General features: G+C 35.2%; 4 protein-coding genes across 5 annotated transcripts; all 4 read left to right on the forward strand.

The window, feature by feature from the left end:
* Positions 1-8,344: 8,344 nt before the first annotated feature.
* LOC127245640 (G-type lectin S-receptor-like serine/threonine-protein kinase At1g34300) lies at positions 8,345-10,997 on the forward strand. 2 transcript variants are annotated; one of them, XM_051266637.1, is made up of 2 exons: positions 8,594-8,793; positions 8,888-10,996. In XM_051266637.1, exons 1-2 carry the CDS (start codon positions 8,744-8,746, stop codon positions 10,734-10,736), a joined length of 1,899 nt encoding a protein of 632 aa, XP_051122594.1. In that variant the 5' UTR covers positions 8,594-8,743; the 3' UTR covers positions 10,737-10,996. The 2 variants fall into 2 exon arrangements, with proteins under 2 accessions (XP_051122593.1, XP_051122594.1); XM_051266636.1 differs by having other exon boundaries at positions 8,345-10,997.
* Positions 10,998-33,162: 22,165 nt separating this feature from the next.
* Positions 33,163-36,943, forward strand: LOC127245715 (UPF0664 stress-induced protein C29B12.11c). The gene is made up of 5 exons (XM_051266728.1): positions 33,163-33,370; positions 34,298-34,409; positions 35,255-35,326; positions 36,214-36,431; positions 36,523-36,943. Exons 1-5 carry the CDS (start codon positions 33,261-33,263, stop codon positions 36,629-36,631), a joined length of 621 nt encoding a protein of 206 aa, XP_051122685.1. The 5' UTR covers positions 33,163-33,260; the 3' UTR covers positions 36,632-36,943.
* A 17,495-nt stretch (positions 36,944-54,438) lies between these two features.
* LOC127245257 (UDP-glycosyltransferase 87A2-like) lies at positions 54,439-56,101 on the forward strand. Its single transcript, XM_051266019.1, has 2 exons — positions 54,439-55,080; positions 55,165-56,101. Exons 1-2 carry the CDS (start codon positions 54,549-54,551, stop codon positions 56,043-56,045), a joined length of 1,413 nt encoding a protein of 470 aa, XP_051121976.1. The 5' UTR covers positions 54,439-54,548; the 3' UTR covers positions 56,046-56,101.
* Positions 56,102-71,186: 15,085 nt separating this feature from the next.
* LOC127245484 (uncharacterized) lies at positions 71,187-91,099 on the forward strand. The gene is made up of 10 exons (XM_051266403.1): positions 71,187-71,480; positions 72,487-72,556; positions 72,914-73,035; positions 87,543-87,651; positions 87,733-87,796; positions 87,881-87,936; positions 88,207-88,314; positions 89,040-89,189; positions 89,694-89,864; positions 90,639-91,099. Exons 1-10 carry the CDS (start codon positions 71,266-71,268, stop codon positions 90,870-90,872), a joined length of 1,299 nt encoding a protein of 432 aa, XP_051122360.1. The 5' UTR covers positions 71,187-71,265; the 3' UTR covers positions 90,873-91,099.
* Positions 91,100-126,244: the final 35,145 nt, after the last annotated feature.

Here is a 126,244-nt window from a genome sequence, read left to right on the forward strand (position 1 = left end):
CCATGGATGAAAGATGAGGAAATGCGGAAGGGCAAGGCCCCGGAGGCCAGCCCCAAAAACATTAGAAATGACCCTCCAGAGAAGGCAACGCAGGGGGCACAGCTGGATCACCTTCGGTATCACTTCAGTATGGTAACGTGATGATACTAGTAAAAGAAAATGGATGTGGAAGTCTCCGGACGAGGCTATGGCTGAAGGACCTGGGCGGTCCTCATGGCATGCCATTTCAGGGCCGCTGGTACAACAAAGATATCCGGGAAGCAACAAATGTGCACCACCTACGTCCCAATGGTATACCAACCCTCTACTGGCGGAATAGGCTCCCCTACACCAGCCACAGATGTAAACACTCAAGGGAACATCTCGGCCGGAGCAAGAGCCACCGACCCTTGGGGGACATGCCGACGACGGTCTCAACACCTTTGTTCACTCTACCGAACCCCGGAGCTGCTTAGGAGGCATCCGCACTACCTCTGAACACAACCCTGGGGGGCAGTCCTGCCACGTCCGGGCCATGGGAGACAGTTCCGTCAGTAGTGGCGGTTGCGTGGGGCTCTAGTCTAACAGCTCTGGCCATGTCGGGTCCGCTTGGAGGGCAGACGGCATATCATAAAGTGACCTTTCCCGGGGCATCCGGGCACCCCCATGGATAAGGATCTCTGCACTAGAGGACCCCGATTCAATTCGAGAACTTTCCTCCCGCACCAACGATATCGCCGAGAGTGGCCGCCGAGGGAAATCAGGCTCGCCCACCTCCTCCGATGCACCTTTCACAAGGATATCAACAATCCATCCCGCGTGTTCAGCCAAGTCCGGAGCAGCCTGGAGGACACGCCAAGGCCCATCCTCCGCCGCGACGATCATCAACCCGTAGGCGATCGAGGAGGCTGTTCGGAGATTGTTTGACGACTCCATTTTGTTGCCCTCTGGGCTGTATTATCAACGACTTTTTCCAGATCAGATTGCTATTGACCACCTTCTTCCCTGGAATGTCTGGATTTCGGAGTTCAAACTATTTTTGGGGGAAGATTCACGCTCTACCATCGAGCAAATCAGTCGGTTCACGGCGCAATGCGGAAGAGAATTCGAGAATAACGAGTGGTTGAAGCTTCAACTATTTTTGTTTTCCCTCACCGAGCCGATATTCACATAGTAGTGTGTCTTTGCCGCAAAATTCATTTAACACATGGATAGATCCCGAAAGGGCGTCCCATGAGCAATTTTATAGTCCACTGCCAAAAGTGACGATATCGAACCTAACCAACCTACTACAGAAAAAAAATGAGTTGGTGGAGCAATTTTTAGAGAGGTTTCGCAAAGCAGGGGAACGGTGTCAAATTTGGATCCACAAAAATCAAGTGGTCAACATAGCCGTTGGTAACATGACAAACTAGCTCCGAGAGAAGCTGGTCCTCCAAGATTATAACGACCTTTAATAGCTCACCAGAAAACAATGAAGGTGGAACAACTCCTCCAGGATGCCCATGCTGCCAAACATCAGAAGTTTGAAAATGGTGTACACATTGTCCAAGTCCAAGAGGAAAATTCGGACTGCCCGGACAAGCCAGAGATGAAAATCAACACGGAACCACTCCTGATCAATGCCATCGGCGTTCAACCTGCTTGGGGGAAACGGTCAACCCCGGGTGTTGGGCGTAGTCCTATATGATTCGCCCTGAAACGAAACATGCTCGAGCAGCTTTGGAGATCCATCAAACGCCCACGGAGAAACTCAGTGTGGATTGTCTCTCACCGAAAAATATTGTTGTTGAGGTCACTTCCGAGAAAAATGGTGAGGTATGACGAGTGACTTCGGTTGATCAAGTGGTGATAATTCCTCATGGAATACGACAGCCTGAGCAGCCTCCGGAAGACGAAAGGTGGGCACTCAGCCCCTTACAATGTTAGCTCTGGGTAACATGCCTTATCTCATAAGGACAACAGCAGCAAAACGACCAGGCCCCGGAAGGTACATGACAAATTATTGCAAGCGAAGAAGCACCGAAAGGTGGAAAAGTTTCCTCCCTAGAGGAGAAGACGACGGAAATGGAGACCGAAACAGGTTGTCCCGGAGGACAGAGGCGACTTGGGATAGCAGCCTCATCCGAAGGTGCCAATGGTGTATGTCCCGGTGAACGAACCGATCATTGAAGCGTTGGAAGAAAATAAGACATCAATAGCAAGTCTGGATATCATCCTAAATGACTGAGACTCAGAGTGTATCATATGGTACGAAAATGACTTCAAGGTAGATGCGGTTGGATTATTACCAAGGAGGTCGAGATCTTTTAAACCCATCCGCCATGCCTCATAGGGGGCAAATATTATCATAGTGTCACAGACCGAAATCCGTGACCGAAATGACCGAGAGAAGAAGCCAAAACCCGGAGGCTAGTCCGATACTTTGTAAATAAAACTAGAACCTGTATGGAGTAGTTGGGAGTTGGTAGATAGTTGGTAGAAGATGGTAGGTGAGGTTGGTAGAAGATGGTTGGTAGATAGTTGGTGGAAGATGGTTGGTGGGGGTTGGTGGATAGTTGGTGGGAGATGGTTGGTGGGGGTAGGTAGATAGTAGTTGGGAGATTATGAACTTGTATAAATAGGTGGTAGTGCTCATTTGTAAATCATCAAGTTGAGAGCAATAACATCTACTTTCCCTCACTACTTCCTCTCTCTACGATTGTTGAGTGTTCTTGATCGTGTTCTTGAGTGTTCTTAGAAGCGTCCGAAGAAAGGCTGTACTAGCAACCTCTAAGTGTTGGGAAGTTGCTAGGCCGCACGGAAGGTGTTCGAGGAACAACCAGGCGGTCCATGACAAGTGGTATCAGAGCTTCGTTCGAACCAAAGTCAGTGAGGGATGACTGGTGAAGGGTCCAACTTGACGAATATGAACGAAGGTAACAACGATGGTGTCAATGAAGGGAAGCACCACCGAAAGTGAAAACGTTGTCCTTCTGTGGATGTCATAAGCGCTTTTGATGCAAGGCTGGAGCGTGTGGAAGATTTCCTCGGTAGGAATTCTGAAAGGATCGATGAGGTCGATCAACATCTCGATGAGGTCGAGAAGGAGATGCGTGAGGATTTGACAAAGTCTCTCGTGGAGGGACTGGAACAGTGTCGTGATGGGGCGAAGGAAGTGACGAGGTCACTTGGTGCCGAGATGGCCAAGCTCAAGGAGGAGGTGGCAGTGTGTCACCTCGAGTTGGCCCGACGAGAAAAGGCGACTATGGTGGAGCCGTCCGTGATGCAAGAAGAGCTTGCAACACTTAGAGCGGCAATTGGGGAATTGCAAGCTCGTGGCCTGACCAGAGGAGTAGCGGCCGAACCTAGAGTGGAGGTGCCACGTCCGGAGTACTACTTAGGAGTTCGGAGAGGCCGGGTAATTGATACGTTTATTTTCGACATGGAACGTTACTTTAATGCGGTAGGGGTCGTGGGAGATGCGGCCAAGGTGCACACGGGGTCGTGTTTCTTGAAGGACTCGGCATTAATTTGGTGGAGACGTAGGAGTGAACTAGCCCAAAATGGTGAGGCGATCACGACATGGGCAATGTTTAAGTCCGAACTCAAGGTGGAATTCGAACCAATGAGAGCCGAGACCGAGGCGAGGGCCAAGATCCATTGGTTGACACACCGGGAAGGACATTTGAGAGAGTACATTGATGAATATGCCAACTTACTACTCGAAATCCCATTAATGACGCTAGAAGAAGCATTATTCGGGTTTACCGAAGGATTGAGGCCGTGGGCCAAGAAGCGGATTGTGGATAAGTGCCCGGAAACTGTGAATGAAGCAATGAAATATGCTTAAAAATTGATTGAATTTCAATGGAGGGAACCATACAGGAGAGACGATGGGTGGAGAATGACTTCGGACAAAAGTGAGGGAGATACGTCGAGATTCGCCCCACGGCCGGAAAAAAGTGGGGGAGATGCCCTAAGATTCGCCCTACAACTCGAAAGAGAACGTCAAGCACCTAGGGCTGCAATGAAACATTTCTTCAAACTGGGATCGAGGTATGAGGGTTGCTTTGTTTGTCAATCAAAAGAACATTTTGCAAGGGAGTGTCCGAACCGATCAAATATTGCCGCGGTGACCGAGGACACTAAGCCGATAGAAAAACGAGTGGCGTGCATGAAAGCAGAGGGTGATGGCGAAAAACATCAAGGACGGATGTACATGAATGTCGACATCAATGGGCGCTCGTACTTGTGTTTACTCGACCCGGGGCGAATGCGAATTACATGAACAAAGAAATAGTTCAGGAGTTGGGGTTGCAATGGGTGTCAACGGAGGGTCGATTCAAGGGAGTAAATAGTGCATGGACACCTTTGACGGGAGTGGCAAAGGACGTACCAATTCAAGTCGAAGATTGGAAAGGTATGGTTAATTTCAATGTTGCCCCTATTGACGATTATTTGGTGTTCTTTGGCATGAGATTTGTCGAGCAAACCAAGTTAGCAATGATACCGCACAAGGACAAATACACTATTATGGATGGAAGCATGCCGTGCGATATCACCGTTTATCGGGAGAAGGAGTTGACGCCAAAGCAACTCGAAAGAGGATTGAGGAAAGAAGACCCAACATTTGCTGCTATTTTTAGCAACGAGGACCTCCTTGGTGACGAGGTCGAGGAGGCCATTACACCACCAAAGGAATTTAAGGATGTGATGCCAAAGGTGTTACCGAAGGGGTTACCACCTCGACAAGCGGTTGACCCCGCCATCGACTTGGTGGAAAGTACAAAACCAGTGTCTCGACTACCACACCGTGTGTTGCTCGACGAAACAATTGAGTTGGAGAAACAAATTGGGAAACCTTTGGAAGCAAAGTTCGTTGTCCCGTCAAAGAGCTCTTTAGGTACACTGGTGTTCTTTCAATTGGAGAAGGATGAGAGTCTTATCAAGTGTAATAACCACGGGATGCAAAACAAGGTGACAATTCGAGAAGGCGATGAATTAAAGACGGAAATCACTACAAGATGGAGTGTGGTAGACCATGTTGGACATTTGCGGAATGTGTTGCGAGTTATACAAGAAAATCAACTCTATGTCCGGTGAGAGTTTGAGATGGACGAGGTCGGAATCTCAGGATACATCGTGGCCGATGGAAGAATTCAAGTGGAGTCTGGGAAGGTCAAGACGGTCATAGAATGGGAGACGCCCAAGTCAACCATGGAGAAAGACGAGAGTACCGAGAACAACCCATTCGAGATCATGCCCGGTTCCCAACCAATGACTTCGAGTGACTTGGTGAGTACGTACAAAGGATCGAGTCCATGGGTGTTCCACTTTGCCATGGGTTGGCCGGGTCGGGCAAAGGTGACGCGGCTATATTTAGAGAGATCCCAAAGATGCAAAAAGGGGGACCGAAAGCGTGGGTTTCAAAGATCCAAAGAGAGAGACTTACCGTTGGTACGATTCTATCAACATGGGCGTATACGAGAAGTGCACAAAGGGTCAACGAGACGACATGAAGGCCCGTTCCCGATCATGAAGAAAGAAGGCAAGGTAAAATACAAGGTGGAGCTACCCGAGGGCTTGTCCCAACTCTACCCGGTATTCTATGTTGGTATTCTTGAGCCTGACTATACGAAAGATCGGAACCCAAATCGAAATATATCGACAAGAGCACCACCCGTGATGCAGACAACGTATGACAAAATAGCCGAGCGAATATTGATGGATCGACTAAGGTGCCGCAAGAAACATCCGCCCTTGACGGAGTACTTGGTGAGATGGCGAGGCTTGCCCGAGACTGAGATGAGATGGAAGCCGGATGAGAAACATTGGCAATTCAAAGACTTGGTGCATGAATTCGAGGCATTGAGGACAATGCCTTCATCAAGTGGGGGAGAATGTCACGGACCGAAATCCGTGACCGAAGATGACCGAGAGAAGAAGCCAAAACCCGGAGGCTAGTCCGATACTTTGTAAATAAAACTAGAACTTGTATGGAGTAGTTGGGAGTTGGTAGATAGTTGGTAGAAGATGGTAGGTGAGGTTGGTAGAAGATGGTTGGTGGGGGTTGGTGGATAGTTGGTGGGAGATGGTTGGTGGGGGTTGGTAGATGGTAGTTGGGAGATTATGAACTTGTATAAATAGGTGGTAGTGCTCATTTCTAAATCATCAAGTTGAGAGCAATAACATCTAATTTCCCTCACTACTTCCTCTCTCTACGATTGTTGAGTGTTCTTGATCGTGTTCTTGAGTGTTCTTAGAAGCGTCCGAAGAAAGGCTGTACTAGCAACCTCTAAGTGTCGGGAAGTTGCTAGGCCGCACGGAAAGTGTTCGAGGAACAACTAGGCGGTCCGTGACAATAGGATGACCCAAATTAGTTCCTTACTGAATTTGAAAAAGAAGGAATTGCCGGACGGAGACGCTGCAGAAGATAACAACAAAGAAACTACTGAAATAGAATTATCGTGAGAAGCTTGAGTCAGCACACCTTAAAAACCTAATACAAAAATACTCTATGTGAACTTCTTGCCCAAATATTTTTTTTGGGAATATTTTTTAATCTTAAATACTTTTTAGCCTCCGAGATGATTGAGAGCCCAATTTGTAGGAGTGGATCGGCCAACCAAAACAACCCTAATTTAGCCCAATGATGAACACATATGAAGACAAATTCAATTCGGACAAAATAAATATTAGAGAAGTGTGGGTCAAAAATACCTCCTAAAAAATAAAAAAATTGAGAAAATTAGGGAACAAAAAACTCGAATGGTTATTTAAAAAAAGAGCCAAAATTTTTGAAAGAGAACATCATCATCCGTACATTGCAGCAATTCAACTTTTTCTTTTATTTTTTTACTTCTGCTTGTTTAATTTTGTTATTATTTTTTAGCATCCATCTTAGATTATTGTTCCTTAACTCTTGCTAATTTGAATTTCTAAATTACATCAGTACTTCATTTTTTTTCTTTTCCTACATTCCTTCACTCTATTGTTTTTTCCTAGTCTAGCAATTTATTTTTCAATTTTTATTGCGAGACTAATCCAAATACTTTCTTAAGTAGGCTAGGAACCCAATTACATTGATTTTGACAAGCCCAACTTATTCGGCCGTTATCGACAATTTTCAGCGATAACAAATACTCATATACTTTATACAACATTAGAAACAAAAGAGTACTAATTAACGTGCAAAAGATAAATTGTTAAATTTGTGCCGGATGGAGGAATTATATTTTTCAAAATATTTAAATATATATTCTAATTTTTTTATTCATATATATATAGTAATTGTTATTTTAAAATTATTAACAATATCATTTACATAAAAAAAATAATAAAATAATACTTCCTCGGTCTCATTTCATTTATCTACTATTTTTATTTTTGTCTATTCCACATAATTTGTCATTTTCTTCTTTGAAAATATAATTATATACTTTAATCGCATTTTAAGGTTCATAATTTATATTTTTTTATTTTAATTAAACTTTTTAGTCATTTTAAACTTAATATATAATTATTTTTATTAAATTATAATTATTTTTGCTAATACATTTTTTTATTACTTACTAATTACACAATACCTAAAGTTTAGTCCTTAAGCCACGGTAAAAAAAATTAAGTGAAATAAAGAGAATATCATAATCATTATTATTAATTAATTAGACATCATTATTAATAAAGAAGTTTGAGTTTAAATTTCTTTTAGATATAATAAGTTGATGTTCAATCTCTATTCATAATAAATTGATTTGTATTTCCTATTCGATTTGCATAAGCTCCCATTAAAAGATAAGAATATTTGGATATCATATGTATACATATACCATAAGTATTATATATACCAAGTAACACTTCTTATTCTATTTATCATGTTCAAAATATATACTTTTTGTTTGTATATGTTTTATTAAAAAAAAATGAAAAAAAAGTTGTAGGCATTTTATTCTTATTCAATACTATTGGATTCAAAAAAATTTAATTAAAAATTTAAAAATAATATTAAGACCATTTGATAAAAAATAATAAAAAAAGTATACACATCTATTATTATATTTTTAAATTGACACAAAAAGTTCTCCTACGTTAACAATAATAGAAATATGATTATATAGTTTACTTTTAATAATATTATACATTTATTTATATAAAGTTTTATAAGTAATAGGTTTGGTTAGATTTATTTATTTTAGGAAATACATATATATGACATTTATTTTTAATAATTGAGTTATTGTGAAAATATCTAATCGACGACCACCTCAAAGAAATGCAAGTTGGCGGACCAAAGGCGTTCCTCTCATTGTCAACGTTGACTTTCAAGGCCGCGAATAGCCGCCAAGCACATGGCCATCAAATAGGCCTCTCTCACGACTGACTCTGCACTGCACCACTCCATCGCGGCCATGGCGGCTTCTTTCCAATTCCAATTCCAATACCTCTTCCTCTTCCTCTTGGCCGCCTCCTTCTTCAGCTTCTTCTCCTCCTCCCAGGCCCAGCCGCCGACCAATCTCAGTTCCTTCACCTCCGCCGACTCTCCCTGGCGCCCCACCGATATTCGCACACTCCTCTCCTCCGACTCCACCTTCGCCGCCGGATTCCGCCGCCTCCCGGCCTCGCAAAGCCTCTACACCTTCTCCGTCTGGTTCCTCAACGTCTCATCTCCCGACATCGTCTGGTCCGCCAATCAACACTCCCCCATCTCCGCCGCCGGTTCCTTGCTCATTTCCCCCACCGGGGACCTCCGTCTCGTCAATTCCTCCGCCGACCCTCGGAATCTATGGCCTTCTCCGGCAGTCAACGGCACCGGACTTTCCCTCCTCCCCACAGGTAACCTAGTTTACGGAAATTTCCAGAGCTTCGCGACTCCGACCGATACCATTCTTCCAAATCCCCAAATTAACGAAACGGCGATCGTTTCCAGGAACGGAAAATTCAGATTCGATTCGAGGCGCCTTGTCTTGATCAGCAGGAACGATACTTATTGGATCAATTTAGGCAATTTCACCTTCATGAGTTTGGATGATTTGGGGCAAATCGTCTACGCCACCGACAACCGGAAATATTATGCAGCCGATTACGGCGTTCGCAAGCTGCGGCGACTAACTCTCGACGACGACGGCGATCTCCGCCTCTACAGCTACGATTCTCTGTCGAATCGATGGATTGTCGGATGGCGAGCTCTGTTTCAGCTCTGTGAAGTTCATGGCACTTGTGGAGAAAACTCCATTTGCATCTACGACGCCTCAAATCTTTCCACCTCCTGCGTGTGCCCTCCGGGCTACCGGAATGTCGCCGGAGATACCTGCGTGTTGAAAGTTCCGATAATGGACATGGCTAAGAGCAAATTTCTTAGGCTGGATTATGTCAACTACTCCGGCGGATCGAATCAGAGCAATGTGATGGCTGGAAGTTTCGCCAATTGCGAGGCGCGGTGCTTGGCTAATCGCAAGTGTTTGGGATTCATGTTCAAGTTCGATGGGACGAATTATTGTGTCCTGCAGCTGGGGAGGATGTTCGACGGCTACTGGTCGCCCAACACGGACGGCGCCATGTTCTTGCGCGTCGATGAGTCGGAGATGGACACGGCGGGGAGCTTTGCTGGTATGATGAGCATGGTGGAGGCTGTTTGTCCGGCGGATATAACCCTCCCGGTGCCTCGCCAAGAGTCGAAGTCGACTGCGAGGAATCTTGCCATCATTTTTGCTATCTTTGCAGCCGAGCTGTTTAGTGGCATTTTCTTCTTTTCGATGTTCATTAAGAGGTACACCAAGTACCGGGACATGGCGAGGGTGTTCGGGCTTGAGGTGATGCCTGCCGGGGGACCGAAGAGGTTTAGTTATGTGGAGCTTAAGGATGCGACGGATAATTTCTCCAAGGAGATCGGGAGGGGTGGCTTCGGTGTGGTTCATATGGGTAAATTGAGCGACGGGCGTGTTGTCGCCGTGAAGAGTTTGAAGAACATCGCCGGCGGGGATGCTGATTTTTGGGCGGAGGTAACGATCATTGCGCGGATGCATCATCTCAATCTCGTGCGGCTGTGGGGATTCTGCGCCGAAAAGGGTCGAAGAATATTGGTCTACGAGTACGTGGCGAATGGATCGCTAGACGAGTTCTTGTTCCAATCACCGGACGAGGATAAGAAGAAACCGATCCTGGATTGGGATATACGGTACCGGATAGCTGTAGGGGTGGCGAGGGCGATGGCGTACCTGCACGAGGAGTGCTTGGAGTGGGTGCTGCACTGCGACATAAAGCCGGAGAACATATTGGTGGGCGAGGACTTCTGCCCGAAGGTGTCGGACTTCGGGTTGGCGAAGGTGAAGAAGAAGGAGGACATGATGAGCGTGTCGAGGATGCGCGGAACGCCGGGGTACATGGCGCCTGAATGGACGCGCCCGGACGAGCCGATCACATCCAAGGCTGACGTGTACAGCTTTGGGCTTATTGTTCTGGAGATGGTGAGCGGGTCCAGAAACTTCTCGCAGCTGGACTCGAAGGTGGCGAGCGACGAGTGGTTCCTGCCGAGGTGGGCGTTCGAGAAGGTGTTCATGGAGATGCGGGTGGAGGAGATCCTGGATAGTCGCATCAAGGACAAGTACGATAGGCGAGCGCATTCGGAGATGATCCAGAGGATGGTGAAGACGGCCATGTGGTGCCTCCAGGACCGCCCCGAACTCCGCCCCTCCATGGGGAAGGTGGCCAAGATGCTGGAGGGCACGGTGGAGATCACGGAACCTAAGAAGCCCACAATATTTTTCTTGGAGGATTGATTGATTTGACTCATTCACTGAACAAATAGACAATCAGTTTTGAGTTTTTTATTTTAAAAAATTAAAATTAATAAAATGTTAATATATATAATGAAAACCTCTGGGCCATTTGCTACTTACTAGAATTGAAGATAAACGAGGGTAGATAATAAAATTACGGATAAAAAAAATTGAAGAGAGAATCAAAATTATTGTCTTGTTTGTAAAATAAAAAATTCAGTTGAGAAATATATAAAAAAAATACAGCTATTTGAATAGATGGAATAAGAATAAATGATTAATTGGACAAAAGAGAATTTTAACTAGTAAGAATTTATAAAAAAATATTTTTGGTTGTTATTTTAAATTATAAATTACATTGTAAGATTATATGTTAGTACATTTTTTTTTCAAAAAATAATAAAAATTAAATTCTTAGAATAATAAATTTAATGTGATTTTATAAAATTGAAATAATATAATTTTTAAAAATTATAAAAGTTAAATAGTATAAAAAAAATTAAAAAATAATAATAGTACTGCAACATTCATTTATCTCAATTTATCTGCATGTGAGAGAGAAATAAAATCAGATAAATGAAAATGATTTATTTCTCAACTTCTATTTCTCTGACTCAAACAAACAACAAAAATTGAAACATATTCATTTTTCTCATGTTATTTCTCTGTACCAAACACCCATAGATTGATTAATAATGTTAGGACAGGAGAACTTTATTTATTTATAAAATGATTTTATTTGACTCGAATCGGCCTTAACGTTGAGCGTCAAAATCCTTGGTGTTTATATCACCGAGTGCCCATAATTTCGGCGAGTAAAGAATTCACATTGGGTTGTGTATATTATTGTTATTCTTTTAATTTTTTAATCTAAAATTATAATTTACTATTTTACAATTTTTTTTCCTTTTTCTTTTATTTTTGTCGCTTGCCCAAACGAAAAATTCATCACTCACCTAACATCCATATACAACAGTTCGTTCTCTTTCTCGGTGTCTTTAATTGTCGTCTTCTCATAATGTACTTTGTTTTCATTGTTTTTTATCATTTTGTTTGTGCTTTCATTTTTATTTTTTTTTTATTAATTTTTTCTTCAAAATTTTCAGCGAAAACTCCGTCGTCATTGATGTCTTTGCCGACGGTCAGCTTTAAGTATGTAGTTGCTTATTTTTTGAATAAATTTTTTATTTTGTTTAATTTTTTTTTTACTATCTTGAAAATAAATCAGTCATTGATGTCTTTGCCGACGGTCAGCTTTAAGTATGTAGTCGCTTATTTTTTGAATAAATTTTTTATTTTGTTTAATTTTTTTTTTACTATCTTGAAAATAAATCAGTAGTGTTGTTTTATCCTACCACATATATTCTTTAAATTTGTTTGGAATGAATCTTCATTCATTTATAGTATGCAATATTCACTATTTTGTTATTTTCTTTATCATGATGTCAAAATGAGCTCATTTGTTTTGCATCGTTATGTCTTCTAATTTTATATTTTGGTTTTCTTCAAAATCACTAGCATTGCTGATTTTTGGCTTCTTATTTTTTTGTTTTTTTTTTGTTTTTTGTTTTTTTTGTTTTTGTTTTATGTTCTTAATGGCGTTCATTTTCATCTTCTTTGAGCTTTTGTTAATTTATGATTATGATTTTTTGATCTATTATTTAGATTGTGTAAAGGAATGTTAATAACTTTAGTTTTTTAATTATCAAAAGTTGTTAATAATATATTAAATTCTTTAGTGATTTTCGTATTTTTTTAATGTGTTATATTATGAAAGCTAATTTTTTAGTGAAAAATAAGTCTTTTTCATTTCGTAGATTAGACTTTCTGAATATCGAAAATGAGATACGAAATGTTAGTGGAAGTAGTACATAAACAAAACAATTGAATGATTGTTCTGTCACTTTGGAAGAAACTTCTTAAACTAGAATGTAGTTTAAATCGCAAGAAATGCGTATGAGTTCTACCTTGCTTATGCTAATAAAATGGGCTTTGACATACAACGACACAAGTTTTATACAAATCAAAGTGGTCAGATACTTGATAGATTATTTTCTTATAGTGCTGAAGGTAAATGAGGGGAAGCTAAACAAAATATCTATGTAAAAACTTCGCGAACTACAACAAGATTTGAGTGTAAAGCAATGATGATGCCCTAAGAGTCATTTATGTAGATCCTATAGAAAGATAGATGATGCCCATGATGGCCACATTGATATTGTTGAATGTGTGAGACTTGCTCCAAAAGTTTCACATGATCTTATGGTTAAAGAAGCAGATAGCCGAGATATCATTGGATTCATTATGCAAGATTATTAGAATTTTATTGGTAATATATATTAGGGAATATGTTGCCATTAGTGATATCTATTGGTAATATAATTTTATAGGAACAAGTAGATATTAATTGTATTAGAATATGTTCTATTATGATAATGTGTTGTCAATTTAATTATAGTAAGTATTTTGTCCCATCTCCTGTTGGCCTCTATATAAAGGCCTATGTATCCACTTTTATATCAAGTTGACAATAATATTGTTGCCTTGAGAAGTTTAACAAAAACAAAATAGAATCCGAAAATAGATTTCGAATTTGATGAGTTGTGCTTGAGATTATGTGAGTCCCTAAGCATCAGACCAAAATACTAAAAACAGGTAAAGTATATAACAGGAAGAAAAAAAAAAATAAAGCAGAGAAATTTAAAAGATCTGTTTTTAGAGAATTGAGTGTGTAACCTTTTTTCCGCCCCTGCGCCCCACCAATATCAATTTGTCCACACTAGTTTCGGACGGTTTGATTTGGTTACCGGATCATGGGGTAACTGTCTGACGGTTAATCTCAAACCTTCAACCACTCAAATCGGTCATTTCAAAATGCACACGCCTCTGATGGATACTCTGACCGTCCGATTTTCACTTCCCAATTTTGCAACCAACTAGCCTTGATGAAAACAATCCATCGGCCCATCACCCTCGTATTTTAGCCATGCAACCAGATCTTCGGGTAACCCTTTTGACTCTGCGAGCCCATTTTGACTTTGCAAGCCCATGGGCCGAAACTCTATATTTGAATTTTTTAGTAACTCAACAACTTGCCGCCCCTCAGAGAATGTCAAGGGTCACGTATCAAGGGCGGTGATATCTGACTGTTGACATGACAGTTTCTTCCCTCTGCCTGAAGTCAGCAAAATCATCATTACGACGGTCGAGTGGTGGAAGATCAAAACCCTTCTTTCGTCCTTAGTAGTCCCCCTTCTTCGTCACAATCTCTACTTTCATCTTCCAGGTGAACCTTCTTCTCTTCACACAATCTCCCAATCAAGACTCACCTATTTTTCCGCAAGCCCTGCAAATAATACCATAGAAATGACATCACGTTCGATGAGTTTTATCCCTATCCTTCTTTGAATCCTTCACCAGCCACCACTCCGGTAGTGCACCCCTTTATCACTACCGTAGAAGGCGGAGCTCATACCTTAAATTTTCTTCAACATAACCGTCGTCTCTTCATCCACGACGGAGCTTTCAATGCCACACTCCTCTGGGACATGATCAAAATCATCCTGCTGGATCCCAAGGACGAGTTCCGCAACTAGTACAATAGGGTAGAAAAAAGCTTCGGATGAAAATGGCTGCAACAAGGACTGGACAAGGCCATTCTAATGTCCACCCAAACCTTCAACATCCAAGATACCATCATTTTGGGAATGACTGCGTTCTGGGACCCTGAGGTCAGCGCATTTCTCTTGCCGTCAGGACCAATGAGCCCGACCTTACTAGATATGGCGATGATAGCCCACCTCTCGATATTGATCTGGTAGTTGGGACCCTGAAAGGTTCGGAGCCAGAGTCCGACCACCCAGGATAGAAAATAAAAGCCATCCCAAACAAAAAAGTGGTCTCGTGGGGACCATATGTCAAGATGCATTGCGGCACCAAAGACATTGAGGTGATCGATGAAGAGCACGTCGCTTTCCTTCTGTACAGGTTGTGCATGTAGGACTCCCTTTCTCCTTTAAATTTACCTAATTTGGAAATAGCTTATTATAGGCGGGCCCTGTAGGTACGTCATCTGTCCGTCTTCCAAATCCATCACTTACAGCTATACCGACGTCACCATCCACCTTGCCATGGGCCAATTTTTATCGGTCGGTACCCTTTTTCTAGTTTGTCTTTTTGAAGGCCTTTCCAAGACCAGCCCGAAACTATCCAGCTCTGCCAAACTGGACACCATTTTTTATGGTCCCATTTGGTTCTTAGAACTCTGGTTCCGGCTACACTTATCGACCATCTTATTTGGTCACCCTTCCATTATCCTTAAAATGCATTCGGTCAAATCAGGAACCTTGGGTCAATACCTTCTTTCCCTCTGTCCCGACCGCAGAGGGCACAAGGACCCTAAAACGACCATAAGGCTATTTTGAGCACTCACTTCTCCGACTCTGACTATTACTCTTATTTCCACTTATCAGCTCCCACGGTTCCACCATTCTATGTGCCTCTTTCCATTCCATTCCCGCACCCACTGGCATCTACTTTACCACACCCTACTTTCGCCTATTCTTGGGATGCGGCCATGAAATCCCGATCCCTTTTTGCCAGAAAAAAGATAGACAAGATGAAGAAAGTTTATACTACCTTTCTTTACTACCCCCATTACTTGACCCACCAGTTTGGGTGCCGCCAAGGCATCCCAGACTTGGTTTTCACCCCTATCTCATCTGAACGTACCCCCAAAACACCATCACGGAGCATTCTATCAAACCGTATACTGATTGCGTCACCGCCTACCTTACCAATCACACATATACCCCATTCTGCGACTGTCTTGATACCGTAAGAGCCTTCCGATGATGGTGGTTAGACCTCGCTTGGCCGGTGGTTGGGAGGCCCATCGCAGATTGCATAAAATCTTTTTTTCCCCCATCTGCCCAATTGGGGTCCCAGATGATTTTACTTCCCCAACCCTTAACAAGGCAAGTCACCTTGGGACCCCCAAGACCAAAATGGCAAAAGGGGATGCAGGCTGTTGGGGCTGGCCTTTCCCAGAAAAGAGCCAAGACCGCTGTAGCCACCCAACCGACGGATTGGGAAGAGCGCCGCAAAGTTAAGGAGGATTACATGGCCTCCTTACCGGTGGATCTGACCCTCTTCCCCTAATTTCGATAACCTGTTGCACAACGAGCTCTAGCAGGTAACCTTGTTCTGACAAATACTTAACCTGAAATGTTTTTCAATCTTACATTGCCTTCGCACCAGCTGCCGCCAATCTGACCGCCAATCTAACCACCACTTCGATTGCTCCAACCCTTGGCTCGGCTACCCCTGCACCAGAGGGACAACAACCCCTGTCACAGCCCCCAGGCCGACCTCAAGCCCTCTAGTCACACAAGCTCCTGCTTATGAGGCATCCCTTTGAATTTTATTGCAAATAGTATTCCAACCTGATAACATCCGACTGAACACCAGGAACAAAACACTCGGAGTAAGAGCAATCCACCAACGAACCCGCCGATGACTGACCAGAATATGGGGACGCTAGTCGAGAGGCAAGCCTCACCTGCTGGTAATCTAGAACCAGCAGAACCCACTGAAGCTGGAAACCAAATTCCCCCACAAGTAACATTCCATCTTCAACTATTATTTTCGCCTTGTTTCGCATTTTATTCACAAACCACATTTCCAGATAGTCGAAGTTTCGGAGAGAGGTTCGGGGACAGTAAATTAGCTGATGAATGACCAAGGTGCGGAAGCACTAATCGGGAGACAAGAACCGCCAAGAGCAGCCGAAAGACAAATATTACCCAAAGAGGCTCCCGAACAACCTCAATCTCCCCCGCGCAAAATTTCAAACGAGGAATCTTGTGCGGTAAGTTCACCCATTCGATACAATTTACTTGTTCCTCAAAAACTCAACATGTCTTTCCACCTCAGGAAACTGTCCCGTCCGTGCCTGAGGAAGACCCATCAAGCCGACTGAAGGGGGTGCCAACCAATCCCAGGCTAGGGAAGAAGTAGTAGCCGATAGCTCCGCCGAGACCTCAGGCTCCACTAAACCCATCCATACTTTTGGCCCCGTCATCCCAAACGGCCGCCCTAGGCCAGGTAACCGAACTTCACACTTCGCTCTTATCATAAGCACATATGTAGCAAACTCATCCACAACTCATTTGCAGGATCAAGGTTTTTTGACTCCCTTCTCTGCCGTGATTCTTCCCACCGAAAGCTGGAAGGCGATCTCCAAAGTTGCTGGAAGAACCCTTGCTAGTCTGATTGAGGGTGAACTAAATGAACTAATGGATAACCTCCTCAGTTTGCTACGCAATCAACCAGCCGAATCTCCCGCCAGCCCATTGCTTGAGTTATTGTGGACTTTCCAATCCTCCAGTCGGCTGCAACCCTAGCTCCCTGACTTTCCGCTCCCCCGACTGACTCCTTTGATCAAACTATAACTGAAGTGGATTTGGCTTTGGGTCGGTCGCAGCAACAAGTGGAAACCCTCCAACTGTCCAAAGAGCAACTTTCTGCAGACATATATAGAAACAAACGGGAAATTGAGTGTCTATAGCAAGAACTGGCGAGCAAAAGAGGGAGATGGGCGAAATAAACAAGTGCTTGTCCGACGAGCACCAGATCATGCAAAGTCAATTTGATCGTTGTGCAGAACTTGGACGAGAACAGGAGATTGCCCGCCAGACCAAACATAGGGCGGGAAGGACTTTCTTTATTGCCCAAATGAGGGCGGCCCGACTGAACCAAAAGTGGTCAGATATCTTGGTTGCAATAAACTCTTTTTTTTAAAGACCATGTAATTATCTACCCAATTATGGACATTGTTGCACCCTTTCTTATTTTCAACCAACACTTGGTTAATTCATAATATTGATCCCACAAAGCAGACAAAAACACCAATAATCAATCGAATAAATAGATAATCAACCTTCAATTATGGAAACAGAACCTTCCAGATAAACTTTTCTTACAGAAAACTAACATGTTCTTCCAACAACCTCTCATTCGTGTCCCGATTAGGAATTGAGAAGGTGTTCTCAAACCATTTTTTGTTGGGCAGCACCTTATTTCCGTCAATGCAGAAAATTTCGTACAGGTCCTGAAGCAACTTTATTTCAAATTTAAATTTTCTCAGAAAAGGCATCGTACCTTACACCGAACTACTCGTTTAATGCAGAGGGTAGTTGAGAGTTATGAGACCTCTCATGCTCAGTCGTTTCCCCGACTTGGAACACCGCATGAATGTTATAGAACACCATGTAATGGCCATCCTACCAGATCTCAGTTGGGTAAGCGAATTCTCTCAGCAGAGGGTCTGTCTACGAGTGCTTCTAGATAGAGAACGTCAAACCCTGGATGATATGAAAAAAATGATTGAAAAATCCTTTGAAGAAATGCAAGAGCAATAGGAACGATACCTCCCCGAACTGGATGATCTCATGAATAAAGAGCCACCCGTAGATCTTGGTCCCTGAACCCCAAACACCGATGATGACGAAGATATCCCATATATCACCATCCCTGGAGAAGACTAGTCGGGTCCCAAACAAACTCGAACCCCCCGCTGGGTTAAAAAGTAAAGCGATCGTTCAGTTGGTCCCGTGCCCCAAAAAGGCAGGGTACCTTTTCAAGTATTTGACATTAATGCAATCATGTACTGACTTCCCTTTCTAATCAATAATGACAAAGACTCCTTTACCAATTTATTTATGAATTATGTAAGGTTCCTCCCAATTGAGGAACCATTTCCCTAGTTGATCCACTTTCTTATAAGTTCGCAGAATAGTTTTCCAAAACCATGTCACCTTCCTTAAATTTCTTTGCACTAACCTTCTTGTTGTAATATCTCATTTGGATCTGGCTTTCCTGATATTATGGTCAATGGCCTCTATCCGAGATACGTCTAACTCTTTCAACTGCTGAAACATTCTATGTTTTGCCTTATCTCTGCCATCAACCTTTGTCAAGGCTGTTCGGACGGTCGGTATCCTAACTTCGGTCAGCAAGACTGCATCCTGCCTGAAAGTAAGTTGGTACAGAGGGAACCATGTAGCCAAATTTCGGTTGTTCTAATGTTCGCACAAGGCTTATGGCAAAAGCACGTGCCATTTTTCGGGTTATCGCAGATCATCTTTTTGATAATATTGATAACAATCTAGTTTGCAGCCTCAGCTTGTTTATTTGCCTGTGGATAGTACGGTGAAGAATGATGCAACTTAATATTAAATTCTGCCAGAAAATCCACAAACTTTTCACTAGTAAACGTGAGCCTTTGATCCGTCACAATAGTGTACGGAATTCTATAGAAACAATAATATGCTCCTGAAAGAAATCCACCACTTCTTGTTGAGTCGTATATTTCAAGGGGATGGCTTCCACCCACTTAGTGAAATAATCTGTTGCCACTAAAATGAAACAATTCTATTTAGAAAATGATGGGTAAATCTTCCCGATGATATCTATGGCCCAAGCTTCAAATGGCCATGGTTTGATCATCGTCTGTAACTCCACGCTCGGTAAGTGATTCAACGGCCCATGTCTTTGACATTCTTCACACTTCCTAGCAAACTTTATGCAATCTTCGAACATTTTATCACAAACGATGAATGGCCCACCTCATGTTCAACCCTGCTCGGTGGGCCCCAAAAATTCCACCATGGACCTCCTACATGACAACAACTGACTCTTCGGGCCCCAAACATCAAAGAAGAACATCATCCAATGTTCTTTTGTATAGTGACTCACCGAATAACTAAAATCGTAGAGCTTTCAGTCGTACACTGATCATGACCGAGGAGTCCAGGCTTTTCAGGTAATCCTTAATCTCGGTTCTCCAACGGTTTTCTGCTCTAGGGATGTATTCGATCGTAACCTCAACAATTTTAAACAGCAGCCTACTTACCATGTCCTTGTATCTCCTCAAGTGAGGCAAATTGCAGGCATATAGACCCAACACCTGGTTTTGTACAAGTTGAGAATCCCCTTTTATAACTACCGATTGAACTTCTTTCTTCACCAGAGCTTCCAACCCTAGAATCAAACCTTATATTCTACATAATTGTGTGTCATAAATTCCAATTGCAAACAAAATTTGATCCGTTTGGACCCTGGTCCTTCCAGAACCGCCTCAGCTCCCGAACATTCTCGGGTACTGGATCCATCGAAGAACATAACCCATGGCCCGAATCTCAAAAAAAATTCCTGATCGGAATCTATTTGACCTTTTGAGGAGAATTCTTCTAGAAAATCGACCACTGTCTGGCCTTTGACAACCTTAAGAGGTTTATATAGCAAAATGAGCTAACCTAATTGCCCATTTCATCAACTTTCTATGTATGTTAGGCCTTTGCAAAATTAACTTAACAATATCGAACTTAGATATTAACTCAAATTCCCTTGGTAAAATTTAATGTTCAAACTTAGTGCATGGGTAGACCAGCGAATAACACATTTTTTCGGGCATAGTATAGTTGAGTTCGGCCCCGACCAACGTTTTACTAAGTTAAAACACCGCTCTCTCTTTTCCATCATCCTAATACTGTGCTAGTAAGAAACTCACCACGTCATACATATTTTCTAGGTAAAGCTTCAGTGGCCGACCGAACCTGGGTGGTACTAATATTGGTGGTTCAGTAAGAGCTTGTTAAATATCATCCATGGCCTTCTATTGTTCTTCCCCCCAAATGATACTAGGAGATGTCTTGGCTTTCATGAGCTTGGTAATAGGCTTCATCTTACCTGCTGCGTTAGCTATGAACCTTCTTAAATAATTTATTTTTCTAAACATGCTCTGAACCTCCTTAATAGTCTTAGGGGGCCGAATAGCCACCATAGCCTTTGCTTTATTAGCATCCACCTCGATTCCCTTTATGTGGATGAGAAAACCCAGAAAACTTCAAGCTGAAGCCCCAAAAGCACATTTAATCGGGTTCATCTTGATGTTGTACTTCTTCATTCGGATAAATGCCTTCTCGAGATTGTCTAAGTGTGCTTCAAAATCGGTTGACTTAATAATGACGTCGTTGATATATACCTCCATAGAACTAACTACCTATTAGATCATGAAAAATTGCATTCATAACCCTTTGATAGGCAGCTCCCGCATTCTTCAAACCAAATGCATAGTTGTCCATTCATAGATTCCAAGAGCTCTAGGGCATCTAAAAACTGTCTTGTGGACGTCTTCTTCGGCCAGAAAAATTTGAATATATCCTATGTATCTGTCCATCAGGCTTAGAGTCTGATACCCTGCTGACGAATCAATGAGCATATCGGCCACTGGCAAGACATACTCATCCTTAGGAGTAGCCAAATTTAGATCCCTAAAGTCGATGCAAATTCTTATCTTGCCATTTTTTGGGCAGTGGAACTATATTAGCCAACCAATCCTCATATCTACATGGCCGAATGAGTCCGAACTTTAGAAGCTTCTCGATTTTTTTCTTAATCTATGGCATCAATTCTGATGAGATGCGTCGAGGGGCCTGTTTACAAAGCTTAAAACCTGTTATGATGGGGAGCTGATGCTCGATCAAACTTCTATCCAATCCGTTTTGGTTTTGAATATCAAACCCCGTCGCCAAATTTCTTAACATAAACATTAATTGTATAAAGAAAATATTGCAAATACCTTCATATTCCACAATTTCCGAACAGTTCATCACGTTTGTGAGAAGCAAAAGCATTTTTGGCTTCTATATAGCCATCAATAAGTTGTTCCCTTTAAGAGATCATATACTCTTGATTGGTAAACCTAAAGCTCTTCCATGGGTAAACATTCGTGGAGGTTGCTTGAGAAATCAGTGGGACATTCCCTGTGTAGAAATCTGTCTCTTCTACAATATCTATGGAATGGTAAGAACATTTGCTGGCTTCCATAGTGAGGACCTGAGTTCCCTCCCAAAACATCAATTGTTGATGAAGCGAAGATAGTACACACTGAGACACATGAATCCAGTCCCTCCCCAGGATAACGGAATATGTAGTGTCTGCTCCAACCATGAAAAATGCAGTAGAAATGGTTTTTGGGTCCACCTCTATATGAGCAACCATCATGCCCTTTGGCTTGGTTGGTTGACCGGTAAAGCTTGTCATCTCGATGTCAATAGGTATTAGATCGACCACTGTTTTACCCAATTGCTACAAGATTTTCAAAGGCATAACATTAAATACTGCACCATTATCAATAAAAGCTCTACTTATTGGCTTCCCATAGATATGGGCATCAACGTAGAGGGGCTTTAAATGCGGAACTGCTTCTTTAGGTATAGGTGGGAAAATAACCTGGGCCGTTTTGGGCAATTTGTATGGACTTAGTGAAGCTCATTCTTCATCAAGCACTGGACCATCAGAAAAATGAGCCTATAGTGGCTCCTTGTCCATTTGCCGTATACCCATCATCATTACTGTAAATGCATGGGCAGCCCGATCATGACTCTCGTTAGAGTCTGCTAGGCTCCTTTTTCAGAAGGAATTTGCCTCAAACGCAATAGATCCTAATCACATTTGGTGAAAAATTCCCAAGTCATTTTTCGGGCTCGAATGCATCTTCTATCTCAGGATCCCTACTAATCCGGTGGCAAAAACAACACCTGAAACCTCTTTTTATTTCCACAGAAGGCCATCCATTCTCCTTTTGATTTAGAATCCTAATATTTTGTTTGGATGTTTCTCCCGGCGTCTGTCTACTATGCCCGTCTCTCACGACCCGATTCAGAATCCTAGCATTCTGTTCGGACGCTTCTCCTAGTACTTGCTTATTGCGCCCGCTCTTCGGCCGTCTTCCCTGCATAACTGCATACCTTCGTTTAACGTTCGTAATCTGCATGCGGTTCATGCCTGGAAACCTTAGGTCGATATTGATGGGTAATGGTTTCCGATTCAGGTTCCAACTATTCTTCTTTGATGTCTGGGGCTTGTGCATATATTTATGATGTACTAGTGCTCCATCTTTGACCTCGACTTCAAATGTTATGTCCGAACAGTCCCAGTTTTCGACTACTTTGGTTGAAACTTCTACCATTCCGCCGCATTCTTTTTTTCAACCATGCCAATTGTACCTACAGTTACCTTCGGGAAAGGTTGTTGCTACAGTTACTTTGGATATTGTTATAAGTGGTTTGAAAAGTAAAGAATTGAATTTAGCTATTAATAAAAGTCATAAACCTTTATCCGGTGAAGTCATGTACACTAGAGGTGGATCACCTCATAGGAAAGACAATGCAAATCAAAAGTGTAATAATAAGAATTTTCAAAACAATAATAATAATAAAGGGAAGAAGAACTCTAAGGTTAAGTCTAGGTCTAAGTTTAGAAACCCTGAAAGAAAGTGTTTTGGTTGTGAAGAAGTTGAAAATTATGTGAAACAATGTACTAAAATAGCCGGGTCTAGTAACAAACAACAATCTAATGAGCATGTTAATTACACTTCTAATTTTCAAAACTTTGGTGATGTGTATATGGTGAAATCTAATTGTTGTAATGTGAATTCGGTGTGTATGAATGAGTGGTTAATTGATTTATCTTATACTTATCACATGAAACTCTTAAAAAAAGTTTATTCGAGCTACAAGACACTAAATAATTGCACGGTTTATATGGAAAATGATCAAATTTGTAGAGTTGAAGGTGTTGGCACTGTTCGTCTTAAGTTTAAAACCGGTTTTGTGTTAGTTTTAAATAATGCGAGACATGTGACAGATTTGTTCAATAATTTGTTGTCTTGTGTGGATTTAGAGGATATGAAGCTTGAAGGAGAGTGGAGAAATGGTTTAATGAAAGTTCTAAAAGGTTATTTAGTTGTTTTTAAAGATGAAAGGAAAAATAACTTGTATGTTACTAAGTGGAGCATGTTTTAAATTTTGAATTTTTAAATATACTGTGTGATGATAAAAACTGAATTATAGTATAAAAAAGGCTTAGGTATATAAGTGTTAAAGATTTAGAAATTTTACACAAAAATGGTTATTTTGGAAAAGATAAAATTTCTTCTTTACATTTTTGTGATGAGTGTGTATAGAAAACAACATAGAGTCCAATTTCCTAATGGTACAACTCCTAAATTGATTAAACCATCTCATATATTGGAATATATAAATGTTGATATGTTGGGCCCTTCTAGCGAGTCCCACATGGTGGTAATAGGTATTTTCTTTAAATAATTGATAACTTTTAAAGAAAAATTTTGTTAAATTTTATGAAACAAAATTATGATGTTTTTAAAATATTCAAAGAATGAAATTTTTTTATTGAAAATCAAACCGGATAGGAAATTAAGTTTCTAAGGAGTGATAATCACCTTGAATTTTGTAGTCACTGGTTAAATTATTTATGTGTTAAGCATGGTATTGTTAGGCACAAAACAGTCCCTTAAACTGAGAGGATGAATAGAATCTTTTAAAAAAATGTGGTGGCCGGCTGTTTAATAATAATATTATTATTATTATAAAAAATAATTTTAGTTTTATATCTAATAATGATATATAAAAATATAATAATATTTTTAAAAAGATTTTAATTATAAATTTATTATAAAAAAATAAAAATATTAGCAATTTTTATCATGATTTAAAATTTCAAAATATGACGGCTGCTGCACACACATTCCTTCCGCCCGCAGTTTCTTTATTTTTTGTTACCCTAATTCAAATAGTCTCATCGCGCCGTACACAGTATACTACACAGATCTGCACATATTCCCTTTCCGCCACTTCCACAACCACCGCCGACATCTTGCAATCTTCTTCACTAAGCCCCACTACTTTTTTTTTCCTTCTTTTTTTTTTTCTTTCATCTTCATCTTCATCGCTTCTTCTTCTTTATTAGTATTGGTGGTGGAATATGGAAAATTATGTAAGGTAAAAAAAGTTTAAAAGGTTTTTTTTTTTTCTTTGTTGTTCTTATTTTGATATGAATTTTGAAAGATTTTTTTAGTATTTTTATATTTTAGTTTTTTTATACGTTATTTTTTTGGTTTTTTTTTTTACATTATTTTTTTATAACATTATTTTTATATATTTTTGGTATTTTTATTTATTGTATTATATTTTATTGAAATGACTTGTGAATAAATTTTATAATTGTTTAGTAGAATAATGAATAGTTTGTGTAAATAAAATATTGAAAGCTATTGAACAAATTTCGATATTTTTGTTTCTAATGTATCCCATTAATTAAATATATATATTTTTGTTTTGAAACGGAAAATAGCTTTGATGGTTCCATTTGTGAATGATACACACAATAGTGTATCAGTGGATTCAATTTCAAATCAACCGATGGATGATAACATAAATGAAGATGAAAGAAATTCAAATCAAACAAATGAAGGTGTCAATAAGAGAAAAAGGAAAAAAAATTCAATTTGCTACCGGGAAGAGGTGCGAGCACAAGCCATCTAAAGAGACATTCAGAAGGGTGTTTGCAAAGGTCAGTACATATGGCTTCACAAAAGAAACAAGTTGTCACTTCTTTTAAGCCTTCCAATACAACTAATCCGTTTGTAAGTCCCGGATTTAGATTTTCTAATGAGAAGATGAGGGAAGCCATTGCCACGTATATTATGGTGCATAAGTATTCTTTTAGCATTGTAGAAGACGATGCTTTTATATGGTCCTTTCAGTATGCAAACCCTGAATTTCAGAAAGTTTCCCGTAAGACGATACGAAGTGATTGCATAGCAATATATGAAGCAGAAAAAAAAATGTTGAAAGGATTATTAGAGAGTATGAGTAAGATTAGTTTGACAACAGATATATGAAAATCATGTCATCAAGTAATTGAGTACATGGTAATCACTAGTCATTTCATAGATTCTGGGTGGAAACTTCAGAAAAGGATTTTAAGCTTTGTCAAGGTGTCTGCTCCAAGGCGAGGAATTGATGTAGCTAATGCTATTTTCAAATGTTTGAAGGCTCGGGGGATCGAAGATAAAGTCTTCTCAATATCAGTTGACAATGCTTCATATAACGACTCGTGCTTAAGGTATCTAAAAGATTACATATCACGCAACACTAAGCTTGTTCTCGATGGAGCTCTATTTCATGTTAGATGTTGCACACATATATTGAATCTTTCAGTGCAAGATGGGCTTAGTTAAATCAAAGATGTCATTCACAATTTTCGTGAAAGTGTGAAGTATGTAAACTTCAATGATTCAAGATTGAAGAATTTTGGTGAAGTAGTTGAACAAAAACATCTAAAAGAAAGGAAGTTGATAATTGATTGTCCAACAAGGTACAATTGTACACATCACATGTTAGTTGCTGCTTTAAAATTCAATATTACCTTATCAGAATACCAAGAAAGAGAACCTCATTATACATTTCCACCTTCAAATGAAGATTGGGAGATATTTGAGAAAGTTTGTAAACTTTTGGAAGTGTTCAACCTACCTATCAATGTAATCTCTAGAAGTGAATATCCTACTATTAATTTGTATCTTTCAGAGGTTTGGAAGGTGAAACAAGTAATTGATGATGCGGCAAAGGATGATGATCTTTTTATGATACAAATGGCAACTCAAATGAAATAAAAGTTTGATAAATATTGGGGTGAGTGCAATATGCTGATGGCCGTGCAAATGTATTGGATCCAAGGGTTAAATTTTATGGTGTTGAAATAGGTTTTCCAATGATATACAAGTCTGAAGAAGTTGCCGCGAGTTTGTGAACAAAGTGTGTGCTTCACTATAACAGCTATATAATGATTATATAGCCTTAAGTTTTGAAGAGTTATCCTCAAATGAGTGCAATACGACTAGCAACATCTTTTTGCCACCACCCAATCTGAATCTGCAATTGTTATTGGTTTTGACCAAATTATGAGCCTTGTAAAAGTAAAAGAAGCAATTCATGTATCAAAATCTGAATTAGATGCATATTTAGAGGACAATGTTTATATTCCTGATGGAAACATGTCTTTATTTTGTGCCTTGGAGTGGTGGAGGAACAACACATGAAATATAAAGTTTTATCGAAGATGGCTGCTGACGTACTTGCAATTCCAATATCAACGGTAGCTTCAGAGTCTACATTTAGTGCTAAAGGTAGAATTATAGATGAATATCGTTCAAGGTTGAATGAAGAATCTATTGAAGCACTCATTTGTGGAGGGGATTGACTTCGACATAAATACAACTTGAAAAAAAAAAAGGTAAATTTTATTATTATGTATATTTTATTTATATTATTCATCACAATATATTTTTTCTAATAAAAATATTTCTCTCATTTGAAGGTGAATGAGTCTTTTAAGGAGATAAGCTTATAAATTTAAAGGCATTCTTTAATACTTTGATTGGCGGTACCTTTTAAATTTATAATATTTTTTATTATTTTTTATACAGATTTATTATTTGAAAATATGATTTTTTTTTTTAGTAAGATATTGTTCTTGCAGGATGTATTTTTGGAGGATTCCAACTTTGCTTTCTTAGTTCCTTTGGGTGTTTATAAGTTGTTCCATAAAATTGAAAAGGTTTGATATGTCTTTGTCTATGATAGATTATGTGTTTGATTGTATGTTATCTTTTTCGGTTAAGATCTTTAAGTTGAATTAATTACAAGTGTTTCTTTATGTATTATTTGAAAAGCAATAATTTTGGCATGCACATATATTTTTTAATATATAAATAGGTTTGCAGATGGTTGTTATTATATTACAGTTTTGATATAAATAACTCTCTTAAAGATATCCACCCGGATAGAAAAGACTTTTTGCAGCTTATAAGCAAAAATGATTGGATATGTTTCATGTATATGCTATTGTTAATGCTGCATAGGATGACATGATAACAGGTGTTTAACAATACTTAAAAGAATTTTATAATTACTCACTATCATTGATATGTAATCTATGTTGAAGTGCAGAAACTTTAAATTTTGATTTCAGGAATGGAAATGCTAATGTCCGGAAGATATTTATTGATTTTTTCTTTTCTCTTGAATCTTTTATTGCATTGGTAAGTACTACAATTTTTTTTTCTTCTTGTTCTAACATAATATCTTGATGCTTCGCGTAATTTTTATATAGAGGGAAGAAGTTTGGGATATTATATTAATTTAATGAGCTTTTGCAAACTGCTTTAGTGTTTCCAGAAACTTTGGGCGAATTCGCAATTCTTGTGCGTGGCGTGAACCTAAAAAGCTATGAAATTAATTTCTAAACATTTTTTCGAATTTTTCAATATTGCTTTTTAGTTAACCATTGCGTATTTTCTTTGTGAGAATCAGCTCAATGAAAATAGATTGATGTAAAAAAAATATATTTTTTTTAGTGTCATTATGATCTCTATCAGCTTCCATTTGGAGTCTGCAGACTTGCAATTCTAAATAATACTCCCTCCGTCCCACATACCGTGTCTGCTACACTGTAAATAATTAGCAGAGATGTAATTAGTAGATAATTAAGAATGTATTAGTGAAAATAATTATCCTATAATATAAATAATTATAAATTAAGATTAAGATAACTAATTAGTAATTAAAATTAAAAAAATAAATTAAAAATTTTAAAATGAGATTAAAGTGTATAATCATTTTCCAAAAAAGAAAAATGACATGGTATGTGGGACTGACAGAAACGGCAACGTGAACATAGTATGTGGGACGGAGGGAGTAATTTTTTTATATTTTTTTTATAAATTGTACTATTATATATGTTTTGCAAACTATTAGTATTATATATTGTACTTTATAGGAAAAATTAAAAATTATTATTTTTGCATTGAAAAAACATAATTTTTAATTTTTTTTTATATATAATGTAAATAATTGTATATATTGTTTTTTGTTCTAATACTAAGTTTACAAATAAATAAATAAACTAATAAAATTATTATGTAGCTTTTTAAACAGGCCTGTAGGCTAGGACAGACTTTTAAAAAGGTCAGGCTTAACTTAGACTATATATTTCTATAACAGACCAAGCCTATTTAGTCAAAGCCTGGTCTATTTCCACTGGCTTCCTCAGGTTTGTCTAAAATGTTTTGGGGATAGGCTTTTATAACAAAAACTAAAGGGTGTGTTTGTTTGAAGGATTTTGAAGGATTTCCACTATTCATCCAATTTTTTTTCCCCAAAAACATCAAATCAAACACCTATTTTTTATTTTTTATATTATACTAAAAATCAATTTTACATTCAAAACATCACATCAAACCCTATTTATATCACATCATACAACTATTCAAATTCAAAATTTTTACTATTCAAATCCCAATCCAAAATCCAAACTCCCAAACAAACACACAGGTCATTATCAATTCTTTTGAATGGGAATTATCCCAAATCTGTATGGTTAGGAAAGCCTATAAATTTGTCAAATTTTAGAGTTTTTTGTTGTGATGCGTTTGCTCATATCCTAACTGATAAATTAGAACCTAGGGCAAAAAATGTGTTTTTTTTTGTTATCCCGAAGTTGTTAAAGGCTTATGGACTAAAAACAGTCTATGTTTGAAAAATGATGAAAAAAACAATTATGAAAATTTTTAAACAAATTTTAATCAACCCAAAATAGTTTTTCGATTTGAAAATGTGGGTTCCAATTCTGATCTTGTAGTATTTGATAACCAATGTGTTGATTTTCAACAAGAAAATGTATATGATCCTTTAAGTGATAATTTGAATCAAAATATTTCGAATAGACACAAAAGAACTATTAAACAACTTGTTAAATTTTAATTTGAATTCATATGCTTTTAGTTTGTTTGATACACTTTATGGTAATGAACCAAAGTCATATGAAGAAGCAATCAATTTAAAATATAAAAATAAGTGGATTAAAGATATAAATTAGGAAATAAAATCTTTACATGATGGTTTTAGTTAACAAACATAAAAGTTGTTCTTTGGTGGATTGTAAATGAATTTTCAAAGTGAAAAATGAGAAAAATAACATTAAATTTCAAGCTAGACTGATAGCTAAAGGTTTTACCCAAAGAAAGGGTATCGATTATAATGAAATTTTTTCTCCGGTTGTGAAATTTTCTACGGTTCGTGTCATGCTTACTTTGGTTGCATATTTTAATTGGAATCTAAAACAACTAGATATTAAAATTGTTTTTTGTACGCGATGATAAATGAAAAGATTTATATGAAACATCCCGATGATTTTATTGACAAAAACAAACATGATTTTGTTTGTTTGTTAAAGAAATCTCTTTATGACTTAAAACAATCACCTAGGCAATGGCATTTAAAATTTGATAATGGTATAAAATCTTTAAATTTTAATAGAAGTCAATTAGATCATTGGTTGTACTTTAAATCAATAAATAATAAACCTATTTTCTTGTTGATTTATGTTGATGATATGTTCTTAATCACTTCTGATGTGACTGTTATAAATCAGATTAATAAATGTTTGAGTAATCAATTTAATATGAAATTTTTAGGTGATGCAAAAAGTTATTTTAGACATGCATATAGAGAGAAATTGGGAAAAATCTATTTTATTTTTAAATCAATCCTCTTATGTGAAAAATGTGATTAAGCGGCTTAGTATGGCTAATTCCAAATCTGTTAGTGTGCCTTTAGTTTCACATTTTTCTTTAAGTAAAAGTCAGTCACCTAAAACACAAGCTGATTTTGAATATATGAAATTTGTTTATATTTTAATGCAATAGGTTCGGTTATATACCTTATGGTTATAACTAAGCCTAATATTGTTTATACTGTGAGCTGTTTAAGTCAATTTATATCAAATCCCTGTTTAGAACATTGTCTGCTTTAAAGTGACTTTTGAAATATTTGTGTGGTACAATAAATTTGGGTTCGAAATACTTTAAATTTGATTGTGGTGTAATTTTGAAGGTTATGTTAATTCAAATTATGCAAATAATAAAGATAGTAAAAAGTCGGCTACTTATTATGTGTTTACATTGTGTGAATCTGCTATTAGTTGGAAATTGTATTTACAACACATTGTTGCATTATCTATGACTGAATATGAATATATTGCTATTACTTAACCCTTGAAAAAGACGTTGTGGTTAAAGGAGTTGTTATCTGAAATTGTTATGTTAGCGGGTGATGTTGTAATGTATTCGGATAGTCAATCGGGTAGTTAACTTTGCAAAAATCTCATTTTTCACGATCGAACAAAACATATAGATCTTAGGTTTTATGTTATTCGTGATATAGTTGCTAAATGCCTCATAAAGTTGGAGAAAATTCCTTTGGAATTTAATCCGGCTGATATGGGAACCAAGTCCATGTCTATTTCGAAATTTGAATCATATTTAAATATTTTGAATTTTGATACTTTTGATTAGTTTTTCAAATTCTGTTTTAAATCGTGTACTTACGGAATGGTTGAGTAGTAGGTGTGGCGATGATGATCTTTATCCATGTGAATCTTGACCAAAAAGTGGAGAAATGTTGAATTTGGCCTATATCCGACCCGCCTGACCCGCGTCCATATCACTGCTTTTCTGTGCCTTGTGAGCACCAAATCCGGCGTTGACCCGATCCGTGCGACCCAGTCTCCCCAAGATCAAATCTCAGCCATCCATCCTAGGATTTCGATCTGGAACGTTCATTGGTTAATATATACTGCTGCTCTTCACCACAAAACATACAATATTGTGTGTGCGTCGTTGGTTCTTTCTCTCTCACTATGTTTTACTTGCAATATCTCCAATATGTTCTTCTCCAGTGGTTCCGATGATTTTTTTCACCATGAATTTGAGAGGTTCTTCATGCAGTGTGCTATGGGGGAGTGTTTGTGAGGATTTCTACGGTTCAATTTTCCTGTTTCATTCCATTTTCATTGCGAAAGTGGGGTTTTCTTATTTAGGTAGAAGATAGGTGTTGCCGAGGTGTTGTTGGCCGGCGCCGAGGTTCTTCATCGTTGTTTTGGTCTCCTATTTGATAATAGAGGTTAACCTTCAAAATCTGAGCCACAAAGTGTCTTGATTGTCTAGTGAATTTTGTTGTTTTGGTTCTTAAATCCAAGTTCTATTTAGTTCCTTTCAAACGTATTTTAAATTTAGTATGTTCGATTCTAAAACTAACATGTTGGATCTTAATTTTTTAGGCCCGTAAAAATGTTGGCCTAAACGAGTCAATCCACGCTGGATGCGTGTTTAAAATGAGTTAGCTTATAGTGGGGCAGATTAGCGCGTGGCCCAAATATATATAATTATAATTATAATTATATTAGTATTATTAATATTTCAACTAAGTCTCTATTTTGTTATTTTAGTATGTCCGAAATTAATCTATTTATTTTATTTTTAGTAATTGTGCTTACTACATCACTTTTAAAAAATTCTTACAACTTACATATTACTACAACAAAAATTATCATCATTATTTAATACTAATATTAATAATTTTTAATAAAAAAATAAACAGATATATATATGATATGATATTAATATTATATTTTATTTTAATTTTTAAAAATATTTTATATTAAGTTAAATCAAATAATTAATTTATTAAAAAAAATTATATTATGTTAAACTAATTAACTAATATATATATATTTTTTTTGATGTTACTCTCTTTTATGACTATCTTAACATGTCCTTGTTTTCTTTATTTCAATTTTTTTTAGTTTGTTTTTTATTATCTTTTATTATTATTATTATTTATTTTAAATTTATTGAAAATTTATAAGAAGAATACTTGTTTATTGTTTAAATATTTTCGATTATCATTTGTTTTTAAAGAAAGATAATTAATGATATTTAAAATTTTGAATCAATTTATATTAAATATTTGTTTTCAATATTTATTATTTAAACTCTAAGATATAACTATTTTTTATATTAAATATATAAAAAAAATATTTTTAATATTTTTTAGAATTTTGTTGGGTTGGCCCGCTTGGATAGTCACCTGCTGGTGGGTTGGATTAGACTGTTTAAATTTTAGTCCGTCTTGTCGCGAGTTGGTTCACAAATAATTAGTTTAATTACTGGTTACGGTGAATTGTGAATTGTGAGCTAATTCATTGTATCAACCAGTTTTGACAGCTCTAACCTATATAGAGTCATAATCATATTATTACAGTTATGGTATTTATTTGTTTTTAAGGTTTTTTCTATATATAATTTGCATATAACATTTTATATGTGAATATAAGTATATTTGTATAAAAAATTGATAATTTTTGTTTCTTTTAATTATTAAAGTCATTCTTATAAATTTATACTTAGCATGATCATAATTAATCTGGGAAAAAAAAAACTCTTATTTTTTTGTTTTGTTTTTATTTTTCTCTTGGTGGTATTATCTTTTTAAAGCCAATTCCAATTTCCAACATAATTTTGAATATAGCGGACCAATTCTTATTTCAGCCAGGCCGTTGAATTAAAACGGGCCAATAGTAAAAGCCCAAATGGTGGCCTGGTTTTGGAAGCTCCAGAAGATTGTGGAATAAGAGTCGATGTCTGTATATACGTCGAGGAGGTTCTGCGTTTGCATACGGAATTCGATTTTATCGTGTTTGATCTCGCACAGCATCTAGAAATCTCTATCCGTCGAAGAGAAATTTATCCAGAACATGGCGTTGAATCCTCAGCTGTTTCCCAGTGGGATGCCAGTGCCCTTCGTCAGCGAGTTGTTTGTGCTGGCTAGAGATGGCGTCGAGTTTGAGATCGACAAGATCCCTGGGTGGGTTGCCTTACGCTACCTTTGATCTTGTTTTTGAGCCGATAGATATTACGCTTGCTTTCTTTATTGTCGGTCGTGGATTGTTAGTTTTTGTTCAATTTCGATTCGGTTGAAGGCGTTTTTATTGGTGTTGAAGTCTTGTTCGTATGCTTTTCAGAAGTTTCGTTGTTCGAGCGTTCTGTTTAAAATTTACCTAATTGGCAGTGAAAAATTGTTTGATAGTATGCTGGAATTTTTCATTTTTATCATGATGAGTATCGTCCATTATTACTTGAGAGGCCTAAATCTATTGCCGATTCCATTTTTCAACCAGTTGGATCGGTTTTTATGCATCGAATTACCTTTTTGGCATTAAATTTTTCTGCTGCGAGAATTGCTAATTAGAATCAAGTGGAGGTTAAAAGTGTTTTTCTCCTGCTGTTAACATTTTGGTTCAAGTTCGGCTGTTCTTTCTTCAAGATAGCATTTAGATTATTAAAAAAGGCTATAGTAGTTGCGCTCTTGGCATATTGTAACACTAATCTTTTAGTGTATCGTACATGTTGATCTTTTCTTCAAATTTTTTATTCGTTATGGTACTCTGGTTGATGTGCATGGCGAAATGGTTGGAGAATGTGTTTGTGTAAGATCTCAAAAGATCATCCTTTTAGTTCATTGTAAATTTTATCTATGAATAACTACACTTTTGCATCATTTTTTCCGTTCGGTTAAGCTCTTGAAGTACCTAAGGCTTACACTATAGAGTAAGAAGTTGTGTTATTCCAATCACATCTATATTAATATCAAAGAACCTATCAGAGAGTCTGCCAGTAGAGTGAGATAGCTTGTTGAATGTTTTGTCACTGTAGGAATCCTGGTTTTTTTGTATAGTATGAATATGCAATGGTTATGATCCTCACTAATGATTTTAATGTTCGCATCTTTCAGCACACAAGGTGGAAATGTCAAAGCAAAAGGAACCATTTACTTGTCTAATATTCGCATGGTTTTTGTTGCAAGCAAACCTGTTGGGAATTTAGTTGCCTTTGATATGCCTCTGGTATGTATTTCTTGTTGCTATACTTATTAGTTTCTGAGTTATGAATCACTTTACATTGTTTCTACAAGGACTGTTGAGAGTCCTGACTGTGAGGTAGCTGAGAATCCTTCTAGTCAGGGTTTGAGGTTGTATGTTTTTGCTTAAGAAACCTTGTGCTGTTTTGGCCTCTAATATTGAATATCCTTCTCTTATTAAGATTTGCTCTTACACTGAATCCCAGGTTTTGTTTTTGTTCCTTAAAAGATTCCCGATGCAAAATATGAGAATCACCGAAAAGAAAGGGGAGTAAGCTTGGTAAAATATAGCAGGATATCATATCATTGGGACTTTGCAGGCATCCCGTTGAATTATGATGTTACTAGAATTTTGATGAGGAATGACATGGCTTGCTCCTTCTTTCCTTTTCTGATTTTCATTGTACTAAATGAATAAACGCACTGGTTCACTCCTTAGGACTGATACTTGTGTATCTAGCTGTTATTAACCAAACTTCATTTCCTAGAGTGTTGGCTCATGCATGAAATTCATTAGTCACTATTATTTTATCAGGTTTTTGTTATGTCTGTAGCATTGGGTTTTTGTTGATATGTCCTTGGAATTGTGTACTTTCCTAACAGCATTTAGAGTTATATTATCGTTTGTGCTGTTATGAGTGCATTTGAGTTGATAGATCTTCTGCCCTAAACCTCTCTATGTACCATTTCAAATCTTACCATTAGGATGTTGTAAACAGTAATGACCAGTGGACCTTTTCATCTTATTTCACACTTATTTATTCTCTACAATTACCATTTGTCTGTGCAATCATATTAATGCACTTGTTTTAACATGAAATTGTCGTGCAGCTTTATGTCCATGATGAAAAATTCAACCAGCCCATATTCTTCTGCAACAACATATCCGGTCATGTTGACCCTGTAAGTGCAAATTATCATGGCTTTCTTTGGTTATTTTTGTGCTTAAAATATTATGAGGGTGTGTACTTTTATCAAATTTTCTCAAATTTCTATTATTCATCAAATTTTTTTCCCCCAAAAGCATTAAATCAAACATCTCTTTATTATTTTCTATATTATACTAAAAATCAATTTTATATTTAGAACATCACAACAACATCTCACATCATACAATTATACAAATTCAAAAGTTTTACTATTCAAATTCCAACAAAAAATCCAAACCCCCAAACAAACACACCCTATTTTTTTATGTTAACAATCAAGAGAAGTTGTGTTTTTGGTTGATTCATTTTAGAGTAATACGAAATAAGTTATTAATAAATTCATAATGCGATAATACATTAGGGGTGTTTGTACTTTAATTGATTATTTAATCTTTTAAGTTTTAGGTTATAAATTGCAACATAAAGATTAATTAATCATTTAAAGCAAACACTTTCTAAAGGCTATACTATGTGTGTGTGTGTGTGCATATATAGCCATTTGATATTTAAAGACATGCGATCTATTATCATCGAAAAATTTGCTCATACTTTTGGGCACAAATTTTAATGTAGATAGGCAATAATTTGTAGTTTTTTTTTTTTTATAGTAAAAAAAAATACAAAAAGAATAAAAAGTAGATATGATCTTTCAATAAAAGAGAAATGAGAACACTTTTGGATGACAACAAAAATAGTAATATGAAGTTATTTTTTGATGACAAAGGAGTGTTAAATTGTAAAATATCTTTGAGAGGAAGAACTGAGTTGTTGTAGTGCATATGTTCTATTATCAAAAGCACATAATAGAAGTGTTGAATTCAACCCAGACTGAACTTTGAGTCTTTGATATATCATTTCCAGGTTGTGCCAGAAAATGAACATCGGGCTCTTTATTCAACCCACTCATTCAAAATTCTTTTCAAGGAAGGTGGTTGTGGAACTTTTGTGCCTCTTTTCTTCAACCTAATAGCATCTGTCCGGCAATATAATCAACATGCTCGTGCTCATGCTGAGGCACAGCCTCGCGTGGATCCTCTACAAGCAGCACAAACTCCAGTTGACGAGATGATGAGACATGCGTAACTTTCTCGTTCCTATTTGTGTTGAAATTTGGCTTATTGCATACACAAATGTAAGGAAGTTATCTGATCACTCTGTCTCCATTTGCAGGTATGTCGATCCCAATGATCCTACAAAAATTTTCTTGCAGCAGCCAAATTCAGAGGCTCAGTTGAGACGGCGCACGTACCATTCGCAAAATGCTGAAAACTCGATATGATGTGGTAACAATGTACAGCTTTATATGCATTGAAGTTGATGTCGTCATGTTTGCATATTAGTGCTTATGTTTGTGAGACAATAGCTGCTTTCTCTCTCTCTCTCTCTCTCAATGGGATATAATAAACGGACCCCTGGCAGGATTCATGGATTGATTTACTGCAATTGTAATATGAATGTTTTAAATGGAGCATGCATGTGTGCTTGTAATAGGTTTATGTGCATATTATTGAGTTAGTTTTTTATAGTTCTAGGCTATCTATTGTAACAAAATCTTTATTTCTTCCGAAAATAGATTGCATGCTTTGTGTTAGATGGTCAAGTTTTTAAGTGACATAGTTATTTAATATAAAATCAGAACGGGAGCTTCCACACCATTCTTGTTGGCACGTGCAAGGTTTGTGTGACATTACAGTTGTTAATGAGCCTAACCGAATCGAATAGAATATTAAATGTTTATATTCGTTTGCAAACAAGGTTTGTGTTCATTCGTTGTTAAGTATTTGAGTTCGAGTACGAGTTCATTTTGTTAAAATGTTTTATTGTTTGTGCTCGTGTGGATAGATATACTATTTTATTTTTTAATTCATATATGATATTGTATTATTTATTTACTTTTTTTAAGTAATAATTATATATATATATATATTAGCAAATGTTTGCAAATAGTTGCGAACAAAGCTCGGATTTATGTGTTGAAGTCTATTTATATTGTTCGATTCAATTTGTTTATGTTTACAAACGAGCTGAATTAATAAAATATAGCCAGGCTTACACTTGATTCCTTTACTAATTCTATGCGAGATGAAAATTCACGTTCCACGTGAAGAGACATTTCTAGGTCGACTATAGTACAGTGAAGTCAACGTGTTCGGTTAATAGAATGAGGTCTACGTGTCTGGTTATTCTTCCATGTGTAGCTTATTCCCATTATTGGAGGTTTGGATTTTTTTATTAAATATTACTCCCCGTCTGCTATATTGTAAACACGGTAATTAAAGTATATAATTATTTTTTATAAAAAAAAAGTGACATGGTATGTGGAACGGACAGAAACGGAGCTATTAATATTTGTTGTTGATGTTTTATGTTTTCTGAGCTAATGTAGGAATTTTATGTTTTTTATGAAAACCCACCCCATCTTAAATTTGGGGATGGGTAATTTTTGTTGCTTTGTTATTTTTTATTTTTTTTGTTTAATAGGTAAATTTATTTATTTTAGATGATATATAATTTTTTTTTTTTTTTCTAACATGATGTGTCTTTTGAAAGTAATGCAATAAAGTAGTATAGCATTCGCTTCGTAGGTAAAATGTTTAGGATTTTTTTAACTTTTATGTGTTCTATGTAATTTATTATTTTTTTAAAATACTGATTATACACTTTAATCGTTTTAAAATTTAAATTTTGTAACTTTTTAAATTTTAATTAAATTATTTAGTCATCTTAATTATAATTTATAATTTTTTCTATTATATTATACTCTCTCTATTCAACCACCACCACAATTGACACTATTTTTATTTTTGTCTATCCCGTAATAATTGATATCTTTCTATTTTTGGTAAAAATTATTAAATCAAAATATATTTAACAAATACAAATCAATTTAATTAAATTCACTCAAAATTCTTTCATTTCTATCTCTCTCCTCAAAAAATAAATATTTTTATCTATATTTAAAACTACACAATTTTTTATTAAATTGATTTATGTTAATTATAAATAAACAAAATATTTGTTTTTATTTACTTGTATTATAGAAAATTTTATTCTCTACAAAATAATACATATAATTTTTAGTTGCTATATAATTTTTAAATACTTAAATATATATTTTAATTTTTTAATCATATATATTAAATTTACTTTAAAATTATATATATTATTGATTATATAAAAAAATAATATTATAATATCATAATTAATTATTATTAATTAATTAAACATTCTTACCATAAATACAGTGTTCATAATCGGAGGGAGTAATTATTTTTATTAATACACTTTTACTTATTAATTATATTTTTTTCTAAATTCCTATGCATAGACAAATTTTTTGGGACGAAATGAGAATATAATTTTATTTTTTAAAAAATTATGTTTAATTTTTTTGTTTTGAAAATAATTATTTTATATATTTTTCATAAAAATTTATATATTAAGTTTATGTATACATGTTATATAATTATTAAAAATATATATTTGTATTTAAATATAAATTTATTTAAAATTAACAATTATACACTCCCTTCGTCCACGTAATATGGGCCTATTAATTTAAATGCGATAATTTAGATAAAGTATGATTAGAGTAAAAATAATTATAAACTAAAATTAATATAACTAAATAGTTTAACTAAAATTAAAAAAATATATATATAAAATATGATTAAAGCGTATAATCATATTTTTCAAAAAAAAAAAAGACAAATGATTATGTAGAACGAGGGAGTATATATTAATATATGTTGTAAAACTATTTAAACTAATAAAATTAAAAAATATATATATTGTATAAAGAATAAATTATATTGATCAAATACAAATTACATAAAAAAAAAAATTAAAAAATTAAAATACACTAATTTAATATGAAAGAATATTATATTTCCACATTCACTAATATTATTTACATTTGAGAAAATATATTCGAAGAAAATAGTAAATTTTAAATTCCTAAATTTTTCTTATTTATTTACGTTTATATTCACAATTTTTATTCTACACATGTGATTCTTTTACATGTTAATTTTTTTTGTTCCAGTTGTAAAATTTTTTATCCATATAAAGATAATTTTTGTAGCATTTCTTTATCTACATTTTTTTTCTTATGCTTTGCTTTTTTTCACCCCAATAAGACGTTTCATATGAAGACCACTAACATTATAATTTAAATCTAATTGCGTAGAATTATCATTTAAATTAACATAAATTATTTAATTTTGAGGAAATTCAAAAGAGCATACCGATAAGGATGATTTATTAGAGAAATTATTTTTTATAGATATTTATAGTATATGTTTCTAGTTTTATTGTGATTATTGAACTTTTTTAAATTCATTTAACAAATTACGAACGTGATCAAATTTAAAATTTTTTTTTTAAGCTTACATCTTCTTTCATTAGTATCTCATTTTTTTTTTATTATCTGCACATAATACTTTGAGGTTACTTATAATTTATATAAATTAACAATAAATTTAAAAAAAACTAACAATATTCATATATGATTGCTCTACTGAGCTTTAAATTTTCACTCATTTGATGCAAGTAAGTAATTTTTTAAGATATATATATATTTTCATGGTGTAGATCACATTTTGTTCGGATCTAGTACTACGTATCTTCCCATCAATTATATATACGGTGATTCGATTTTAAAATTGATCTCTTAATTGTTGTTTTATGGTAATTGAATCTTGCGAAATATTGAAATATTGTTAACTTAGCAACACATTTTCATCAACGTGACACCACTTCGGATGAACATTTTTAAGAAAAAGGTTAATGAACTTTTATGATATTATAATAAGAAATAAAATTTGTGGTGCAATTACATAAAAAAAAAATGAAAAATTATATTTGCAATCAAATATTAAATAGATATCAAATCTTATCTATTGAAATGATTAATCTCAAGCGTTACGTATAGATTTCACAATCCTAGCTGTTGGATCGAAATGAAATATTGCCAATATTATTTTGACCAATCTCAATAATTTCTTTTATATTTGATTATATATATATATATTGAAAAAAAAAATTCTAATAAATTATATTTATCATGAATGTAGCTATCCAATTTTGACAATACGAGCCATCCGTTTGGATTTTATTTTCATTTCATCCATTAAGTGTATATCTTTATTATCCAAATAACTATTATATATATCATAAAAATCTAGTTCTCTATGTTCGAACAATCCTAACCGATGGTTTGGATTTTATCTTCATTTCATAAAGTCCATTTTAAAGGATGATGTATCAATTTTCATATCATGCAAAATAATGTTTATCTGGAACAATTACTCAGTTCTTCATAATCAACACATCGAGGCTCTATCTCATTTCAGGTAAGAGTGGATCGGTACGGTATACCGAAAATCATACCGCATACCATATACTGTACTGAAATTTTCGGTATGATATTTTTCCATCCCGATACCATATCGAAAACTCGGTATGATAGATATACATACCGTACCATACCGATAATTTGGTATACCGAATTTTTCAGTATATATCGATATACCAAATACCAAAATATCAAACTAATATATGGTATTTTGGTAAAAACCGATATACCAAAAATTTCAATTTACATACCGTTAGTGTAACGAAATTTCGGTATTTTCGGTACGGTATGGCGGTATTTCGGTATTTTTTCCCCACCTCTAATCCTAGGTTCTCAAGTAACTAATTGTGATCGTGAAAGTTCGGATCGTAACTTATATAATTATTTTTCAAATGATCCTTTATATAATAACAAATGTTCCGTCGATGATTTTGAATGTCTGGAAGTCTATTCCTTCGTATTGTTATGCGGTCGGTTAAAGATCATGATCCTTATTTTCAATAACGAAAAGATGGTCTTGGTAGACTTGGCTTCTCAGCTTTGCAAAAGATAATTGTTTGTTTTCGGGTGGTAGCATATGGTGTAGTTGCAGATTCAACTTATAAATATTTTAAAATTGGTGAATCGACGACAATTGATAATGTTAAGAGATTTTGTCATGTTGTTGTTAAAAGTTTTCAACTAAATATCTTCGACATCCTATTGTTAATTATATTGTAGGATTGCTTCATATTGGAAAATATTATGATTTTCTAGTTTAAACTATATGCATTAAAAAAAAAAAAAAAAAAAAAAAAAACTATCATACGGTTTTCACAAGTTAATATGCAAATCGTAGTGGATCACTAACTATTATTTTGAAGTTGTGGCCGATTATGATCTTCGTGGCATGCATATTTTGGCATGCCGGACGTCAATAGTGACATTAATATTTTAAATTTCTTATACTTTTTTTTTTCCAAATATTACTCTATGTATCACTTTTCGTGTACATTATATCCTTCAAGGGAAAAAAATACAATATAATATATTATTTAGCCGATGGTATTTATCCCAAGTGGGCTATTCTTGTACAAACTATTCGAGATCCACGAGATCAAAAGAAAAGACTTTTTGCACAGAAATAGAAGTCTTTAAAAAAAATGTTAAACATACTTTCGAAATTTTACAATCATGTTAGCATATAATTGTTGGACTTGTTCGATTTGGGCAAAAAAATGTTCTACATGTTATAATCACAACTTGCATTATTATGCATTATATGATAATAGAAGATGAATACAATCTCAATGCGCTTATGAGAAAAGTTTTAAAAACACCATCTTCATCAGTTGAAATGGCAACCGATGAATCCAATTTCAACAACTTCTTGCTAGATATAGATAAATTAGAGACAAAGATGTTCATTTTATACTCTTAATGATTTAATAGAATATACATGAGAGCAATATAATAACTCCATTGAATAATGTAACATATATATATATATGTTTCCTAAATAAACTGTTATAAATAATAATATTATGTTATTTTATGTAATTATATCAAATTTGGTATGATAGCATTTAATTATTTATTAAAAATTATTTTATTTTTAATATTTATTAATTATAATTGCTAACTTTAATATATGTAATTTTTTTGAGAAAATATTTCTTTCATTTCAATTCCATTATCATTTTTACCATTTTGTTTGTCTCATTAAAAAATATTTATTTTCAATTATAATAAAGTTAATCATATTAAAATATCAACATACTTGTAACTTTTACAAAACTATTCATTTTTTTTATATTTTCAAGAGCAAAAATGTAAACTCATATGACACACTTTTATTAATTAATAAAATACTATTATTATTAATTAACTGTAAAACAACAATAAATATATACGAAATCCACTTGGATAGAATAAGTATGAATTATATATTTTTGGATAATAATGTAAAAGAAAAAATTAAAATTGAATGTAATTTATAAATATGAAAAATTATACTATAAAAAAATATATATATACACATAATAAATATTTATTTTAGAGTAAAAGTTAAAATTTACAATTTGAGTAAAATTTCTGTAAATAACTGTATTTTCACAATAGTTGCTGCATTTTTTCAGTAAATGATTGAAATAGCTAAGGGTGTTCACTCAAATAAAAAATTCTCAATTGATATAAAAAATTATAATATATACTCATGATCGTACAAGTTATATAATAATGTATGTATATTACATATATACATTCTTTTTATTTTTTAAAAAAAAATTAATATCAAATATTATTATTTTTATATTATTTACAAAACTGTTCATAAAAAAATATTTCAAACTAAAATACTAAATAAATATATATGTTTAAATAGTAAATAATAATAATAATAATAATAACTTAGGGTGTGTTTGTTTATACAATTTTTACAAATTTTTACTCTTCATAAAAAAAATAAAAAAAAAATTCTCCAAAAAATGTCAAATCAAATAAATACTTATTTTTTATTTTTCATATTATACTAAAAATTAATTTTTACATTCAAAATATCGCATCAATACCTATTTATATAACATTATACAACTATTCAAATTCAAAATTATTACTATTCAAATCTCAAACAAAAATTCAAACCCCCAAGGAAACACAGCTTTACACCAATTTTTGTAGAATTATCACAAATTTTTCCACTTTTGTAGAAGGTGATATTGTAAGTCATCTCGGACCATACCCTCTATTTTTGCAAACTAAATAACTTATCTTCAATCATACCCTCTATTTTTTAAGGTCAAATAATATCATCTCTATATTTTATTTTATAGACAATTAGAGATAAATCTCCAATTCCACTAATTCATTTAAGATGAATCCCTGTTATTAATTTCTTACACTGCACTCCCCCCTTTTCTATTTCACTTCATTATTACTTCTCCATCTCAATTCCTTCTTCATCTTCCTAAATAGTCTCCCCCCTTTTCTATTTCACTTCATTATTACTTCCCCATCTCAATTCCTTCTTCATCTTCCTAAATCGTCTGTTATTTTTCGCGCAAATTCAACACAAAAAATCTGACAAGCAAGTACTCAAGATCGCAAAATCAACACTGACATCTGGTTGGCCAGTGTCCAGCGCTCTCAAAGTCCTATTTCTCTTTTCATATCTTCCGCTATCGCTCCGATTGTCCTCCATCTAGCGAAAATCGACCGAGGTTTAGAGGCTCGGTGATTCTCTCTCTGAAGCCTCTGCAATTATTAATGGCGTCGACTAAAATGTTCGTCAATTTGGACGATTTTTTTCAATTGAGTCTCATCGGAAAATTAGAACCAAACCGAAAAGAATTGAAAGTTGATATCGGTTGAGCAATATCAAAACACAAACATGGGAGTTGAATTGATTTTTCAATTCCATTTTAGGTTTTATTTGTTTGGTTTCTTTGATTCCAGATTACTTGTTTTTAGCTTTGATGAATTGAGTGATGTTTGCTTGATTTAATTTCCATGATTCTTACTCTCTTTATTCCAATGATGCTGTGCCTAATTATGTTTTAGTTTTAATATTTTGGTTTGATTTCAACTTTGGTTCGTTGTCATTATTTGGGTTAATTTGAATTTCGTTTATGCTAATTTAATTTGTAATTTTTTTTACGAGGTTTAATTTGAAGAATCCATCGAACCGGGTATAAATTCACAACATCCCTAATTTTTAGTTGCTTCTATTTATTGCACACCAAACTCCTAATCTATGGAGTTTTCTTTACCAACTTTACTGAAATTTTTCGTATAATTGATGCTTGTAGCCGCGTTTTCTCGTTCTTGTTTATTGCAATGTTGCGTTTGATGAAGAATCACCGTGCAAAGTGGTTACAGAGAAGTGCGATTTCTTTTCTATTTTGTGTGGTGCGTGTTATAACTGATGATTTGTTTTTTTTGTGTTTCGTTTTTATAAATGTAGTTAGATTTTGCTGATGTTTTGTGAGGTGAAAAGGATGTAGGATGATGTTATGTTTGATGATTATGTTTTTCATGTTCATAAAATTCAAAAAGAGTTGGATTTATTTTTAAGTTTAGTTGTTTTTACAAACTCAGATTTGGTTGAACTAATGTTTTCTTTTTCTTTGAAACCTTTTGATGAGTTGTTTGGTACGGACAAGATGGATTTGTAAGTCATCTCTCTTCTATTTGTTTTTTCTTATTTACTTAATTATTTAGTTTTGTAATATTTAGGATATATGGAGTTGAGATAATTGAAATTGTGTTTAAATTTTATGGAGTTGAGATATTTGAAAGTCAATGAACACATACTCTATTTATGTATGTATATAGGTGTAATTAGTGAAGTTTCATCCAGATCCTTTATTGATATTTGTCTACTTTTCATTTTCTTTGACATACATATACAGTTTTTAAGAAATTCAACAATAATCGGTTATTTTTTGCTTTTTGTTACTTTTTCTTATTTGGAAAACATTGTTTTGGATGGTTCGCTCATGTATTTTCTTTGTCTACATTATAATAATTGTTGATCTTTCTCAGATTTGTGGAATATAAAAGTTTTTTTTGAAGGACTGGATCTAATTTAGGACAAGATAGATCTTGAATTTGTTTTGTTATGTTCGAAAACAATTGAAGAATATAGATTGATAAGGGCATCCACAATCATTGTTATTATTATCCAAAACTAAGGATTTGGATGATCCACTTCACTTAATTGTATTTGAGATCGAAGAGCTTATGCTTAGAAAGGTATCCGGCCATGTCTTCGTCATTTTCAAAGTGTATCATGTAAATATACAACAGCAAGATCCGAAACTGCATTGAAACTTTTTTATAAATTCATTTCACCGTGGTACATGAACGGAAAGTACGGGCATAAGTATATGTATATGGAGTATGTAACATCTGTATATGGGTATGTGAAAATGAAACAAAATATAAAGATAATGTATGTAGTTACGTGAATATAGTACTCAGATATTAACACCGAGTTTATGAGTATATATATGCATTACAAAGGTATTATTTGTAAAGTAGCAGGTATATTTGAATTTAGTTGAGTTCCTACAACGATGGAAAATTCTCTAAATGAAGTAGCAATAGGTACACAACTAGTATGATTTTGTACACCAAGCCAGGTTTAAGGCAACAATCATGTACTCTAACAATCATGTAGCAATCATGTACTTTAGCAACCAATATATTTAACTTAGTCACTTATGACTTGTTTAGACATCTACAAGTGGAGGTTGGACTATGATTGTACATATATCGTACAACGTAACTAAGTCATTCTGACTTGTTTAACCATCCATAGTAAATATGTATTATTTACCTTTTTATACAATTCGGAGTGTCGTGGGAACACCACCATGATGAATTTATCTCCGGTCCGACATCAAATGAATATTTAGAACTGAAAACGACCGATTCTCCAACCACATGTTACAATGGCATATATATTCGTTAGTGAAGTATATAATACCATTATTATATGTACGTAAGATCAATTCTAGGGTAAGTATATTTTGTATGCAGGTATGTAAGTATATGATTCGGGTACAAACACCGACTAGCGAGGTATAAATAATGGTTGCTTAGGTATTATTTGTGCAGTACCAGGTATCCTCAAATTTAGTTGATTTCAGTCAATCTCACGCAGAGGAGCTGATTCACGAACTCGGTAAGAGCACTTCCTCTGTTAACCTCGGTGGACTGAATATTGTTGTGTGTGCTACAATATGGATTACTATGTAATAGGTTTAAATAACAATCAATCCGTTGAAGCAATGATGTATGATAGTGTTTCCACATTGGATTCTTATAAACATGTACTTTTTGCATGTTAATACCCTTAAAAAATTGGTAAAAATTTCTATCTTGTTTAGTTTATCTCCGGTTACCATTAACATGTGAGTATATGATGCTTTCCAGGATTATTTTATTAAAATTATTAATCTTGTTAATGGTATTTTTGTGAAATTAAATTTACTTTCAATGATACAATTATATAAGAATGAGACTTGTTTGGATTATAATGGAACTATGGGTATATTGGTGCATAATATATTGTATCCTCGAACTTATATTATTCTTATATTTTCAACGTCATCCCAACTAAGTATTTTCTACATTGTTTATCAATCCATAGTAAATTTGTGTTGGTTATCTTTTCATATAGTTATAGGATTCGAAAGAACACTATAATGATGAATTCATCCATGATTACCGACAACAATTGAATATTTCGAATTCAGAATGATCCGTTTCCAAGAACAAGTTATCAGGACATATATACTCATTACTGGAGCATATGAGATCGTATTATAGCTACGTAAAAACTACCCCGGGGTATTTTGATATTTAATGCAGTATGTAACAATATGTTATGGATACAAGCATTGACAATCAAGGTATTATTGATGGCTGCTTAGGTATTATTTATGTAGTAGAAGGTATCTTTGAATGTGGTCGACCTCACTCAATCCCTTGATGGATGAGGCAACTAAGGAACTCGGTGAAAATACTTCTTCTATTAGCACTTCTTCACTTTATTGGTGGTTGAAATAAATGACACCGATTGAGAAGGCATAAACATTTGCAGTACATGTATATATTTTTCTTTCTTAGGTGCATCATTAATGTACTCAAGTATCCGTAAAGACACTTTTGTTCATTCTAGATATTACTTCAACCATTGCAAGGTCTTGTAATAAATTATTTAATTCCAATTTAAGAGAAGTATACATAACTTTTTTGGCTCGTTTTTGTCTTCGTACAAGGATAACCTTCCTAACTAATGAGTAACATATATATGAGCATATATGTATTTTGAAGGTATTTTGATCTAGTTAGACGGGTACATCGATCTCTTGTAAAGGTACATCATGTGCATTATTGCAATTATAACTATGTAAAGAATTAATCATACAATCATTCACAGCACAATTGATAGCATTACTACAAAGATTAAGTTTCACCAAATTCAACCCACGATTCAATCTCTCAATCAATCTTAATACAATCTCATCGAATTGGAGACCAATCGAACCAATTCAACCAACAATTCAATATGAAAATAACATACTATCCAAACCAAACACAAATAACATAACCCAAATCAATCCCAAATTCATTACAAACGTTCAATTACCCTGCGCTGCTTATCAGAATCTACGGTTCGGATGACGGACCTTTCAGTATTCTGGCCGCAATTTTACTGTGGTAGCTTTTCACATTATCAAACTCGCCACCAATACCGTCAATGAGATGGACTGCCGGATTCGCATGGGCATAACTTTTGGTGAACATGCGGACCAAAGGACTGCAGTCAAGAGTGTCACCTTGATGCCGACATCTTACGTATTCTGGCGTTTTCTTCACCATGGGCCATAGGTGTATTGCGATCAGGTACAACTGTACAAGTATAAAAAGCATGTCTGCAAAAATAACACTATTTTGTTACGTAATTTGGTTTATCCACGGTCAATTAATTATATTTATTTCGTAAATGCACTAAATTTTTCGTGTTCCCTTGTCCGAACGGATCATGCAGTGAATTGCACTGAAGCACAACCCGACCTACGGTCTGTAAATAAATATCACAATTCTATATTACTCAAATCTCAAATTTATTAAAAAATTTATCATAATCTATCAGGAGCACGTAACAATACATTTCGAATACACAATAGTCTTCTAAAAGTATACTCTTAGCATACTAGACCTAAAAGATACAACTTGGGGACCTAACAATATCACATTTGCCAACCCACAAACATGACTAATTACCGAACAATCAAACAAAAAAACTAAAATATGCAACTCCGGATAACTAAAAAGATATACATTTACAAAATTAACAAAAATTACAATTTAAACAAATAAAATCACCGAAATCGGTGCGAAAGTAAAACGCCCAACCCGATCTACATGGGCAAACATACGAACGATTTCAAACTCGATTAACAAACACAACTACACCAATCACCAAAGCTCCTCAACACCCAACCGAGACATAAAAACACGAGACCAAGACTTACACCCCAAATAATCAAACAAACTACGGTATAAAATATTAATGTCAGCATAATAAAAAATCAAAAAAGTCCGACCAGACACTTGCTTCTTTGAGCCTATTAGGGGATGGGAGCAAGTCAGTTATTTTCCTCACTATTTTTGCACAGATCGGTTGCTACTTGATCGCTAGGGGTTGGAGAATGTCGGTTTGCCTAAAGATGGAAGATGTTGGGTTTAAAATTGAGATGAGGGGAGTTATGAGAGGTTTCCTGCCTCAACCCCTGTTAAATCGTGTGTAACTGTTTTTGTTTTTTTTTTTAATTCGCGAAAAAAGGTACGCGATATTTAACTAGAAGTATATATAATTATAATGGGGTAAAGCGAGAAATAATGTAGGTATATATTACAACATTTGAAGTATTGATCAATCTATTTCAAGTACCTGTTGAATATACAACATTAATTGAGGAGAAAATACAATTGGGGAGCTGTAACATACATAATTCATAAAATATGGATTGCAGTCTAATTTATTTCAAATAAGGACTGAATTACAAATGGATTCATCTGACAAAGATTTTAATCCAACTTTCCATTTATATTATGCATATATATTTTGTAATTTTTTAAATTATAAATAACATCAAATATTTTATTATTTTTATATATTTTAATTTTGAAAATTTTTAAATAATATATTAATAAATTTTTTTATTTTTTATTATTTGAACATGAAAAAAAAATAATTATTTTTAAATTAAATAAATTAAAATTATAATATTATTATATTTATGAAAAATATAAATAAAAATTTATAATATTACTTGATTAAATATAATAAATACAATATAAAAATTAATATTAATTATGAAATTAAAATATAAATATAAAAAAATAAATTATTTTTTATACAATAAAATAAAATTCACGAAAAATAAAATAAATAAACAAAAATACAATTTTAAAATAATTTTTAAATTTAAAAAAAAAAAAAAAAAAAAAAAAAAATCACCCTCTCACGTCTCTCGAATTTGAAAAATTCTGCTGAGAGGTGACAACCCTATAAATGTAAGGTGAATATTGCTTTTGGAGGGTGGACTAGAGATGGGTCTTACAAAGCACGAGATAGCATGTAGTATAATAAATGCGAAAGCTTTTTATTCGCACATTGCTACTGTAGTTTAAGTTCAGGTGTGTTTCTTTAGATCATCTACAATGGAGGAGGTTTTCCTCTATTTTAGCATGGTGGAGAAAAAAAAAAAACTGTTTCAATCTATCATGTAGTTTTGCAGAATTTACCCGCTGAAATCAGCGGATGTTAAAGTATTCCGCTGGTCCAACCTACTCTACAGCGGGTGCATTTTTTCTTTTTTTTAAATATAATTATCTTTTTTTTTTTAATACAATTATTTTTTTTTAATACAAATATCTATTTATTTAATCCTGCAAAAATGGAGGGTATAGTTGGAGAAGAGACCTGAAAAATAGAAGGTATGGTTAGAAATGGGTTATTGTAGCAGAATGGAGAAATGTAACTTTGCAAAAATAGAGTTATGAATTGGAGATGGTCTTATCCTCTAAATTTTAATTTTTTACTATTTGAATTTTATATTTTTTTTTTAAAAAAATACATTTTATCTCCTAAAAAAATATTCAATCATATATTGTTTTAATACCAAATTCAAATCAAAATCTTCCAAACTCCATAAAACATAACCACACCAATAAAGCTGTGTTGTGTTTTTTTGTTTATAATTAGTTCTAAAGTTTAGAGAAAATAATCTATTTTTACAGCTAAGTATTGCAGTTGTAGAATTAAAAAAATAATAATAATTGAAATATAATGGTGTGTTTTTAGGGTTGGTTTGAGAAAATATTTAAATAATGTTTGGTTAGATTTGTAAAAAGAAAAAATATTTTCTCTGCCCCATGATTGTACTTGTTTGAAGTTTTATAGTAATTTAAAAAATAATAGTATATTATTGGTCGATGAAAGTGTGTAAGAGATTTTGACAATTTTGCTCATTAACTTGATATATAAAATAATTGTATGTATAATTGTATATTTGTAATTTAAATAAAAGTTAAGGATATTTGGTATTAGTATATGATTACTTTTACTAAAATAGAAAAAAGAAAATTATGAATTGAACTTACAAAAATAATAAAAATAGTACTTTGGGTTGGGACGAAAAAATATTTTATTTTATTTTTATTTTTAAAAAAATACATAATTCAAATAATAAATTTTAAAAATTTTGATACTATATTGGGATTTACAATTTCAATTTTATTATTTATTAATATTTTCTCTAAAACTGTTAAATTATTGATATTTTTACTTATATTATTTCAAAATAATTATTTTAATTTAATATTCTACTATGAAAAATTTAACTTTCAAACATACAAACAAACATGCTTTTCTAATAAATGATAAACATTTGAGGTATGTGTAATTCTGCATTTCATCCAAAAATTAACAGCTCACACACAACATAATATTATTTTATAAATAAAATTTCAAATAAAAACCTCAAAGAGTAAAATAAATAAAAAATCAAACAAACTAAACTCTTATTTGACTAATTTGGCATTATTAAATTCTAATCATACACCCATTGGTTTAGATATTATTTATTTAATTAAAATCATTAGAAGGAAGGCTAAGATGAATCCAGCATAAGATATTCGGGAAAAGTATTATTTTTGTATGTTATTTTATTTATTTTTCTAATATTTTTTCTCTATACAATTGTCACATCTTTAATAAAATATTTATTTTTTAATATAAAAATATAATATTAAAATATTATTTAAATTCAAAATACAAAACAAAAGAATGATTTTTTTTTATTTTTTTTTTATTGGAAGGGTTCAAAGAAAAAGGGTGGTTTTTTTTTTTTTTTTTTTTTTTTTTTTTAAATATACATATTTTTTCCTTTAAATATTCTTTGTATTGAAATGATATCATATGAACATTACAAATTTTGATTTGAAATTAAGGAAACAAACCATGCACTTTCCACCAAAGTAAAGTAAGGGTTGAAATTTGACTTCTTGTATTATTGTATTGTATTGTTAGGTTTACTGTGGAAAGTAAAGTGCAGTGAGCCCATGAATCATGATGAATGAGTACTACAAATATTCAACAAGACATTATTATACACTACTCAAAGTGTGTTTGTCGGAAGTTTTGAATTTTGAGTTGGGATTTGAATAGTAAAAATTTTGAATTTGAATAGTTGTATGATGTGATATAAATAGGTGTCGATGTGATATTTTGAATGTAAAATTGATTTTTAATATAATATAAAAAATAAAAAATAGTGTTTAATTTGATATTTTTGAGAAAAAAAAAATGATGAATAGTGTATTTAAAATCCAATCCCCAGCACCAAACAAACACACCCAAACTGTCATTTTAATGACTACCCACTTCAATTTTTCATTCCATACGGTTATAACTTTGTTCACCTAATATTTATGTTACTGATACGATCACCTCTAAATATTAATAATAGATAAAATATACACACACTTATGTAATATAAATAAAAAAAATTTCGTCCATTTAAAAAATAAATATTTATTTTTTTGTATGAAATTTAATAAATTATGTTTTAATAGTAATTGATGATAGTTTATACTCCCCTACCTCCCACATAATTTGTCTCTATTTTCTATTTTCGTCCGTCCCACATAACTTGTCATTTCTATTTATGAAAATATAATTATGGACTTTAATCGCATTTTAAATTTTAAATTTTATAATTTTCTTAATTTTAATTGAACTATTTATTTATCTTAATCTTAATCTATAATTATTTTTACTAATATACTTCTTAATTACTTACTAATTATACTTTACCTAAATTCTCGTGTCTACGGTAATACACCCATATTACATAGGACGAAGGGAGTATATGTTAAACTATTTAACTTATACAATATGTAAAATCAATACAAGAGTATTAACATAAATAAGTATAAATGCGAAAATATATTTGTTGTGTAGTAAAATCTATAAATTTGTGTTTGATAATTAAAAATGACAAAATATATATACTTATAGAGAAAATATATATTATATTCTCTTATATAAAATCAATAATTTAATTTTAAATATTATTTTTATATTATCGATATAATTATTTTATATGTTACACAAAAAGATATGTATATATATATATTAAACTAAAATACTATTTCAAAAAAATTAATATACTACTACACACATTTATTATTTTTACATTATCTACACAATTCTCTTTTATCTCACTACAATTTTTATTTTTCTTCAAACCAAAACACAAACAAACACATTGCCGTCCTTCAATCAAATAACTTATTGAAGAAGCCAATTCAAATAATGTTGTCGAAGGAAGTCATTATTTAATAATTTAATAGTAATATTTAATTGAAAAGTAATACAGGGAAGAAAAATAAATGCATATGAACTCGCGCTGAGGTTCTCAACAAGTTACACTCATTACATGCATTTTAAAATTATGTTTTATTACTTATTTACAATATTTTGTTTAAGAAAAATATTGTATGATTGTTTGATTTTGGTTTAATTTTTTTCTTTCTTCTTATTTTAAATAATATTTGTTTTTTATAAAAAAAAATAAAATTACTTTTATTAAAAATAATATAAACGGAATAGTGAAATTTCTTTTTGTTATTTGAAATCAAAATTAAACACACCAATTAATTTCTTAATAAAATAATAATTTTATACTATCCTTTTTATATATTAAAAAAATATATATATATATATATATATATATACTTTAAAACTCCATCCTCTAAAATATACTAGTATTACTCCAAGTCGTGATTGACTGTCTGTATTGTTTGTATGCATTTGCCGATTTGGACATACACACTTTCGTGGTTGGTTTGTTTATAGTTAGTTGGTCCCAATCTTCCTAATATCGCTCACCTCACCTAATTATTTATATATTTGGCAAATTATATAACACCCCATTGTATTTTTTTATTTTTTTTATTTTTTTTTAGTAAAAATGCACAAAACATTCTATATTTTATTTATTACGTGAAACTCCCTTGTGTTAATGTAAAGTTTACATAAAACATCCTCTTTATCTAAAACTGATATTCGATTCTAAATAAAGATCTAAATTACGTAAATTTTATATAAAAAAATATAAAATATGTAAATAATTTTTTTAAATAAAATAATTAATTAATTTATTTTTTATGTTATAGTTTTTGAAGACATTGTTATCTAATTTTTACAAAATTGTAAAAATAAATTATTGATCAATTATTTATTTATTTATTTTATTAAAAAAAAATTATTTAAGATATTTTATATTTTATTTTTATAAAACTTGCATAACTTAGGTTTTTATTTGGAATCGAAAATTAGTTTTGAACAATAAGGGTATTTCGTGCAAATTTTATATTAACACAAGAGAGTTTCACGCAATAAATAAAATACAGGGTGTTTTGTGCATTTTTACTAAAAACATAAAGGAGTGTTATATAATTTACCCTTATATATATACATATACGGAATAAACAATTCTAATTTTAATACTTCCTCCGTCCATACACAAAATAAACATTTACTTACTTTTGGGACGATGTTTAAGAAATAATTGTATTTTAATTATAGTGGATAGTTAAAAGTAGTAAAATGATATTTTTGCCATTGTTTTTTAGTGTAAAAGTAATGATGTGATATAAAGTAATAGTATTTGTGAAAAAAGTAAAGTATTTAACAAAATATTTACTTTGTAATTGAACATCCCAAAACGAAATATATATATTTCTAGTTGAACGAGGGAGTATTATATAATTGAACCCAATGACATTCTCCGATCGCTCTGGCGCAGTCTCCGATCCAATTAAAATTAAAAGTCCAATGGATCCAATGACGGCGTGCCACGTGGTGGCCGTACCTTATCCCGGCAGAGGCCACGTCAACCCCATGTTGAACCTCTGCAAGCTCCTTGCCGGCGACGGCCGGCTACTCATCACCGTCGTCGTCACCGAAGAGTGGCTCCGCCTCCTCGCCGCCGAGAACCCTCCCCGCCGCATCCGGTTCGCCGCCATCCCCAACGTCCTTCCCTCCGAGGCCGACCGCGCCGCTGACATGCCCAGCTTCGTCGCCGCCACTCAGACCAAAATGGAGGAACCGCTCGAGAAACTCCTCGACCGCCTCGACCGCCCGGTCCACTTCATCATCGCCGATACGTTTCTCAACTGGGCGGTCGAGTTCGGGAACCGCCGCAACATTCCGGTGGCGTCGCTCTGGGCCATGCCCGCCTCCGTCTTCGCCGTCTTCCACCATTTCGACCGCCTCGTCCGCCATGGCCACCACCCCGCCGACCTCTCCGGTCAGTCCCTCACCCCAATTGTAATTTCACAATTGTTAATTAACCCTAATTTTTCCGATTCCATTAATTCTGGCGACCTTTCAGAGAGAGGAGATGAACGAGTTTCGTACGTTCCTGGCATCCCTTCCATCCGCCTCGCTGACCTTCCGTCGATCGCTTTCATGGCGGACCAGCGTCTGCTCCGCCTGACCCGATCCATCTTCCCCAACGTGTCCAAGGCGCAGTTTCTGCTCTTCACGACAATCTACGGAATCGAATCGGAGGTTGTGGACGCGCTTCAGGAAGAGTTTCCGTTTCCTATCTACACTTTTGGTCCGGCCTGCATACCCTACTCCGGTCTGCAAACTTCCGCCGCCGCCGACTACTTAGCCTGGCTGGACGCTCAGCCGCCGAATTCGGTACTGTACGTGTCTCTAGGGAGCTTCCTCTCCGTATCATCGAGGCAGATGGACGAGATCGCCGGCGGTCTGAAAGACAGCGGCGTCAGGTTTCTGTGGGTGGCACGTGGGGAGGCGGCGCGGCTGCAGGCGGCGTGTGGGGACGGGGACGTGGCAGGGCGAGGGCGAGTGGTGGCGTGGTGCGATCAGCTGAGAGTGCTCTGCCACCGGGCAGTCGGCGGCTTCTGGACGCACTGCGGCTGGAATTCGACGATGGAAGCGATATTCGCGGGAGTCCCGATTATTGCTTTTCCAATCGTAATGGATCAGGTGACGATTCGGAAGCATGTGGTGGAGGATTGGAGGATCGGGTGGGACGGCCGGAGAGGGCGGCTGCCGTCGGAGTTGCAGAGGCGGGAGGAGATCGCCGGGATGGTCAAGGAGTTTATGGATTCAGAGAGTGCGGACCGGCGGCGGATGGCGGCAAGGGCGAAACAAGTGAGGAAAGTAGCTACGGACGCCATGGCAGACGGAGGCTCTACCAACCAAAATTTGACTTCCTTTCTAAACCATATCTTAAATGTTTAAGTCGTCGTGTGTTTGAATTTTTTAATAATAAAAAAAAAATTAATTTTGATACTAGTTTAATGCTATATAAATGTAAAATAAATTTATAATATTATATAAAAAAATAATTATTTGATTTAATATTTTTATTAAAAAAAATGAATAATAAATGCCACAAAATAGTTGTTGAATTATACTCCAATACATTTTGGGTTTATTCGTGCTTTGCTTCGTGTTGCGATGGATTGTTTTTCTAGTTTAGTTTTGGATTTAATGGTTATTAAATCTCATATTTTATATTAAAATATAATATTGTTAAAATGCAAAATATTAATTAACCCAAAATCATATGTGGCCGTCGGTCAATTCAATTCTGGCGAAGACATATTAGATCATCTGCAATCGAAATTCTCCACTATTTTTTATTATTCACACACTTTTTTTTGTCTGTAGTTAGCGAAATTTCTCTTCTATTTTATATTCGCAACAAAGATACTTATCCTAATTTTTTAATAAATTTTTATTTTCATATTATATATATATTATTTTTTAATTATAGTTTTAATTTTTAGTATTAATTCTTTATTTAATTTATATTATATTATATTATATTATATTATTATTTGTCAATATTTTAATTTATTAAAAAATTATGGAAAAAATTATATTATTTATTATTTAATTAAATTTAGTTTTAATTTATTTTAAAATTTTAATTTTAAATCAGATTTATATTTTTATTGTTATAATTATTATTGGTTAATTAAAATATAAAATATAAAAATAATAATTAAATTTTTTTTAAGAAAATATTACATTATATTGCAATTACAATAGAAATATTTAAAATTAAAATAAGAACAAATAACTTAATTATTCATCAAACCAAAATTTTGTCATATGTTTTATATTATTTAATTGCTTTAAAATTTATAATTATATTTTATTTAATAAATTACATTAAATTTATTAATATTGATTTGTTCAATAGAATTATATAATATTTGTATTTATATATTTTAACCTTTTAAATTGATAAAAATATATTCAATATTGGTATCACTTTGTAGAATATAAAATATTATGAATTATAAAAATATTACAAAATTTAAATATAAAAATAAGTTCAATATAAATTACAAAAACAAAATATATATACCATATATATATATATGTAAATGCCACATGACAATGTAACGAGATCTTCTCAGCATCTCTGGAAGCAACAAATTTATATTTTTTATTTTTTATTTTTTAAAATTGGTGATGTGATGCATCTTCACACATATCCTTAAACCATCCGCAATGGAGATATTCGTTTTTAGATATCTTTATTATTTTTTGTTATCCACGTTACTTTTTCTTTCTGCCTTCTATTTTATATTTGCAACAAAGATACTTATTCTAATTTTTTATAGTTTTAATTTTTAGTATTAATTATTTATTTAATTGTTATATTATATTATAATTAATTATTTATGTATAATTAATTATAAACTAAATATATTTATTGTTTAATATAATTTTATATTATTTAATTACTTTAAAATTTATAATTATATTTTATTTAATAAATTAAATTAAATTTATTAATATTATTTGTTCAATAGAATGATATAATATTTGTATTAATATATTTTAAATTTTCAATTGATAAAATATATTCAATATTGGTATCATTTTATAAAATACAAAATATTATGAATTATAAAAATACTACAAAATTTAAATATAACAATAAATTTAATATAAATTAAAAAACAAAACATATATAATATATATTATATATATACCTAAGTGGCAATGAAATCACAAAGCACGGCTTCTATTAATTTTCTTTTTTTTTTTTTTTGAAAATTGTGATGTGGCGCATCTCCTGCGAATGGTCTTAATCAAACTCAAATTGGTCAAACAGCGATTCCAAATTTGGTCTTAGGAAAAAACCAACGATTTCAAATAAGTTTTTGTGGCAATTTTTTAGACTATGTACAATAGGGTGTTATTATCCATATAATAACTTTATTTACATGGCGATTTTTTATTAAAGAGAAAAATAAGATATGTAAAAAGGGTTCTCTTTCAAGAATATAAATAGATTTGTTTTTATTTTTTTCTTTCCTCCACATGGAAGGGAGAGAAAATTATATATTTTTTATTTTATTATTTGATATAAATAATATTATTATATAATTATAATTTAATTTTAAATATTAATTATTATTATTAAATATAGTAAAAATGATAAAAATATTATTATTAGTGTTTTATAATATAAATATAATGATATTTATAAAAAAATATTTTATACAAATATAAAAATATTTTTAATATTAAAAAATAATAACTTCAAATGCAAATAAAAAGATTAGTAGTGAACCAAAGTAGTATATTTTATTAAAAAATTAATAATATTTAATAAAAAATATATAAAAAATTATATTAATTAAAAAATTAAAGATTACATTTTTAAAAATAAACATAAAATATTACATATTTAAAGGTAAGATAAAATAAAATATTTAAAAATATAAAATATATATAAAATGCAATATAAAAAATTAATTTATTATTATATTGTAGGCATTAAAAAAACAAATACCTATATTCAATTAAAAATTATATATTTTGGAAACTAAAAATAAAATTTCAATAAAATAATTATATGATATTTAATTATGCATATATGAAAATTTTTGTACAATAAATATTAACAATTAATGCGAAATCTACTTAAAATAGAAGATATCGTACAAATATTATATGCATATATAGAACCATAATAAATTTGACAATAAATTAAATAAATATTTTCAATAAATGAAGTATTATAATTAATACATTTCGAGAAAAGAAATAATATAAAGATATTGATGAGAAATGAAGATATGCAATCAAATTATTCAAAAATAGAAAACAATGTTCGACGAGAAATGAAGGATAACAAAATTTTCCTGTCAGCCAATCAAATTTTGCAAGTGGCACCATCCGAAAAGGAAGCCGATGCCATCCCCTTATAAATAGGAGTTTTAATCAATTCACTTGACACACCGAAGTTCATTTGAAGACTTGTGCAAGGGTAAGTCTCTTTAGATTCTCTGCATTGTTGTTCGTGTTCTTCGAAGCATTTTTCGTCGAAAAGTCACCGATTTGGATAAATGATACAATATTGGTTGATGAATCGATGAAGTTAACGTTCTTTGTGATATGGTCAAGCCGGGGGAATGATCAAAGTTCCAAAAGCCATTGAAGAGCTTGTCAAAGCCAAGGGAATGCCTCTAAAGTTTCTACCAAATCTTCAAGATATTTATTGCGTTCCTCACCAAATCATCTAATCTGACCCTCTTCGATCCAAAAGTCAAAGAGATACTTTGCAAAAAGCATTATGAAGCATCAAATCCACCTCCTCAAAAATAAAGATTCGGATCGTCTAAAGAAGACATTAAATCCAAAGTCAATGATCAAGTCACCCATACGGAGACCAAAGCCCCCCAAAAGCCGGCAAAGCCAAACCAAAGACCAAATCTCTTCGGATCAAATAAGCCATCAAAGTTGAAAAATGAATCGATCCGAGGAGAGAATCAAAGGATCTAAATAGAGAATATGGTCCGCATAAATTTAAATTTAAATGTAATTTGTACAAATTGTGTTTATTAAAACATAACACAATTTAATTTTTTCTTTTTGTCTACATATGTAAGATTTATATTAAATAAAATAATAAATTTGTTGAAGTGGAAAATTATAAAATTTTTATTTTAGGTTCTACAATGTGGCATGGCATGGCTGAGAGAGAAAACATAATAATTGTTCTTAAGATTTTTGCATTGCATATGGTCTTACTTGTTTTAAACTGTTGCTCAACCATGGATATGGTCAATAACTCATTTTTAAGTTTTAACCACTCGAGTGCATGCCACCGATGATTGTGAAAAATTTGATATTTTCAATCATATACAATTTTTTAGATATTATTATATTACATATATTGTATCTTTATTTTTCTGGTATTTCATGCCATAACTATGTTCAAATTTGCAAGTTATAAAAATCAAGTTTGAGTTTTCACCCAAATTTTACTATCATTTGTTAATTTTTCATAATTAAAAAATTGACGACCATAATGAAAGGAATCAACATAGTTGATCCAAGTTTGAAGTATAATCACATGTCTATGTTCCCGCCGAATTATTTCGAAGATTGAGATAGCTAATTCACAATTGCAAATGTCAGATGCCTCAACAACACTACCAGTGAGGTTTCTGTACACCGTCCCAGTCAAATGGCGAAAATACTTTCAAACACCGAGAGAGACCTACATGGGGATGAAGCTTGTAGGTATAATTGCAATATATATATATAGATATATATATAGTTTAAAATAAATAAAGTCTATATAAATATGTGATTCCCTCTCCCCTTATTATTATCTTAATTTAAATTAATATAATAATTTTAATAAAAAATATTATTACAAGTTTCTCCTTGTATTATCTTTTAACTTTTTTTTTCATCATCCCACTGCAATAAGGGAAATCGAAAAAAAATATAATTGAAGTAGTACATAAGAGAACCTGACCGACATATTTTTACAGAATTTTAAAATTTTCATTTTTTTAAATTGTCTTTGTTTAAACAAAAAATAACGATTCTCAGTTTAAAATATGTTAAAACCGAAATCATACTATAAAAAATCGAAACCGACTAGACAATTTTGCCCTTAACTTCGAAAGCTATTTCCGTCACCACTTTCAAATATTGAGTAATAAACAAACCACTAGGATGTAAGCTATGTTGAATAATCAGCAAAGCAGTACTAAAGATGAGAGAGCAGACGCTTGCCAACTTGACAATACAAGATGCATCTACATCGTCAAGCGCTTTCCGGTCACGACTACATGTGGATAGTATTGTTGGAATTTAACATATTTTTTATATGTTTATATGTGTTGTTACTTTAACACGTTTAACATGAAATTGCAGATAGATCTTCAAGAAGAAGATGAAATCTGGTAGAACTATTGATAAGTTCAAGGTTCGGTTAGTCATTTAAGGATTTTAGAAAAATAATGATATTGATTATTTCGATACTTATGCTCTTGTTATTCATATAATCACTATTAGATTGTTGATTGCACTGATAACAATATACAATCTAGTGATTCATCAAATGGATGTTAAACGGATTTTTCTAAATGGTGATTTAAAAGAGGAGTCGTATATGAAGCAATTGAATGAATTTTTTGAGCCAAAAAACAAGCATAAAGTATGCAAACTTATCAAATAATTGTATGGTCCAAAATAAACACCTAAACCGTGGCATTAGAAATTTGATAAGGTGATATTGTCCAATGGAATCATACTGAACTAATCGGATAACTGTGACTATAGTAAATTTAATAGTATTGGTCAAGGTGTGATACTTTGTTTATACATTGATGACTTGTCGATCTTCGGTATGGATCAAAGTCAAGTGGATGAAACTAAAAAATTTTTATCTTCTAAGTTCTCAATGAAGATTAGAAGTGGCAGATGTGATTCTCGGTATTAAAATTAGACGAGAACATGAAAGAATTATAATTACCCAATCATATTATATTGAGAAGATTCTCAAGAGGTTTAATTTCAAAAATTGTACTCCATAAGCACTCCGTAGGATCCAAATGTAAAGCTTATGCCTAACATTATAAAACCTACATACCAACTTGAATATTCAAGGGCATAGTCTACCAACTTGAATACTCAAGGGCATAGGGAGCTTATGTGATACCTCGGCCTGCAAGCCACGCAAAGCCGAACGTGTCGGATGGTCTAACATCGGTTCATCCACGGGAGTTGGCCTAACACATCAGTAGGGTTCCAAAAAAAATGTGCGCATTATTCATTCTTGGATGGCCTAGCACCGGCTCATCTACGGGAGTTGCCCTAGCACCGATCCAACTTCGGAGGTATTACTGCTGATGTATGCTATGACTAGCTCTAGGCCAGCTATTGCGTATGTTGTTGGAAGTTTAAGTCGATTCACTAGCAAACCAAGTGCTCATCATTGATAAATGCCTAAATTAAATTAAATATCATGTATTTGAAAAAAAATCAATAAAATAAATATTTGATATTTAATTATACACATATGTTAATTTTTTTACAATAAATATCAACTATTAATGCAAAAATCTGCTTAAAATGGAAGATATCGTACAAATATTACGTGCATAAATATAGTCATAATAAATTTGGCAGCAGAATAAATAAATCTTGTCAATAAAGAAAGTATATAAATTAATATCTTCTGAAAAAGGCAATGATATAAAGATCTTGATGAAAAAGGAAGACGCACAATAAAATCTTTAAAGTTATGGAAAACAGCATCCGATGGAAAAGGAAAGATTATAAAATCTTCTTATTGGCCAATCATGACGCGCCAAGTGACACCATTCAAAAAGAAAGCCGAGGTCACTCCTCCCCTATATATAGGAGCCATGGCCAATTTATTTAAGACACCAAAGTTACATCGATGATTCAAGCAAAAAGGGGTAAGTCTCTAGACTCTCTCTGTATTGTTCTTCATGTTCTCCGTGTCCTTCGAAGCGTTTTTTGTCGAAAGTCACTGATTTTGACAAATGATCCAATATTGGTTAACGAATCGATGAAGCTAACGTTCTTCGTCGTATGCTCAAGCTGTAGGAAGGATCAAAGTTCCCAAAGTCGTTAAGGAATTCGTCAAAGCCAAGGGAAGGTCTCCAAAGTTCCTCTCAAAGCTTCAAGATGTTCATGGCGTTCTTCAACAAAGCATTAACCAGACCCTCTTCGATCCAAAAGTCAAAGGGACACGCCGCCAAAAGTGTTATGGAGCACCAAATCCACTCTTCAAGGATCAAAGCTCTAAAAGCCGTTGAGTAATTCGTCAAAGTTAAGGGAAGGTCTCCAAAGTTCCTCTCAAAGCTTCAAGATGCTCATCGCGTTCTTCAACAAAGCATCAACTAGGCCCTCTTCGATCCAAAACTCAAAGGGATATGCCGCCAAAAGTCTTATGAAGCACCAAATGCACCTCTTCAAGGATCAAAACTCCCAAAGCCGTTGAGGAATTTGTCAAAGCCAAGGGAAGGTCTTCAAAGTTCCTCTCAAAGCTTTAAGATGCTCATCGCATTTTTCAACAAAGCATCAACTAGACCCTCTTCGATCCAAAACTCAAAGGAATATGCCCCCAAAAGTGTTATGGAGCACCAAATGCACATCTTCAAGGATCAAAACTCCCAAAGCCGTTAAGGAATTCGTCAAAGCCAAGGGAAGGTCTCCAAAGTTCCTCTCAAAGCTTCAAGATGTTCATCGCATTCTTCAACAAAGCATCAACTAGACCCTCTTCGATCCAAAACTCAAAAGGGATACGTCGCCAAAAGTGTTATGGAGCACCAAATGCACCTCTTCAAGGATCAAAACTCCCAAAGCCGTTGAGGAATTCGTCAAAGCCAAGGGAAGGTCTTCAAAGTTCCTCTCAAAGCTTCAAGATGTTCATCGCGTTTTTCAACAAAACATCAACTAGGCCCTCAACTAAACCCTAAAACTCAAAGGGATACGCCGCCAAAAGTGTTATGGAACACCAAATGCACCTCTTCAAGGATCAAAAGTCCCAAAACTGTTGAGAAATTCGTCAAATCCAAGGGAAGGTCTCCAAAGTTCTTCTCAAAGCTTCAAGATGTTCATCGCGTTCTTCACCAAAGCATCAACTCGGCCCTCTTCGATCCAAAAGTCAAAGGGACATGCTACCAAAATCGTTATGGAGCACAAAATCCATCTCCTCAAAGATCAAAGCCGCGGATCATCCAAACAAGTCATCACATCCAAAGCCGACGATCAAATTGCCCACACGGAGACCGAAGCTCTCCAAAAGGCGAAAAAGGGAAACCAAAAATCAAAGTCGTGGATCGTCCAAAAAAGATATCAAATCCAAATCCGACGATCAAATAGCCCACACAGAGAACAAAGCTCTCCAAAAGGCGGAAGAGGCAAACCAAAGATCAAAGTCGTGGATCGTCCAAAGAAGATATCAAATCCAAAGCCGACAACCAAATCACCCCCCACGGAGACCAAAGTCCTCTAAAAGGTGGTAAAGACAAACCAAAGGTCAAAGCCTCGGATCGTCCAAAGAAGACATCAAATCCAAAGCCGATGATCAAATCGCCAACATGGAGACCAAAGTCTTCCAAAAAGCGGTAAAGCCAAAGCAAAGATCAAAGCCATGGATCGTCCAAAGAAGACAACAAATCCAAAGCCGATGATCAAATCGCCCACACGGAGACCAAAGTCCTTCAAAAGCGGTAAAATCAAAGCAAAGATCAAAGCCTCGGATCGTTTAAAGAAGACATCAAATCTAGAGCCGATGATCAAATTGTCTACACGGAGAACAAAGCTCTCCAAAATGCGGCAAAGTCAAATCAAATATCAAAGCCACGGATCGTCCAAAGAGGACATCAAATTCAAAGCCGATGATCAAATTGCCTGCACGGAGACCAAAACCCTCCAAAGTCCTGCAAAGTCAAACCGAAGACCAAATCTCTTCGGATCAAAGAAGTCATCTAAGACCAAGTTGGAAAACAAATTGACTCGGAAGGAGAATCAAATGACCCATTTAGAGAATAGGAGCCGCTTTAAATCCAAATCAAATATAATTTGTACAAATTTTATGTTTATGAAAAATAACACAATTTTTTTTCTACAGGTACATTGCCAACGCCACCGGAAAAATTAAGCCTTCTCCGTATCGTTGCATGGGAGTTAAGATACTTTCAAATGGAGGGCAGCCCAGCAGGAGGCTCTAGATCAGATTAAGCGTGCCCTATTTTCGCCACCAATATTGATGCCACCGATCCATGGAAATGAGTTGAATCTCTACATCTCCACAACCGACGACATGGTAGGCTTTCTCCTCATGCAGGATGACGATAAAGGTCAATAATGCGTTGCCTATTACCTTAGTAAACCTTTGAATGATGCCGAAACTTGTTATGCATGTATTGAGAAATTTTATCTATCCTTATTGTAACACCCCCAGTTGGCTCATACTGGAAATGCTACCGCCACACTGCATCATGAGGTCGTCATCTCCTACTTCGGGCCCCACAATACAGTGTTAAGGCTAAAATTACCATAAAAACGCATTATTATATAACAGAATCTGATTTATAAATATTTACAAAACACACCCCATAACAAGAGGTTTTTCCGGTTAAAAATTTATATATAATACAATAGATGTAAGTTCACTCACTCAGCCCATCTTTCTATATCCCGAGACGTCCCCTGTCTCGGATGTGCCATGCATACCTGAAACAAATATTTTTCTTAAAAGCAGTTTAGAATTAAATCCATTTTAAGAACTAACGTGAAATATGTCATTTCATACCTTTTTAAAATAAAGTCTAATTCCCGTTAATCATAAAATACGTGTCATGTCATGCCAATAGTGAAATGATGCAATACAGATATCAAACTCGACAACAATGCACATCCACATATATATATCCGCCAAAGTGAGCAGCCGGAATAACCTCGGCTCCATAATCATAGGCTCACTACATCTGTCTAAGTGAGCAGTCGGAATACCCTCGGCCCCGTAATAACAAGCTCACTAGACCATCATCAATAAATAGCCGGAAAATCCTCGGCTCAAGGAAGGACCTGATAAACCCATAATAATATAACGGTCATCCGGTCACTTCCATATACCCACCATACCACTTTCACAATCAATACATGGATAGCCCAACGTTGTCGCCATTAACCACAAGACACCCCATAGTCTGTGATAGCGAAGATAGGACCATCGCCGACTAGCCCTATCCCATGTAATGTAGTAGAATCCGTGCAACCTGAAATCACCCAAGGGAAACCCGAAAACTCTACTCCTCCTCGCGCGCCCTAACGGGATCACGTTTAAAGTTTGGCATATGATCCTAAACTACCGGTAGATCTCACTAGTAGCTACTCCAATGAGTGGAACAACACCGAACACGAATGATTAGACCAAAATACGTCTCAACTACCATGGGTCTAATCCCTGAATGACCGTGCGACTAAGTCACCCAGTTGTCCGACTACTATCGTCCACTATCGCCAAAGTGTTACGGTACATCGGGGTCGAATGTCCTAACCCCAGATGATGCCCTCGCCTAGCACTACCGCACACGGCGACTAGACGATAGATCCATAAATCATATCTGATAAACCGTGCAATATGTGTGCAACATGCCAAATAAGTGAATTTACCGAAAAAGGGCAGATGAGACAGCTCACCTATCCTCCTTTTCATAAATTCACCAACGCGATCAAATACGTATATCAAATATCATAAACCGTGAAGTCTCCCACATGCATACGCACACATATATATATAAATATATACATGCAACAAAATGATTCACATAATATCACGTTAACATATTAATCAAAATCGCATGCAACATGCATACCTAATTTCTTAAAATTAGATTTAATTCCCTACTGCTTACCTCTTGTCGACACTCCCTAACTTTCGCAATTTCACCCAAATCTTTTCTAACGTACACCTGTTCCATTATTTACTCAATTCAGCTGAGCTATATGCTTATTCATAGGAGCTACATGCTTATTCAAAAGCTAATTTCTATAGTTAGCTCGTTGGGTTTCAAACTTTTATATTTAGTAGAATACGATATTATAGCTATAAAACTCTTATACCTCCTACTATTTATATCGCCCGATTATTAAATAAAAATACTTAAAGATATGAATAAACAGGCAGGTGCAATACACTTCCGTTTTCAATTCGGCTCGGATCGATACGAAATTCTCAGAATATAATACTAGGACTACGAATAGGCTATTAGCTAAAGAAATTCGTCGATTAAATAGCCAAATAGCCGGTTATGAATTTTTGAAGAATTTCTAATTTAATATTCCCAATATCGAAATTCATATTAAAATCCATAATTAAATTCTACGTATAACAAGGAATACAATACCGAAGTCGAAATCGAAATCGGACAGCTGAATCTTTTTCTTCCTTCTTTTCTTCTCATTTCTTCTTCTCCTTCGCGTTTCGCTTCCTTCGCTTCTCAGGTAAGGTTTGTTATATATATATAATTATATTATTATTATATATATTATATCATATTATATTATTATTATTAACGTTATTATTATTATTATTATTATAAATATTATTTTCATCATCATTACCTTTATTATTATTATATTATTATTATATATATTATATTTTATATTTATCTTTATGGATATTTATCCATTTAACAATCTTTTCAATCATAATCAATATGTAAAATAGGAATAAAATTTATTCTAGAGTATTAATTTCTTGATTTCAAAATATTATAAAAATATTTATTTGCTATAATAATATTATTTTATACACTCCAAAATCGGGGTATTACACTTATAATATGCATGCACTAAATTAGAATATTACTTGATACATGTTAAGATGAAAGTAATTTGTAAGATAGATATTTTGTGGTATTTGTTGAGCTGGTCGTTCCTCCGAGGTTTCTTGGTCAAATTGGCAATGAAGTTAACTTCATTCATGCTAACGTATTAGTCCATGAAAGCCATGAGAGGGAAGACTATTGCAAATTTTCTGGCGGAGCATCTGACGATGGTCCAGGCCACCCCTATAGAGTATGTTTAGCTGGAACCATGGCCCCAGGCACAGTGAGTGTGCCATATAATAGGTGACTATTTTGCACGGTTCGGGAATTACTTTCAATGCTTTCTGCACACCAGAGGAGTAGCAAAAGTTGAGGTTGTGATAATCAGCCCTAGAAGGGAAGTGTGGCTCTTTACCCACCAGCTCCCACAAAGGATCACTAACAATAAAGCTTAATACAAGGATCTTTTAGGGCCCTTATCTCTAAGAATTCTAGAAAAATGTTGATTTTCAGAGATTCTCAACTCATTAGCCGTCAAGCCTTGTAAGAATTTAAATATGAGGAACTCCCACTTCAAAGCCTACTTCAAGAGGTCCATGAGCTCCTTCAACAGCTTACCGAGGTGACTTTGGACGATATCCCTAGTGAAGAAAATTCGAAGGCAAATGATCTCGCGCAATAGACATCCAAGTTCAAAAAGAAATAGCCTGTCCAGGAGTATGAATATCTACAGGCTGTAAAAGAAGTAGACTGGCAAATGGAGTTCCTCGAAGATTTGGATTATCCGGGATGGGTTGGTTCAAATCATAAGCGTGAGCAGCTACTCAAATATATGACTACAGAGGAGAGCTTTACCATCGAAGACGAGATATAATGCTGGCCCAATATTTGGGAAAATATGATATCATGAAAAAAAAAGTACATAAGGGCATCGGATGTGCCAACTAAGAATGGAAAAATTTACCGAACATACCGAAATACTGACTTGTCGTATCGTACCATATAAAAAATATCAAAAAGTTTCGGAAAATATCGTATCGTACCATATAAAATTTTGGTATATCGAAATTTCGGTACGGTATCAGTATGAAATTTCAAAAAATTCGATATTTCAGTATAATACCGTACTGATGTTATTTTTATAAAATAATTTAATTATTAATATAAATATTTTAAAATTATTAAAAAAAACTAAAAAAACCCTAATCCCATCCAAAGACGTCGTTACCTTCCCCTTGTTCTTCCCCCCCTCTCCCCAATAATATTTTCCCATTTTTTTTTTCTATTCCTTCATTTCTTCTTTTGTTTACTCCTTCATTTTGTTTCTTAGTCTTCTGGTTCTTCTCTTTCATTCTTAATTTTCTTTATTGGCCTCATGTTCTTCTTCTTTTTCTTTTTCTTCTTCTTCTTCTCCTTCTTGACTTTTGGCACGGTACTGTTATGTATTTTTGCATATCAAAAAGTTCAATACGGTATCAATATTGATCGGTATTTTCGGTACGGTACGCCATATCATCCATAGTGCCCACAAAGCTGGACTAGCCATGATGTGGATGATCATCCATTTTTGGTATTTTTGGCTCCGGATCTCCCAAGACTATGTGGACTAAGCCTGAAGATGTTCTGTTTGTCATCGCTATGGTCCCCTACGGCGAGTCCCGGTCGAGGAGCTGTATTCTATCATCAAATTGTAGCCCTCTAAAGGGTAGATGGTGGATATCCTCGGTAAAATCTATCCACCGTCATCCAAGAGGCACACCTTCATTTTTGTGGGAACATATTATTTTATAAAGTGGGTGAAAGTTATCTCGTTGGCCTAGGTGCAAAAGAACCAAGTCATCCGTTTTATTAAAATAATATTATCCATCGGTTTGCTATCCTAAAAGATGATCACGATCGATCAAGACATTGTATTTACAAACACTATGGTCAGAGCTTTCACAGTCTAATACAGAATTCATATAGTACATTCTCCCTCTTATTACCCTCAAACTAATGTACCAGTCAAGGCATGAACAAAATTCTAATTTCTATAATAAAAAATGTGGAGGACAACCCGAGAGGATAATAAGATACATTGGAGGAGGAAATTATGGGCTTATCAAAATGCCAAATTCTCAATAACCAGTAACACCCAGTACAAGCTCATGTATAGACAAGATATCGTGTTGCCATTGGAAATTACGGTGCCACTCCTCAGAATTTTGAAGCAAAGTGAAATTTCAATGGACAACATGATCTAGCTGCTCCAGAAGCTAGATTCCCTGACCGAGAATGATTACAAGCTTTGGAGAAAATCCGTCTCCAGAAGAAGAAGGCTGAGAAGACATTTTATCAAAGTGTGCAACCACAAGAATTTTGAGAAAGCTATATGGTTTGGAAAGCAGTCCTCTCAAAAGGCCCTAAAGACTCAAAGTTCTGAAAATAGTCCCCTAATTGGGAAAGGTCATATCGTCTCGGTTAAGTCATCTAAGGGTGCCTACAAACTAATAGAATCCTGAGGAGAGAAGTTGAAGATGTTTATCAACAAGACCCATATAAAAAGATTCTACCAATCTCTATGGGAGCTAATGGAGGACTCATGACATCGGCAAGTCAAAATAGATCTACAATGCATTCTCCCAACATTGGCTTATCATTGTCCAAAAATAAACTAGGAGACCTGTTGAAATTATTATGGATTGGATAAAAACCTAATCAATTGGTTCTAAGAAAGTTGTACATGGATCCATAAAATAATTATCTTGTGATGGCAGCGTCAGGCCAGGATCAGTTTGACGGAAACACATCTAAAATAAATCAAAAAGATCTAAGTATCATAATAAGTCTCCATTCATGCATCTTTAAGTCTCGATGTCATTTGATTTTCAGCACTTTAGTTTAGTTCTCTGCCAGGTCATCGCGATGGTTTCAATCCGAATCTATTGTATGTTGATTTTTAGTGCAAGATCAAGTTCAAATCTCTTTTTGAAGAGATCGAAAAACTCAATTAACATCAATTTCGATATGCTTAAATACGTTGGCCATTATCAATAATTTTTTGTAATAAAACAATATGTCTAATATTTTAATTAAATGCAACATCATAAATAAATTTATTGGGTCAATTTATTTGCTACTCCAATTTAATAAAAAATATTTATTTCTATTTAAGACCTTTTATTTCTAAGAATGAAAGTCTGAGAGTAATTTTGTGGAATTTATTTATTTTTTAATTTGAAAATTTGATTTTAACAATAATTTAATATAAAAATCATTTTTAATAAAAAAATAAAATTAAACTTAGAGTAGAAATTGTTTATTTTTATTTAAGATTATTTATTTCTAAGAATGAAGTTTTGGGAGTGCTTTGGTGGAATTTATTTATTTTTTAATCTGAAAGTTTAATTTTAACAATAATTTAATATAAAAAATTAATTTTTAATAAAAAATAAAAATTAAACTTAGGGTGTTTTGTCTGAGGTTTGGATTTTGAGTTGAAATTTAAATAATAAAAATTTTGAATTAAAATAATTATATGATATGATATAAATATATGTTATGTGATTTTTTAATGTAATCTTTATTTTTTTAATATAATATAAAACATAAAAAATATATTTTTATTTTTATTTTTAAAAAAAATATTGATGAATAGTAAAAATATGTGAAAAATGCTCCGAACAAACACACCCTTAGAAGAATAAAGCATTTTGATTCAAACGGGGCAAATCGAAATAATCACAAAATACTGGTGTCAATTTAATAATTAGAAAGTTGGCAATCAGACACTGAACGCTTTGGAATCGTAGGCCGGTAGAGAAAGTCTTCACCATCTCACAGCTATGGCGAGCTTCGCATGGACGGGGATGCCACGTCCAAGCTTTGCATCTCTTCACGCCGATTCCATGCCCTCAAAGTGTCTCCTGCACCTCCGGAACCTCCCTTACAACCGTAGCTCCGTCCGTCGTGCCGGAATTTGTTGCAGCTCCAACGGCGGTTCCGAACAAACTAATCGTGAGCAAACGACGGGAATTCAGCTTTACAGGGATATCGAGAGGTCTGAATCTGAACCTAAACCTACTACTTTGATCCTTTTTATTGTTTTTATTACAGAAAATCGCGGATACAGTTTTGCCAAGCGGCTAGACTGTGCGTCGATTGCTAGGAAACTACTAGAATTGTTACAGAGAATAAAACAAATGCTGTTTCTTTGTTTTTTTCTTTTTGATAGATCAGTAAATAAGTAGAGTTGGAAATGATTTTTCCGTCTAAAAGATATTAAGCAATGATGTATTATTCTTCTTATCGTGTATAGATTTTGTTGTTGGTAAGTTGCATCGCAATATTTCAGGAATACATTGGATTTTGCTACTACCTATGGAAACAGCTTCGTGAAAGAGTCCAGAAAACCAAATGATCATTGTTAAATATGTGTGTGTATGGATCTCAGCTTGTTTTCATTTTATTGACTGATGAGAATGATGATAATTGATCTTTGAGACAAGCCTCAGCCTATAGTGTTCATATTAATGCAAAAAGTTTCCGCATCAATCCTAAGTGTGGCATTAAGTTTGTGCACAAACTTGCTGCTACTTAACAGTTATATTTGGAAAGTAGCTTTAGCATTTCCCATCAGCATTTGCACGACTCCTCCAATGTAATTTTCTTTCTTCGACCAAATATGCTGATTGTGCATTCTGTCCATGCTCATGGTAGTGTGAAAAGGGTTCCAAGGAACAGGAGAATAAAATTGTTGCCAAACAATCAATAATATTGTTACTGCTTTTATCTAGCATGTTCAGACATGTTTTCTGTTCGGCTGTATTTATAAATTCTTACTGCAGCTGCAATCTGATCGCATTTTTCATCACTCTATGCATTATGTGCCTTCACTCAATGGTATAGAAGGCTTTTATATATTTCAAATTTGTAATATTTCATCTAAGCTTCCAAATAATTAAACAACTCAATACAGACATAAAACAATTCTTCCTGTTTAGTCCATATGACTGGTGTAATATAAGTTTGGATTAAATCTTGTTAATGGGATGGTTCTTTTGCAGAGTACTTACAGAGACTGTGCGACAGTCTCAAGCTAGTTGGAGTGGCTCAGGAGACTGGAATGAAATAGAGGTATACACTGGTTTGACTGGCTCGATGTCTTGCGGATTTGGTTTAAGATGACAACTATGGAGCTTTTCATTGTAGGTTGCAGCTTATACCCATATAGGAAGCTGTACATTTTACACATTATAATAATTTTTTTTTTCATCAGTCCGTTTGTTATTTACACACCAAAACTATTCTAGATTATTATCATTAATATAAATAGAATTCATTCCATAAATAAATTTTACTGTATGTTAAGAATAGAGTTAGTCTAAGCTTATAAACAGTGGTTAAGTTTTTTCAATGTATCTATAAGTTTTTTTAATGTATCTATAAGTTTTAGTTGGAACATAGATTTCTAATAGAGTGCAAATATTTTAGGGAGCATGGGTCTTGCGGCCAAAAAATGAGTTAACGTCAATTGTACATTTTGTTGGTGGGATATTTGTGGGGGCTGCTCCACAACTTACTTACCGCTTGTTCCTTGAACGTCTTGCAGATAAGTAAGTTTCTTATTTGACAAAATGAAGTTCATTATCTAATCTAATTTATAACTATATGTACAAGGACCATTTTACAATTCTCTGGCATGTTATGTTATATGCTTGTTGTGTCTTTCTTATATGGAATATTTGAAGCTGTGTCATTCCGATGTTCATTAAATCAAATTGCTTGATTGTGGTTTGAAATTGATTTCAAATAGAGCGTTGGTTTGAGTTTTTGTTTAAATAGTATTGTGATATAATATTTTTTGAAATGAAGTAGTGTATTTTTATTTGGAAACATGCGGAGTGAATAGTAGTGATTGGGTTTCAAATCACAACCAGAAACAATCTGACTTCTTATTTTTCTTTAATATATTTAATTCTGCAACTTTAATTTTTCTGATGCGTTTTCTATTGGAATAACATTCTTTTGATATTGGGTTGAGTTTAGATATGCTTTGGAGTTTTGGGTTGATTTGGGAATTGTTGGTATGAAATTTTGTTTGATGTATCGGAGATCCGCAAAATGATCAAACAACCAACTTGTGCATGTGTGGCTGCTAATTTGTTCATGCTGGCTGCCGATGTGGAATGTTTTACCACATCTTTTCTGAGATGGAAAAAGTTGGATAAAAAGACAATTGGAAACCTGTTTGTTTTATTGGCAAAAAGTACAAGAGAAATTGGCTAGCATTGATATGGAAAGTCAAAAGGCGATGAAGAAAAATGAAAGGAGACTTATCCGTTTTGGATCTGTAGAAAGATCAGACAACCAATCAGCTGAATGCAAGACTGCAATTTGCTTGAGTTCATGGTTCAAGGTCTAATGTTCTGGTCATTGAAAAAGCTTTAAAGTGAGACAAAATATATATCTCGCTGTCCTATTTCATACAAAGACAAAAGTGTTTTGTTCCACGAGATTGCATACAGAAGGAAGGTCAAAAATAAAGGAATAAAAAGGTTTCCAACACCCATTACCGAAAAAGGTAATATTTGACTATCTCTTCCTTCTAGGCATTTATGTGGAGTTTGACATATCAATTTCGTCCCATATGCATAGATACGTGTCATGAGAAGTGTCTTGGCATATTTGACTATTTTGAGTCCATTTGTTGTCAAATGTTGATCGGAAGAAATGGGTTTGTGTATGTGTATATATACACTTTCCATGGAATTGTGGAAATGGGGCTTTTCACAATTTTTTGAGAGAAAATTCTGAGATCTTTCAAGTGCTTAGTGTAGAGTGAGAGCTTGAAGAGTTCTACTTTTTTCATATCGAAAGGAAAGTCCAAATCCCATGGTATAATAGTTGAGTTTCACTTCTAGTTGAGGGAGAGTGTTCTCTTTTATTTTGAGGGATTTTTGTGGGAAATTAGACCATATTTTGAGTAGAAAAATCTGGGAGGATTTTTATCTATTACATTGGGTCTGAACCTTGTCGAAGTTGCTGGAGATTTGAAGCTCAAATCACATCCCGAAGGAATCACAGCAGTCTGCTGTGTCGACAAACTGCCGAGTGTTTGTTTGGTTCAAAGGAGATTCCAAGGAGAGTTGAAGGAGAAGGAGGTGACAAGCTGCCTATAACGACGTCCGATCTCAGAGCACAACCAATGGAGGTCGAGGCCTTGCATGCTTGCCTTTGCGAAGGAAGATGCGCTTGTATATGGTAAGGAAACCAATACATTTAAGTTGAGTTTGTGGTTGTTGATTTGTGGAGTGTGTGTGAGGAGTTTTTGTATCTAGTTCCTGCCTTACTCATACTGGAATTGCCCTGGGTTGGTACCCTCCAGACATAGGCCGGTTGAGGGCCAAACTGGGTCAACAACTTCGGTGTGTTGTTTGTTTCAATTCACTCTGCACTACACTTCTTGTTGCTTGTTGCTTGTTGCTTGTTTGTTGTTCGAATCTCAATCGTACAACATCTCTAAGAACACAACAAACCTTTTGAGTTTGCATTCCCTTCCGCTACATCGTTTAAAAGTGATCAGGATTGGAGTTTAAGGTGTAGAAATACATCTAGCGGAACCGTCAATTGGTATCAGAGCCAACCTTTCAAAAGACTAACGAAAAGGGATCCACTCAAGGATATCAAAGGACGGAAGCTCGACATCAAGACCACCACTGCTGAACGGATCAAACTACTGCTACTGGAAGATGAAAATAAAGGTATACATTATGTCTATCAGTGACGAAACTTGGGATTCAGTTGAACTTGGATGGACACCACCTATGAAGCCCGTCGAGGCTGTCGAAGCTTTTGAAGGAGAAGTTGCTCGAGCTCCAGCTCAACTTGTTCCAAAACTGAAGTTGCAGTACACTACTGAAGAAAATGAAATGAGCAATGCCAACTCTAGAGCATTGAATACGATATTCAATAGTGTTGGTGAATCTCTGTTCAGAATCATCTCAACATGCACAACTGCAAAAACTGCATGGGATGCTTTGCTGGTGACATTTGAAGGTTTAGACAATGTTCGAGATACTAAACTACAAATGGTGGAAAGTCCGTTTGATGGTCTGAAAATGAAGAATGATGAAATCGTGTTCGACTACAACAATGGATTCAAAGACATCATCAACCAAGCTCATATGCTTGGCTTAGTCTATGATGAAAGGAAGCTTTGTCAACAAAATGCTGAGGACGATCACAAGCAGGTTTGCACCAAAGGTTGCTGCGTTAGAAGAGATGGAGAAAATCAAAACAATGTCGCTTGACGGACTAATTGGAATCTTGAAAACATACGAACTAAACCATTTGAAACTAAAGCCAAACAAAAGACTTGCCCTAACAACCGAAGATGTTGACCCTAAAAAATGAAGAAGAAGAGGAGGTCTCTTATCTCCAAAAGGATTTCCAGAATTCTAGCAAATCAGGCAGAAAAGTGTTCAGACAGGTGATCAACAGAGGGTTCGAACAACCAACAAACCACCTCCACAAAATGAGCTAAAACATAATTTTCATAAGAAACCTGCTGTCTTTAAGACTGAATTGAAAAAAAAATCTCAAGTTCCTCAGAAGCCGAATGTCTCAGACAACGTGACGTGCTTTGGTAACAATGGATGCAAGCACCTGAAATCCGAATGCCCTACGACATTGAGAAAAGAAAGTAAGGTCATAGGAGTAAGTCTCAGTGATGAAGAAGAAGAGGATGACCATTATGAGTCACTTGATAGAGATGAAGAAGAGATTGTAGCCTTTACGATTAAAGCCAAAACTGAGGTTGGCTCCAGTATTAATTATGAAAATCTCATTGAAATGGATTGTGATGAAATTGTGAAAAAATACAAAGAGATGGTGAAGGAGCATAAGATGTTGATCTCCATAAACGAAAGATTGAATGATCGTGTTGAGGAACTCGATGCCTGGAACAACGCTCTCATTGATGAGAACCACAATCTGAAAGGAGAAAATGATCGACTTGTTGATGAAAATGCAATGCTGAATCAACAGATCAAGGAAGCCATTGAAAAGATTGTCGCTTTGGAAGTAACTAATGGAAATCTACTGGATGAAAACACTTCGTATGAGAAAAGGAAAAGAGAAGCTCGATGAAGTTGTTTCTATCGGCAAACCATTTGGTGATCATTATGGAGTTGGATACAAACATGGCATGGGAAATAATCAGACTGTTTTTGTGAAAGGTGGATTACTAGATGAATCAACAAAAGATGATCCACCGCATCCTTCCAACAAGCAAAAAGGAAGAAACAGGAGAAAGAAAGGAGGCAGACAGACGTCCAGACAACCAGTGAACTGCAATTATTGTGGAACTGTTGGACACAGAGCTGATCAATGCAGACAAATCATTCGTGATCTTCTTTAAGGAGAGCAGATTTCTTAGCCCACATATGAGATGAAAAGAAAAGTCAACATCAGATTTGAATGGAGGCCCAAGACGTTAACAAATGTGTGCAATGTTGCTCTATCCACTACTCGTTGGGATGAAGGGAAAACTTGGTATTTCGACAGTGGATGCTCGAGACACATGACAAATCAAAGAGATCACCTCTCTAATTTCCAGGAAGCTGACTGTGGACATGTGATTTATGGAGATAGAGTCAAGGGAAGGATTACTATTTACTAGATATGGTGCTTTACAAGTTGATGGACTGCCCAACTTGTCAAAAGTTTTCTTGGTGGAAAATCTCAACATCAATATTATAAGTATCAGCCAGCTCTGTGATGAAGGTTTGAAGGCAAACTTTACCAAAAGTTTCCTATGAAGTTTATGATGGAAATCGACAAATTATGGCTGGATCTCGGTCAAAGAACAATTGCTACATCTTGAAAAGAAGGTGCGAGTTGCATTCATGACTAGGAAGGAAGAGCTATCTTTTTGGCATTCTTTGGTATTCTAGACTTGGGCATGTCAATGTGCAAAATCTTCGAGGACTGCCTAAATTATCCAAAGAAGAAAAGTTATCTTGTCCAGGCTGTTGCATTGGAAAGCAAAACAGGGGAGTTCATAGACTGACCGAACAACGTGCTACAGACAGATGCTTGGAACTACTGCACATGGATTTAATGGGGCCAACCGAAGTCGAAAACATTGTTGGCAAGAAGTACATCCTTCTTGTTCATGATTTCTCCAAATTCGCTTTGGTCAATTTTCTTAGAGAAAATAGTGACACCTTCGAAGCATTCGAGGAAGTGTGCAATCAGATATCAAATGAAAAGCAATCTGCAGTAGCAAGGATAAGTAGCGAACATGGTAGGGAATTCGAGAATAATTTTTTTGATGCTTATTGCAGCAAGTATGGGATCTTTCATGAGTTCTCAGCTCTAAAGACACCAAGTGGAGAGGAAGAATACAACGTTTCAAGAGATGGCTAGAACCATGTGATATGGAACAACCGCCAAGCACCGGAAACAATGGCCCGTTACCGTTGCGTGTCTATACACGACGCTGAAAAGGTTATTTTGGTCTAATCGTTGCATTACCATAATTACTATATATTTGCATTGCAAATTAGTCCTTTATCTTATTTATAATTAGATTTATAAGTTAATATAAATAAATGAAATTAGGGTGAGAGAGGTTTATCCAGAAAGAATTAGTGTAAGCGGCTTGGTTCTTATTTCTATTAAATTGTGTTCTTGTTTCTATCAAATTGATCCGACCTGCCGGATCAGTTTGAGATGTCGATTACAAAGGATGCGAAAATTGTGGAAATAGAGAATACAATGAGAGTGGTCCATGAGGAGCAGCGAGACATTTGACAGAAATTGAAAGCATTGAATGTGTCCGTTGCAGCACAATAAGAAACGCTGCAAAGGTAGACTGCGGAAATCCTTGCAGTTGTTCAGGCTATTCAAAGATCATTAGACCTATTTGCATCCGCATCAATTGGAAGGGCTGCGAATACACTTCCGCAGCAAGAGGAAGAGATAATCAAGCCCCTGTTCGATGCCTTTCTGATGTCACCTTACCGAGTTTTGATGGCACCGATCCTATCGAGTGGATTGCACGAGCATAACAGCAGTTTGAATTACATCGGGTGACGGGTCTGCAGCGCGTGCAATTGGCAATGGTTGCGATGGAGGAATCAGCCCTGCACTGGTTCCGGTGGTATCGTGGGCGCCATTCCAATGCATCATGGCTGGAATTTTCCTAAGCTTTGATGGTCTGTTTTGATGATTGCTATGTTGGCATCCCCGTTGAATGCTTAGCGGCTGTGAAACAGACTGGCCTGGTGGATGCCTATATGGATAACTTTCTACAGTTAGCGAATCAGGTGTTGGGACTCGCTGAGGATCATTACTTGGGGTATTTCCTGAATGGCCTCCAACGTCCTCTTCGCAATAAGTTGCGTGCCTTTGAACCAAAAGACTTGAAAACAACCATTCGAGTGAGTCGAAGTGTGGAATTGGATTGCAGGAATAGCAAGGAGCCTACCCGGGATCTAGAGCTGATCGGCCACGATAGTCACGCGGGGCATCATGGGGGACTCGCACAGTTGGTAATTTGATGCCTCAACCTAGGGGCACTAACTCAAGGTTGCTAGAAAAAAAGAGGTTCTACTGTCTCAAAGGCTGGATCGAATCGAACCACAAGCACGGGGCAGTCTACAACAAAAACTCATTTTCGTTGTTTGTCGCAACAGGAATACAATGAGTGACGAGCTAAAAGCCTCTGTTTTTGTTGTAATCTTCCTTATCACGCTTTACATGAGTGCCCTCAGAAACAATTGAGAATTTTGTTAATGGAAAAGGGAGATTCATGGGATGGAGAATTGCAGGAAATGACGGTGATGTAGCCATGGATCTTGAGGAGGGGTCTGTAGCTCAATGGCGGGCTTTACAGGACCTCGTACTATGAAAATTAAAGGAATTTTGGAGGATATAAGTGTGATTGTGCTGAACGACAACGGAGCAAGTAACAATTTCATCTCGCATTCTATCGTAACAGAGATGGGATTATTGACAGAGCCTATAGGCAAGTTTGGAGTCACACTAGGGGATGGGCGACGTTTGGAATGCCGAGGAGTATGCCCAGGCTTACAAATTACCTTGGAAGGATGCATAGTCTAAGTTTATTGTTACATTTTCCCCGTGGGTGGGGTGGATGTGATCTTGGGAGTTGCATGGCTGGAGATAATAGGGAATGTGCGGGTAAATCGACATACGATGTCAATGTCTTTCAAAGTGGATATAGTGCTGACCACCTTATAAGGAGATCCAGCTCTTAGCCGCTCTCCGGTAGCCATCCGATCCATGTTCCGCACTACCCAAGTAGAACTTTGTGCCATCGTAATGGACTCGGCATGGTGTTTGATGCTAAGGAAAGAGGGTGCAACAACCTCTCAAACCAATGCAGCCTTCGGAACCTTGCTAAAGACATATGCAGAGGTGTTTGATAAGCCCACGGAACTCCCTCCAACCAAATCAGTGGACCACCATATCATCTTGTAGGATGGAGCAAAGCTTATCTCCGTTCGTCTCTACCGTTATGAGCATGTGCAAAAGAACGAAATCCAAAGACTAGTGGAATATATGTTGTGCGTAGGCATCATAAGGCCAAGCTGAAGCCCATTCTCGAGCCCCATGTTGCTCATGAAGAGAAAAGATGGTAGTTGGCGATTGTATCGATTACCGGGAACTAAACAAGCTTACCATCCCGAACAAATATTTGATCCCTGTTATTCAAGAGATGTTAAATGAGCATGCGGATGCAGTGGTCTACTCAAAGATTGATCTTCGTTTGGGCTATCACCAAATTCCAGTTGCACCATCCGATATACCAAAGATGGCGTTTCGGGCACACAATGGCCATTACGATTTTCTAGTCATGCCATTTGGCCTCGTGAATGCTCCGGTAACATTTCAGGCTACCATGTATAATCTATTGCGGCCACTCTTACGGAAGTTTGTCTTGGTTTTCTTTGACGATATCTCTATATATAGTCGATCGTGGGAAGCTCATCTCAGTCACTTATCTTGTGTTCTAGCGATTTTGCATGAAAATCAATTTAAAGCCAACTGAAAAAAATGCTTCTTTGGCTGCACTTCAGTGGAATACTTGGGGCACCTCGTGTCGGAAAAAATGAATGGCGATGGACCCGGAGAAAGTTACTCCAGTGGCAAATTGACTGATTCCTAAATCGGTGAGGGAAGTAAGAGAATTTCTTGGTCTTACTGGATACAATAGGCGCTTTATCCAACATTACGGAGTCATAGCCCGTTTGCTTACACAACTACTTAAGAAAACAGCCACGCCATTCTTATGGACAGCCCCTGCACAGGCTGCATTATGCCTGACTTTCAAAAGCACTTCACAATAGAGTGTGATGCATCCTGAACGGGTGTAGGAGCTGTGCTTATGCAAGATGAGAGACCTATCGCATTCTTTAGTAAAGAGTTAGCAGGTAGAACCTTTGCCCGATCCGCCTATGAAAATTAATTGATGGGTTTAGTTTTTGCGATCCAGCATTGGCGTCCTTATCTAATTGGTTGACGGTTCATAATACGGACAAATCACCATAGCCTGAAATACTTGCTCACACATCGAATTGCTACCTCTTCACAACAAGCATGGATGGTCAAACTATTAGGGTACTCTTCGATATCGTCTATAAGCCGGGCCGAGTTAACTCTACAACTGATTCTTTGTCACGGCGTGGTGAGAGAGAGGGGAGTTAGGTGCCATGAGTGCACCCACATGGCTAGGTTGGGAGGAGATATATATGAACAATGTAGAGATCCTTCTCTCCAAGCAATCCGAAAAGAGTTAGAAAATGGAGGCACAACGCAAAGTAACTTTGAGCTGATTGATGGCCAACTTCTCTATCGAGGTCGGCTGGTCATCCCGGAGGGTTCTGAATAGATACAGCAGCTGCGTTGTGAGTTTCATTCAACTCCTGGTGGAGGACATGTGGGTGTTTATCACACATATCGTCGTCTTGCCGTAGGTATGTATTGTCGGGGTATGTACCGTAAGGTACGGGATTATGTGGCTTGTTGCATCGTTTTCCAAAAGGTCGAATATGAAACATTTTCCCCGGCGGGTCTTCTACAACCGTTGCCGATTCCAACGATGATTTGGGAAGATATCTCTATGGACTTCATCACCACCTAAATCCCAAAGGTTCTCTTGTGTAATAGTGGTGGTGGACCTCTTAACCAAGTATGCACACTTTATTTCTTTACGCATGCCTTTTTCAGCCCGTTTTGTTGCTGAAATATTCGTTAAGAAGGTGGTGTGCGCCTGCACAGTGTACCTCGTTCGATAGTTAGTGATCGAGATGCGGTATTTGTAAGCACATTTTGGAAGGAACTTTTTATGCTCCAAGGGACTACTCTCAAATTTAGTTTTGCATATCACCCTGAGACTGATCGTATCTTGGAAACCTATCTTCGATGTTTTTCGTCGGAGCAACCACGTAAATGGGTTGGGTTTCTTCCATGGGCGGAGTATTGGTACAATATTGCTTTCCAAACAGCAGCTAAACCCTATTTGAAGCAGTTTATGGGCGGCCGCCACCGGATTTACGCCGCTACCTCCCAGGGGAATGTAAGGTAGCAGCTGTTGCTGAACTTCTAGGTGGTCGAGATGCAATGCTTCGGCTGTTACGATTCAACCTAGAACGGGCGCAGATGCGGATGCAAAGGTATGCCAATGAGAACCATCGAGAGGTGGAATTTGATGTTGGGGATGCAGTGTTCTTGAAGGTTCGACCGTATAGGCAAACATCGATTCAGACCACAGGCCACCACAAGTTGTCTGCGCGTTATTATGGCCCTTTCCGAGTAGAGAAGCGTATTGGTACTACAGCATATCGCTTGCGATTTCCGGAATCTAGCCGAATTCACCCTGTTTTTCATGTCTCACAACCAAAAAGAGTAGTCGGGGATCATCCAGTAGAATCCGAGTTGCCCCATGATATTTCTGACATCCTTTTATTTGAACTGGAGCGAGTGTTGGGGAAGCGAGTACAACACTAGGAAGAGCGAGATGTAACCTAAGTTTTGGTAAAGTGGCAAGGACTTTCCGAGGATGATGCCACCTGGATGGATATTGAGGATTTGCATGGCCAATTTCCAAAATTTCGCCTTGAGGACAAGGTTTTTTCGGAGGGGGAGTTGATATTGAACAATCACCAAGCACCGGAAACAATGGCCTGTTAACGTTGCGTGTCTATACACGACGCGGAAAAGGGGATTTTGGTCTAATCGTTGCATTACCATAATTACTATATATTTGCAATGCAAATTAGTCCTTATCTTATTCATAATTAGATTTATAAGTTAATATAAATAAATGGAATTAGGGTTAGAGAGGTTTATCCGCGCAGAAGATATTTGGTTCTTATTTCTATTAAATTGTGTTCTTGTTTCTATCACCATGATGCATGCTAAATCAGTCTCAAGAAACTTATGGGTCAAAGCCGTGAGTACAACTTGTTACATCATCAGCCGAATCCATTTAAGGCCGCACACTAAGTCTACCTCCTATGAGATATGGAAAGGAAGAAAGCATACCATTCACTACTTCCACACTTTCGGATGCAAATGTTATATCTTGAAGGACAGACAGCCTGTTAGCAAATTTGAAGCAAGGGCAGATGAATGCATCTTTCTTGGGTATTTCATGAATAGCAAGGCTTATTGTGTCTTCAATTTAAAAAGCAAAAAGGTGATGGAATCCTCAAATGTGAAATTTGATGATGGCCTAGAGGTCAACAAAGACAATGATTTTGATATTGAAGCATTTGTTGAAAAGAGAAGTCAGAAATAAAAAGAAACTGCTGTCGAAATTGAGTATGATCCAGAGGCTGATCATACAGCCATGAACAACCATCTGGTGAAGAGGATGAACCAGAAGAATTTGAAGTAAGAAGGAGACCAATAATCAACAAATATCGTCAATCTGATGCCATTATTGGAGACTCTCAAGGAGAAAGGATAACTCGAGGTAAAACAATCAACTTTCGAGACCTCGCTGGGATGAGCTGCTTCATGTCCAAAGTGGAGCCTAGAAAAGTTGATGAGGGACTAGAGGATGAATACTGAATCACGCCTTTGCAGGAAAATTACTTCATTTTGAAAGAAACAAAGTGTGGGAGCTAGTTCAACTACCATCAAATGCCAATGTGATCGGTACCAAGTGGATTTTTCGAAATAAAACCGATGAGGTGGGAGATGTCATCAGAAACAAAGCTAGGCTGGTCACCAAGGGTTATTCTCAGTTTGAAGGAATCGACTACGATGAGACTTTTGCCCCCGTTGCTCGGATTGAGGCGGTACAATTGCTTCTATCCATTTTATGCACTCTTGAGTTCAAGTTATTCCAAATGAATGTGAAAACGACATTTTTAAATGGATGGATCAAAGAGGAAGTCTTTGTTGCTCAACCAAGGGGATTTGAGAGTCTAACTCATCCAGAGTATGTCTACAAACTTCACAAGGCACTCTATGGACTCAAGCAAGCTCCAAGGGCTTGGTATGATCGTTTATCGTCATTTCTTCTTAATAATGATTATGTTCGTGGCTCTATCGACAAAACATTGTTCAATTAACGTGCCGGAAAGGATATCCTAATTGTTCAAGTCTATGTGGATGACATTGTTTTTGGATCCAGTTCAAATGTCTTGAAGAATGAATTTGTGGATTTTATGTCAACAAAATTTGAGATGTCCATGATGGATGAGCTGAACTTCTTTCTGGGACTGCAAATCAAGCAGTGCAAAGATGGAATTTTTCTTTGTCAAAGTAGATACGCTCAAAATCTTGTAAAAAGGTTCGGCATGGAGAGTTCAAGCAATTCGGACTTCGATGGGATTACATGAGAAATTGTCAAAGGGTGACTCTGGAAATTCAGTTGATCATAAATTATATAAGACCATGATTGGAAGCTTACTCTACCTCAACTAGCATACCAGATATGTGCTTCAACGTATGTATTCGTGCCCGATTTCAGGCAAATTCCAATGAGGCACATTTCAAAGCAGTCAAAAGGATTATTCGATTGTTAAGGGCACAACTGATTTTAGCCTATGGTATGCAAAGGGATCATAGATGGATTCAATCAGATTTATGGACTCAGACTGGGTTAAATGCAATGATGATCACTTCAGAGGCTGATTCGGACCGATTCACATTATTGAGAAAGAACTTGGGTATGTATACCCATCACTAAAAGGTCTATAATCTTTTCACTCTCCATATCATGCATTGAATTAATTTGATGAATAGTATATGCATGAGCTTTACTGGATGATTTTTGGAGACAAATATGGAGAGAAAAATAAAAGAAGAATGGAAAGAAAATATGAAAAGGAGAAAAAAATTCATTTTGCTTTGGATAAATCTATGTGCTACTGAAATACTATGCGGATATCCAAATTGCTGATGAAAATGCTGCCATGGAGACTGAAGAATCCGATGCCACTGCTCTGCTAGAGAATAAGAAATTACAGCCGCTATTACTTATCCAGAACCATCCCTGTTGTTGCTGATCTTGATACTATTGTACCTGAAAGTACCCAACAATCAAGGAGTTCAATAAAAGATTAATCCCTATGGAGAAAATATGGATATTGATGGAAGAAACACCATTTCTAATGATGGTATTAATGATGTTGATATTCTTCGTCCCACATCCGAAGTGGACAACCAAGATGAGCTTGTAGCAGAAAATTTATTATGACCAAGAGAATACATGTGAGAACCCTGTCCTGCAGTGCAGTCCAGTGATGAACCGGATGATGATGTCATATTATATGTCTTGAAGGATTGAAAACAAAAAGGAGACATTGATCCAATTCCTAAAATTGCGTCGTTTGACCCTGGTGTGGACGACATTGAAGATTTTGAAAGTGATGTCGAGGCTGTTAAAGCCTCCAGAATTGATCGTGCATAAACTCAACCTTTTTGCCTGATGTTTCCCAAGGGGGAGAATGAGGAAGGAGCTGAAGCTTCATGACATGCTATCTAGGGGGAGAAGCTGATGTCAAGGGGAGACAATGAGAAAAGTGCCATCGTGTGGCAAAACTTTTCGGGTTTGTTTGTTATAGGTCCTTGCGGATCCACTAATATCTTCTTTCTCTCGATGTTGGATACATCAACCAAAAAGGGGAGATTGTTGGTATGAAATATTGTTTGATGTATCGGAGATCAGCAAAATGTTCAAACAACCAACTGGTGCATGTGTTTTTCCACATATTTTCTGAGTTGGAAGAAGTCTTTTTAGAGATAAAAAGACAATTGGAATCCTGTTTGTTTTATTGGCAAAAAGTACAAGAGAAATTGGCTAGCATTGATATGGAAAATCAAAAGCGATGAAGAAAAATGAAAGGAGACTTAGTCCATTTTGGATCTGTAGAAAGATCAGACGACCAATCAACTGTCTGCAAGACTACAACATGCTCGAATTCATGGTTTAAGGTCTGATGTTCTGGTCATTGAAAAAGCTTTTAAAGTGAGACAAAATATATCTCACTGTCGTATTTCATACAAAGAAAAAATGGCTTTGTTCCACGAGATTGCATGCAGAAGGAAAAAGGTTTCCAACACCCATTACCAAAAGAGGTAATATTTGACTATCTTTCTAGATATTTATGTGGAGTTTGACATATCAATTTCGTCCCATATGCATTGATATGTGTCATGAGATGTGTCTTGGCATATTTAACCATTTTGAATCCATTTGTTGTTGAATGTTGATTGGAAGAAATGGGTTTGTGTATGTGTATATATACACTTTCCATGGAATTGTGGAAATGGGGCTTTTCACAATTTTTTGAGAGAAAATTCTGAGATCTTTTGAGTGCTTAATGTAGAGTGAGAGCTGTTCTACTCTTTTCATATCGAATGGAAAGCCCATATCCCATGGTACAATAGTTGAGTTTCACTTCTAGTTGAGGGGGAGTATTCTTTTTTATTTTGAGGGATTTTTGTGAGAGGTTAGACCATGTTTTGAGTAGAAAAATTTGGGAGGAATTTTATCTATTACATTGGGTCTGAAACTTGTCGAAGTTGCTAGAGATTTGAAGTCAAAATCACATCCTGAAGGAATCACAGCAGTCTGTTGTGTCGACAAATTTCCGAGTATTTGTTTGGTTCAAAGGGGATTCTAAGGAAAGTCGAAGGAGGAGGAGATGACAAGCTGCCTACAACAATGTCCCATTTCAGAGCACAACCAATGGAGGTCGAGGCCTTGCATACTTGCCTTTGCGAAGGAAGATGCACTTGTATGTGGTATGGAAACCAATACATTTAAGTTGGGTTTGTGGCTGTTGATTTGTGTAGTGTGTGTGAGGAGATTTTGTATCTACTTCTTGCCTTACTTATAGTGGAATTGCCTTGGGTTGGTACCCCTAGACGTAGGCCGGTTGAGGGCCGATCTGGGTCAACAAACTTTGGTGTACTGTTTGTTTCAATTCACTCTGCACTGCACTTCTTGTTTCTTGTTTGTTGTTCGAATCTCAAGTAGACAATATCACTCTGAACACAACAAACCTTTTGAGTTTGCATTCTATTCCGCTGCATCGTTCAAGAGTGATTAGGATTGGAGTTTAAAGTGTAGAAGTACATCTAGTGGGATCGTCAGGAATAGTAAGAAGTTCAATAGAAAATAATTGTTTAATATGATACAAATAAATGTTGGATTTGATATTTTGAATAAAGAGTAAGCCTATGGTTTTTTTCTTTTTTCCATTACTATGCAATCCCACGCTCTCTAAAAAATATATATTATTTTTTTTCAAAAACCATAACATCAAACTACTATCCGAACACAAAACGGAAACACAAACCAAAAACACCCTAAGTTTTTTAATGTAATATTCTAAATGAAAAGTAAGTATTGGATGTGATGTTTTTTTTGCAAAATAGAGCAATTGATGAATAGTACGAAAACAAGTTTGAAAATTAAATAAACAGAGTGTTGTTTTTTATTGCTTTCTGTACTCACTTTGTGGGTTTTTATTGTATTTTTGGGTTTAAGAGGAGTTGAGCAGGCTAAGTATAAGTTGCTGTTTCTGACATCATTGAGATCCTTAGTAATATCTTAAATTTTGTGATACAGGGGAGTCTTAGTTATTGCTACCCCATATGCCAGTGGTTTTGATCACTTCTTGATTGCTGATGAAGTGCAGTTTAAATTTGAGAGGTGTCTTCGAAGTCTCCAAGAGAGTGTAAGTTTCCTTTTCTAATTTGTGAACATATTTACTATGTCGCTTTCTTATTTTGTGTTGATGAGTTGCTTTATTTAACAGGTTGAGGATGTTCCTACTTTTGGCATCGGTCATTCATTGGGATCTGTTATTCATCTTCTGATAGGTTGATGTTCTTTTTTTTGCTATAGTTATTTTGCAGTGGTTGTTATACTTTGAACCAATTGATAACTTCTTATCTGGTCATCAGGTTCGAGATATGCCGTGCAAAGAAGTGGGAATATTCTATTGGCATTCAACAACAAGGTGCTTCATGATAAATTACCTTGTTTGCATCTCTGTTGGCTTGCCAATTATTCTCATTTATAGATCTTTAAAAGCTAGCAGGCTCATCCTTTTTATTCATATTGAATTAATTAATGGTGCATGGCAGTAACCATTGATTTTAACCTCTTCCTAAGCTGGCTGTTTCTGTATGACAAAGTGCTCTGGTATATAGGTTTTTATTCCTGTTTCAAAAGAATGTTCTAGTGTTATGGTAAGAACTTTTATAATCGTCCTTTATTTTACTTTCAGGAATCAAGCCTAGCTATACCTCTGTTTTCTCCAGTTCTTGTGCCAGTGGCCCAAAGCCTTGGACCATTATTATCACAACTAGCATCATCGCCAACTGTTCGTCTTGGGGTGAGATTGTGTCTTACATCTTTATGCACTTGACATTACTATTAAATGGTGATAAAAACGCAGTTATAGCATGTAACTAATTATATGAATAGTTTAATATTATATTTCAGTAAAGCATGTTCAAATTATTTAAGAACATCAATAATATGTTGTAAATAAAGACTTATATAAGGTACCAATAGAAATATTTCACAAGATAGAGAAAAAAAATAAAATAATAATAATAATAATAACTATTAAGGACAATAATGAAATGTTTGGGGGAGGTATTGAAAGAATACATAAAGGAGTATTTTAATTATTGCAGTAGCATTGTAGACCAAGTGGCTTTTTCATAAGATATTTGTATAGATTAACAAATAGTCCATTGTTTATCAACATATGATTCAATGTTTCTATTACCAAACATTGATTTGTTATCATTCTTGGTTTCTGTCCTTCATGTTTGGCATCTTTTCTTTGTTGTGATTCCATTGTTATGCTCTCTGCTGAATTTCTCCCTTAAACCCTAAACCTTAATCCCCTAGACTTCTCCATGAAACCCCATGCATAAAAAGGTAAGAATAATGAATGTGCATATAATTTTTTATCTATGCAATTCTCCAGTCATTTAATATGCAAAGACATGAAATCAGGGAGTTGGAATTTGCAGATGCTTTTGTTTCTTTACCTTGTAAATTTTCCGAAATGTGAGTTATTTTGAAGTTTTCAAATGAATATTACAGGCTGAGATGACAATGAAACAGTTTGAAAACCTTAGTCCATCCATCTTGAAGCAAGTTCTTCCTCTGGTAGAGCAGCTTCCTCCATTGTACATGGACTTAGCTAATGGGAGAGAAGATTTTTCTCCTAAGCCTGAAGAAACTCGACGATTGGTAAATTTTCTACTTCTTACATTTCATGCAGACAGTGAAATGATTGTGTTTCAATGATGGTGCACCATTAAAAAGAAGATTACGACATTTACTGTCAACTATGACTTTTGTTAGGTTAAGAAAATTCCAACTTCTCAGATAAAAGTGTACTGAAAAAAGAATACAGTCAAATGAAAAAGTTTGCCTGCAACATGCTTGTTAAAATTAGAATTCATTAATTTTTCTCAATTGTATGTGTTTCCTTCTAAATTGAAATTAATTTCTTTTCAAACTACAATTTTCAGTATTATATCTATGATGTTCGTCATACATTTAATCTCACATATCCATGTGAAATGTTTCTGAAAACCAATGCTTGCTCACTTTATTTATTGTTACACAGAAGCTTTAGGCTGGCTATTTGAGACTGTAGTTCCCGTTCCCTGTGATTTACAAAAATCATGATGTGCTGTAGCATACATTAATACAATCAGTGATTTATTATTCTGTGACTGCATTTTACAGATCAAGGCATACTATGGAATCTCAAGGAATTTACTAATAAAGTTTAAAGATGACAGCATCGATGAAACTTCTATACTAGCCCAGGTTTTAAGCTCAGAATCTGCTGTTAGTTCAATGCTGGATTTGTCTCTTCGTATGCTGCCCGGAGATCATGGCCTGCCTCTACAACAGGTACTTTGTCCCCTTCAGATTGTGTTTTTACTTCCAGTCTTGGTCGATTTTGAGATATTTGAGAATTTAATAATTTTAGTCTTGAACTAAAACATTCATTTCAAATCTCACAGCATAACCATAACAATAAAACTTATTTACAATAGCAGTTTACTATAATCTTTTTTGTAACAAATACAAATATAAAATAAACAAATGAGACCTCAAATTATTTTCATTATCTATTACTCCCTCCGTCCAGAACTATAGTCTTAATTGAGTTGGGCACAAAATTTAAGCAATATTGATATTATATTGGTAGTTGGTAAAAAATATAGATAAAAAACTTTTTTGCCCTTGTGAGTGTATTAGTGTAAAAAGTAATGACAATTTTGTATTAAAAATGAAAAAGTAAGAGGTAATTTTATGGTGATATGGTTATTTATGGAAATAAGACTATTGTTTTTGGATGAACAAAAATATGTAATTAATGCTGGTGGAGGGATTATATTTAACAACATGAAAGTAAAAATTAGAGGAGGATAAAATAAACATGCAACATGGTAATATTCACTTTGTAAGATAGTATATAACTAATTTATGGCTTGTGATTGGATAAAATGAGGACGAATACACCTTGTCTTGGTCCTTTCCCAAAATTTTATCAGGACGGAAAATGTTCTCAGGAATGCTTCAGAATATTATTTCGAGTTTCTTCCTTAATTTCATCTAAATAAATGTATTTTTTTACAATATTAAAAAGCAACACAATTCTCTTATGCTTTTAATATTCAGGTTCTTCCGGATGTTCCCCCAGCAATGGCGGAGGCAGTAAATCGTGGAGGGGAGTTCCTGGCAAACTTAACTGCAGGTACGCCATGGGAGGCTGTTGCCAAAGAAGTGAGCAACACATTTGGTTCAGACTCCACGATTTTCAGCACAGGGAATCAGAAGGACATTGATCTGCTAGTCGATGTAATTACAGCATGGATTGCCTCTAGCTCTGGTCCGAGGCTTCTAAGGCCGTAGATTAGGCGTCACATGACTTACGAAAGAATCTTCGATGAGCTTCATACATACACAACAGGTACTATACCAGCTATTTCACCTTAGGTAAATGTAAATGAGTTATAAAAAGCTTGAATAATGAAGCTTAAGTGCTATACATGGATGGATCATTGGTATGGAAAGAAATATTGGTGGTAGTAAGGTAAATGTGAGTAATGCATCATATTATATCGAAAGGTTTTTTTTTTACTCGCTAATTCGTCGAGTTTTTTAGTACTTGGGATTTTAGATCACTTAGTATGGAATGGCTCCAATCCGAGATATTTTTTATTTACTTATTTTTTTCCGCATCATACGAAAAACTATTTAAATAGTGTTTTGGTGTAATTTTTTGAGAGAATAATACGGAGTAAATAGTGGTATTTCAATTTGAAATCACAAAGGAACATATCTTAAAAAAAAAATTTAATAAAAAATAACAGTTTAAACCAAAATCAAGCTTCTAGTTGAAAGTTTTGGGATGATAATTTATACATTGATTTAGACATGAACTACCAACCCATGATTATTGTTTGGTATATAAAATAGTCTAAAATTTAAGCTTTGTTCACACATTTTTTAAAACTTTGGTATCATCTATATCAATAATATATTTCCTCCCACGAGTAATACTATTTTAGTTTATTAAGTCAAAATTTTCATTTCCCACGAGTAATACTATTTTAGTTTATTAAGTCAAAATTTTCATTTCCTTTTTTAAAAGAAGTAATCAACTTGTTGGTAATTTAGTCATGGTCATGACTAAATCACTTATGTCATGCTGAATTTTTCAATTGGACTTGAATTTTGGTTTATTGGCAATGGGACACTTAAGTTTTCCACTATATACATTTTATCTCATTGTCATTTTACATTAGACCTATATAGTAAATTATATTTAAACATAAATGTATCATAAGTTATACAAAAAATATGCTAAAATTCCAACAGTCCTCCATTTTTTAGTAATTTTTAAATCACAGACTGTACAATCATACACCATAGAATCATGCATAAATGAAAATATCTCAAATGTTGAATTTTTATCTTAGTACATCACACGTTTCAAATATTCGAGAATCAAGATGTTGCTAGGATTGAACATTTCAAATCATTTGAATACATGAAGGTAATGTACACACAAATTTATCATTCATTTTAGTTCATGCTTGACACGTCACAAGCCATGTGTCCCTATCCATTCACAAGCATATTGAAAGCAACTTCAAATTTTCTTGAACCGACAAAAGTTCATGCTTTTATAAGTAACTTCTTTTAATCTTGCTACTGTATTAGCAATTTTTCAAAGAAGTCATTAAGAGAATAATCTCAACCTATCTTTTTTGTAGGTCCGAACGCAAACTTAGGATAAATTTACAATATAAGTTCCAATCTCCAAAATGTGAGTTTTCCACATTGAACTCAGCTTCTAACGTTGTATTACAAAGGGAATTGGGTGTCTTACACTATGTAGTTTTAGATGGATTTTAATCTCATTCCAATTGACGACTTGTGCACAAAGTCTCTAGCTAATCCTTTCTTCAAATTATTAGCGAGATTATGTTGTGATCGAACGAATTCCACCGAGATCACCTCATTTGGGATTAATTCACGAATCATATTGTGTCTAACACCAAGTGTCTAGACTTTCCATTATAGATTTGGTTATATGCCTTAGCCATAGTTGTTGTACTATCACAACAAATAGAAATAAGTGATACCGGTTTTGTCCATAATGAAATCTTATACACCAAATTGTGAAGCCATTCTGTTTCCTTACCTGCCGCAACTAAAGCTATGAATTCAAATTCCATTGTAGAATGAGTAATACAAGTTTGCTTCTTGGAAGCCCGGCAAATGGCACATCTCCCAAGCAAGAATACCCATCAAGACATGGAAGAGTGATATTTCTCATGGTATATCCAACTAGCATCCAAATATCATTTACCGAAGAAAATCCACATCATGACAAACATAGTTAACAGTCGACTTTAAATACTTGAAAACTCTTCTAAACCTTCCGATAACATACGCAATATCTGGCTTTGTAATATCTCCGGAGTTGGGCTAGTGCTAGGTCAACTCCCGTGGATGAGCCGGTGTCAGGCCATCCGAGATTAAATAGTAATTAAATGGATTAAATAGACCACTCATGTCAACAATGTGCACATTTCTTTTCGGGAGCCCTACTAAAAGAACTCTAGAGTTAAACATGCTTGCTCTAGAGTAATTTAAGGATGGGTTACCCTCTAGGAAGTCTTCAGGGTGTGCGTGAGTGAGGACAAAAGCCGTTGGAAGAACTCGTGTTGACTTATAGGGACATTCTACGATCCTGACACGTCCGACTTTGCGTGGCTTGCAGGTCGGGGTGTCACAGGCCTAGTGCTAGTCATAGCTATACATTAGGCTTCCATTGGCCTTTGAGTATTCAAGTTGACAAATAGGTTCCCCAATGTTAGGCATAAGCTTTACACTGGGATCCCATAGAGTGATTACAGGAATACAATCTTTGTAGTTAAATTGAGTAATTGTAATCTCTTTGCGTTCTTGCTTGATTTTAATACTGAGAATCACATCAGCTACTCCCAAATCTTTCATCGAGAAGTTGGAAGATAAAAACTATTTAGTTTCATTTACTTGACTTTGATATGTTCCAAAGATCAAAAAGTCATCAACGTACAGACAAACTAATACATCTTGACCATTGTTATTAAATCTTCTATACACATATTTTTCTGATTTGTTCAGGAAAAATTCATCTGATAAAACAACTTTATCGAATTTCCTATGCCACTTGTTTAGGTGCTTGTTTTAGACCATAGAGTGACTTCACAAGCTTACAAACTTTATATTCATTTCTTGGTTAGACAAATCTTTCTGGTTCCCTCATATGTACCCTCTCTTCTAAATTACCATTTAGAAAAACTGTTTTAACATCAATTTGATGGATTACCAGATTGTGAATTGCTGCTAGGGAAATCAATAAACTGATAGTTGTGATACAGACAACTGATGCATAGGTATTAGAATAATCTATGCCTTCGTTTTGTCGAAATGCTTGAATGACCAGATGAACTTTAAACTTGTCAATGGTTCCATAAGATTTCATCTTATTTATGAAGATCCATCTACATGCCAAAGGGTTACAACCTGGAGGTAGATCTGTTAATTCCCATGTATGATTTTTCTTAATAGAATCCATCTTGTCAGTGATGGCTTCCTTCCAAAAGGCAGCATCATGGGACCTCATAGTCTCATCGAATGTAATGTTCCGATTTCGGAGTGTATAAAATAATATTACTATAGCAAATAAATATTTTTATAATATTTTGGGATCAAGAAGTTAATATTCCGAAATAAATTTTATTCTTATTTTGTATATTGATTATAATTACAAAGACTGTTAAACAGATAAATATCGATAAAAATAATCATAATATATAATATATATATAATATAATATTAAAGATGATGATGATAAGGATCATTTTTAAAATAATAATAATAATAATATAATACATAATAATAATAATATAATATATATACATACAAACAAACAAACCCACACATTTCTTCGAGCAGAAGCAGAGACGCAGGAAGAAAATAGGAGGAAGAAAGAAAGAGAAAAAATAATGGAAGGATTTAGCCGTTCGATTTCAAATCCGATTTCGGTATTGTATTCCTTGCTATACGTAGAGTTTAATTATGGATTTTAATATGAATTTAGATATTGGGGATATTAAATTAGAAATTCTTCAAAAATTCTTAACTAGTTATTTGGCTATTTAATCGACTAATTTTTTTAGCTACTAGCATATTCGTAGTCCCAGTGTTATATTTTGAGAATTTCGTATCGATCCGAGCCGAATTGAAAATGGTAGTCTATTGCACCTGCCAGTTTATTCATATCTTTAAGTATTTTTATTTAATAATCGGGCGATATAAATATTATGATGTATAAGAGTTTTATAGCTAGAATATCGTATTCTACTAAATATAAAAGTTTGAAGCTCGACGAGCTAATTATTTAAATTAGCTTTTGAATAAGCAGATAGCTCCTATGAATAAGCATATAGCTCATCTGTTAATAAATAATGGGGCAGATGTACACTAGAGGTGATTTGGGTGAGATTGCAAAAGATAGGGAGTGTCGATAAGAGGTAAGCAATAGGGAAATAAATCTAATTTTAAGAAATTAGGTATGCATATTGTATGCAATTATGATTAATATGTTAATATGATATTATGTGGATCATTCTGCCAGTGCATGTATATATTTATATATATATGTTTGTGCGTATGCATGTGTGAGACTTCTCATTTTATGATATTTGATATACGTATTTGATCGCGTTGGTGAATTTATGAAAAGGAGAATAGATGAGTTGTCTCACCAACCATTTTCGATAAATTCACTTATTTGACATGCTACACACATATTGCACGGTTTATCGGTTATGTTTTATGGATCTATCGTTTAGTCGCCGTATGTGGTTGTGCTAGGCGAGGGCATCATCTGGGGTTAGGATATTCGACCCCGATGTACCGTAACACTTTGGGGATAGTGGACGATAGTAGTCGGACAATTGGGTGACTTAGTCGCACGGTCATTCAGGGATTAGACCCATGGTAGTTGAGACATATTTGGTGTAGTCATTCGTGTTAGGTGTTGTTTCACTCATTGGACTGATACTAGTTAGGTCAACCGGTAATTTAGAATCATATGTCAAACTCCAAACGTGATCTCTTTATGGCGCGTGGGAGGAGTAGAGTTTTCACGTTTCCCTTGGGAGATTCTAGGTTGCATGGATTCTACTACATTACACGGGATAGGGCTAGTCAGTGGGGGTCCTATCTTCGCTATCACAGACTATGAGGCGTCTTGTGATTAATGACAACAACGTTCGGCTATCCATGTATTGATTGTGGGAGTCGTATGGTGGGTATATGGAAGTGACCGGATGACCGTTATATTATCATGGGTTTATCAGGTCATTCATTGAGCCGATGATTTTCCGGTTATTTATTGACGATGGTCTAGTGGGCTTGTTATTATGGGGCTGAGGTTATTCCAGGTACTCATTTAGACAGATGCAGTTAGCCTATTATTATGGAGCCGAGGTTATTCCGGTTGCTCATTTCGACGGATGTATATATATATGCACATGTGCATTGTTGTCGAGTTTGATATCCTTGTTGCATTATTTCACTATTGGCATGTCATGACACATATTTTATGATTGACGGATATTAGACTTTATTTTTTTAAGAGGTATGACATGACATATTTCACGTTAGTTTTTAAAATGGATTTAATTCTAAACTGCTTTTAAGAAAAATATTTGGTTCATGTATGCATGGCACCTCCGGGACAGGGGACGTCTCGGGATATAGAAAGACGGGCTGAGTGAGTGAACTTACATCTATTGTATTATATGTAAATTGTTAACCGAAAAAATCTCTTGTTTAGGAGTGTGTTTTGTAAATATTCATAAATCAGATTTTGTTAGATAATAATGCATTTTTATGGTTAATTTTAGCCTTAACACTGTATTGTGGGGCCCTAAGTAGGCGGTGACGACCTCATGATGTAATGTGGCAGTAGCATTTCTAGTATGAGCCAACTGGGGGTGTTACATCAGATGTTCTTGGATCTTCTCCTAAGTTATAGTAATATGAGTACTGTGATTCAATTTTGTCTTCATACCTTTCAACCAGGTACAATTGAAAATTAGGACCAAAAGATTTGGGTTTCTAAATTCTTGACTTTTCCGCGGTTCAAAAAATTGATTACTAGAACCACCAAAGTTTGTACTTGTATTTGGTAGAACGGTACAAGGATCATTTATAGAAGTACCCAGATCCGAGCCAGGAGCTTCCTCGGTTGTTCTCAAATATGCCTCTGAAGCATCTAGATCAAATTTGGGACTTCTTACTGCGGTGCCAAGATCTGATGTACAAACGTCTAGTGGGGTTGTCTCAGATACTCTGTGAACTCTCATATGAGATGTTCCAGGTATATTTTCAACTTGATTATGATCCACAAGCTTGACAAATGCTTGCCTTGTCAATGATGAAAAACGAGTTTCATCAAAGATAGCGTCCCTAGATTCGATAACAGTGTGTACAGACACAAAATTATTAGATTCTATCACATAGAACCGATACTCCTTGGAATGCTCGGCATATCCAATAAAGATGCATCAATTCTCTTTTCACCAAGTATTTTTCTTTTAGGTTCAGGGACCCTAACGATTGCCCTGCAGCCCCATGTATGTAAGTTTGACAAGTTAGGCCGTTTCTTGAACCAAAGTTCGTAGGGAGTAACTTTATTCCTTTTATTTGGAACTCAATTTAATAAATAAAATGCTGCCAGCATGGCTTCTCCCCAAAATCCTTCACTCAAACTAGCATAAGACATCACGAGTTAACCATTTCTTTCAATACTCGATTTTTCCTTTCAGCCAAACCATTCTATTGTGGTGTATACGGGGTTGTAGTTTCATGAATTATTCCTACAGATTGGAAGAATGTTGGATCATAGTATTCTCATCCCCTATCTGTATGCAATTTCTTAATTGTCATGCCATGTTGTAACTTTACCCCATGTTATATAGATTTTAAATTTATCCAAAGCTTCATGTTTTGCATGCAACAAATGTATAACATAATCTCGTTGCATCATCTATAAATGTCACAACATATTTTTTTGTTGCCTAATGATGGTGTTGAGTGAAAATCACAGAGGTCACTGTGAATCAGTTCATGTGTTTTTTATTCCTTGGTGATGCCTTTAAAAGACTATCTTATAATTTTTGTTAATACACAAGTCTAGCATTTTGCAGTATCAAAATCAAATGCAGAAATTAAATATATCTTAGGTATATCACGTAATCTTTTATAATGTATATGTCCCAATCTCGCATGCCACAAAAGAGAATTATTTTTAGATTCATAAACCATGTACAAAGAATTAGCAGAAGATGGGACATTAATTATATTCAACATAAACATGCCATTATTATAATGACCAAAGCCAATGAACATTCTATGTTTAGATATGACATACTTGTCTGACTCAAACACTTGTTTGTAGTGAGACTTATTTAGTACATGACCCGACACTAAGTTTTTACGTAACCTAGGTACATACAATACATTACTTAAAGTTATATATTTATTTGAACTGAATTCTAGGGTCACATTTCCTCGTCCAAGAGCTGGCGCATAGTGTCCATCACCCATGTATAAGATAGATCCATCATTTAAAGAATAATAATCCTTGAACCAACAACGATATAACTATAGGATACTATCAAATTAATTGACCTAAATTAGAGTTGGAATTTATCACACTTGTTGACTTCTAATGTAGATCAATAGGCATTTTCAAACGCGAATGTTTTGTCCTACTACCAATAAGTAGTAATGAGGCAATTCCAGATGTCACCACAGTTAACAAAATTTTTCTCTCTGATCAAAATTGGCAATCAAATTTTTCCATAAATATTTTTTTCAGGGCCACCACCACTCACATTGATAAAGAAAAATTCTCTCTCATTTATTTATTTTTTCTTAGTGTAAGACAGTAGAACAATATTGTAAATATACATTTGTTTATTATCCAATCCATTAAAGTATTTTTTTCAAACAAACTCTTCTATTTGAAACGATAAGAATTGAATCTTCTAAAATAAGTTTATTAAAGAAAATATTGAATGTAGTATGAGGTTCTGACATCAGTGGAAAGTCTAATAAGCGATCTTCCAATTTTGTTCAATATACACTTAATTTTCTATAAACATAATTCTTAAAAATTTTATTTGTTGATGTCATGAGAATTATATTTCTGGTGTTATAGAGTAAAACCATCAACCATAAATGCCATTGTAGCCCCCATAATTTTAGATGATTAGTTAATTCTAAGAATAAAAGTATCGTGTAGAACATATGACGCAAGTTGAATGAAGATGACAAGTCACAATTTTCTACTACCTCATCCTCCCATATTACCGCCAAAAGCCCATGGATTACTTCACATTGATAAACTGAATATGACTAGTTAAATGAAGATGACAAGTCACAATTGTCTACTATTACTCCCAATATTTCGATTATGATGATAACTAGCTTTGAAAGTGCAATGCACTTCAGCTTTTTAGTTCAACAAACTGCTTGAACAGGAAAATTCAGGTATGTTTTTATAATTGGGCTGAAGAAGTGTTTTAGTATTAGTTGGATTTCGTTGGGTTTTGTTTAGGATTGTCCTTTTGGGCATCTTAGTCTTATTGGGCCACATAAACTCCTCCCAATTGGCTGACACTTCACTGGACCAGAGTCTGGCCTACTTCAGTTAGAGATGGGTTAGGCTAGGGTTCTCGTGCTCGAGCTTATATCAACTGCTTTGGGCTGCTGTCAATGGGCCCATCTTTGAAGAACCTAGGCAGCTTAGCCCAGTTATTAAGGGACATTGGTGGGCCTATTTTCTTTCGGCCATCACGGGCCCTTTTTGGCATGGTTAATTGAGCTAAGGTTGTTAATTGGTTCCTTTATAAATTCATTTCATATCATGTCCCTCTATTTCGATGATATAATAGTTTTTATGGATTGTCCCAAAAAAAAGTTCCAAAAAAATGGCCATGTTAAAGCCTCTGACAATGCCACTCATTATCATAATCTAATAATCTACATGCAACACAAACGTCTTTAAAAATTTAAAATAAAACTTCATTGAACATACGTATATCCTCATAACTTTGGGCTTCACACACGTTGTCAAGTAATATTCTTAAGTAAAACTTATCTCTTGCCATTGGATGAATATATTGTATATTTCCAACACATTTTTGTTTTTTTTTTTGTTGTTTTTTTTTTTTTTTTGTATAGTAAGTTTTTACTTCCAAACCATTTTAGAGGGAAACTCGACATAATTCTTATGTCTTGCTTAGACATATTTTTTTATTTACTTCAAACCATTTGGTTAGCATTGTATAATGTGTCCTCTCTTAATCCATAATCTTAACCAAGTTATCGTTATTATGAAATAATACCAACTATTGATTTGACAAATAATATTAAATACATTCAACAATAGAATTATGGCATTGCAAGCCAAATTTATAAATCCTCCAAGATACCTCAATAGATGAAACATAACGACAATCCAAGTATTGTTTCACTTCATCAACATGCATGTATATCCAATTGTTTGATTGGGCATCATCCATATTCTTTTCAATGATAATTGTTGTCTTCTTACTACCTTTCACATGTATTAGTTAGTACATTTATTTTATTAAATTTGAAAATGCAAACTTGTAAATATTGATGTGGAAATCAATAGAACCAAAAGATCTCGATTGTTAGGAACCACCCACCGATTATCCAATTTAAATCCATCTACATTCATGGTATTCTGAGGATCATTCCTACACCTATATGAAACAAATATATCCTTATCTGACGCAGCCAAAGTAATTAAACTATACTAATCGAAACTTAAAACTAAATTCGAATGAAAACTAAGTAAATAAAGAGAGATAGTACCGGTGTCCGACTCATCAATCGATAGGATGCGAATCCAAACATTGCCTAGACACAACACCTTTAAACCAATGGAGACTCGAACGATATGGCTAGAAACTCCGGTCGGTTTCGGAAGCTACAAACCCAAGGAATCAACCCCAGGACCCGATTTGAGAATGATACGTGTATGCAAGAGTAACCTTCATTTACGCACTAATTCCAATATAATAGAATAAAAAGAAAAACTTTAATTGATATAAGTTTCAAGGTGTCTTACAAGTGAAACCAAGTGCCTTATTTATAGGGGAGGCTAGCTTGGAAAAAGACTTTACAACCAATGTGGGACAAAAATATACATTATTTAAAGCTCACTAATTAAATAAATAAGAGAGGTCCAATTAATTAGATTAAAGGGGCCCGCCTTATTAAATAAAATAAGACACCTCTTATCCCACATGGGATAATGATATGAGTAGCAATTCCCATGGGTGTTATAATTTGTGGTCTTCAATGGAATGAAGTGCATGGATTATTGATGCACTCCAATGTTGACAACGCTCTTCCCATTAGCCTCCACACTTTCACTTTATGCATGTTCACCTCTTCCAAGTGTATAACTAATGCCATAATATTAGTTTGAAACTTCTTGGCACGGTTTCGAGTAATCGGACCTGGTGGTAGTGCATTTTCATCATCACTTTTGACGACCTTATCATTCCTCCCTTCTTGAAAAATTGAGTGTGTCACTTTCATAGCCTGTTCATCTCCTACATCAAAAGGACTTAAGTCAGCAACATTGAATGTCCCATGAACTTGGTACTCACCCGGTAGCTCAATACGATAGGCATTATCATTGATGCGTTCCAAAACTTTGAATGGTCCATCTCCTCTTGTGCTCAACTTAGACTTCTGTTTCTCTGGAATTTACTTTTTCTCAAGTGCAACCACACCAAATCGCCTGGTTGGAACACTACGTGCTTACGACCTTTGTTAGCACTTTTAGCATATCGAGCGTTTAACTTTGCAATGTTATCCCGAACCTTTGAATGCATCTCCTTCACAAATTCAGTCCGTTTCCTACCATCACTATTAAAATACTAATTTCTAGGCAATGGTAACATATCCAAAGGTGTTAGAGGATTAAAGCCATAAACAACCTCAAAAGGAGACATGTGTGTCGATGAATGCAACGTACGATTACATGAAAATTCAGCATGAGGCAAACATTCTTCCCAACTTTTGCAATTCTTTTTTATCAAGACACGAAGTAGGTTCCCTAAGGTTCTATTCACTATTTCAGTATGAACATCTGTTTGAGGATGATGAGATGTAGAAAATAGCAACTTAATTCCCAATTTAGCCCAAAGTGTCTTCCAAAAGTAACTAAGGAACTTTGTATCTCTGTCCGACACAATTGTCTTAGGAACACCATGCAATTTAAAAACATTATGAAAGAATAGATCTGTAATATGAGACGCATCATTGGTTTTCTTACATGCAATGAAGTGTGCCATTTTTTAAAATCTATCAACCACAAAAAAAATTGAATAATTTTCTCTCCTAGACCTAGGCAATCCCATAACAAAATCCATTGAAATATCAGTCCATGACACTTCTAGAATAGGTAAGGGTGTGTATAGATCGTGTGGTTGTGCATGTGACTTTGCAATCTTACAAACAACACATTTATTCACATAAGACTCCACATCATGCCTCAGTTTAGGCCAATAATAGTGTTCATGCAATGTACCCAATGTCTTATCACGCCCAAAATGACCCATCAAACCTCCCTCATGTGCCTCAACCACTAACACATCACGAAGTGAACACCTAGGTGCACACAAATGATTCACACGAAACAAATATCCATCATACAAATAATATAGTCACCAAAGCCATGCACATCACATTTTGCAAAGATATCAGAAAAATCGACATCATTCACATAAATATCCTTTTATGAATGCAAATCCCATAAGCTTAGATTCTAACAAGGTTAGCAACCCATACCTCCTTGATAGCGCATCAACTACAATATTTTCCTTTCCTTTCTTGTATTGAATCGAGTAAGGAAATGTGTCCACGAATGCTACCCATCTTGCATGCCGCTTACTAAGCTTTTGTTGACTCTTTAAATGCTTTAATGATTCATGGTCGGTGTGAATAATGAATTCTTGTATTGCAAATAGTGCTGCCAGGTTTGAAGTGCACGAACTAACGAGTACAGTTCTCGGTCATACGTCGAATAGTTGAGGGCAGCCCCACTCAACTTCTCGCTGAAGTACGCAATCGGCTTCTTTCCTTGCATCAAGACAGCTCAAATCCCAATTTCTGAGGCATCACAATCCAATTCAAATGGCTTAGTGAAATCCGGTAGAGCTAAAACATGAGCATTAGTAAGTTTTCTCTAAAGCAAATCGAAAAATTCTTGTTCAGAAATTCCTCAATCAAAGTGTTTATCTTTCTTTGTAAGCTCAATCAGTAGTGCTGCAATGCAGCTAAAAGCTCGCACAAAACGGCGGTAAAAGCTTGCAAATCCAAGAAAACAACAAACTTCCTTGATCGTTTTAGGTGTTGGCCAATCCCAAATAGCTTGTGTTTAGCTTCATCAACACTTATCCTTTTAGCACCTACAACAAAACCAAGAAAAATACATTTGTCGATACAAAAGTCGCACTTCTTCGGGTTAGCATAAAACTTTTCAGCTCTTAACAATTCCAAAATGCTACAAATATGATCTACATGTTCTTCCATTGATTTATTATAGATGAGAATATCATCAAAGTAAACCACAACAAACTTCCCTATGAAAGTACGTAATACATGATTCATTAACCGCATAAACGTACTTGGAGCATTCGTAAGGCCAAAAGGCATGACTAACCACTCATATAAGCCGAATGTAGTTTTAAATGCAGTTTTCCATTCGTCACCTTCCCTCATTCTAATATGATTATATCCACTTTTCAAATTAATTTTAGAAAAGTATTTTGACCCATGCAGTTCATCTAGCATATCATCTAAACAAGGAATAGGGTGTCGATACTTCACCGATATGGCATTTATGGCTCGAAAATCGATGCATATTCTCCATCCACTATCCTTCTTTGGGACAAGAAGAACCGGTACAGCACAAGGGCTTAGGCTTTCGTGAATCCAGCCTTTGTCAAGCAACTCATCCACTTGCTTACGTATTTCCTTGACCTCATCTGGACTTGCCTTGTAAGATGGACGATTTGGAATTGATGCACCCAGAATGAGATCCATCTAGTGCTCAATGCCACAAATAGGTGGTAATCCTCCAATTACTTCATCAAGAAACACGTCTTGATATTCCTGCAAAAGAGAAACAACATTGGAAGAGAGTTCCATTAGCTTTTGCTTAGACAAATAAACAGGTTTAATCAAAAGTAAATAAGAACTTCCCTTGTGAACTTTCAATTTTTTTGCCTCTCTCAAGCTCACAAGCATTTTTCTTTCAAGCTCACTCTTGCGTTGTTCACTCACTTGCTCTCTTTTGTCACTCTTATTTTTTTCGCTCTCACTTTTCTCACTCCCATGCTCACTTTTTTAACTCATATTTCTTTCACTTTTTTTTCCTTTATCTCTTTTCTTTGGCTTCTTCCACAAATTTACGATGCATATAGATTTGGTCCTCATGGACATCCATTCGAGAGAACGGCTTCAAACATATCTTTCTACTCCCAAACTCAAATGAGTATCTATTCAAATATCCATCATGATGAGCCTTCTATCAAACTTCCATGGCCTCCCAAGTAATACGTGACAAGCTTGCATCGGTAGCACATTACAGACGACTTCATCCTCATAACTTTTGATCTTGACAGAAACCGTCACCTGCTTGTTCACATTCAACTCTTCGCAATTGCTAATCCACTGCAATTTGAATGGTTTGGGGTGGGGTGTTGTTAGCAAATTCAATTTTTGCAAGTTCACTTACAATATTTGTGCAGCTTCCACTATCAATAATGAGGCTACAAACTTTGCCTCCAATTAGGCAATGAGTTTGAAAGAGGTTTTTTCTCGTTGTTCCTCATCAAAGTTCTTTGACATGGTGCTTAAAGCTCGTAAAGTAACCAAACTCAAACCAACACTGGAATCAGAGTCATCATCCGTGCTATTTTCCTCATGTACTCTTCGATCAACCCCCTTCTCATTTTTAGATTCCGTCTCGTATTCTCCAAACTTGTTAAGAATCATTGTTTTCTTGTTTGGGCATTGACTTGCAATGTGGCCTCGACCTTGACGCTAGAAGCAAATGATATCTCAATTTCATCGGCTTCTTTGGATCAACTCCAACATGTTTGTTCCTTGGCGTGTCATCCTTGATAACATATTTTCCTTTTCCGAACCCTTGGGCCACTTGAAATTGTCATCCTTCTTGGTATAATTTAGTGTGAAGGGCTTCGTACCAAATGTTTGTTGTTTGCCCTTACGCTTCTATTTTTTCTCAATTGTAATAGCACGTTCCATCAATTCATCAATATTATCAAAATGATACAATCCCACTTTGTCAGCAATGTCTCGATTCAGCCCAGTCAAGATCCTCGCTACCGTGGTTTACGTACTCTCTCGAACATCAGTCCGCATTAAAGTCACCTCCAAATCCTTGTAAAACTCATCGATTGTCCTATTTCCTTGCTTCATCTATTGCAGTCGAACATGCAATTGTTGCGTATACCAACTCGTAAAAAATTTAGCTCGCATGACACGTGTCAACTCTTCTCATGTTTGAATCATCGGTGCTCCACCTCGCCTCCGACTAAGAAAAATATTGTCCCACTAATAATGGCATAATCTTTGTACTCGGAGACCGCAGCTTGGACTTTTTGTGGACCATCCAAATCTTGACAATCGAAGATCAGCTCAATATTCCTCTCCCAATCAAGATATGCTTCTGAATCATATTTCCCGTAGAAGGCTGGGATTTGGAATTTCATAAAGCGAATTGGATCATTGTCATCCCTCCTATGTGCCCCTCGTCGTGCTTGAAGGGGAACATTGCCCTCTACTTCTCTATCATACTCAGTCATGTCACGATTATCTTCTAGACGATCATGAACTCATTCATGCCTTGGAGCGTTCCCGGGATGTCGTTGTCCTAAAGGTGGAATGCCATTGTGCAGGCGTGGAGGGGCTGCATTCCCTTCTACCCTCGATGTTTCCAAATTATTTATTCGGGCATGGAGTCCCTCAATCTCATGTCAAAGTACCCTTTGTACTTCCACCATCATATCCTTCACGAACATTTTGGGGTCAAAGCTTGATGCGGATGTCATATCATGTTCCTCGTCACTTTTCTTACCTTCCATAGAAAAATATAGTGGAAATATATATAGATGGTTAGATAAATGACTCCCTTACCCTCCGTGTATACCTACGTAATGTACCTCTCCGTCTTACACACGCGCTCAAATTTCAGAGTCCTTGGTAAGCCCCTCGAGTTATAGCCAAGTAAGCCTCACAGAATATAACCAATATAAATTGACGAGTGTACCCCAAGAAGCCAAACTCAGCAATAGAAACAAACCAACAATGAAAGTATAACCGCAAGAAAACCGATATCCACAATTAAACAAGTGAATACAATATTCAAAATCACAATATATTTCAAATAGGGTTTTTTTTTTTTTTTCTGCAGTAATTAATTTTATTAAATATTTTGCTGCAGTAATTTTATTTTATTTTTTTGCAGCATTTTTTTATATTTTTTTTTCTGTAGTATTTTTTTTTGCCCAACAATGATATTGCTATTAGAAAAAAAATCTTAACAAAGTATGAAATAAAGACTACTAATACTACCAGAATAAGAATTCCGATAAAACCGCGCTCTGATACCAAATTGATGATGCAACCCTAGTAATTAAACTATACTAATCGAAACTTAAAACTAAATTCGAATGAAAAACTAAGTAAATAAAGAGAGATAGTACCAGTGTCCGACTCGTCAATCGATCGGATGTGACCCAAGCATTGCCTTGACCCAACACCTCTAAATCAATGGAGACTCGAACGATATTGCTGGAAACTCCGGTCGGTTTCGGAAGCCACGAATCCAAGGACCCGATTTGAGAATGATATATGTATGCAAAGGTAACCCTCCCTCACTTACACACTAATTCCAATATAATGGAATAAAGAGAAAAACTTTAATTGATATAAATTTCAAGGTGTCTTACAAGTGAAACCAAATACCTTATTTATAGGGGAGGCTAGCTTGGCTAATGTGGGACAAAAATATACATTATTTAAAGCCCACTAAATTAAATAAATAAGAGGGGTGCAATTAATTAGATTAAAGGGGTCCACCTTATTAAATAAAATAAAACACTTCTTATCCCACATGGGATAATGATGTGAGTAGTAACTCCCATGGGTGTTATATATTGTAGTCTTCAATGGAACAAGTGCATGGATTATGGATTCACTCCAATGTTGACAGCGCTTTTCCCATTGGCCTTCATGCTTCCACTTTATGCATGTTCTCCTCTTCCAAGTGTAGAAGTAATGTCATAATATTAGTTTGAAACTTCTTGGCACAGTTTCGAGTAATCGGACCTGGTGGTAGTGTAGGTTCATCATCGCTTTTGACGACCTCGTCATTATCAATGCTAGTTTCACATGAAAATCTTTTTGGATAATGTTCGCAACAAACTCCCTATCAATTATATGGTCTACATGACCCATGCATCATGTGACCATTTGATAACCAAGAAAACCTTCGTTATTATCGAGCATTTCAGTAAATATAAAGGAATAAATTCTTTCAATTGTATTTGGCTTATATTCAACAACCAAAGTAAGGGATATGTATGAATGAGACAATCCTCTATTCTAAAATTCGATGACATGAACATATTTAATAGACAAAATATTTTTACACCAAAAGAAAATTTTATTTTACTCATGGAAATTACTCACATAATTAATTATGTGAGTAATACTGATAGAATTATGGAAGGAATGGAATTATGTCTGGATTACTCACGAAATTAATTTTGTGAGTAATTATGGATGAAATTACATATGGAATTTAGTTCCATCCTTAATACTCATAAAATTACTCGCAAAATAAATTTTCATGAATAATTTACTAACGGCATTAATTACGAAATCCAATTTCTTGACTAATTAGGGTTTAGGGTTCATCCGTTTGATATAGATAGATTTTTTTCGGATTTTTCTATCTTACCCGTGAGTTCACTGACTCGGTCCGACGCCCGATCCGAATTCACAACTCGATTTGGCACATAATTATGTGAGATGAATAATCATATTATTTTATCTAGTTCTCATTCACTAATTCGGGTTTGACAATAAATTAAATATTTAATCATTATTTGATTTTTTAAAATCTCAAAATGAGAATTCTTACAATACTTTGTACAATAGACATCGAATATAATTATAATGATCTTATAATTATTTTATGATCAACAATAGTTGAATTATTATATGAAATATAAAAATAATGAGTGTGTATAATATATTAATTTTGTTTGAAAAATGTGTGTTTATTTTGGAAAAAACATATAAATTTTATAATATATGAATAATTAATATATAAAAAATATATATAAATAGATTATTAAGGGATTTTAAGTAATATACAAAAAAGTTAAACATGAAATTCATTAGAAATTTGAATAAGAAAAGATAAATAAATAAAAAAAAACTGCAAAAAACACATACAACAATTATTATATAAAGATTTATAGAGAAAATTTCAAAAAAATATTTCACATATATACCCGCTGACAAAATATATCCTTGCAAAAGTTGTTATTTTTATTCTTTGGTCGCGTGTGGTATGAACATCACACGCAGTCAAAGAATATAAATAACGACTTATGCAAACACGGAGGATATATTTTGACAGCGAGATAAATATATGACAAAAGTGATAATTGAATACATGTGAAATATTTTTTGCAATTTTCCCAAGAGTTATAATATTTTCAATAGTTTATCTTAATAATAATTTTATAATATTATATATTTAGTACAAATTAAATTTTAAAATAATAAAAATATAATATTTATAAAATCGAAGAATTAAAAATTCATATGAAATGAAAATTATATAAAAGATCATTTCTAAATTTTAAAATTAATAAAATAATTATAATAATGCACACAACATTATAGTATACTAAAAATATTCTAATATATATATTTATTGAAATTTAATAAATTTTAATTTTTGAAAAATATATTGTAAACCGTATAATAATTTTGATATTTATCATAATTATATTTCGTTAAAAAAAACAAAATAAAACATATTAAAATAAAAAGATGAAACAAATATAAAAAATTGTTATGAACATATAAAATATGAATATAATAATAATATAATATCTAATATATTTGTATATATAAGTATAATATATGAATATATATATATATATATATACACGTGTGAGTGTAATAAAGATAGAGGGATGATAAACACAAGATAGAGAGATTGTGTACTCTTATTCCATAAAAATTCCACAAATTAAGTTCTCCCTCCGACCATTAAAATTAGTCAATTTGGGCTTGATACGGGAATTAAGAAAAATACATATTTTATTGAAAATGTGATAGGTAGTTGAAGATATTTTTGGAAATTTAGTTAAAAAGTAAACTAAATGAAAAGAGATAATGTAATAAAGTTAGTGGTATTTGTTGTAAATAAGTGTTGAATTGAGAGTAATAATTAAATATTGATTTATTGACTTTGACATTATTAGTAGTGGGATAAATTTAGTAGACGGACTAAAAAGGAAAGTGAGAATAAATTTGGCGGACGGAGGAGTACAATGCAAGTGTAAATATAGGATTTTGAAATTAGATTAGTAATTCCATTTGCTACATTACATTTGATTGCATAATGACACATATATATGCATTGTGACGCCTATTTACATAAGTGTCATAGCATTCCTCATTAGGTGTCATTCGTTGCAATGAATATATTTCATTAAAATTTTACTATAAAAAAATTCAGTAGGACAAAAATTTTAATGAAGGAAAAAGAATGCGTAATTCATAAATTAAAAATACTTCTCTTGATGTGAATATCACTTGAAATCTTGCAACCGATGCATCCCGATATTCTTTATCAATTCCTCAAACGCTGTGGTTGGTAAAGCCTTGGTCAATGAATCTGTTAAATTCTCATTCAATCAAATCTGCAGCATGTCTATTTCATGTCGAGAATTCTTTGCAAATAATAAATCGAGATCAATCGTTCCTTGAAGATAACAAAAAATATGTTTAATGTCTTTTCAATGTCATTGTGTTGGCATTGCACTAAATCTTACTAATAAATTTACATAAAATGCTATATCTGATCTTGTAAATTTAGCTAGATATATTAGTGCGTCAATAGCACTTAAATATGGTACTTCAAGATCAAATACTTCTCCACTCTCTTCTTTCGGTCTAAAAGGATCATTAATAGGATCGAGAGTTCTAACGACCATTGGAGTACTTAATGAATGTACTTTACCCATTGCAAATTATTTTAATACTTTCTGGGTATATGCAGATTGATTGATCAAAATTCAATTTTTTAAATGTTCAATTTGTAGACCAAGACATAATTTCATTTTCCCAAAAACCTTGATTTCAAACTCCATTTTCAAATCTTCAATAGTTTCTTGAACCTCTTCAGAGGTTCCAATTAAATTCAAGTCATCTACAAAAATAACTATCAAAAAATTTCTCCAATTTTTCTTTATAAAAATATATGGGAATAATGATTCACTAAGACGATTATACCACATGCGGCGAGATTTCCTGAGCCCATACAAAGGCTTTTGTAATTTAATCGATAGCTTTCTTTTTACTTTGATTTGTATGTTTCAGGCATACTGAATTCTTTAGAGATTTATATATATATTAGTATCTAATGAACCATACATAAGTATTTACGACGTTCATCATATGCATATCCAAGTTTTTATGAACTGCCAAACTGACAAGATATCAAAATGTTGTTCCATCTATTACTGGAAAATATGTTTCATTAAAATCATTTTCAGGTATTTGTTTAAAACTATGGGCTACAAGTCTTGCTTTATATTTGAAAATTTCATTATTCTTATTTCGTTTTTGAAAAAATACCCATTTTATAGCCAACATGTTTAACATCTTCGGGTGTTTGTACAATTGGTCCAACAACTTTTGTTTTACCAGTGAATTCAATTCAGACTTAATCGCGTCTTTTTATTTTGATCAATCTTTTCTTTTCCGACATTAATCAATTGATGTAGGCTCAGGATCCTCATCAATTTTTATTAAATCAAGTGTTATATTATATACAAAAGTATTATCGATAATTATGTCTTTTCAGTTCCAATGTTTTTTAGTAGTAACATAATTTATTGAATTTTCAATAATTTCATTCTCTTCAGGAGAAATTATATTTGGGTCAACTTTTTCAGGAAGTTTATTAGGATCAACTTTTTCAGGAATTTGATTCATGTTACTACTTGTTACATGAGAATTTTGGTTAACATTCAATTACTCAATCATTTCATTTGTTCCTCTCTTTTTTTTCGAAAATTTTTATCTTTGGAATCTAAAGGTCTGTCATACTTCAGGCGTGTATTCGATTCATTGGCACTATGTATTCGTCCTTTAAGGGCAATAATTTTAGTCGCTGCATTCTTTGTAGCTATATATGATCTGATAACTCTACTGGGGTCACAAAAAACATCAGGTAACTGATTTTCTATTTGTTAAAATGTAAAATTCTTTGCACTTCTAATTCGCTTTGGCTATTACGAGGATCAAAAAAATTGAAAAGTACTTTTCATATAATTTTCTTTTACAATTGATCAGTTTCTCCTTCTAATGTTGGGAAATATGACTCGTCGAAATGACAATCAACAAATCGAGCAGTAAATAAATCACCACTTAATTGTTCAAGATATTTAATAATAGATGGTGATTCATGCCTGACATATATCCCTAATCTCTGTTTGGGGCCCATTTTATAGCGTTGGGGTAGTGCTACTTGCACATAAACTGCGCACCCAAATGTTCACAAATGTGATATATTGGACTTTTCATTGTACACCAATTATACTGGGGAGTAGCTATGATAGCTTGTTGGTCTTAATCTTATTAGTGTTGTTGCATGCATAATTGCATGTCCCCAAACAAATATGAGAAGTTTAGCTTTTATCAACATAGGTCTTACAATTACTTGCAACCTTTTTATAAACAATTCAGCTATACCATTTTGAGTATGTACATACGGTACAAAATGCTCAATATCAATCCCAATAGACATACAATAATCATCAAATATCTTGGATGAATATTCACTAACATTATCAAGACGATTTTTCTTTACTGGGTGATTTGGAATGTGTTCGTAATTTAATTATTTGAGCAGACAACCTCGCAAATACCAAATTTCGGGTGGATAATAAACATACATGTAATCATCGAGTAGATTCATCAATAAGCACCATAAAATATCTGAATGGTCCGCATGGTGGATCTTTAGCCACATATATCACCTTGAATCATTTTAAAAATATACAGGATTCAGTTTCCACTTTTGCTGGTGATGGTCTAGATATCAACTTCCCTTATTAGCAAGAAATATATTTCAAATTTATTTTGTATTTAATACCCTTCTATTTTTCCAATTATGGTCATATGTATTTTCTATAAGTTGTCTCATCATAGTATTACCGGAATACCTAAACCGGTTATGCTAAACAATAAAATTTATAGACTTTAGGTTTACAAGATATGTTTCAATTGAATTCAACTTTGTGTAACCCAAAGACAATGAAGACAATTTTTCTAATATATATTTATGTCCATCAATGAATTTTGTAATCACAAAAGTTCATTATTTGTCTGATTCGAAGTAATATGATATCTCAAGAAGAAATTTACTTGGAGCAACCTCCTGGATTTGTTAAAAAATGCGAGGAACACAAAGTTTATAAACTTATAAAAGCTCTTTATGGGTTGAAGCAGTCGCCTCGAGCATGGTACGGAAGGATAAATGATTTTTTCTTGAAGTTTGGCTTTGAGAGATGCCCACTCGAGCATACTCTCTATGTCAAAAAATGGTGCAATGGTGATGTTATGATTGTGAGCCTTTATGTTGACGATCTTATCTTCACTGGAAATGATTTGAAGACGCTTGAGAATTTTAAAGCAGCTATAATGAAGGAATTTGAGATGAGTCATTTGGGAGAATTGCATCATTTTCTTGGGATCAAGGTTGAACCATCAAAATCTGGAATTTTCATTTCTAAAAAAAAATATGCAGTTGAGGTTCTAAGAAAATTCAATATGGAGCATGTCAATCCAGTAACAACCCCTTGCGTAACAGGTTTGAAGTTGAGCAAAAATGGAGAAGGGAAGATGGTTGACACAACAATGTTCGCAGCCTCATCGGAAACTTGATGTACCTTACAACCACTCGGCCTGACATCATGTTCGTTGTGAACTTGGTTAGCAGATTCATGGAAAAGCCATTGTCGAATCATTGGGAGACTGCCAAAAGAATTTTAAGGTACGTGAAAGGGACATTGGATTATGGCATATATTATGAAGCTAATGTTCCCATCAAACTTGTTGGCTATACGGATAGTGACTTGGGAGGAAGCTGTGAAAGTACATCTGGCTATGTGTTTAGTCTTAGAGGTGGAATTGTTACATGGAGTTCGAAGAAGCAACCAATTGTCGCACTTTCCACCACCGAATCAGAGTACATAGCGGCATCTTTGGCTGGGAGTCAAATTGTCTGGCTTAGAGGAATCCTTGAGAGTTTGAGCTTCAAGGAGCATGGTCCTACAACATTGATCTATGACAATAAATCGACTATATTTGTTTCCAAAGATCCGGTCTTTCATGGAAGATCAAAACACGTCCGTCTTCGCTTTCATTTCTTAAGATATCTTGTTAATGAAGGTGACATTGACATTACATATTGCCCAAGTGAAGAGCAGTTGGCTGATATCTTCACGAAACCGCTTGGTGGGCCCGCTTTCTCAAGAAATGTTGCTGCTTTGGGAGTCAAGTGCAAATTCAATTTACGGGAGGCATTTGATGGAAAATTAAATTGAATTTAAATTAAATGGTAATTAAATTGGTTGTTAAATATTATTAATGAATAATTTGAATTTGAATTTTGAATTTTTGAATTAATTGTCGTTAATGAATTATTCATTAATAATATTTATGATAGTAGTTTGAATTATTTTTATATAAATATATGGTTGTGTAAGCCAAACAAATATATATTTTTTGAGTGAAGAAATAAAAGGTTCCTATCATATATTTCTGTATTATCCCCATACATTTTATTATTCTCCTTTTATTTTATGTTATTTGCCTTCAAATTGGTATCAGAGCTTCGACTATGTCCAACAATCTAGTTTCTCTCATTCCTCGATTCAATGGCGAAAAGTTTGATTACTGGAGCAATCTCTTGAAATTATGTCTTGAATCTCAAGACTTATGGAGTGTTGTGGAAGATGGTGTAGGTGCTCCAGAGGACAAATCCCGACTCACTGCTGCGGAAATAAATTCTTTGAGGAACATAAGGCATCAAAACAGAAAAGCTCTTTTTCAAATATATCAAGCGATTGAGATTTCAGTCTATGAAAGACTATCCAAGGCTGGAAGTGCACAAGAAGCATGGAACATCCTACAGACAATATACTCTGGGCAAGATCAAGTGAAAAAAGTTCGCTTGCAATCATTAAGGGCTGAATTTGAAAAAATGGAGATGAAAGATAAAGAAAAAATTGGAGATTATTTTACGAGAGCGAATTCTCTTGTGAATCAAATGGCATCAAATGGAGAAGTTGTTGAAACCCAACAGATAGTCGAGAAAATCTTGCGTAGCCTACCAAGTAAATTCGACCATGTTGTGGTAGCAATTGAGGAGTCATAAGATCTCTCGTCGATGGTGTTAGAAAGTTTGCAAGGAAGATTGGAGGCCCATGAAGTAAGAATACTTTAAAGGAATTCCTAAAGTTTCATTTCTCAATATCACACTTTGAAGTCCCAATTTATGGGAGGCTGTGGTTTCTTTCGTGGACACGGACGAGCACGAAATCAAAGCTAGGGATGAGGAAGGGGTGGCCAACCACCTACAGAAAATAAAGAGCGGCGTGAAGATAAGAAATTATGATCTTTCACCCAACGAGGAAGAGGGCGTGGTAACTATAAAGGTACAAAACCTTATGTAGAGTGCTATTATTGTCATAAACCTGGACATAAAATTTCTGATTGTTGGAAACATATCCAAAAAAGAGGCGTGAAAATGGTTTTGTGCATGAAAAATGAGTCGAAAATACAGAAACCTTGTTGATTGCTTTAAATGGAAATATTGGGGATATTTGGTATTTGGACAGCTGGGCAAGCAAATACATGACTGGAAAAAAAAATTTGTTTTCCATTCTTGTCAAAGCTAATCATGGGCAGGTTACAATTGAAGATGCCAAGGCAAACAAGATCAAAGGCGTTGGAGAAATCTCATTCAAGGCGAAAAATGGGAGAGTTGAGAAAATTTCTGAGGTATTTTATGTTCCTGGATTACAAAGCAATTTGTTAAGTGTTGGCCACTTAATGAAAAGGGGGATTGATATTCATTTTATTGACAACTTTTGCACTATGGAGAAGAAAAATAAATCATAGCAAAAATTGGTTTGGGAGCAAACAATTTGTTTGCTTTGAAGCTTGATAACTTAAATAATGTTGGAAATCTTGCTGTTAATGAGAAAATCTCCAAGTTGTGGCATGACAGGTTTGAACACCTTAATTTTGGGAGCTTACAAGAGTTGTTGAATAAATCAACTGTATATGGACTGCCCAAAATCGGAGGAGTACAAGAAGTTTGTGAAAAGTGCCAATTGGGGAAGCAACATCGAGAGTCTTTCCCATCAAAATCTGACTGGACATAAAATAATGCCTTTGGAACTGGTTCACACAGATTTATGCGGGCCAATTAAAGTTCCATCGCTTGGAGGTAACCGATATTTCTTGTTGTTTATTGATGACTTCACAAGGAAAGTTTGGGTTTATTTGGTGAAAGAAAAATCTGATGCACTTCCTTGTTTCAAAGAATTTAAAGCTCAGATTGAGAAATTTACTAGTTCTCACGTAAAAATCCTGCGAGGCGATCGTGGAGGGGAATACATGTCCTCAATGTTTGAGGAATTCTGTCGGAACCATGGGCTTAGACATGAATTGACAGCCCGATATTCACCACAACAAAATGGCAATGCCGAAAGAAAAAATAGAACTATCATGGATATGGTTCGATGCATGCTGAAAAGGAAAAATATGCCAGCTGAATTTTGGGGAGAGGCAGTCTCATGTGGTGTCTATTTGATTAATCGATCGCCGACAAAGAGTTTGGAGAATTATACTCCAAATAAGGTGTGGTATGGGAAGCAACCGAATGTTAGCCACTTGAAAACATTTGGTAGTGTTGCCTATGCACACATCCCAAATTCTTTGAAGAGTAAGCTTGATGATAAATCTGAAAAATGCATATTCATTGGGTATAGTGTGAGAACAAAAGCTTACAAGTTGTATAGCCCAAAATCAAAGAAAATTGTGATCACCAGGGATGTACGATTTGATGAGAATGCTTCCTATGATTTTTCAGATTTATCATCAGAATTCTCACATTGGCAGGTTCTTAATTTTGAAGATGTTGATACTCAACAAATGCAGCAAAACATTGGTGAAGAAGAACCTACTGAAAATTCTACATCTCAAACGGCGAGAAAGACAAGGACTTTGAGAGAAATTTACGATGAAACTGAAGCGATTGATGGGCCAAACCAAGTATACTTTGCTTTCTTTTCAAGGGTAGATCCAATCTCATATGAAGAAGCAACCATTGAGAAGAATTGGATGCAAGCCATGAAAATGGAGATTAATTCCATCGAGAAGAATGGAACTTGGGAGCTTACAAATTTGCCTCCACATAAATCTCCAATTGGTGTAAAAAGGGTTTTCAAGAAAAAAAACAAATCTTGATGGATCAGTCAACAAATATAAGGCAAGATTGGTTGCGAAGGGCTACAAGAAAAAATAAGGAGAAGACTTTAATGAGGTATTTGCTCCCGTTTCCAGGCTTGATACGATTCGATTGATTCTTTCACTTGCTGCTGAAAAATGGTGGGAAATTATTCCAAATGGATGTGGAATCCGCATTCTTGAATGGATTTATTCAAGAAGAAATTTACTTGGAGCAACCTTCTGGATTTTTTCGAAAAGGCGAGGAACACAAAGTTTATAAACTCATAAAAGCTCTTTATGGGTTGAAGCAGTCGCCTCGAGCATGGTACGGAAGGATTAATGATTTTTTCTTGAAGTTTGGCTTTGAGAGATGCCCACTCGAGCATACTGCCTATGTCAGAAAATGTTGCAATGGTGGTGTTATGATTGTGCGCCTATATGTTGACGATCTTATCTTCATTGGAAATGATTTGAAGACACTTGAGAAATCTAAAGCGGCTATAATGAAGGAATTTGAGATGAGTGATTTGGGAGAATTGCATCATTTTCTTGGGATCAAGGTTGAACAATCAAGATCTGGAATTTTCATTTCTCAAGAAAAATATGCAGTTGAGGTTCTAAGAAAATTCAATATGGAACATGCCAATCCAGTAACAACCCCTTGCATAACAGGTTTGAAGTTGAGCAAAAATGGAGAAGGAAAGATGGTTGACACAACAATGTTTCGCAGCCTAATCGGAAACTTGATGTACCTTACAACCACTCGGCCTGACATCATGTTCGTTGTGAACTTGGTGAGCAGATTCATGGAAAAGCCATTGTCGAATCATTGGGAGGCTGCCAAAAGAATTTTAAGGTACGTGAAAGGGACATTGGATTATGGCATATATTATGAAGCTAATGTTCCCATATAACTTGTTGGCTATACGGATAGTGACTTGGGAGGAAGCTGTGAAAGTACATCTGGCTATGTGTTTAATCTTGAAGGTGAAGTTGTTTCATGGAGTTCGAAGAAGCAACCAATTGTCGCACATTCCACCACCGAATCATAGTACATAGCGGCATCTTTGCCTGGGAGTCAAATTATGTGGCTTAGAGGAATCCTTAAGAGTTTGAGCTTCAAGGAGCATGGTTCTACATCATTGTTCTGTGACAATAAATCGACTATCTCTGATTCCAAAGATCCGGTCTTTCAGGGAAGATCAAAACACATCCGTCTTCGCTTTCACTTCTTAAGGTATCTTGTTAATGAAGGTGACATTGACATTATATATTGTCCAAGTGAAGAGTAGTTGGCTGATATCTTCACGAAACCGCTTGGTGGGCCCGCTTTCTCAAGAAATGTTGCTGCTTTGGGAGTCAATAGCAAATTCAATTTACGGGAGGCATTTGATGGAAAATTAAATTGAATTTGAATTAAATGGTAATTGAATTAGTTGTTAAATATTATTAATGAATAATTTGAATTTGAATTTTGAACTTTTGAGTTAATTTTCGTTAGTGAATTATTCATTAATAGTATTTATGATAGTAGTTTGAATTATTTTTATATAAATATATGGTTGTGTAAGCCAAACAAATATATATTTTTGAGTGAAGAAATAAAAGGTTTTTATCATATATTTCTTTATTATCCCTATATATTTTATTATTCTCCTTTTATTTTATATTATTTGCCTTCAATAACCATACAAAATATCACCTAACAAACCCCTCTAGTTTTTGTTAGACAGACAAATAGGACTAAGGGTTAAGGGTATGGGTTTTTATTTGGGTTAAGGGTCGTTTGGGCCGAGTTTGGTGGACAGGGCTAAAGAGTGGGCCAACTATTGTATTATCAATAAATTCATTGAATTAGGCCTCGAACGACCAAAATTCCCAACATACCATTTACATGAAGATTGGCAGAATGTAGGGTCGTATTCCATACACCTTTGTATTTCTCCTTCTTCTTTTAGGTACATGTAAATAAGTTGGAGGTTTATTTTGTCTATTGTATAGCCTGCAAATTTGCTACCGTTGTGCATTTATATTTTTATACGAATAATTCTAGGTTAGGAATTGTGCGATGTCTATTTTGCTTTATATATTAAAAAAGAAAATCCACATGTTCAAACAGAGCTAGGTTTTCAATAGTTGTGTTGATATTCATCTATATAGATAATAAAGGTTAGATAAGATATAGAAACCTAAACCAAAGTATAAAAAATGTAATTGACATAATTGTATATGTTGTCGTCAAAAAATTATCTCCTACAGCTTAATCAGAAAAGCCTTCCAGAATAAATTTGTTCGAATGGTTCCCCGACTTCCTCAAGAAAGGATCCGAACTATCTCGCGATAAAAGAAAATTAAAGTAAAAAGAAAGCAAAATAAGGCTGATAAACAAGAAAGAAAACTGCAAAATTAAATTAAAGAAAGTTGTAAAAGGTACTGTTCTAGAAAGAAAAAATACAGAAAATAATTTCAGAGCAAAATTAAAAGAAATACAAAAAATATGATTCATGCATGATTATAGTGTGTTTTTTCTAATCTGATTTGCTCTTTTTCTTTTCTTTTCTTTTCTTTTTTATCTTGAATTTTGTTATTTTTTAAATTTTTTTGGATAAAATATTATCCCATTTTTTCCTCCTACAACTTCAATCCTCCTTCAACCATTTCCACACCCTTTTGACTGAGCTTCTTTTTCCTTTCTGGGCCATTCTCAAGTTGAAATGGACCCTTAACATTGAGTTAGGCGGGTCTGCAGGCCCGTTCGCTGGTCTGGGTCAGCTTGGGCCAGCCGGAAGTTGGGTTGAATATCATCCTTCTTGGGTTGTGCTTGTAATGGCCGGTCCAATTAATTTTGGGTGCTTACAAATGGCCCCCACAAAATCATCTGGACAAGAATTAACTCGTGGTCCTGATGATCTTGTCAAATACCTGGTGTTTCCATGCTTTCTTGGCCTGTCCGTCCTTTTTTTTCTGCTTTTGAAAGGTCATCGTTAACTACAGTTTGATTATGCCTTCTTTCTAGGTCCCAAAGAGAATGATAAAACCTTTCAAGATGTCTTCCATTGATAAACGTCTTTAGCTGCTCTCATTCGGGCTCTATCAATCTTTATGCGCCGTTAGGTGACTTGGCTGATATGATAAAAGACCCTTCTCAATTTGAGGACCACTTCCCGAACTTTACATCTTTAGGGCCTTCAGGGAGGACGGCCTTCCATAACATGTCTCCTTCCTAGAAGGTCTGGGGCCTTCTATGTTTACAAAAGGTCGATTCAGCCTTTCTTTTCTGATGTTGAATGCATTCAAGAGCCTGCACCCTCTATTCGAGCAAGGCGTCGAGCTCTTGGAGCAAGGCCTGGTCTTGCTTTTCCATGAGCATCTGGTTCATCTTCGAAATTCGGAAAGAAAGCACTGTAATCTCCAACGGAAGCACAACATTATGGCCATAAGTCAACTTGTAAGAGATGTTGTCGGTTACAGAGGATTTGGCATTCCAATACGCCCACAAGGCCTCATCCAAAGTTTCATGCCAACCCCTTGGATTGTCCTCCAACGTATTCTTGATAATGGAAATCAAGATTTTGTTCGTCGCCTCAGCTTGCCCGTTAGCTTGAGGGTAATACGGAGAGGAATGTAACAACTTAATCCTGTACTCGACTGCGAAGTCCTTGACCTTCGCGGTCATAAATACGATCTCTTGGTCGGTGGTTATCGTCTTTGGAATGTCAAACCTGTGAATGATGTTATTCTTAATAAAGCGTATGACATGGTTATCTTGTACCTTGGCCAATGGAACGGCTTCCGTCCACTCCGTGAAGTAGTCCTTCGCTACAAGAATGAAGGAATGCCCCTTGGAAGATGGATGATGGATCTTGCTGATGATGTCCATCGCCCACACAGGGAAATTCCAAGGTTTGATAATCGAATGAAGTTCTTCTACGGGGACTTTTCGAACTGGTCCATGGCGCTAACATATTGGACATCCTCGAGCATAATCCACACAATTCTGCGAGATTCGTGGCCAAAAATATCTATAACGGAGGATTGTCCACTTCATAGATGGTCCAACCCTATGGGCACCTCCAACACCTTCGTGGACCTTGTCCATGATCTTCATAGCATCCTCGTGACCTAGGCAGTGTGCTAAAGTCCCATCGGATCTCCGTCGATACAGTTTCCCATTGATTTGAGTGTATTTTAGAAGTTGATGGCACATTGCTTTTGAAGCGACCTTCCCGGGATATGTTAGACCTTTCAGCAGTGGGGTTTGCCAATCTAGGTCTTGGTCAGCCTGTAAACATTCGTATCTTGGCTGTAGTCCTTTTCTTTTAAACCCGGAAACCCGGTCATGGGTTTCTCGAAGAAGGTTCTAAAGTCGTGGTTCATTGCACTTGAATTCTTTGAGGGCCTATCGGACAACCACCTGAGAATCCCCTCGAATATTGACCTTCTTGACATCCCTTACGACCAATAATCACATAGCAACGCCTCATATTCAGCTTGGTTATTCGTAATACCTTGCGGAAGTTGGTGGGCGAAGCGCCATAATTCTCCTTCTGGACTGGTGATAAGGGTGATTTTATATTTAAACATTTAGAATTAATTATGAAAATTGAGTTAAGTGTGCATTATTGTGTACGGTCAAATATAGATCAAAGAAATGAAGTTGTAGACCCTAAATTGTTTATCACAATAATTTATACTCTTTTTATTGGTGAGTTTCCAGGTCAAACACAGGGATTTTAAGTCGCAAAATTTACATTAAGAGTCTGTACTAGTGAAACGCATCAGGAAAACAGGTAAGTGGCTCGCTTGGGCGCGAGCCAAGAACAAAAATACTCTAGGACGGAATTTAAAGAAAGCGAGTAAAGATGAGCAGTTGGTGAGCGAAAGCGAAGGCAGTGAGCGACGGATACAGCGAGAGCGGTTGGTGAGTGGAAGCAAATGGATGAAAGGAGAGCAGTATATATTTATATTAACAAGAGCGAATGATGAAAGTGTACAAAAATACATGGATGAAGTGAGCGAGTGATGTTAGTGAATAAGCGAAACATATACATATAACCACGTAAGCGGCATGAGAGAAGCATGTAATTGTATGAACTGATTAACACAGAATCTTGAATCGCTGGTACTTGACCTTGAGGGATTTACAAGAAGACTTCAATGGTGCCCAGATTTAAAACATTATAAACAAGAAATGCTACTGTCACTAGACATTTCTGTGAGCCAATAGACAAGCACCTATGCCCCTTTAATTATTCTAAATTATGTCCCATTAGTGGCTTTACCCTTTTGTTACCTTTCTTTAATCAGAATTGAATTAAGAACAACAGCGAAGCAGGTCGAAAAGGCTCCCGCGTACTTAACTATATTGAACTACCTAGAATCTGTTAATGAATACGACCCGAGTTTAGGCTCAGCTAATCGATTCTTCTCTATTCTTTCTCAGCGAAGCATAATTCTAAACTTATCATGCACATACAAATATGAAATGGGTATCGAAGTGAAAATGGAGAAATCTTGATATTTCACTACTTACTACAGAATACAGTAAAGATTTACATAATGAATACAATAAGAAAGTAGTAATTCAAAGCTGTAAACTTATACTATAAAGTAGTAAAGTGAGCGGCCAGAGGAAGAAAAGGTCTCGACTCCTCTAGCCATTCCTAACTAAAAAACTCATTTACAAGGTTAGAGCTCTTGGAAAGCACCAAGAACACTTGTAATTTGCAATGTATATTGTATCAGTCTCTTTTACAAAAGAAATATGGCCCTATTTATAGGTTTATGCAGAGCAATTGGACGATAGTTGAAACGGCTGAGCAGTTAGGCGGTTGGGGATGGTTAATTTGTTAGGGCAGTTGCATGGCCATAACTCCCACGGTGTCGCTTCGCTTGCTTTAGAATATAGGGACGTAGTTCTTCCTCGCTTGCCCAGATGGCTGAAGGGCATCAGCATAGCTCAAGCGATGCTATCGTTGCCAGTTGGCAATGGAATGGCTTGACCGTCGAAAGATGAACACTTACTGAATTTCTAGAATTGTTCACTCTCACTTTTATGGGAAAGAAACATCGTTTGAAAAGGTCAAAAATGTTAATAATCTCAACGAACAAGCCTTGGATCATTCCAAGCAAAACATATCAATAAAGTATGCCATAAATCAGGTATTGTGATGGTTTTCACATAAAAATTCAAATAATAAATAGTTTTGTCAAGAGAAAAATATGTTGTTATTTGGAGTCATCAATTGGAGATCAAGCCTGCTCCGGCTGGTCCCGAGGCGCTGCAACCATCGAAAGTCACCAGCAAGGTTCTAGCCCCACGTAGTCCAAAAGAACAGCCTGAACTATCCCAAGATGTTCGGCCAAGAAATCTGCGATGGTTTGTCCTTTCACGGCCTTAAAGGGCTGGCTTGTCAAAGCGAATGGTACCAACTTTATCGCCCATTTAACTAAATGGCCTCGGAAGACTGGCCTGTTTAATAAATAGCGTAGAAGTTTGACTTTGCATATGACTTTAGTTTCAACCGGCATCAAATAATACTCTAATTTTGTGTATGCATTATATAATGATAAACAAAGTTTTTCAATGCACGAATAGCGAATTTCAACATCATTTAATGACCTACTAATATAATAAATAGCGCGTTTCTGACCTTCATCATGGTCTTGGGCAAGGAGGCAACCTGTTGTATCGTCGGTCGCGGCTATGTACAACTTCAGCTCCCTTCCACTAATTGACGGCATTAACACGGGAAGAGATGCTAACGCCTACTTAATCTGATCCAGGGCTTCTTTTTGGGTTGCTCCCCACTCGAATACGTTTTTATTCCCACATAACAGTACCGAGAAGATCTTCATCCTCCCAGCCACATTGGCGATGAATCTCCTTAAAAAATTGACCTTCCCAATCAGGCTTTGCAGCTCCTTAATGTTGCGGGGGGGAGCGGGGTAAGGTCCTGGACAGCCTTGGTCTTATTTTTTTCAACTTTATCCCCTTTCGATGGACCAAAAAACCTAAAAAATTTCCTGCTTGTACTCCGAAAGTGCACTTTGCCGGGTTCATCTTGAGGTCATGCTCTCTCATCCGCATAAAGACTTCCGAAGGTTCAGCAGATGGTAATCGAATGCTCGGGACTTCACCACCATGTCATCTATGTATACCTCCATGCAAGCGCCGATCAGGTCATGAAAAATTGCATTCATCGCCCTCTGGTAGGTTGCTCCGGCATTCTTGAGTCCGAAGGGCATTACTATCCATTTGAAGATTCCAATTGCTCCGGGACAGTAGAAAGTTGTTTTATGGGCGTCCTTCCCAGCCAAATATATTTGATTATAGCCAGAGTATCAGTCCATAAAATAAAGGATCTCGTACCCAGCCGTGGAATCCACGAGCATGTCGGCAATAGGCATCACATATTCGTCTTTCGGCATCGCCAAATAGACATTCCGGAAGTAGATTCAGATCCGGATCTTTCCATTCTTCTTCACCAATGGTACAATATTAGAAATCCACTCCGGGTACCTACACGTTCGAATAAAGTTAGCTTTATTCAGTTTTTTTGACCTCTTTCTTCACTTTCATCAACAATTCTGGGTTGAAATGCCTAGGGGGTTGTTTGTGCGGCCGAGATGAAGCTTTAGTAGGTAATCGATGATCCACTAAGCTCTTCGATAGCCCTTGGATCTCATGGTAATCCCATGTGAAGCAATCGTTGAATTCTTGAATTAAAGCAATCATTTGCTTTTCTTTTTTTCTCAACATCCAGCAAGGTGTTGACCCGTGTCATTAGAGGGGTTGTCTCACCCCCCATATTGACCTTTTCCAATGGATCTTGCACTTTGAAAGGTGGAACAGCTTTTTGAATCGGTGAATGAATATCTTTTTCGTCTTGGTATTGGCGGCAGGGAGGATGTCCCTGTCTGCCCGTCAAGAGGTTGAGCGGCATGATTTCCAGCCCGTATAAATGGACAGCTGGACCTACCTGCTCTCGCCTCCAAATCCTGTAAAATCATGATGTCAAACATGATAAATACCTGAATTATTTGGCCGTGCATCGGCCTCGACTTTGATTTCGAACCCCTTTATGGTTAGATTGTATTTCTTCCACATTTCGGTGTCCTCCAACTTCATAGACAATGGGTATACATTGAGGGAATAATAAATAGTCTCTTCGGAATGCATCTCCATAGCCGGATAAGCCTCGGCCTCCACCGTCTCAACTTGGTCTCTACTCTAAACATAACTTTCTAGTGCAATCTCGAAGGGACGCAATGGGCGGTGTAGACCAATCCCTCATGAGAATGGCCGAATAAGTTGTCTTTCCTTCAATGACAAAGAAGGCCATTTGATCCGTCCTTGTTCCGATCGTCACTTTCGCCACCAACACGCCTGCTGCCATATGTGCATTTCTAGTAAAGTCGGTCGTTCGCATGGTTTTCGGGACGAGATCATTTCTGTACTTCCCGATCTTTCTTAGGGTAGACAAGGTCATGACATTGAGGGAAGCTCTTCCATCGACTAGGACCTAGCTGACCGTCCGCCCATCGAGATATACAGTGAGGAACAAGGGCTTCAGATGACACGTACTTTTATCTGTTAATTTCTGAAAGACTGCTGATTCTGGATCTTCTTTTTTAATGTCGGATTTTTGGTCCACCCAACATAACAAACCAGTTCCTTCCAATAAAACATCTCCCTAGAGATAGTCGGGCTGGACTGGAGGAGCTTCAAATTATCGAGGTAACACACTATTGTATTAACCTTGAGGTCTCCCTTATAGCGTGAAGGTCATTTAAGGTCTTGGTCAGAAGCAATGATATCCAAGCTAGCCTCTGATGCCTAATTGCAATCAAGAGCACCGATCATCGGCTCACCTTCAAAAATCTTGTCCTTCCCGAGTGTGAGAGTAAAATGAGGTTCGGTAGGGTATTCAACACTTGCAAAAACTCCTTTTGGTCTCCATTCCTTTCGGGCCTAAATTTGGTGACGAAGGTCTTCCCGACCAAGCTTCGGCCTTCCAGCGATAACTCTTCTGAGTCCTAGGGCTGCTGCCCCCTCGCTCTGGTACTCCTGCCAAAGGCAAGCGGCCAAGAGTTGTCACTACATTCTCCTCTTTTGAGTCCTAGTAGAAGGTCGCATCACCTGCTCCTTCCAGTTCTTTGTCCAGCTTGTGTCGGCTGGAGCCTTCCTAGGAAGGCGAGTCTAATGAGGTGTGATTACTACCTGATCCATGGAGGTCACTCGCCAAACCTCACCTTCCTTTTCGAAACTTACTTCTGCGACCGTGTTCATGAAGGAAAGTCTATCCCACACCAAACTTCTCCTAGGAGATTTGACTGACCTCCCAAGCCTCTCAAACACTAGTTTCTGAGGGCCTTCTCTCCTACCATCTGCTCCAAGCCCCGAATTTGATTTTTTGGACCTGGCTGGACGTACTCCGACAACATTTATCGGCGCGGGGAACGACTCCGTGTCTACTTTCATATCAGATTTTTCAGTCATCTTGAGGCGGTCTTCTTTGATGGCATTCTGAAATGCATTCCGGAAGGCAATACAATTACTGATTTGATGGCCATATACTTCATGCCACTTACAAAATAATTTTCTATTTAACTCATCTTCGGTCGACATTTTGTGACATTCTTTGAGGCGGAGCTGGTTGTTTTTCAGAAAGTAGTCAAATATCTGTTCCATCTTTGCAATATCGAAAGAATAAGATACCTTCAGATTCACCTCCTTCCGTCGGGGTGGCTTAAGAGCCAGGCATGTATATGCCTTCCCCTGCGAAATTTCAGCCAAGAAGATC

The sequence above is a fragment of the Andrographis paniculata genome, unplaced genomic scaffold, assembly GCF_009805555.1.
Source record: "Andrographis paniculata isolate CXL003 unplaced genomic scaffold, ASM980555v1 Contig22END, whole genome shotgun sequence".
Taxonomy (NCBI): Eukaryota; Viridiplantae; Streptophyta; class Magnoliopsida; order Lamiales; family Acanthaceae; genus Andrographis; species Andrographis paniculata.

Bases quoted from the DNA above. Each gene is read 5' to 3' on its own strand.
- LOC127245640 (XM_051266636.1), top strand. From the start codon at position 8,370: ATGGCGGCTTCTTTCCAATTCCAATTCCAATACCTCTTCCTCTTCCTC.
- LOC127245715 (XM_051266728.1), top strand. From the start codon at position 33,261: ATGGCGTTGAATCCTCAGCTGTTTCCCAGTGGGATGCCAGTGCCCTTC. The intron at 35,327-36,213 runs GTAAGTGCAAAT...TATCATTTCCAG, and splicing joins TATCCGGTCATGTTGACCCT to GTTGTGCCAGAAAATGAACA. The intron at 36,432-36,522 runs GTAACTTTCTCG...CTCCATTTGCAG, and splicing joins GACGAGATGATGAGACATGC to GTATGTCGATCCCAATGATC.
- LOC127245257 (XM_051266019.1), top strand. From the start codon at position 54,549: ATGACATTCTCCGATCGCTCTGGCGCAGTCTCCGATCCAATTAAAATT. The intron at 55,081-55,164 runs GTCAGTCCCTCA...GCGACCTTTCAG, and splicing joins CCACCCCGCCGACCTCTCCG to AGAGAGGAGATGAACGAGTT.
- LOC127245484 (XM_051266403.1), top strand. From the start codon at position 71,266: ATGGCGAGCTTCGCATGGACGGGGATGCCACGTCCAAGCTTTGCATCT. The intron at 71,481-72,486 runs GTCTGAATCTGA...GTTCTTTTGCAG, and splicing joins CTTTACAGGGATATCGAGAG to AGTACTTACAGAGACTGTGC. The intron at 73,036-87,542 runs GTAAGTTTCTTA...TTTGTGATACAG, and splicing joins CTTGAACGTCTTGCAGATAA to GGGAGTCTTAGTTATTGCTA.